General features: G+C 49.8%; 11 protein-coding genes and 1 long non-coding RNA gene across 26 annotated transcripts; 8 read left to right on the top strand and 4 right to left on the bottom strand.

The window, feature by feature from the left end:
* Positions 1-12,331: 12,331 nt before the first annotated feature.
* On the top strand, positions 12,332-15,529 carry LOC129645706 (uncharacterized). Of its 2 annotated transcripts, none has more exons than XR_008711475.1 (3): positions 12,332-12,375; positions 12,960-13,193; positions 14,918-15,529. It is a non-coding gene; the product is annotated as an uncharacterized LOC129645706 (long non-coding RNA). The 2 variants fall into 2 exon arrangements; XR_008711474.1 differs by lacking the exon at positions 12,332-12,375 and adding an exon at positions 12,399-12,716.
* Positions 15,530-28,812: 13,283 nt separating this feature from the next.
* Positions 28,813-30,099, top strand: IER3 (immediate early response 3). The gene is made up of 2 exons (XM_055571039.1): positions 28,813-29,068; positions 29,169-30,099. The coding sequence occupies exons 1-2, from the start codon at positions 28,859-28,861 to the stop codon at positions 29,427-29,429; spliced, it is 471 nt and encodes a 156-aa protein (XP_055427014.1). The 5' UTR covers positions 28,813-28,858; the 3' UTR covers positions 29,430-30,099.
* Positions 30,100-30,396: 297 nt separating this feature from the next.
* Positions 30,397-40,522, top strand: FLOT1 (flotillin 1). Of its 3 annotated transcripts, none has more exons than XM_055571037.1 (13): positions 30,397-30,515; positions 30,871-31,078; positions 31,403-31,478; positions 31,566-31,656; positions 31,887-32,030; positions 32,169-32,288; positions 32,381-32,476; positions 32,686-32,838; positions 37,942-38,123; positions 38,280-38,325; positions 38,422-38,559; positions 38,814-38,978; positions 40,172-40,522. In XM_055571037.1, the coding sequence occupies exons 2-13, from the start codon at positions 31,036-31,038 to the stop codon at positions 40,199-40,201; spliced, it is 1,284 nt and encodes a 427-aa protein (XP_055427012.1). In that variant the 5' UTR covers positions 30,397-30,515; positions 30,871-31,035; the 3' UTR covers positions 40,202-40,522. The 3 variants fall into 3 exon arrangements, with proteins under 3 accessions (XP_055427012.1, XP_055427013.1, XP_055427011.1); XM_055571038.1 differs by lacking the exon at positions 30,397-30,515 and adding an exon at positions 30,534-30,716 and having other exon boundaries at positions 31,022-31,078; XM_055571036.1 differs by lacking the exon at positions 30,397-30,515 and adding an exon at positions 30,534-30,716.
* Positions 40,523-41,523: 1,001 nt separating this feature from the next.
* Positions 41,524-45,758, bottom strand: TUBB (tubulin beta class I). 2 transcript variants are annotated; one of them, XM_055571034.1, is made up of 4 exons: positions 45,512-45,758; positions 44,009-44,117; positions 43,641-43,751; positions 41,524-43,360 (listed from the first exon to the last, which is right to left on the bottom strand). In XM_055571034.1, the coding sequence occupies exons 1-4, from the start codon at positions 45,566-45,568 to the stop codon at positions 42,303-42,305; spliced, it is 1,335 nt and encodes a 444-aa protein (XP_055427009.1). In that variant the 5' UTR covers positions 45,569-45,758; the 3' UTR covers positions 41,524-42,302. The 2 variants fall into 2 exon arrangements, with proteins under 2 accessions (XP_055427009.1, XP_055427010.1); XM_055571035.1 differs by lacking the exon at positions 45,512-45,758 and adding an exon at positions 44,280-44,298.
* Positions 45,759-48,299: 2,541 nt separating this feature from the next.
* Positions 48,300-61,396, top strand: MDC1 (mediator of DNA damage checkpoint 1). Of its 3 annotated transcripts, none has more exons than XM_055571033.1 (15): positions 48,300-48,410; positions 50,243-50,384; positions 51,279-51,659; positions 51,745-51,814; positions 52,110-52,780; positions 54,330-54,395; positions 54,564-54,653; positions 55,141-55,938; positions 56,046-56,089; positions 56,564-58,609; positions 58,694-58,813; positions 58,931-59,113; positions 59,332-59,457; positions 59,551-59,661; positions 60,611-61,396. In XM_055571033.1, exons 2-15 carry the CDS (start codon positions 50,246-50,248, stop codon positions 60,776-60,778), a joined length of 5,013 nt encoding a protein of 1,670 aa, XP_055427008.1. In that variant the 5' UTR covers positions 48,300-48,410; positions 50,243-50,245; the 3' UTR covers positions 60,779-61,396. The 3 variants fall into 3 exon arrangements, with proteins under 3 accessions (XP_055427008.1, XP_055427007.1, XP_055427006.1); XM_055571032.1 differs by having other exon boundaries at positions 54,561-54,653; XM_055571031.1 differs by having other exon boundaries at positions 52,110-53,542; positions 54,561-54,653.
* Positions 61,397-64,105: 2,709 nt separating this feature from the next.
* NRM (nurim) lies at positions 64,106-66,985 on the top strand. 2 transcript variants are annotated; one of them, XM_055571030.1, is made up of 4 exons: positions 64,106-64,257; positions 64,822-65,018; positions 65,622-65,798; positions 66,152-66,985. In XM_055571030.1, exons 1-4 carry the CDS (start codon positions 64,125-64,127, stop codon positions 66,431-66,433), a joined length of 789 nt encoding a protein of 262 aa, XP_055427005.1. In that variant the 5' UTR covers positions 64,106-64,124; the 3' UTR covers positions 66,434-66,985. The 2 variants fall into 2 exon arrangements, 1 of the variants encoding a protein (XP_055427005.1); XR_008711473.1 differs by lacking the exon at positions 66,152-66,985 and having other exon boundaries at positions 64,822-65,113; positions 65,622-65,755.
* A 1,261-nt stretch (positions 66,986-68,246) lies between these two features.
* Positions 68,247-77,683, top strand: PPP1R18 (protein phosphatase 1 regulatory subunit 18). The gene is made up of 3 exons (XM_055574603.1): positions 68,247-70,606; positions 74,954-75,164; positions 76,550-77,683. The coding sequence occupies exons 1-3, from the start codon at positions 68,996-68,998 to the stop codon at positions 76,567-76,569; spliced, it is 1,842 nt and encodes a 613-aa protein (XP_055430578.1). The 5' UTR covers positions 68,247-68,995; the 3' UTR covers positions 76,570-77,683.
* Positions 77,684-80,526: 2,843 nt separating this feature from the next.
* On the top strand, positions 80,527-92,902 carry DHX16 (DEAH-box helicase 16). The gene is made up of 20 exons (XM_055571027.1): positions 80,527-80,991; positions 82,321-82,571; positions 82,668-82,830; positions 83,127-83,183; positions 85,143-85,397; positions 85,581-85,784; positions 85,864-86,055; positions 86,659-86,769; positions 86,943-87,058; positions 87,549-87,759; positions 87,947-88,045; positions 88,153-88,305; positions 89,712-89,852; positions 90,048-90,210; positions 90,307-90,425; positions 90,538-90,605; positions 91,312-91,474; positions 91,575-91,736; positions 92,005-92,178; positions 92,679-92,902. The coding sequence occupies exons 1-20, from the start codon at positions 80,785-80,787 to the stop codon at positions 92,805-92,807; spliced, it is 3,138 nt and encodes a 1,045-aa protein (XP_055427002.1). The 5' UTR covers positions 80,527-80,784; the 3' UTR covers positions 92,808-92,902.
* A 170-nt stretch (positions 92,903-93,072) lies between these two features.
* Positions 93,073-96,835, bottom strand: C3H6orf136 (chromosome 3 C6orf136 homolog). Its single transcript, XM_055571028.1, is given in 10 exon segments — positions 93,073-93,374; positions 93,465-93,534; positions 94,140-94,340; positions 94,517-94,605; positions 94,879-95,280; positions 96,089-96,285; positions 96,288-96,413; positions 96,416-96,506; positions 96,508-96,559; positions 96,561-96,835. Coding segments are annotated over 10 exon segments (1,470 nt in total). The 5' UTR covers positions 96,689-96,835; the 3' UTR covers positions 93,073-93,260.
* Positions 96,836-97,040: 205 nt separating this feature from the next.
* ATAT1 (alpha tubulin acetyltransferase 1) lies at positions 97,041-109,898 on the bottom strand. 4 transcript variants are annotated; one of them, XM_055571021.1, is made up of 13 exons: positions 109,719-109,898; positions 109,198-109,258; positions 108,994-109,085; positions 108,809-108,869; positions 108,317-108,430; positions 108,052-108,153; positions 102,890-102,935; positions 102,703-102,771; positions 101,065-101,136; positions 100,653-100,896; positions 97,892-97,971; positions 97,758-97,800; positions 97,041-97,403 (listed from the first exon to the last, which is right to left on the bottom strand). In XM_055571021.1, exons 1-13 carry the CDS (start codon positions 109,823-109,825, stop codon positions 97,229-97,231), a joined length of 1,266 nt encoding a protein of 421 aa, XP_055426996.1. In that variant the 5' UTR covers positions 109,826-109,898; the 3' UTR covers positions 97,041-97,228. The 4 variants fall into 4 exon arrangements, with proteins under 4 accessions (XP_055426996.1, XP_055426997.1, XP_055426998.1 ...); XM_055571022.1 differs by lacking the exon at positions 109,719-109,898 and adding an exon at positions 109,428-109,701; XM_055571023.1 differs by lacking the exon at positions 102,703-102,771 and having other exon boundaries at positions 109,719-109,897.
* A 437-nt stretch (positions 109,899-110,335) lies between these two features.
* Positions 110,336-117,103, bottom strand: MRPS18B (mitochondrial ribosomal protein S18B). Of its 2 annotated transcripts, XM_055571025.1 has the most exons (7): positions 116,825-117,103; positions 115,391-115,499; positions 115,022-115,119; positions 114,849-114,917; positions 113,286-113,352; positions 111,477-111,536; positions 110,336-110,900 (listed from the first exon to the last, which is right to left on the bottom strand). In XM_055571025.1, exons 1-7 carry the CDS (start codon positions 116,900-116,902, stop codon positions 110,605-110,607), a joined length of 777 nt encoding a protein of 258 aa, XP_055427000.1. In that variant the 5' UTR covers positions 116,903-117,103; the 3' UTR covers positions 110,336-110,604. The 2 variants fall into 2 exon arrangements, with proteins under 2 accessions (XP_055427000.1, XP_055427001.1); XM_055571026.1 differs by lacking the exon at positions 111,477-111,536.
* PPP1R10 (protein phosphatase 1 regulatory subunit 10) lies at positions 115,553-134,135 on the top strand. 4 transcript variants are annotated; one of them, XM_055571015.1, is made up of 20 exons: positions 115,553-115,857; positions 117,782-118,305; positions 124,381-124,499; positions 125,387-125,473; positions 125,628-125,763; positions 126,180-126,231; positions 128,248-128,325; positions 128,474-128,647; positions 128,826-128,931; positions 129,028-129,140; positions 129,625-129,725; positions 129,982-130,126; positions 130,203-130,361; positions 130,470-130,716; positions 130,864-130,927; positions 131,032-131,226; positions 131,363-131,438; positions 131,664-131,777; positions 131,942-132,652; positions 132,909-134,135. In XM_055571015.1, the coding sequence occupies exons 3-20, from the start codon at positions 124,393-124,395 to the stop codon at positions 133,016-133,018; spliced, it is 2,775 nt and encodes a 924-aa protein (XP_055426990.1). In that variant the 5' UTR covers positions 115,553-115,857; positions 117,782-118,305; positions 124,381-124,392; the 3' UTR covers positions 133,019-134,135. The 4 variants fall into 4 exon arrangements, with proteins under 4 accessions (XP_055426990.1, XP_055426988.1, XP_055426991.1 ...); XM_055571013.1 differs by lacking the exon at positions 115,553-115,857 and adding an exon at positions 117,106-117,400; XM_055571016.1 differs by lacking the exon at positions 115,553-115,857 and adding an exon at positions 117,106-117,400 and having other exon boundaries at positions 117,782-120,470.
* Positions 134,136-134,896: the final 761 nt, after the last annotated feature.

The raw sequence follows: 134,896 nt of genomic DNA, 5'->3' as shown, positions 1-134,896 counted from the left end.
CAGTCCTTCCAATGAATATTCAGGATTGACTTCCTTTAGGATTGACGGGCTTGATCTCCTTGCAGTCCAAGGGACTCTCAAGAGTCTTCTCCAACACCACTGTTCAAAAGCATCAATTCTTTGGTCCTCAGCTTTCTTTATAGTCCAACTCTCACATCCATATATGACTATTGGAAAAACCATAGCTTTGACCAGACAGACCTTTGTTGGAGGTTCTAGTGTGCCTAAGCCTTGTCTACCATTTTCTACCCAGTCTTTGGCCTCTGCTATGAAGCTTGATTTGCTGGAATGCCAGAGGCCAGATGGTAAGAAGCCCAGCTGTGCTCACCAGCTTCTGCATCTCATCTGGTGAGGGGCAATGGACTCTCTCCCCAATGTGCGGTTTGGAAGACTTCTGATTTCAAGACAAAAACCAAGTAGGTCACAAAACTTGGAGCACTATCATCAGAAACCTTCTAGACAAAGTTAGTCTGGGTGATAGAAGTCAGAATAGCAGTTCATTTAGAGGCGGGCAAGTCAGAGGTTTTGCATATTGACTAGATAGAGGTTCCAGGGAAACTTCTGGGGCGATACTATCTTGATCTAGATGGTGGTTAAATGGGTGAAGACAAATGTAAAAATTTATCAAGCTGCACACTCAAGGTTTGTACACTTTGCTATGTGTCATTTACATCTCGAAAAAGATGAATAATAAAAAAGAAATATTCTTAAAAATATATTCTTCATCAAAATAAAAATATTTACCATGCCAAAGAGCCAGCTAATAGAATGAAAAGACAAGGGACTGAGTAGGAGAAAATATTTGCCAGTCACATATTCAACAAAGGACAAGGAATTCTCAAAACTCAACAGCAAGTAAGACAACCCAACTTTAAAAGTAGGCAAAAGACTTGAATAAACACTTCAACAAAGAGGATAAGAGGAAAGCAAATAAATACAGAAAAAGTTGTTCAATTATTGGCCATTAGGGAAATGAAATTAAAACCAGGATGAAATACCACCACAGATCTGTTACAGTAACAAAAACAGGGAAATACTGACATCACTGCCGAGTGTCAGCAAGAAGGCAAAGCAACAGGAACTCTCGTTCGTTACTGGTGGAGCACAAACTCATACTCCGGAACATAGTCTGGCAATTTCTTGTAAAGTTAATACACTTAGCATACAAGTCAATAATTCACTAGGGATTTACCTGAGAGAAATAAAATAAAATAAAAATAAAATCTATACACTATCTGAAAACTAAAGAAGAAAAACAAATTACTCATACATGCAACAACTTGGACAAATCTCAAAGGCATTATGCTGAGTGAACAAATCTGGTCTCAAAAAGGTTACATGCTATATGACTCCATTTATGTGACATTTTAAAAAAGACAAAACTAAAGTGAGGAGACTAGATCAGAATACCAAGAGATGTAGCGGGGGCGGGGGGAATATGTGGCTACAGAGGGGTGGCAGAGGGGAGTTTGGGGGGCAATGGAGCTGCTCTATATCTTGATGGTAGTTGTGATTCGACTGCAAATCTGGGGCCCATGGAGCCCCATCTCATTTGTTCACTCCTCCACCCTCATGGGGTACGTGCTCACAGACACAGTGAAGGAATGTTCTGGCTCCAGCCCTGATTCATCTTGGCACCCTTTGCAGACTACTCTATATTTAGCTTGCTCTCCGGCTGCCTACTGGACAGGCTGCAGCTGGAAGGCATCACTAGCCCCCCCTCACAGCCCAGGCCTGGTTCACAGGATTAGCCCTCCTGGAAAGCAGAGTTTCCAGCTGTCCTATAGTCTGAAATCTGTAAATATTAGCGATCTGAGGAGTTTATTGTTGCTGCTGATTTAATTTTCTTTTTTTTTAACCACGCCACACAGCATGCAGAATCTTAATTCCCAACCAGGGACAGAACCCACACCCCCTGCGGTGGAAACATGGAATCTTAACCACTGAACTAGCCAGGGAAGTCCCCATTTTAGTTTTTGAAGTACATTTTTACTGTAAAAATAACATTTGTTCAATGTTTAAAAGAAACCTCAGTCTAAAAAAAAAAAGTAGTCCCAGTAGTAGTTCTTTCTCCACCTATATAGAAACACGTCTATGTATGTAAGCGTATATAGAGGGAGTTCTCTGGTGGCTCAGATGATAAAGAATCTGCCTGCAACACAGGAGACCCCAGTTTGACCCCTGGGTCAAGAAGATCCCCTGGGGAAGGGAATGGCAACCCACTCCAGTACTTTTGCCTGGAGAATTCCATGGACAGAGGAGCCTGGTGGGCTACAGTCCATGGAGTTGCAAAGAGTCAGACATGACCAAGCAACTAATAAGCACAAGCATGTATATCCTTATAAATGTAATGGTTATGAATGAATTGATCCACAGCTCTTGGGGCTCATATAATGTCCTATTTCTTTGTGGACTCATACCAAATCTGGCTTCAACCCTGACCATCATTTATGGTATTCTAGTGTCTGACAGTCTTCAGACTCCCTGCCTTGGATCAAACAAGGAAGCCAAGGCTTCTGCAGTTCTGAGGACACAGATGAGATTCTGCTCCTCTGACCATGTGGTCAGCATCATCTTATTCCTTACCCAGGCCTCTGGGGTCCATCAGAAACAGGCCACAAGTCTGACCTGGGTAATTCCTAATCGGCCAAGCACACCATCAGCAAAGCCAGGAGAGGGGAATAAAAACACCAACTTGGAAATAATTTGATATTCAAAACAAAGAAGAAAAAGGAAGAGGAGGAGATAGAGAACAGGAAGGCATCAAAGTAGTCAGGCATCTAGGAAAAATCACATAGTACATCCTTAAAGCTGTCTTTGGTTTTATTTTTATTTATTTATTTTTTTGTCTTTGGTTTTATGCAGTTCTTTTCATTTTTAATTACACTGGGACAAGGGGCACCACAACAGTTTCTGTGTTTGTCCACCGTCTCGATCTGGCCTTGCCTGGGGCGTGGGAAGCGGTTGTTGTAATTCTGAAAATACCTAGTGCAGTTCTTGCAGAAGCTGACAGCCAGTCCCATCAGAGAGGCTGCCCTTGAAAAGGCCCAGCTCTCCACATGCTCAGAAGAAACTGAGTCCCCAGAGGTCCAAGAATCATCCAAGAAATAGGTTACAGCCTCTTCAGCCTCCCTTCTCAGACCAGACATCCAGCACCTTCCAAAACCAAGACCTGTGTTGGTGTGGGCTTCCTACCCACCCAGCCTGATTCTTCCCTTTCTTTCTGAAACACACACACACATTCAAACCCCTTAAGGGTCAGGAAACCCACAACTTTAAGGACACAAAGTCCTGACAATGCAGAAGAGGAAGAGAAGAATTCCTTTATTCTTTGTTAATTCTCAATAGATTATTGTTATAATAAATACATAATAAGTGGTCTTGCTATATAACATATTTACTTAAATTTTCTCATTTCTTCAAATATGATGTCTGTTGGGAAAGTTATTGTGGGGGAGATCAACTAATAACCATTTATGAAATGTTTCTTGGATGAAGAAACCTACAATGGTCATAGTGCAGGAGATTTAAAGAAAAGACAGGATTCTTCTGAGAAATTTTAGTCCACTTTAGAAAACCAAACGCATATACTATCTGAGAAACCCTTTGAGGACAATGCGGGCCAATGGATATTTACTGAGCATCTACTCAGAAAAGCTGGTATTTGCTGTTGCCCACCCCACGAGGTGCCAGGCCCTGTACTTGTTCCCTGGATACTGCAACCATCCTGATGGAGATGCTTCACGCACAATGGAGCTCCGAAGGACAGACATGAGACAAACAGAAATGAGGCGGTGACTCTTCTAAAAGGTGAAAATAAGTCGCCATAGGAATACAGAGCCAGAGGACAAAACCCAGGATGGGGTATCAGGGAAGACCTTCGTTAGGGACTGACGTTTAACTGAGACTTGCAAGTGACAATCCAAAATAGAGAGACATCAGAGCTGGGGGAGGGGAAGCTGAGTTTATTGCTTATCTACAAGGGAGAGCCACGTTCCTCAAGAAGTAAGTCCACTGGGTCTCCCTAAGAGGAAACTAAAAGGCCAAAATACAGACCCAGAAGGAGGAAGCTCACCAATAAAGCAGGAATTGAGTTCTGGTCTGTGACTCACAAAAGAAGTTGTACATGCCACCATCTTCAGTTCTTAGTTCTCAAAAGAGTATCTGATTCTCAAAGAGGTCCAATCAGATCCCATGATGCCTTGATGGACTTGGGCCAAAACGGGGCAAAACCATATCTGCTTATCGCAAAGCTAGATTGATTTTTCCTTACAAAGACCCAGTGGAGTAGGCAAAGGAAGGAAGGTGATAGAAGGCTTAGATATGCAAGAGATCTAGACATATTTGAGGAACCAAGAGAAACTCAACTTACAGAAGCAGGAAGGCAGAAATTCTACAAGGTAAATGCATTACCAAGGACAAAATAAAACAATGGTGTCACCTCCCCCCAAGGTTTAGGGACCCTTCCTCTTTGTGTTACTCAATACCATCAATCATCATGTACTTAAAGATGTACTAGAATGTTCCACTTACTGCTCTGCAGATCCCCTGAAGGAGGGCATGGCACCCCACTCCAGTATTCTTGCCTGGAGAATCCCATGGACAGAGGAGCCTGAAGCCTGGAGGGCTACTGTCAACAGGGTCACAAAGAGTCAGTCACTTAGCATTCCTTCAAAAGGCTAAGGGTTCCTTGAGGGCAAGAACTGGGTATCCTGTACCTGGAGTCAGATCAGGCCTATGGTAACTGATTCACTGTATTTGTGAAATTTACTATTTTACAGTGCTGAGAGGACGATACACAGTAATTCAAGACGGCATCTTGGAGCCAGGTGGTGTGGTTTTCTTTGTATCCAGGACACTGCGGTAGATGCTAGGGTCATCTGAATAAACAAGAAAGACAGTCATGGACCTTAAGTCACAAGACAGACGTTAAACACAAGAGGACAAAAATTATGGTTTATTTCTAGCTGTGGTAAGTGCTACAAGGAAAAGTACTGAGTACTGTGAATGTGTAATAGGGAGACTTAACTGAGAGAATGACCTTTATGATAGTAAGGGTGAGTTGACTGACTCACAGAACTAGGAGGTGAAGAAAGAAGAGGAGAGGGGGAGAGAGGGAGAGACTTTAGGAGTAATAAAAAGGAGCAATACAGGTACATGAAAGCCTGAAGGGGGAAGGAGTGCTGGTGAGAATACTGGAAGGAAATCTACTGGAATGGGAACATTAGCTACATTGGGATTGTGGAATTTGGGGTACTTATTATTTTCTTTTGTATGTACACATTTTGCATTTCACAGATTTTCCACAACAAACACGCATTATTTTAATCATCGGAGGGGGGCGGGGTTGGGAAGGGAACATTGTAAGTTTAAACAAAATAATAAAGGATGTGGGGAGAATGGGTGTCATGGAAGAAGGGGCACATTCCAGAGAAACTAGTGACTTAAGCGGTGAGTAATCTGCCTGGGGGAGAGCAACAAGCACGTTGATGGGGCTGGAACAAAGGAGCAGGGGTGACTCACAAATGATACAGTTGAAGCCGGTCCACCAAGGTCCATGAAGGTGAGGCCACAGAGTTGGAGGTGATATGAAAAGTCACAGTGAGCTCCCTTCAAAGGGCATGAGCAGGGAGAGTAGGCACTGTAGCCAAGGGGAGCAGGATGGGAAGAAACCTGAGACAGAAGGACCCTAAGTGGTCCCTTCAGGGCTGGTGGGTGGCAGCGGAGAGCTGGTAAGGCCAGTAGTCCTACAACATGAAGTAGATTTGGTCTTCTGTCACTTCCCAGGCACCAACGGCTTAGGCTGTCCCATGCTTTCTGCCCAACAGCAGAAGGGGAAACTGCGGTTTCCAAAGATCCTTCCTGATCTACAATCTCTCAGAAATAAACTGTTAGCCTGGAGACATTTTTAAAGAGATAAAGTCAAAGATTGGTGTGAGAGAGTGGCGTGGCAGGGCACAGGCAGGATTTGGAAACTTGGGGCCTGATACAAGTTCTAAGATCTGTTCCACCCACTCCTGATCTAGATAAGCATTCCTGCCACCCACACTGGATATTTGGACAGAATTTCCTCCCGAGCCTGTGATACAGTTGAGGGCTGGGATGTGAGTTGGGAAGGGGACGGAAATTGGCTCCCTTCTCCCCTCCAAACTGGACCTACCAGAACTGCCTCAGGCATTTCTGTTCAGGCTATCACCCCCCCGTCTTCCCATGAAGTTGCCTCAGATCACCATCTGACTGTCCCAGCTTTTGGCATCTCCACTCACCCCACACTCCTGACATGGGTGCTGCCCACTTAGAGAGATGAGGACCAACTGGCCTTCTACCCAGCTCAGAAGCTGAGTGCAGCACGAAGGTCTGTGACCTAGCCCTCACCTGCTCTCATGAGAAAAGAGATTCACTATCACATTAAATGATGGTATGAAATCACCATGGTAAATCAGTGTATCAAATGCAGGATTGGCCAGTCAGCAGCTGAGGGATCTCTGTCCATAGCCCCGTAATTGGCCCTGGGCTACTGTAAGGATGGAGCAGGCAGGGGCACTAAAGGGACACTTCTGCTGTTTGGAGGCATCAAGTTCTTAACAAAATAGCTTCAACCCAGAAGACCTGGGTTCACATCACCAGCTGAGCTCTTGCTGGCTGAGTCATCTAAGGGGTAGACCACTTACCCTTCTAAGTCCATTAGTTTCTTCAACTGTGAAACGGTCACAATAGCTAGTTTAGGATCAAGTGATGTAGCATTTGAGAAAAATAGACGTAAAAAGAGTTCTTCCTTCCACAAGATCAACTGCAGGCCTACTATTCCTCAAAATGTTCAGGATAAAAGATAAAAAAAGACAATAGTAACAGGCCGGAATCCTGCCCTTAGGAAGTTCCTCCACTTTCTAGTATTGCTGCTGCTGCTGCTAAGTTGCTTCAGTCGTGTCCGACTCTGTGTGACCCCATAGACAGCAGCCCACCAGGCTACCCCGTCACTGGGATTCTCCAGGCAAGAATACTGGAGTGGGTTGCCATTTCCTTCTCCAATGCACGAAAGTGAAAAGTGAAAGTGAAGTCGCTCAGTCGTGTCCAACTCTTAGTGACCCCATGGACTGCAGCCCACCAGGCTCCTCTGTCCATGGGAGTTTCCAGGCAAGAGTACTGGAGTGGGTTGCCATTGCCTTCTCCGACTTTCTATTATTACTGATGACTATTGACTGAATGAGGAAGAGGCACTGGCAACCCACTCCAGTACTCTTGCCTGGAAAATCCCATGGACGGAGGAGCCTGGTAGGCTGCAGTTCATGGGGTCGCTGAGAGTTGCACATGACTGAATGACTTCACTTTCACTTTTCACTTTCATGCATTGGAGAAGGAAATGGCAACCCACTCCAGTGTTCTTGCCTAGAGAATCCCAGGGGCAGCGGAGCCTGGTGGGCTGCCATCTATGGGGTCGCACAGAGTCAGACACAACTGAAGCGACTTAGCAGCAGCAGCAGCATTGACCGAGTAGGGCCACCCATAAGAAGCAAACGGAGAACTCTGACAGAGAATGAAAGGTTGCATTTTCCAAAGATGTGTGCCCCTCTCCCTTGCTCATCTGGTCCCAGGACTGACACTCCAGGGTGAGTTCATGTTCCTTCCCCATGAATCTGGGTGGGGCTGTGACTGTCGTAACCAATGGAGTACGAGGAGAGCAATATGGATCATAATAAAGTGAGGTCACACTTTATTAAAAAGAACCCAGTCCATGCCTGGTTCTCCTTCTCAGCAACCCAGACACCATGCAAGAGAAGCCCAATTTAGACCACTGGAAAGGAACTGAGGCCCCCAGGTGACAGCCAGCATCCTTGGCTAAACACTGACAGAAGGCTCTTGCAGATGAATGACCCCAGTCTCCAGGCATCCAGTCTCCCAGCTTCAACCCCAGACATCCTGGAGCACAGACAAGCCATGCACATTCCCCCTGCACTCCATCCAAACTTCTGATCCACATAACCCATAAAGGTAACGTTGACTAAAAAGATACACAACGTGTGTTTTTGATTAGTCACTAAGTTGTGTCTAACTCTTTGCAACCCCATGGACTGTAGCCTGCCAGGGTCCTCTGTCCATGAGATTCTCCAGGCAAGAGTACTGAAGTGGGTTGCCATGCCCTCCTTTAGGGGATCTTCCTGACCCAGGTATTGAACCCATGTCTCCTGCATTGGCAGGCAGAGTCTTTACCACTGAGCCATTAGGAAAGCACAATGTGAGAGCTCTGAGTTGTTTTATTTGGGTCAAAATGAGGATGACAGCCTGGGAGACAGCACCTCAGATAGCTCTTAGAGACTGCTCCAAAGAGGCAGTGGGGAGAAATCAATATAAGATTTTGGTGAAGGGGGAGTTCAGTGCAATGAAGCACTCATTTTACAAAAGGTATTCTGCTAGTCACCAGGAGCTGATGTCACCAGGAAGGGATTTAGTGCTTTTCTAGACAGAAGGAGCTGCAAGGATTGGGATCATGAAATAAGTTCCTGAAAAACAGAACTATCTAAAGACCTGTTCCACCAGTTTCCCTGGAGCACAGAGTGCCTCACTTTCTACCTTGAACTCTCTTCAGGGAGAGTCAAAGGTCAGCAGCCACAGCAGCACAAAGAACGTGGAGTCGCTCAGTCTCAGTCGTGTCCAACTGTTTGTGACCCCATGGAATGGGATTTTCCAGGCAATAGTACTGGAGTGGGTTGCCATTTCCTTCTCCAGGGGATCTTCCCAACCCAGGGATCGAACCCGGGTCTTCCGCATTGTCGACAGACGCTTTACCGTCTGAGCCACCAGGGAAGTCACAGCAGCACAGGCAGATGGCAAATGCCCTTGTTGATGTTCAGTCGCTGGCAAATGCTCTTGGCAAGTGCCAGTTAGTAGTTGACAGTAACAAAGAGTGTCATGCCCGCTAAATCTTGGGGTAATCTTCTAGGCCATGTTAGATAATCAGATCATTTAGGACTAGCAGGAATGTTCAGTTCAATTCAGTTTCTCAGTCGTGTCCAACGCTTTGCAGCTGCATGGACTGCAGCATGCCAGGCTTCCCTGTCCATCACCAACTCCCAAAGCTTGCTCAAATTCATGTCCATTGAATCGGTGATGCCATCCAACCATCTCATTCTCTGTCGGCTCCTTCTCCTCCTGCCTTCAATTTTTCCCAGCATCAGAGTCTTTTCTAATGAGTCAGCTCTTTGCATCAGGTGGCCAAATATGGGAGCTTCAGCATCAGTCCTTCCAAAGAATAGTCAAGATTGATTTCCTTTAGGATTGACTGGTTTGATCTCCTTGCAGTCCAAGAGATTCAAGAGTCTTCTCCAACACCACAGTTCAAAAGCATCAATTCTTTGGTGCTCAGCTTTCTTTCTAGTCCAACTCTCACATCCATACATGACTACTGGAAAAACCATAACTTTGACTAGACGGACTATTGTCGGCAAAGTAACGTCTCTGCTTTTAAATATGCTGTTTAGGTTGGTCATAGATTTTCTTCCAAGAAGGAAGCGTCTTTTAATTTCATGGCTGCAGTCACCATCTGCAGTGATTTTAGAGCCTGAATGGGCAATGTAGAAAAAAAATTTTTTTTAGTATTTATTTATTTGGCTGTGCCAGGTCTTAGTTGTGGCACGAGAGATCTTTGATCTTCCTTGCAGGATACAGGATATTTAGTTGTAGTATGTGGGATCAGTGATCAAATCTCGGCCCTCTGAGCAGCATAGAAATTGAAGGAGAAAGTGCCCTAGAGGAACTGAGTTAGTCAGATGGAATGGCGTTAAATGTGGAAAGCATTACTAGCCTTGACCACATGGTTTCTAATTCTGTCCTGCTGTGAAATTGCTCCCTCAAAGGCCACCAACAAACTCCCAAATGACCAAACACCTCAGCCTTTTCTCCATACTCATTCTCCTTTGACTTCTTTCCTTGACTTCCCGTCAAAATATACAGTCAATTACCACATGGACGTGCTTCTCTACCCCACTCTGCTTTGCTTTACTCATTGGTTCCTCTTCTCCCTCCCACCTTCCTACTAGGCTGTAACCAATTTGCTTCCCAAAGGCTTGCTCCTCTCTCTCTAACCTTGGCTCTCAAAGAGCTCACTCCTTGATGAACCACCACCTGTGTATAGAGTCTCCCATGCCAGTATCTCCACAACTAGTCCTATTCATCAACTTTGCTGTGCTCAGTCACGTCCGATTCTTTGTGGCCCCATGGACTGTAGCCCACCAGACTCCTCTATCCATGGAACTCTCCAGGCAGGAATACTGGAGTGGGTTGCCATTTCCTACTCCAGGGGAATCTTCCTGACCCAGGGATTGTCTCCTGCTTTTGCAGGCAAATTCTTTACCACCAGAGTCACCTGCGAAGCTCTATTCATCAACATGAACTCCTATCTTGTATTTCTAGTTTCCCTCTAGTCATGTGTCAATGCCTTATTTCTTTGCCCCCTTGAATCCAACATATCCAAAGTGGACCCTCTGTAATGGATTGCTATCTGGGCCTCACCCAGATCCACTTTACCAGCTGGTCTACTCATCCCCAGGAACCAGGCTTGTTGTCTGATAATCCCACACAACTGTCTCCTTTTCTGGAGAGTTGACCTGGACCCAATGGTAGACAAGCCACTGCCCCCACTACACACTTTGGACCAACCTCCACCATTGACTACCTGATGCGTGGCTGCAGACCACCAGCCCCCTCCCCTCAAGGTGGAGGTGGCTCTGATGCAATTTGTGCCAGAGAATCTCCCTGTAGCCTCAGGTTACGGCTTAACCCACATCCTTGCTTGGATTCTTCCCTTTGTCACTTCGTTCCCCTCACCTTTCTTCTCCTTCCCCTATCAGTCCTTTGGAGAAAATTTCCGTGCCAGGCTCTGCCTCTAGGTGACCCAGCCTAATACATCTATGAAGCCAGGTTCACTTGTTTACCTGTTTCTTGGCCACCCCACCCTGAAACTCTACCAGATTAGCCATCAATCCTAACATATGTTCTGGCAAATGCCTCTCAGATGTATTTCTTACTCCTCATTCCCACTGCCCCCACATAATCACCTCATACCTGGGTTGTGAAATTGGTCTCCTTTCCAACCTCCCTGCCCTTTCCTGTTTTTCCTCCCCCGCCCCGACCACCACCAACCGGACTCAACACGTAAATGCCAGATTAAAATCTCTCAAATGCCTTTGATCATGCAGCTCGCCTATCCCAAAGTTCACTGTGTCCTGTTTCTAATGGCACTAAATAAAGATTCTTTTGTCTGCTTTCCTGGACCCTCACTGAGATCTCGCTTTCACCTTGCTTATTTAACTTCATTTTCCAGTATTTCTAATCTTCTATTCCAGCTTGCGCCTTCAAAACTCCACAAAGCACACTTATTCCCATCACATCAGCGCCGCTCTCCCCTTTCTCCTATACTTTCCTAAACCCTGCCCAGCAGTGGGAGGGCCAACCAGCAGTCCCCCAGTATCCACCCTTCCCTTCCTCTCGGTTTCCAGCTGGGCACAGGGCTGCTTTGAGTAAATAAGATATATCCCAGCCTCCCTTTGGAGAAGGAAATGCCAACCCACTCCAGTATTCTTGCCTGGAGAATTCCATGGACAGAGGAGCCTGGCAGGCTACAGTCCATGGGGTCACAAAGTGTCGGACACAACTGAATGACTAATACACAACCTCCCTTGCTGCTGGATATGGTTAAATGACTTTGTTTCAGCCTATTTCATATAAGCAGAAATTCTGTGCTTTACTTCTGTCAATGAATTTACAAAAAGGGATATGTCTCTTTGCCCTTCTCTGTCCTACCGACTGGAATGTGGAGTTTGGGCAGCCATCCTAGATCATGAAGTAAAAAACCATGTATTCAAGACATAAGAGAACAAAATAGAGCCTCTAGCCAAGCCTGAACTGCCAGTCTCAATCTAGACTTTGCTTCTGTCAGAGAAAATGAATTTATAGCTGCTGCTGCTAAGTCGTTTCAGTCATGTCCGACTCTGTGCGACCCCAGAGACGGCAGCCCACCAGGCTCCCCCATCCCTAGGATTCTCCAGGCAAGAATACTGGAGTGGATTGCCATTTCCTTCTCCAATGCATGAAAGTGAAAAGTGAAAACGAAGTCACTCAGTCGTGTCCCAGTCTTAGCGACCCCATGGACTGCAGCCTTCCAGGCTCCTCCATCCATGGGATTTTCCAGGCAAGAGTACTGGAGTGGGGTGCCATTGCCTTCTCCAGAATTTATAGCTAGTAAACCACTATTCTAATTTTTTGTCACTCACAGCTGAACCTAATCCTAACTGACACACATACTCAACTTTTCTGTTAAAGTTAGCCATAATGAGTTTCTATGGTTCAAGAGCAAAGGAAACCAAACACCAAGCAAGGAAGGTAAATGCTTTAGAAAAGTTAAAGGAAGCTGAGGCAAAGTGCACAGGGCTTTAGAAAGATATTTCTAAATCTAAAACTACTGGCAGGGAAGTGGCGACGATTATGTAAGGAGAACCTGGGCAAGCCCATTCAACATGCAGGCTGGATTTCCATGCACTGCAGAAATTCTGAGCAGAGCTGACCTTGTATAAGTGAGTGTTTATAAGGTGGTTGAACTGTACTGTGGTTCTGCTCACATCTGAAGGAAAGAAAACGCAGATGCAGTGCTGTGCTGAGAAACATTTAACTACTGCCTGGAGGTTGGGGGGAGTCAAATTGGCTGCATTTCCAGTTTCCATGGTGTAAATATTCTCATCAAGGTCACCTAAAAGCTACCAATGTTATGGCAGTTGGCTCACAAAATTCATGAAAACATCACGATCTGCTCTTGTGAGCTGGTCTGAGCTGGTATGCGCTGGCTCCAGCACAAGGGCGAGGGCAGGGGAGTTAAAATGGCAATTCATGTAATTAACCTCACTAGGTGCCAGGCACTGTGAGAGGCGTTTTACATGTATTATCTTCCTTAATCTTTTTACTTTTTAAAGGGGTTCCCTGGTGGCTCAGTGGTAAAGAATCTGCCTGCGAATGCAGAGGGAGACAGATTCCATCCCTGAGTCAGGAAGTCTTTTGGAGAAAGAAATGGCAACCCACTCCAGGATTCCTGCCTGGAAAATCCCATGGACAGAGGAGCCTGGTGGGCTACAGTCTATGGGGTCGCAAAAGAGTCAGACATGACTCACCTACTAAACAACAAGTATCCTTTTACTCAACCCGAAGAGGTAAGGCCAAACTTCCCCAACCATCACTCTCTTGGGAAAAAAATTCCAGTAGAGTTATATTTATATTTATATATGTTTTCTACAACCCTGAAAGATACATTGGTCATTCCTATTGTGGATAATTAGAAAAAGTAGGAAACGAAGGTTAAGAAGGAAAAGTGGGGTAAAGTGGATGTTTTCTGGGTTTTGACAACGCAGCAATGACTTTCTCCTCCTCTTCTGACAATAGTCTTTGGATTCTTTGAGGGGAATTACCTGTGGGAAGTCCCATTGAGCTGTCAGTTAAGATGTCCTTTATTCCCTGGGCCCCTACCTAAACCAGACTAATCAAATGCTCTCCGCCAGAATTTGAATGATGAACATGAATGTGAGGAATGGAAAAAAAGAAAAAACTAGTTGTCATTCATTTCATCAGGTAGTGAGGGTGAGACTTGATTCCTGCGATGGAGTCCCAGGAGCTGCCCTGGTTCCTGTGTTCCCTGAGCCTGGCTCATTAGCCTTCCTTTGAGTCTGCGAGCTACTCGATATCTTCACAACACGCAGCTTTTCTAAGTTAGCCATAATGAGTTTCTGTGGCTTGAAACCAAAGCAAACCAAATGCTAAGGAAGAGGGCAGAGGCTTTAGAAAAATTGAAGGAACCTGAGAGCACAGGGCTTCAGAAAGACATTCCTAAATCACTACTGGCAGAGAAACAGTTACGATTATGTAAGGAGAATGTAGGCAAGCCCAGTCAACTCACAGGCTGGATTTCTATGCATTGTACACTGCAGAAATTCTGGGCAGAGCTGACCTTGTATAACTCTGAGCGTTAATAAGGCATTTGAGCTGTATCATCAGATGCTCGTCACTGGGTCATTAAGTAAAGGCAACTCAAACTATTTCACATCTAGAGTATCCAAGTTACTCTGTGTTTTTAGAATCACTGTGAAACACATGGGAGTATTTTTTTTTTTTTAATATGTTGATCATTTGGGTGGAGGGCCAGTGACAAAACACAGACCAGAAAGCACTCTTAGTCAGCGTTTTATTTTCTAGAAGGTAAGATGAACTTAAAAATATCTCATTTAAAACTATTAGCAGTGAAGAACCTGGCAGGTTTCTGGTAGGGAAGCCAGGAGTTGTATTTGGGTTTGTGTGACTACCGGCATTTCTGTTAGTTCTACGCCCCAACCAAAATTTTCCCCATCACCCTTTCTTGCAATGATCTCATCCTGCTCTGAATTCCTAAAATGCTTGCTTTCTGTCTCAACATTCCATTCATTGGACATTCAACACTAATTTGCTGGGTCTTCATATGAGGAAAAGTACTTGTTAAGCTCTAATATGCCAAATAAATAAATGTTAGTTATTATGTTATTGTGTCTGTGCATATATTAGTGTGTGTGTGTTGTGTGCTCACTCATGTCTGACTCTTTGCAACCCTTTGAACTGTAGCCGGCTGGGCTCCTTTGTCCCTGGGATTTTTCAGGCAAGAATACTGGAGTGGGTTGCCATTTCCTCCTCCAGGGAATCTTACAGATGCAGGGATTGAAAGTGCATCTCCTGTGTCTCCTACATTGTAGGCAAACTCTTTACCACTGAGGCATCAGGGATGCCCATATTAGTGTGTACATATATAAAATATATACATATAAGTATACACTGTACATATATGTGTGTATATGTATGTATAGCTACAGTTTTATAGTTATTACATGTTTGGCTCTTGTTTTCCCTTAACTAGACTATAAACTTCTGGAGGCCTGTTTTTCTACCTGTCTGCCTTCTGCTGCTCACAACTGGATCACATTTGACAATCTACTGACAACCTGAGTGCAGAGAATAGCCTCCATCATTTCTGTGACCCTCGGCCACTTATCTCCACCGCCCTCCTGTGTCCTCTGGGGCCACTTGTGGGAGGACTGGATGAGATAATGGGTGCAGAGCACCCTGGATTGGTTGGTTCCATGTGGCCTGTGAGAGAAAGAACTCAACGGCTTAGTTCCCCCTTCAACCTCTTGTCTTCCCTTTCGTAGAAGTTTGGGTCATGTATGTGATCAGAAACACATTTCCCTTTTTCAATAATAGGTTTCTGAAGAAGTGGTTTCTAGACCTCTGAATGGGTGGTATGAGACATCATTTAAAGAGAACAGGCGGATGATGATGGCTTTAAAAGTACTGAAAGCAAATGAAAGCCATTTGCCATCAGTGAACGTTTTCACAGGGCAGCAGTTTTCCTTCTCTCCCTCCACTCGCCGTCTAGTCCAGTGCTGTCCAATAGAACTCCGTGATGATGGAAATGCACTGTATCTGTGCTTCCCGATACGGTAACCAATGGCCACCTGAGCCTATTGTATGCTTAAAGTGATGTGAATGAGTATGCTGATGTGAATGAGGAACTGAATTTTAAATTGTACTTAATTTTAATCAGTTGAAATTTAAATAGCCACATGCTACCATATGGGACAGTACAGGGCTAAATTAAAAGAACCTGGTTCTTTTTGTTCATTTATTCATTCATCATTCAACTAAAATCTTCCGAGTTCTGAGAATAAGTTAGGCACAGTACTCAGCCCCCATAGGGGCTTCAGTCTCTTATCCAGAAGAGCTCAACATTTGTTGGAGGAAACGATCTTTTGAGATGAACTTAAGACTTTCACGTGTCTTGTGGCTACACCACATCCTCCTAAGAAAAGTAGCTGGAGATATCTTAGGCTTGGGTCACCCTGCGGATGTCCTTACCTCCCCCACTTCCCCTGCTGGGTTAGGATCTTTGCCCCAGCTAGACACATCTCCCAAGGGCTGGCAAGAGGCCATCGATATAACCAGAGGTGAGACTACCCAACACGGCTGCCCAACAAGGTTGTTCTACCTTGGGGCATGTGTGCATAGCCCATTCAGAGTTTGAAAGTGAGACCCAAGCAAGGAGGCAGACATGAGAGCAGCGTGAAACCCCAAAGACACAAGAGCCAGGGCAGTGAGCCAGGCGATCGTGTTAATAATGAGGACTGTTGAGAGGCAGGGAAATGTAGAGTTTGGCGGCTTTGTCTCTGGAGCCAACTTCCTGGAACTCAATGCCAGCTCTAGCCCTCACGGCTGTGCAGTTTCTGTGCAGTCTCCTCGTCTATGAAATGGATATTGTAAAGGCCTTCTTCTGAGATTTATCACGAAAATTAGATGAACTAGAACATGAAACTGAACGCGAACATGGAACTGAGTCTCCAGCTTCCACTCTCTGATCGATGTGGTACAATGCTGGATTGTGGGATGAGCTAGAGTAGAGTCTGAATCTAACTCCCACTATGTAATCTTGAGAAAGTGAACTGCCTTATGGAACCTCTCAGTTTCTTCTACGGTAAAATGAGGAGACAGACAAGGATGACAGTGGGGGTTTGTGAAGGTTTAATGGATTGATTCCTCAGTAGTGCTCAGGACAGTGCCTGGGAGGCACTGGGGGGCCCAAACAGTGTGGGCCCACGTTCCTTTACACTCCGTCCCGGGGAGTGCAAAGCCATGTGGCAGACACAGAGGCTGGGGAGAGCTACTGAACCACAGCGGGGTCTGGGAGGCCGGGAGGCAGGAGGTGCTCCTGGAGCTGCTTCAACAGCAGGGTGGCCCTCAAATCCACTGTGGCCTCCTGAGGACATGACAGGCATCTCAGGGCGCAGCGGGTTCCGGCCCATCCCTGTCCCCTGAGGGAACCTGTGTGTGAACCTCTTCCCCGACAAGGAAAACATTTTGACTTGGCAGATCTGATGCAAGAACTTAAACCGGGGATGCTTTGATGTAGTTTCTTAGAACAGCCCTGTCAGACTGTAAAATGGCTAATGATGGCTATTTCTTTCTTTCTTTTTATTTATTTATTTTTTTTGCTGCACCCCACAGCATGTGGGACTTCTGTAATCAGGGGGACCAGGGATGAAACCCATGCCCCCTGGAGTGGCAGCATGGAATTTTAACTGCTGGACCACCAGGGAAGCTCAGCCATTTCTTATAAACTTAAATATATCCTGAGTTATACTACTCCTAGATATTTATTTAAGAGAAATAAAAACACACATCCACAAAAAGAGTTGTATATGACTGACTGCTCATGGAAGTTTTATTTAGAATAGCCAAAACCAAGGGGAAAAAAACCCACAAAAATGTCCATCAATGGTGAATGAATAAGCCAACTATATCATACTATGAAATACTATTCAGAAATCAAAAGGAAAGAACTACTGATTCAACCAAGAAAATGGATGAATCACTGAAATACTGAGCAAAAGAATCTAGACACAAAAGAGTGCCTACTGTAGTTTTATTTATATGACATTCTAGAACAGACAAAACTACAGGCAGAACTCAGATCAGTGGTCACTAGAGGCTAGGAGTGAAGAAGGGTGTGAGGAACTTTCTGGGGCAATGGAAATATTCTATATCATGATGGTAGTGGCATTTATACAACTATATGAGTATGTCAAAACTCATAAAATTGCATTCCTAAAAAGGATAGATTTTACTGTAAAAGAAGCTATATTTCAATATGTTTTTGTTTACTTGGTAAGTTGTGTCTGACTCTTTTGCAACTCCATGGACCGTAGCCTGCCAGGCTTCTCCATCCATGGGATTTTCCAGGCAGGAATACTGGAGTGGATTGCCATTTCCTTCTCCAGGGGATCTTCCTGACCCAGGGATGGAACGCAGGTCTCCTGCATTGGCAGGTGGATTCTTTACCTCTGAGCCACCTGGGAAACCATATTTCAATATACCAGGCATTAAAAAAAAAAAAAAGAAAATGTAGGGAATTCCCTGTAGGTCCAGTGGTCAGGATTTGGTGGTTCTATTGCAGGGGGTTCAGGGTTAATGCCTGGTCGAGAACTAAGATCCCCCATGACACGCAGTGCTTCCCCCCAAAAAGTAGTATCATCAAGCACTACCAAATTCTCTGTGAAAGGGTAGGAGTCATAGAGACAGGATGAGCACAATCCACAGGGATGGGCTGAGACTATCTTGTTTATAATTACTGATTTTATTTATTTGACTACACCAAGTCTTACTTGCAGCATTCGGGATCTTTGACCTTCGATGCAGCATATGGGGTCTTTAGTCGTGGCATGGGAACTCTTAGTTGTGGGATCGAGTTCCCTGACAAGTGATCAAACCCAGGCCCTGCATTCGGAGCCCAGAGTCTTAGCTACATGACCACCAGGCAAGTCCCATTTTTACTGATTTGCTTTAAATGCTGACAATTTAATAACTTTAGAAGGCCTTGTCAAAAGGTCCCTGGCATCAAAATGGCTGCATCACAATGCAAGTGCACTTCTAAGCGGTCAGAAAGATCTACAGACAAATGTCTATAATATACTGTGTTTGATGCTTCAAGACATTTATATAAAAGTATTAATAGACGGACTGGTCTACACCAAGGAGTCACTAGTGGGGTTTTCTCAGGAGGATGGAGAGAAAACAGCATGTGTGAAGAGTCTAGTGGATAAGAGTCTGGCCTGAATGAGAAAAAGCACAAAATTGTATATAGTGCCCTAGCTCAGGGTGCAGGGAAAGCCATGTGGGAGTTGAGAGAAGCCTGTAAAGCTACCTGGATTCAGGATGGGAGGCCAGTGTCAGCCCCACCAGAGAGTCTGGAGACACTGAAGTCACCCACCCAGACACTGAATTGGTCCAGTCCATCTTTTCATAAGAAAGCTCTGGAGAATGCACAGAAGATGGAATGCAGGGAGAGGAGTTAGAAGTGTTCTCTGCAGCCCGTCCTTGTCATCATTTCCATTGAAATGAAATGTGCCTTTCTGGTTGTGGACTTTCTGAATACCAAAAGTATTAGGTAAGTAGGTCTCAACCAGGGTACATCAGCCCTGAAGGTGGCTCAGCTGCCCAGTACTTTGGGACCCTCTGCTTTTCTCCTGAACTGGGGAACCCTAGGTCCCAAGCAACCTCTTCATTTAGACTCCCAGGGTTAGCATCAGTTGGTCTGTGTGGGAGCTGCAGCCATCACAGGAGCAAACCCAAGTAGTCATGGTCTGCAGCGGAGATCATCAGAGTCAAGGGAAGCAATGATATTTTCAGCCTCCCCTTGTGAGCAATCCCCTTCACTGTTGGGTGGTATTTCCAACTTGGGGAAACAAGTGACCAATGGTCTGGGAAGAGAAAGTGTCATAAAAGGGCCAGGGCCGCTGAGCCAGGATGACCGTAGCATGAGGCCCAGACACTCCGGGGAATCCATGAGGTGATGGAGAGAGAACATGAGGGAAAGCAGGGCTACCGGCCAGCCAGGCCCAGCTTCCTCTTTCATGAGCTCATGGTCAAAGCCAGGCCAGACCAGGGGGTGCCAGCGATTGAGTGAGCTTGTTTTTTCCCTAACTTGGTTCTGAGTCACACAGGGCAACTTTCCTTCCCAGAAAACCGCCTCAAGGCTCACCCCCTGGCAGCCGGTCAAGCCCCAGTCCTAACACGCGATCCTCTGGGGCTGTAAACGGGCTAGCCGGGAGCACCCGCCCCGCCCAGCGAGGCCTCTCTGGGCGGAGCGTGGGTCTCTCCCAACCTTCAAAGAAAAAGGGCCTATGGCCGCTGCTTTGGAGGCAGCAGGGAGGCACGGCTGAATTTTGAACATACAGAGGAGACGCCAATGAATCACAGAGCTGCAGGGGAGGGAGGCCCCTAGGAGAGCCTTTAATCTTAAGTTCGACTTTACGAATCAACTCATGCGGTAAATACAGGGTGTCTGAAAAGGCAAGACAAAAAGGGGAATACTTTATTGCACTTCCTGCCCACCCCCCGCCATGATTATGTGGGTTAGTCGTCCGGTCACGTCGGACTCTTTCGGTCGTGTCGGACTCTGTGACCCCATGGACTATAGCCTGCCAGGCTTCTCCATCCATGGGATTTTCCAAGCAAGAATACTGCAGTCGATTACCATTTCCTTCTCCAGGTATCTTCCCCACCCAGGGACTGAACCCGGGTCTCCTGCAATGGAGGCAGACTCTTTACCATCTGAGCCACCAGGGAAACCCCCGATGATCATGGTTTGAGTTAAATCTCAATCATATACTCCAGTGCTGACACTGGAGCAGTGGACAGAGCAATATCCACATGAACAACTTTAGCATTAATGAGTGAAAGAGCCCTGTGTTTCTAGCCTTTTCAGGCAGCCTGTATTTTTTTAAACTTTTTATTTTGCATTGGGGTAAGCCAAACTGTGGTGCGGAAGAAGACTCTTGGGAGTCCTTTGGAAGAAAGATCAAATCAATCAATTCTAAAGGAAATCAATATTCATTGGAAGGACTGATGCTGAAGCTGAAGCTCCAATACCTTGACCACCTGATGGGAAGAACTGACTCCTTGGAAAAGACCCTGATGCTGGGAAAGAATGAGGGCAGGAGGAGAAGGGGACAACAGAGGATGAGATGGTTGCATGGCATCACTGACTCAATGGACATAAGTTTGAGCAAACTCCAGGAAACAGTGAAGGACAGGGAAGCCTGGCATGCTGCAGTCCACGGGGTTACAAAGAGCCAGACACAACTTAGAGACTGAACAACAACAAAGCCGATTAACAATGTTGTGATAGTTTCAGGGACTCGTATACCTGTATCCATTCTCCACCAAACTCCCCTCCCATCCAGGCAGAGTGTATTGATCTAGACACCGAAAACAGAATGATTAATAAGATGGATAAAGTCCTGCTCTCAAGGAGTTATAATCTGGTCGGAAGGAAATTGAGGCCAGAGAGAGGAGTCACAACCCTGGGGTCCTAGGAAGCCAGTGTTGGACCAGAACAGGGATGTTGGGTTCTTTTCCCAGCTCCCCACTCTGAGCAGCTTTTGGGGAGGTTTGGCTGAGTGGGACCGGGCTGGGCCAGGCCAGGCTGGAATGCATCCAGGGCAGGGGATATCAAAGTGACCTTGGGGCTCCAGGCACCCCAGCCGTCCTTTTGCGTCAGGGAAAACTGCCATGGCCTGATCTTGGCCCTCTTTAAGGCCCAAATAAAAGTCTTGGGGGTCATTTATTAAGTTGCTGGCTAGAACTCACCACTGCTCCCTACCACCACCATGCCTCTGGCAAGAACTGTTCTGGCTAGAATGTGTGTGCATGTGGGAAACAGGGGAAAGGTATTTACAGCCATGCTCATTGGCTGAACAAAAGCTAGGAATGCAGAAGGCTCTGCTTCTCTGGAGAAAAGGTAGAGGTACAAAACCTACTTGAAGTGGAGAGAGGGAGGGAAAGGTCAGTGGAAAAAGAAGCTGTATCCTCTGATGATCTTGGTACCTGGAGGGTATTTTCCCATCCTGGTCTTCTGTTCCTGGGCTAGTTTATCACTGTCCATTTCAGCTCCAAAGCAGCCCCTCTTCCCTTAATCATAACAACTTCCACCATGGAAAAAGCACCCACATTGTGCCTATTCATATTCTTAATCCTTGAAACAACCTTAAGGTCAACTGACCCATATTTCAGTTAAGAAAACATTGTCAGAGAAGTTAAGTAGCTGGCCCAGCACCTTGTAGTTAATAAGTAACAGAGCTGGAATTTAAACCCACTTTCTTCCAATGCCACTAGACGATAACATACTGTTTTTGCTACCCCATGTTTCCCTTCTATCTTAAACCCATCTTAAGTCAACAAATAGTTATTGAGCGTCTACTAAATGCCATGAGCAGCTGAGAGCTTTCAGTTTTCATTCCCTGACCCCAAGACCCTGGATCCATCCCTCTTCCGTTGTTTCTCTTTCTCAGAAGCTCCCACTTCCAAATATCTGTCTCCCTCTCCGCTGCCCATTCTGCTTCCTTCCCATTACCTTTGTCCCCCATCCTAGCTGGCAGTCAGCAATGCAGCAGTATTCCAGTTGGGGCAGCAGGCATGACTCAATCTTATGTCACTCATAAAGGGTGAGGAGCACAGCTTTGCCATCCATCAACTGCACAGTTATTTCTGATTCAATGGCAGGTCACCCTGGGCCACAGTTTAGCATCCCCCAACCCCCTCTTTGAAGAGGAAATGTAGGGGCCTCTGAAGAGACACAGCTGTATAAACAGACACCTCTGGGGGTGTCTCCTCAAAGGAGATGGATTTAGGAAAATTTATCAAGGGTTCCCTTAGTAAATTTATATTCCTTGTTGGTGGGAATGTAAATTGGTGCAGCCCACTATGGAAAATGGTATGCAGTTTCCTTAAAAAGCTGAAAATAGAATTGTATAATCCAGCAGTTCCACCCCTGGGTATATATCTGAAGAAAACAAGAACACTAATTTGAAAGGGTACATTCATTTCCATGTTCATAGCAGCCTTATTTACAATAGCCAAGATATGGAAGCCACCTCAGTGTTCATCAATAGATAAATGGAGGAAGATATGAGATATATATATGTGTGTGTGTATATATATATATATATATATATATATATATATACACTTAGCCATATTACTTGGCCATAAAAAAGAATGAAATTTTACCATTTGCAACAATGTGGATAAACCTAGAGAGTACCATGCTCACTGAAATAAGTCAGACAGAGAAAGAAAATACTGTTATAATTTACATGTGGGATATAAAAAATAAAACTTATGTATACAACAAAACCAACTCACAGATGTGGAGAACCAACTAGTGGTTACCAATAGAGAGAGGGAAAGAGGGGGAGGGGCAAGATACGGGTATGGAATTAAGAGATATAAACTACTAGTTATAAATGACAAAGATGTATAGCACAGGCAAGCAGAGTCATCATTTTGTAAGAACTTTATTTTTTATTGTAATTTTTTTTTTTGGCTGTGCCATGAAACATATGGGATCTTAGTTCCCTGTACAGGGATTGAACCCATGCCCCCTGCAGTGGAAGTGTGGAGTCTTAACCACTGGACCGCCAGAGAAGTCCCTATAGTAACTTTCTTTAAATGGAGTATAATCTATAAAAATATTGAATTACTATGTTGCACACCTGAAACTAATACAATATTGTACATAAAACATACTTCACTTAAAATACATATATTTATTATGCCCCCACTAGGTGAAAGGCCAAGTACTTTCAAGAGAAGCCACAGAGGAAGCGGGAGGATATGGTCCTATGTACTCGTGATGAGATTCCATGGGGAAGAGAGACAACAACAGAAAGTAAACAAACACATACAATGATTCCCTACTGTGGTCAGCGTCAAGAAGGAAACAAACAAGGGGCTAAGAAAGGTTAGTGGGAAGTCAAGAACACAGGTCAGAGGAGAGGAATGAAGGAACTTGGTGATCTTGGGCAGATGGGGAGGAAATGAGGAGAACTGGAAATGGAAAGGGGCAAAGGTCTTTGCCTAGGCTTAGGGCAGTGAGAACCGGTGCAGCTGCTGGTCTCAGCCCCTGGCCCTTTCTGGCCTTAACTCATCCCCCAGCCCCCACCCCCGCACCGTCATTGACTTAATGATTCACTCTCAACCTTCCCCAGCTTCCTGTGTGGCAGGGAGTGGGTGGGGCAGAGCCCTGGCTCTCGGAGGATCCCCAGGACTGGGGATGGGATTGGTCGGAATGAATGGAGAGCCATCTGGGTGCTCTGCTTCTTCTCTTGGTCCCATTCTGGCTTTGCCACAAAGAAAGGTCTCTCTGTGCCAGGAGGACACTGAGGATAACTAGGTCCAGCTGGAACCCCAGATTCCAGATGTGGGAGGTAGTGCAAAACAGGATCCTGACATCCCCTTCATTTCCCCTCCCCTGCTTAATGCCCTGGAGAAATTTTCCATCATAAACAAGTTATGCATTCCTGACCTCCCCTTCTCCCACAGGCAGTTTTCTTCTAACATCACTATCTCCCCCATCCCCAATTTATGTCTGTGTGAGCATGTGAGCCAGTCTACACATGTAAATCGTCGTGTATTGATGCTGATCCTTGTGTCCAGGTTGCCTTGAAATGAGGGCGTGGGTAGGTGGGTAGGCTCACTGTGCTTGGGAGTAAATGTAAGGTTGATGGCAGGTGTGAAAGGCAAGTGTGGTAAAGCGATATGTCTTTGTAGAGAAGGTGTGTTTTATACCTCATCAGGAAGAGGTGTGCAATGCTGGAAGTCTCTCATGTGTTTAGACGGAAGTGGTGGGTATAAAATAAAGTAACCTATAAGCCCAATATACCAAAAATGTCTCTACTTATAGCCCAGTTTGGGGCTGTTCTCTTATTTACATTCACACACATTCTTGATTGAAAATGCCCTTAGGTGTTCCTTGTTTGCTGTCTGTGTAAGGCTTTTCTTAAGAAATTCATCTGTGGGATTTGAAGGAGTGTATAAGCTTTTCTTAAGAAATTCATTTGTGGGATTTGAAGGAGTGTATACTTGTCTCAGGGACTCCCTGGTGGCTCAGACAGTAAAGCGTCTGCCCACAATGCAGGAGACCCAGGTTCGACCCCTGGGTTGGGAAGAACCCCAGGAGAAGGAAATGGTCAACCCACTCCAGTACTTTTGCCTAGAAAATTCCATGGATGGAGGAGCCTGGTGGGCTACAGTCCATGAGGTTGCAAAGAGTCGGACACGACTGAGCGACTTCACTTCACTTATACCTGTCTCAAAAGCTTGGGGTGATCCAGCCAGTGTATGTATACTATATGTGCATTTTTAGTTCTGTGCTTTCATCTTTCATTTATCAAGATTACTGAACAACTAGGACAAGCACGGCACTCCGCTAGGCTCTTCGGAAGACACAAAGACATGTGTGACACAGCCTCTGATGGAAGAGGTCAGTCAGACAGGTGCTCATCTTGTGTTGTTGTTCAGTCACTCAGTTGTGTCCCACTCTTTGCGACCCCATGGACTGCAGCATGCCAGGCATCTCTGTCCTTCACCATCGCCCGAAGCTTGCTCAAACTCATGTCCATCAAGTTGGTGATACCATCCAATCAATCTCGTCTTGTCCTCGGTTGTCCCCTTCGCCTCCTGCCTTCAATCTTTGTGCCCCAGGCATAATATAATCTGGTACAAAGCTCTGTGCCAGAGGCACTTCACATCTATGGAACCAGCTTTGGTCCCTTCAACCTCTCACTGTTAGCATCCCAACTCACCATGCTTCCTGACTCTAATGTTACCTATTTTATTACTAAATTCTGGTCATTTTATGCTGGCGATATCTCTTGAAGCCACTCCTTCTCTTGGTTTCCTGTGTCATAGCCCATTTCAGGCCCCTGTTTCCTTCTGCCCGAACCTCTCCAATTGTTCCCTGTCTCTGGTTCAGTGTCTCCGGCTCAGTGTCTCCTCATCCAGGGGATACTCCTCATCGCACTCAGTTCCCAGCTTTGAACTTGCCCTCCTTTGACGTCAGCCCATGATCCACAAGCTCCATGGTCTACAGTCAAACACTATCCCTTGGCCTGACAGCTAAGCCCTCCTCACCACCCAGTTCTTCCCGGCCATCGTCACTTCCCACTGTTGTCGAAACCAGCCAGATTCCTGTGCCTAATGCACAGTGAGCCCAAACAAATAGGAACATCAGAGTTTGGGGCAGAGAAAGGCTTATGCGAAGCGCCAAGCAAGAAATTGGCGAAAGCGCCAAGCAAGAAAGGCTTATGCCAAGCGCCAAGCCCTCTCCACCAGAACTCCCCAAGTTTTCGCGGAAGAGTTTTTAAAGGCAAAATTTGGATCTTCAAGGGCTATGTCATTCTTTTAAAGATTGTGCCCTGTCTCCTCCTTCCCTCCTGTTTTATGATGAGGATGAGAAGGTGCCAAAAGCTGCAAGTGCCCAGACAGCAATATAAGCAGAGGACCTAAGGTGAGAAACAGCTTTGTAAGTCCTGGGAGATGAAAGGCTGAGGCTCTGGGTGGCTGGAGCATAGCAGAAGAGGGGAAGAAAGGTTAAAATGAATTTGGAGAGGAAGAAATGAGATTTTGAAGATACTGTTAAGGAACAAAGTTCATGTTCACCAGCCCAATGCACAGTGAGGCCAAATAAACTGAAATGTCAGAGTTTGGAGCCGAGAAAGGTTTACTGCAGGGCTGAGCAAAAACAGTTGGCTCGTACTCAAAAATCCCTGATAGTTTTTTTGGGGAAAGTTTTTATAGGCAAAATTTGGGGTCAGGGCTGCAGGGTGTGTGACTTTCTTCTGATTCGTTGGTGGTAACAGGACAGTGCTCCAGGAATCTTGTGCTCAGTCAGAAGCTGCCATCCTCCAATTGAATGGGGTCCTCAGTTCCTGTATAAGGAACTAAGATATATTGGTATGTATATTCCCTGAGGGGGCTTCCCCAGTGGCTCAGTGGTAAAGAATCCGCCTGCAATGTAGGAGCCACAGGAGACACGGGCTCAATCCCTGGGTCAGGAACATCCCCTGGAGGAAGGCATGGCAACCTACTCCAGTATTCTCGCCTGGAGAATCCCCTGGACAGAGGAGCCTGGGGGGCTACAGTCCCTGGGGTCGCAAAGAGTCGGCTAAGACTGAAGCGACTTAGCACTCATGCGTATCCCACGAGGAGGAATCAGGACCTTGCTTTAACTGCAGTATTTATTTTTTTTTAATTGTTTGGCCGCACTGTGCAGGCATGTGGCATCTTCCCTGAACAGTGATCAAACCCACGCCCCCTGCAGTAGAAGCTCAGAGTCTTAAACCTCTGGACCCCCAGGGAAGCCCTGCACTGCTGTTTCTTGACTGCTCCTCCTCTGTTTCTGCATTCCCTTCCTTCTCTAATCAGTAACTGTTTGCATCTGCCCTTTGGAGCCCAGAGACCATCTAAGAAGCTGAAGCCTTTTTTCTAGAAACAAGAAACAGGGGACACAGAAAGGTTTTGGTCCCCAGGAGGGCCCCACAGGGTCCTGCTGGGTTTCACCACCACTGCTTGACGGGAAGCTTATCCTGAGATTGTTTTTTTTTTGTGATTCCCCAAACACATCCTGTACTTTTCCAGCTCAAGGCCTTTGCTGATTCCATTCTCTTTCTCAGTCATCTTCCACATCTGACTTTGTGGTATCCCACCCACTGTTCAAGGTTATCTCAAATGCCATTCTTCCCTATTGCCTTGTCTGATTGATTAGACACACAGGAACAGTTGCTCTGTTGGGTTCTCCTTAGACTTAGTCTTCCATTTTCTTAGAATCTGATGTGCTTGCTTTATCTGGCTTAGCTCACTCACCAACACACATGCTGGAACCTACCCCAGTACTCAATAGTACCTTTTAACAGGGTGTCTGGCCCTGTTGGGGCTTCCCAGGTGGCACTAGTGGTAAAGAACCTGCCTGTCAATGCAGGAGACATAAGAGATACAGATTCAATCCCTGGGTTGGGAAGATCCCCTATAGGAGGAAATAGCAACCCACTTCAGTATTCTTGCCTGGAGAATCCCATGGACAGAGGAGCCTGGCAGGCTGCAGTCCATAGGGTTGCAGAGTTGGACATGACTGAAGCAACTTAGCGCACACACACACACACTGGCCCTGTTGAATGCTCAGAAGATGTTAAATTCTGTGTCCAGAGCAGCTGTCTCTAAGGCAGTTATGAAAATGTGTCCATTCTCTCTTGCGTTATTATCATCACCACAACATTTGCATAATGTCTCACAGTTTAAATGTTCTTCATATAAACTTAAACCCAGGCGGCTGCTCACTTCTTGCCTTTGTATTTTGTGGTCCTCTGCTCCAGCCATGAATGCACATTTCTGCACATTGTGGGGTTGCCCCTGTGCAGTCTCTGCACTTTTGTTCTGTGCATGTGTGTATGTAATATGCATGTTGAAGGGGGACAGAATATGCCACCCAAAATGTGCTCCTCTGGCATGTGAATTATTTGGAGCAATCAAGATCCAGCAGAATCAAGAGAAGCCTTGCACCTCTGACTTCACGGCCTAAATAACTGAGGTAGGGGGCCTGGTCCAGCGATAACATTGACCGGAAAAACTAACCTGTTTGGCAGGACAAACATCTCATTAGCAATCACCTGCTCTTATCTTCCTGTGAATTACCCACCTCCCCTTCAAGCCCCAGGCCTCTTTCCCATTCCTTAGCTAAAGATGGCATATAAACTTCAATTGCCTGACTGCCTTTGAGTCCCAAGTTTTCTTGGGCTCCTGTTAAGTATGCAATTAAATTTGTTTTCTCCTGTTAATCTGTCCTAGGTCAATTTAATTATTGAACCAGCCAAAGAAACTGGAAGAAAAGGAGAAATTTTTCCACCTCTACAACATGGTGTGTGTGTGTGCGCGCGAGCTAAAGCAGACAGACTTGTGCCTGTGTGTGCTAGTGTGTTTCATTTCTCTTGGGCTTCTTGACTGTTTCTTAATGACTTCCCCCCTGGCTGCTGTTTCCTGAGTCCCTACAAACGTGTGAATATGCACTGTAACTGTGGTTCCTAGACTCTGCTGGATCAGGATTGTAGCAAGAGGGCCAGACTTCCTTATGTAAGCCTTTCTGCACTTCCCCAGAGATGGGGATTTGTGGCTGAACCGTCTCAAACTGTCTGTGGGCCCCTCTCCAGCTGCCACATGTCCTGACATGTGCCCGCAGTCTGGGATTTCACCCGCCTCCACTCACAACTCACAACACACACTTGAGGAGTGCCTACGGTTGGCACTAGCCAAGTCTCCGCCCCCTCTCTATGCTTAATCTTCGGAATTTCCAGCCGACCGTCCAACCGCTCCCAGCCGAGGGTGGAGTTGAGAAGGGCCCGCCCAGTTCTCGGGGTACATAACTAGCTCTGCGGGACTGCGGGGCCACTCGTCCTTCGGCTCAGCTCAGCGCATAATGTGTCACTCTCGCAGCTCCCTCCCCACCATGACCGTCCTGCGGGCTCCGACCCCGGTTTCCTCCGCCAGCCCGGGACCCCGACGGGGCTCCGGTCCCGAGATCTTCACCTTCGACCCTCTCCCGGAGCCCGCGGTGGCCCCCGCTGCGCGCCCTAGCGCCACCCGCGGGCATCGAAAGCGCAGCCGTAGGGTCCTCTACCCACGAGTGGTGAGTGTCGCCGAAGTGGACAGTCCCTGGGGAAGAGGAGGGTGAACCACTGGACGCCGGGGCCCCGATCTTACCTGTTCTTTTTATCATCTCCCCTCAGGTCCGGCGTCAGCTGCCAGTCGAGGAACCGAACCCTGCCAAAAGGCTGCTCTTTGTCCTGCTGACCATCATCTTCTGCCAGATCTTAATGGCTGAAGACAGTGTGTCTGCACCCCTGGCCCCGGAGGACACCTCCAGCGCGCCGTCCCCCGCGCCCACCGCTGCAACCCCGGTCTTCGAGCCCCTTAATCTGACCTCGGAGCCCACGGACTACGCTTTGGATCTCAGCACTTTTCTCCAGCAACACCCGGCCGCCTTCTAACCGGGACTCCCCACCTCCCCCCAAAGAACCTGAAAAACCAAGAAACACTGGGTGTACCTGGTGCGCGAGAGCGTATCCCAAACTGGGACTCGCGAGGCAACTCGCACTCAGAACACTAAGGCGGAGACGCCAGTCCGAGCCTGGGAGAGACAGGCACCGGCACGCCGGGGCTAGGCCGGGTGGGGAATGAGTGCGTCGTTAACTTATTTCTCATTGCTCCTAATAATATTTATGTGTATTTATGTGTGTCCCCCTAGGTGATGGAGGGGTGTATGTAATATTTATTTTAACTTATGCAGGAGTGCGAGATGTGCACCTTGCTGCAAATACAGGTCTCTGGGTATTTATTGGGCTCTGTGGGGTTGGTGGAGGCAAGCACCCAGAACTGAGCGAGGCCGGGAAAAGGGATGGAGGAAACCCAGGTCGAGAAGGCGCCCAGGCTGGGAGTCAAGGATGGTGGTGGGTCGCAGTGACACTCTCAGTCCTCCAGCATCTCAACTCGCGAGTCTGTGAAGATTCGGGGAACCGTTGAGAATAAGGTCCCTGGCCTACACTCTCCTTGAAGTTGCCTCCAGAGGGGTGGCTGCGGGGTCGGTGGGCTGTCAGGAGGCTGCTCTGGGGTCGCCCCGTATGTTCTATGAACACAAATAAACTTGATTTACTGTCAGCAGTCATGTAAGTGTCTCTTTACAAGTGGCGGTCCCCCACTCTCCCCAAGGCGCCAGGAGGAGGAGGAGCCGCGGTCAAGTCCCCAGCCGGTGCTCCTCCCCGGGCCCCTGAGTCCCTCCTCCCGGAGCCACGGAACTCAGCATCTTGTGACCGGATGCTGTCAGTCGTTGCCCAATCTGCGGTTTTTCTCAGTTGACAAGGGGCAAATCCGACATGAGTCAATCTCCCTCTCCCCGGGTGCGGGACTCAGGGAAGTCACGCCGCACGGGGCGGGGCGTGGGGCGGCCTGGGCGGGACTTCCGGCCCCAGAGCGGCTAAGTGGGGCCTCCTCCCCCTTCCCGGGGCCGCTTCTGCTGCTCTCGAGGGCTGCGGATCTGAGCTGGGCCTGCCAGGAAAGGGGCGGGTCGGACGCCCGAGGTCGGGGGTGGGGTGGAGGGGGTGGTCCTCCGCGGGGGGCGGGGTCGCGTCTGCAGCAGCAACAGGGTGCGGCTGGGTTGGGGGCGCGGGCCCAGCTCCCAGGGAGACCCTACGCGGGTGGCATCTGCTAGACTCCCAGGTCCCCTACGTAGCCCCGCCCTCCCTGGGACCCCAGCCCGGCCGCCGCCCGAGTCCGGGAAGGTAGGTGGGGGAGGGGAGATGGAGTGGGTTGCAGAGGAACAGGGAGGGTAACGCAAGGGTCTGGGGACCTCTCCGGGTCCAGAGAGCTTCATATCACTGAAGGTGGGGCGCGGTGAGCGGCTGAGAATCTCTGGCTGTCTGCGAAATTTCACAGGAAAAGCCTTAGCGTATCCGGGGTTGCGGAAGAGCCTGGGCCTCGGCGTCTGCAGGCTGGGCGTGACTGACTGGAAAGGGAAAGAGTTCGCTCTTGTGGATTGAGCGGCGCACCTTCGCATCCGCAAAGGCTTTCTCTCCCCCTCCTCCAGCTCCAGCCTGAGCCATGTTTTTCACCTGTGGCCCAAATGAGGCCATGGTGGTCTCCGGTAAGTATTGTTTTCTGCTCAGCCAGTGAGCCCCCCCTGCAGAGGTCCCTTCAGAGGAAGTCCCTGCAGAGGTCTCTTCCCTGTCTCCCTACCAGTTCCCCAGAGCCAGGCCTTCTGTCCACCCCGCCCACGATGGCTGCATGCCACCCACTTGTGATTATTCCTTGCGTAGCCTTCCAAGGCCTGGACTGCCCCTGGCCCCTGTCAGCTTCCAGCTTTCCTCGTGGAGGTTGCTCCGCGCTCCCTTCCCAAGTTCTGTCTCCCCACGTTACAGCTCTACCGCGGCCACAGGTCACCACAGCTCACTGCCCCCTCCCCTTGCAGGTTTCTGCCGGAGCCCCCCAGTCATGGTGGCTGGAGGCCGTGTCTTTGTCCTGCCCTGCATCCAGCAAATCCAAAGGTAGGTAGCAAGAAAACTGGGGAAAGGGAACCCCCGTTTTCTCCCTTTCTTCCTTTTCACGCTGTCCATCCCTTCTCTTTCCCTTAGGATCTCACTCAACACACTGACCCTCAATGTCAAGAGTGAAAAGGTTTACACTCGCCATGGGGTCCCCATCTCAGTCACTGGCATTGCCCAGGTGAGGCTTTCAGAGCCTTTCCCCCAAAGCCCACTCCCCTACCCAGCATCTTCTGTGTCCCCAGACATTAAGAATCTTCTCACATTGGCTTTCCCTATCTCTGCCTGTGGAGAAATTTCTCTGCGAGTCTCCACTTCTGCAGGGATCCCCAAGGCACCTGACTCTCCCTGCCTCTACTCTGGTTTCAGGAGGTCTTCCCCACACCCTCCCCAACTCTGTTGTGGCTACAGGTAAAGATCCAGGGCCAGAACAAGGAGATGCTGGCCGCCGCCTGCCAGATGTTCCTGGGGAAGACGGAGGCAGAGATCGCCCACATCGCGCTGGAGACACTGGAGGGCCACCAGAGGGCTATCATGGCCCACATGACCGTGGAGGTGGGCCTAAGGGCAGGGAGAGATCGGGAAGGGATGCCAGAGCGCAAGGGGCCTAAGAACCCAACTAGTCTGAGGATCTGAACTGGCCAGAGGATCTGAACACGTCCCTTCCCTCTTCTTTCCATCCTGTTATCCCAGGAAATCTATAAGGACAGGCAGAAATTCTCAGAGCAGGTTTTCAAAGTGGCCTCCTCAGACCTGGTCAACATGGGCATCAGCGTGGTCAGCTATACCCTGAAGGACATTCATGACGATCAGGTAAACCTCAGCAGTTGGTCCTCCCTACTTCCCTGCTCCCATCTGGTAAACCTTCCCTCCTGAGGATTGTGACATCTACATCTCTCCCACAGGACTATTTGCACTCCTTGGGGAAGGCTCGAACAGCTCAGGTCCAAAAAGATGCTCGGATTGGGGAAGCAGAGGCCAAAAGAGATGCCGGGATCCGGGTGAGAGAGCTGGGGGTTGCTTGGTCTCCGAGGGCTTTTTGTGTACCTGATGGGAGAGGGGGTGGCGTGAGGGCCAGTGGAGCAGGGTTGGCAGAGGATGTAGATGAGGCCGGGCCCAGGGCGAAGATGGAGGAGCTCGGCGGAGAGTAGGCTGTCTCCCTTGGGCCTTCTGCCTACTCTGATGTCCTACCCAATCTCTACATGAACAGGAGGCCAAAGCCAAGCAGGAAAAGGTGTCTGCTCAGTACCTGAGTGAGATTGAGATGGCCAAGGCACAGAGGGACTACGAGCTGAAGAAGGCCGCATACGACATCGAAGTCAACACGCGCCGAGCACAGGCTGACCTGGCCTACCAACTTCAGGTCAGAGTCCCCATGCTGGCCCTGCGGCCAGGCTGGACTTCACTCCCTCCCTGTTCTTCTCAGGCCACCACTCTCTCTCATATCCTGACTTTGATCCCCTTATTTTGACTCTCAGTTTCTGACCCAACTCCTCCATATGAGGAAGATTTAAAAGACCTAAATGTTTCAGCTGAAAAGCAAAGAAAAGGCCTAGAAAGGGGGTGTAGATAGGGCTGATCACGGGCTTGGGGCGGGTTGTGTCCTGGGCAAGGGCACCTGGATGAAGGGTGAACCAGAGCTCAGATCGGCCTGTGCTCCACTCCCCAAGCTGTGCATTGTGAATGGGTCTGCATCTCCCCAGAGGAACAGGTGCCTTTTTCTCATTTGCACAGCAGTCCTCCAAGGCTCCCAGCAGCCCTGGCGATCACAGAGGGTGTGAGGAAGAGAAACATGGACCTGGGCTCTGAATCCCACAAAGTGACCTGTGGGGGCCTTGATAATGCAGCAAAGTGTAGTTGATCCTCATCATTCGCAGATCTTGTATTTGAGAATTTGCCTCAATGCTAAAATGTTTTAAAGAGCTAATGCTAAATGAGCACTGGTTTCCCTAGTGCTCTTTGTCTTGATGACCATTTGCAGACATGCACAGAGTGGAGAAAAATTTGAGTTGCCTGATAACGTGCCTCTCAGTTGAGGTTGAACAAGATGTTTTTTCCTTCTTGTTTTATCTCCTACTGTAAACAATGTCATTTTCGCAGTATATTCACTGCTACATATTTTGCACTTTTGTGCTCTGTGTTGGTGATTTCACAGTTCAAAATGCCCCCAAGTGTAGTGCTAAGTGCCATCTAGCGTTCCTAAGTCCAAGAAGACTTGATGTGCTTGATGGAGAAAATACGTGTGTTAGATAAGCTGCTTTTGGGCATGAGTTATAGTGCTGTTGGATGTGAGTTCATTGCTAATGAATCAACAAATACATTACATATGGTGTCTTTACGCAGAAATACATAAAACAAAGATATATAGGACTTCCCTGACAATCCAGTGGTTAAAACTCTGTGCTTCCAGTGCAGGGGTCGATCCCTGGTTGGGGAACTAAGATCCCACAATAAGTATTTGTTAATTCAGTGTTCATGGCTACTTGATGAAAACCGGAACTACCATGAATAATGAGAATCAACTGTACTTTGAGACCTTTACCCAATATTATGAAATTCATTTTTGCCAAGAGTTGGTGTAGGCTGAAAGCATTAAGTGTAACACATCTTTAGTTATGATATTAAATCCCTGGGTGGCTTGATAGGTGCCTGAGTGTGGCATAGTACTCGCTGCTCAAAGTGTGGTCTGCCTCCCAGCAACAGCACATCCCTGGGGAGCTTGTTATAAATACAAAATCCGAGGCTCCAGCCCAACAGACCAAATCAGAATCTATATTTTAACAAAATCTCTAGGTGATTCATGTACACATTGAAGTTTGAGAAGCATTGATTTAGTGAAAACCACCAGCTTGGGTGGGACTTTATCTTCTCAACATGGCTTTCCTTGTCTGCTAATCAAAGGATAGCCTGGTTTGGGTTCTGTTCAACTTTTATTAGTCCCTCGTTTTGTGTCAGACTTTGTGCTAGGTGCTGGAAAAATAAGGATTTATTCAACAGAGATCTATCTATTAAATGCCTACTATATGCCAGGCATTGTTTTGGAGGTGAGTATATAAGTATGAATGAGATAGAATAAAATTCCTGCCCTCATGGAGCTTTACATTATAATATATGAGACAACTAATAAGCAAATAATCTTCACTGGCTCTAATTAAGTTGTTTAACTGCTATGAAGGAAATAAATTGGTGGTATTCTATTGGAGGGGTATTCTGTTAGGTTGGGGATGATCAGAGAAACCTTCTGTGAGAAAATGATATATAAGATAACCCTGAAGATGAGAAAGAGCCAGCAATGTAAAGAGTTGCGAGCTAAGAACGTTCTAGTCCAGTGCTGTTCAAATAGAATTTATATATATGGCAAGAGACTAGGCAGGGGACTAGCACATGCAAAGATCTTGATGTAAAAAAGAGGGGTTGTGTCCCAGGAACACAAAGGAGGTTTCTGATCCAGCATGACTGGTGTGCTGTGAGTGAGGAGAGGCAGAGGGAAGCAGATCTCCTAGGGTTTGGGGAGCCAGTATTCTTGCCTGGAGAATCACTGTGGACAAAGGAGCCTGGTGGGTTACAGTCCATGGGGTCGCAAAGAGTAGGACACGACTGAGCAACCAAGCACACAACAACAGATGGACACTTAGAAGAAGATTCAAAGCACGATGGGAAACTATTGGAGAACCTCAGGAAGGGAAGTACTCTGGTCTAGTTTACATTTTTACAAAGATTAGTCCAGCTGCTGCATCGAGAATTGATTGTCAAAAGAAAACAGAGGAAGCAAGAAGATGTATTAGGTTTGTCAAAGCTGTGAATGGCATAAATGCAGCTAATTGCACTCCCTCTTAAAATCTCATTAAATTCACATAGAGTAATTGGGAGAGAAAAAAAAAAGGTGGAGCGAATAGGAACAGAAGGAACAGAAACCATGGCATCACTGTGGAAGCTGGAAAGTCGGGGCAACTGACGACTCAAGAAGTGTCTGAGACAGCTGAGCACAAAGCTGCAGGGGAGTAAACAATGAAATGACCTGAGGCACAGAAGTTGTCAGTACCAGGGGCCTCTGGAGCTGGGATAAGTTGGTTGAAATAAGGAGAAACAGGTGAAAAGTGACTTCTCAGAGCTGTCTGCCTCTGAGTGATGCTCCCTCTCCCAGTAACAGGCATGAAGAGACTGCCTATTGAATGCTGAATACCGACCGCTTCTCCAGCCCCTTGTTCCACATGGCTCCCAGAACCCGCATATTCCAAAGAAGAGATCAAAAGATTGCTCTGAGGAACATGACCAATCCAATATGAAAGACTTGCAGGTCCTGAATCAGAGGTTCCTCAGCAGATGAACTACCCAGGTCACCCTAGAGTGAAGCGGAAAGCCTCCGAGCCTCACCCACATACCCAGAGCTTCCCTTCAGTGTTTCTGACCTTCCTCGCGGTGAGCAGACAAGCATGGACTCCCTGACATATGAAGGATCCTGCAACAAGAAGGACAGGCCAAAACCACAAGCAGAGCAAAGCAGTTTGAAGGATATGTGCTATGCAGAGAGAAGAAAGCTTTAAAAGTAATATCCTCAGTAAGATAAAAGAATAATTCATATCCAGCAAATCAGGACGTAGAAAACAAAGAGCTTTTAGAAATTAATAAGGTGGTAGAAATGGGGGGAAAAAAAAAAACAATGGAAGAGAAATTCTAATAAATTTGTCAGAAGATAGAACAAAACAGATGGAAAAATTAGGAAAGAATATTAGAGGCCAGACCAGGAGACTCAACAGAACAAAATGGAAGGAAATCATCAGTGAAAAAAATCAGACATGTTTATCTGACTTTCTAGATTAAATGATCCACCAAGTACCTAACATAGTGGATGAAAAACATCTGCCTTGAAGCACATCACTGAAATTTCAGAACACCAAGGATTAAAGAACTAAAAGCTTCCAGAGAGAATGAAGAGATGTCAAGCAGCAGAATGACTTCAGATTTCTCAAGAAGCTAGAGGACCATGGAGCAATGCCTTCAAAATTCTGGTGGAAAATTAATAACAGCATAGTAAACTGAACTCAGGGGGCTTCCCTGGTGGCTCAGGCTGTAAAGACTCTACCTGCAATGCAGGAGACCCTGGTTTGATTCTTGTGTTGTGAAGATCCCCTGGAGAAGGGAATGGCAACCCACTCCAGTATTCTTGCTCGGAGAATCTCATGGACAGAGGAGCCTGGTGGACTACCAGTCCATGGGGTTGCAAAGAGTCAGGCGCAACTTAGCGACTAACACTTTGACTTTCACAACCTGTACTCAACTTAATCATCATTCAAATAGAAGAACAAAATCAAAAACCCACAGAAGCAAGATCTCAAAAAATATATCCCATGTACTCTTTCTGAGGGAATGGCTGAAGGCTGGGTCTAAAGAAGAGAAAGAAGGGGGTGGAAGTGGGGGCTCTAACACAGGAGCACCATGATGCTGCACCCTGAGGTCAAGCGTTAACTAGTCCAGTTTGGAACAGGTTTGAAATTTTAGGGTCAAAGAGGACAAGGTACCACGTCTAGAAGCCCTCTTCCTCTGGAATGAACACATGGGCCCTTTAAAGGCAGGGGCTCCATCTCTCATGTGAATATATCACAGGCAAGATGGTGCATGGCTAAGCCAGAGCAATGAGGCAAGAAGTATGTTCGTCCTCCAGACCTCTGCTCACCGACATGTTGGCAAGAGCCTTCTGACCCCTGTACTCTCCAAGGAATAAGAAAATGAAATCTGCCTTTACTTAGGAAGACTACTTGAGGAAGTAGTCTATGATGTATACATACCCTTGTATATGTATACAGTAGCCCTGGAAGGATAGACAACAAGCTGGTCACAGTGGTTGTTTGAGAGGAAGGGAACCAACCAGGTGGCTTGAGAAATAGGTGGAAAGAGATCTTGCTTTACTTTTATTTTGAATTTGGACGACCTACAAAAGATAAACACACACACACACCGTCCCCCTACTCCCCAAAAGCTGGCAAGAGGCTATTCAGAAGCCAGTTGCCAGTTGCCACTAAGATAACCGCTACACTGATGGAGAGAAATGGCTGGACTTGGAGGTGAGGGATGGTCACCATGCGCGCAGTGCCCTCTAGGCGCTCATACTCTACAGGAAGACTTGGTGGAGAAATAGGGGGATGGGGAGCTCAGTGGAGGGACGCTTCACCTGGCCTGAGGGCAAACAGGGGCTGGGTTGCAGCCCTATCCAGCCCTGAAGCTAGCTAAAACTGCCTGGGGAACAGCCCTAACCATGGATATTGGCCCTGTTGGGGGAGGACCAGACCCCTCCCCAGGCCATACCTCAGATCTGTCCCAGAAATGGACTGCACTGGGCCGGCTGAGCCCACGGAGACCAGCTGCACGTGGTGTGCTCTGTGTTAACATCCTGCCCTGGAGCCTTGGCCCTCCCTGCTTCCCAGGCGCTTGCTCTGCAACTCTGACTCTGAGCATCCCTCCTACGCAGGTGGCCAAGACGAAACAGCAGATCGAGGAGCAGCGGGTGCAGGTGCAGGTGGTGGAGCGGGCCCAGCAGGTGGCAGTGCAGGAGCAGGAGATCGCCCGCCGGGAGAAGGAACTGGAGGCCCGCGTGCGCAAGCCGGCGGAAGCCGAGCGCTACAAGCTGGAGCGCCTGGCGGAGGCAGAGAAGTAAACACCCCTCCCTGCCCCTCTCAGGGTTCTTTCACCACCTGGGCGCCCCCAGACAAAAAGCTGAGGCCTTTTCTACTTGTCCTCCTTCTGCCGAGTCTTTCTCCCAGAGCAAGGGCTCTTCTTCAACTACCCTCTCCACTCCCCTTTGCCCAGGTCCCAGCTGATCATGCAGGCGGAGGCAGAAGCCGAGGCTGTGCGGGTGAGTTAGCCAACTGATGGAAGGAGTGGGGTGCTGCTGGTGCTGAGGTCTCTCATCCTCACCTACCGTATCTCACGTGTCCTGTACCCTCCTCAGATGCGTGGAGAAGCCGAGGCCTTTGCCATAGGGGCCCGAGCCAGGGCCGAGGCTGAGCAGATGGCCAAGAAGGCAGAAGCATTCCAGCTGTACCAGGAGGCTGCTCAGCTGGACATGCTGCTGGAGAAGCTGCCCCAGGTCTGGGGTGGGGTTGGGGGTGGGGGTGGTGGAGGGCATATGGACAAGAGCAGAGGAGGGACAGGAGGGAACGAGGGGCCGGGGAGAACCAGGCTAGGGGCCATGAATTAGGGGTGGGAATTACAAGCCAGTGACCAGAACAAGGAAGGGTGATGCTCACAAAAGCAAAGAACACAGGTCTTAAAACCCAGAGTAAGGAGTCTTAGGATGGGTGTGGTGAGACCCTGGTGCTGAGTGGACATCTTACCTACCAGGTGGCAGAGGAGATCAGTGGTCCCTTGACCTCAGCCAATAAGATCACACTGGTGTCCAGTGGAAGTGGGGCCATGGGAGCAGCCAAAGTGACCGGGGAAGTGCTGGACATCCTGAGCCGCCTGCCAGAGAGCGTCGAGAGACTCACAGGCGTCAGCATCTCCCAGGTGAGGGTTTCTAGGGTGGGGCTGGGAGCCGAATTGCCAGGTTCCTGTGGCATATGACACAGCGGGCCCAGCATGGGGCTAGCACCCAGGAGGCCTGGGGCTGCTGACATTTAGTCATTGCTTTCCATGTGCCAGACAGAGTGCTAAGCTCCTGCACAAATGGTTTAGAAAACTTTTTAAAATCAAACTTCCTTTGGGGTGTGTAGGGTTTTACAAAGTGAAGAAACTGAACTTTCAGTTTAGCCCATGTCATTCATACATGGTGAAGCTGGGCTTCAAACCCAGGCCTGCTGTCTCTAGAGCCTCTGCTCTTCTTGGTCACACACACACGTCTGTGTGTGTGTGGCTGTGTGTGTGTGTGGCTGTGGCTGTGTATGTGTGGCTGGCTCTGTGTGTGTGTGTAGCTCAGTCGTGTCCAACTCTATCCAACCCTATGAACTGTATGTAGTCCACCAGGCTTCTCTGTCCATGGAATTCTTCAGGCAAGAATACTGGAGTTGCCATGCCCTTCTCCAGGGGATCTTCTTGACCCAGGGATCGAACCTGGATCTCCTGCATTGCAGGCAGACTATCTTCTGAGTCACCAGGGAACTAACCCACTAGCAGAAGGAACTGGTTACAGCCTGTTGACGTTGAATTCCAGGTGTATCACTGCTTTCCTTGGTGCCCGTTTAGTCACCTGTTGGTTATGGTAGAGATCAGGGAGTGGGATCTGGAGCCAGACTGTTGTGGTGTGAATCCTGGCGGAAGTGCATGCCAGCTGACCTTAGACAAGTTCATCTACTCTGCACTTGTTTCCTCACCTTAAAGCCAGGTCAATTAAAAGTAACCACCCTGTTGAATTGTTAAGGGGATTAAATGGGTAAATACTTGGAGTGTTTAGTGCCTAGCACATAGTACTATATGAAGAGTGTGTTAAATAAATGCCTATGTAAATAAAAACACTGAGCTGAATCAGTGACCTCTGAGCTGGGTTCCTTGGAGTCTCCCTGAGGGCCTGTACAAGCAGAGATCTGGCCCCCTTCACCCCTTTCTTCACTCATGCAAGAATCTGAATGACTGCTTGGCAAAGGCAGTGAGATAGGGTACTAATACTTCTGTAAGAATGTCTTCCCTGCAGCCCATTCGTCCAGATGGGAGCCTGGGAGAACAGGTACCTGGTTCACACAGTCACCACTGTTGTTTTTTGCCAGGTGAACCACAAGCCTCTGCGAACAGCCTGAGCCCTGGACCTTCGTGATGCCCCATCTCATAACTCAAGTTGCCTGAATGGTCCCGTTATTGCACGCACTTCAGCCGGCTCCCTGAGCACATCACCTCTCCTTGCCAAATAGCCTGTGCTTTGCCTTGGAAGGGAATTGTTCCCTTTCCCAATCCCATACTGCCAAGACTGCCAATCCCCTAGGGCTCCCATGCCTTCTGATGACCCACCTCCAACTTATTTAAACTAAGCCTGTTGTCCAGAATTCTTCCCTGACCAAATCTTAAGGGATGGTCTGCAGGTCTCAACTTTGTCAAATAAATCAGTAAGTACTGATACTTAATTCAGTGTAACTAATTCAAAATGAACGCTAGAGTGTAGCTTTCTCTCTTGCATTCAATGTGCTTTTTACAGTGGGAGCGAAGCAGTAGTTACTTGTACTGTTAAGAGTTGTAGAATACCCCCACTCTACCCTGAAATTCATTATAGTCAGAAAAGCATCCTTAAGTAGCAGCAGTCAGTAATTATGTTAGTCCCTAGAATTACTGATAATAAAGGGAAATTTGAGACTTAACACTATGCTCTTTGTAGCATGAGTTATTAGGTGGAACACTAAAGTGTCAGTTTAGAATGGGACTATGACACCACCCCTCCCCAGGTGATTTTTGCCTTAGGCTGAGAAAACCCATATACCCATAACTGAATGGAACCCAGGAGGTACTGTGTGTTCCAAGTGGTAAACAGTGTCTGTGCATCTCCCAAGATTCTTCTGGAGCACTGTTAAAAACAGACTGCTGGGGTCCAACCCACTTTTGGTTCAGTACATCTGGGCAGGTGGGAGAATCTCTATTTCTCCAAGTTCAAGGGGATGCTCATCTGGCAACCACTTATATGACATTCACCTCATTTCTCCTTTCTATCCCTAGATCTCCTCACATCTGAGCATCTATCCCAGTTATTAAGACAGGGTACCAGGGATTAAGGTGTAAGGATATTCTCACCTGTTTATAGGGAGCAGAGTATATTGTACAACTGACCTGGAGCCCCATGCCTCTTTCACCAGTGATCTTTCCCTGAATGAGCACACGTGCTGCGAAATTCTTTTCAGTTCCCATTTATTTTTGGCTCTTGGGGCAATGTCATCTTTTCAATATGAAAAAAAGCAGCAAGTTCAACACAATAGAAATCTGAAGTGTAGAATAGGACAAAATCAGGAAGTGGGGAAGCAGTAGCAGGAGAGATGAGATGTTTGCCAAAAGATGGAAGGTGTTCTGTCCCCTGTCTGGGGAATGACGTTTAGGTGGCAGCACATACCTTTCCATGTAGGTACAGAAGGGGCTGCTATTTATTTTTTTTTTATAAGAAAAGATGCGGTGGGGAGGGCTTTCTGGAGACTTAGAGACCAAGGCTATCTCTTGCTTCTCTTGACCCCCTTTCTCAAACAGGAGAAAGGAGGGGAATTCAACGTTATTATGAAGGAGATAAAGTGGAAGAGGAAGGGATTCCCACTTGATAGGGTAGGGGCCAGAAACTTGCAAAGGTAATAGCTCAGGACAGAGCTTGGAAGGAGACTAAAAATGAAGATAATACTGTCAACACCTCTGCACAAGCTGAGAGGAGCGGGGAGATACCTGGCACCTAGGACTTCAGTACCCTGGATGCCCCTCTCCAAATCCAACCCTTTCTGGTAGGGACTTCTACTTGCTCAGTTTCCTTCCCCTGGGCCAGCACACTGGCCTAGGATGGCAGTCACCAATCCAGGTTTTCAGCACAAGGTTCTAAATGAGATTTGAGGAAACCCAGCCTCTTGGAGAGCTATCTCGAAAACAGAGAGGGAAATGTTAACTGGACAGATGGGAGGAGTGGGCACCAGAAGGAAAATGACAGGGTTACCCAGAATGCAGAAAATCTAGGCTCCCCAAGAGTGGAAAGAGAGAAGAGACATTCAACAAACAACAAATATTTATTGAGCGCCTATTATGTGCCAGGCACTGTTCTAGAATCCCCCCCAAAAAAGAAAAACAAGATAGATGCAGAAAATGCAAATTCTGAGGGAGAGGAAAGGGGTCGTTGAGGAAGAAGGCTGAGGGGATTGAGAAGCCTAAGGTGATAGGGACTTGGCCTTAGGCCTCCTCTTCGGCCTCCTCACCGAAATCCTCTTCCTCTTCTGCGGTGGCATCCTGGTACTGCTGGTACTCGGAGACGAGGTCGTTCATGTTGCTCTCAGCCTCGGTGAACTCCATCTCGTCCATGCCCTCACCTGTGTACCAGTGGAGGAAAGCCTTCCGGCGGAACATGGCCGTGAACTGCTCTGAGATGCGCTTGAACAGCTCCTGGATGGCCGTGCTGTTGCCAATGAAGGTGACTGCCATCTTCAGACCACGGGGTGGGATGTCGCAAACAGCTGTCTTGACGTTGTTGGGGATCCATTCCACGAAGTAGCTGCTGTTCTTATTCTGCACGTTGAGCATCTGCTCATCTACCTCCTTCATGGACATCCGCCCACGGAACACAGCAGCCACGGTGAGGTACCGGCCATGGCGGGGGTCACAGGCAGCCATCATGTTCTTGGCATCGAAGACCTGCTGGGTGAGCTCAGGGACAGTGAGGGCCCGATACTGCTGGCTGCCACGGCTGGTTAGAGGGGCAAAGCCAGGCATGAAGAAGTGGAGGCGTGGGAAGGGCACCATGTTGACGGCCAGCTTGCGGAGGTCAGCGTTGAGCTGGCCAGGGAAGCGGAGGCAAGTGGTGACTCCACTCATGGTGGCCGAGACGAGGTGGTTCAGGTCTCCATAGGTTGGCGTGGTCAGCTTGAGGGTGCGGAAACATATGTCGTAAAGGGCCTCGTTGTCAATGCAGTAGGTTTCATCAGTGTTCTCCACCAGCTGATGGACAGAGAGGGTGGCGTTGTAGGGCTCAACCACAGTGTCGGAAACTTTGGGTGAGGGCACCACGCTGAAGGTGTTCATGATGCGGTCAGGATACTCTTCACGGATCTTGCTGATGAGCAAGGTGCCCATTCCGGAGCCGGTGCCCCCACCCAGCGAGTGGGTCAGCTGGAAGCCCTGCAGGCAGTCACAGCTCTCGGCCTCCTTCCGAACCACATCCAGGACCGAGTCAACCAGCTCGGCTCCCTCTGTATAGTGGCCCTTGGCCCAGTTGTTGCCTGCACCGGACTGACCTGCGATGGGGTTATAAGGCAAGCTTGTTCAGTCAAGTGTGAAATATACACAGCCCCATTTCTACCTTTCAACTTTTGGATTACGGCCAGTGGATTTTTCTTCCTTCTTACTCCCCAGTGATATATCTGCCCCTGTATAATTTTCTATCTAAATTACTTCCTCCACTCTCCATTAGATTTAAAAACACAAGTCTGTATAAACTCCAGTACAATCATTTCTAACTCTTGCTGCACCCAAATAACTCGAATAGCAGTATCTATTGATATCTCCCTAACTCACCAAAAACAAAGTTGTCTGGTCTGAAGATCTGACCAAAAGGACCTGAGCGAACAGAGTCCATGGTTCCGGGTTCTAGATCCACCAAGATAGCACGAGGGACATATTTGCCACCTAGGAGAAATAAAGTAAAAGAGTGAAAACTGGAAGACATAAAGGTAAATAAATTGGGGCCAAGAGAGAGCTGGGGACCCAAATGTGTGATTTCAGACACTGCCACCAGGTGGCAGCAGAGCCACTGGGAAAGAGAGAAAGGTCTCCAATGAGTGTAGATGGATTCATTCTAAGAGGGTAAAGGGTGTCCCGGGGAGGCAGAGACCCCAGAGAAGTGGGAGTGATGGGACCCCTGCATCCCGGGCTCTTTCCCTCACCTGTGGCTTCATTGTAGTACACGGAAATGCGGTCCAGTTGTAGGTCGCTGTCCCCATGATAGGTGCCGGTGGGGTCGATGCCATGTTCATCACTGATCACCTCCCAGAACTGCCAGGGAAGAGCAAAGAGTCTTCAACATCTCAGGGTCCAGACAATTATGCTCCCCTACTGCTATGTGAGCTCCAGATTCGCCTGTGGCGGGCCCTCCCCAAGGATCTAGCGTTTCTTCTGCCTGCCTGCCTGCCACACCCTTCCCCTAGCCACATGCACCTTCGGAAAAACGGCAGCTTTCACTGCCTGGGACGTGAGATGCTGTGTGGCTTAAAGGGCCCGGCGATCGCAGGCACGGGACTGGGTAGATGGAGGCAGTCACCCTGGGCACAAAGAGACGGGGGGGGGGGGGGGGGGGGGGGCAGAGAAAAAGAGTCACTGCCGCAGGAGCCCACCCCGCCCTGCACGTGACCGCGGCGCACGCACGCGCCAGGCGGCCGACAAAGGGAGGTGCCGCGCAAGGGCGGGGCCGAAGGGCGAATTCCGCGCGCCAGGGGCGGGGCTTGGCGCGGGCTCGTGCGCCCCCCGCCGGCCGGCCTGGCCGCATTGTCCCAGCGCGCCAGGGGCGCCCGGGTCCCGCCCTTCTGCTACAACGTAGCAGCCGCACTTCCTCCCTGCCCCTCCCCCGCTACACTGTAATCGCGCGCAAAAAAAAAAAAAAAAACACCCCTCCCCCTTGGCCTCGAAATTTCATTTCTTTGCTAGCTTTAACCCCCTTGCTTTAAATGAGGTTTTTTTTTTTTCCTTTGTCCTATTCTCTAGCTCTGAGGAACCCTTTCAAAGAATGGACTCTCTTTTCCCCCTCGCCCTTTCTCCCTATCTGTCCACGCCCTTAAGAGTCTGTTAAGGGGAAATAAAAGGAACAAATTAGTCCAGCACATATTAGCCTTCCATGCACGAAAAACTGCGGGACCGTCCCTTGGGGATCGCGGGCGCCCGGAGATTCCTAATCATTTGTAAAGGATATCGCCCAGCCCACCTGGCTCATCGCGCCCCCACATTTGGATCTGACCTCTCGGCAGCTGCCCGCCATCCTCGCCCCTTCCCCATCTGGCTTAGCCCCACGAAGCCCCGCCAAGGGGGATGCACATGGGGAAAATCTCATCTAGCTTTTGTCTCGGGCCGTTTCCGCATCTCCCTCGCTTCCCGGTCCTCGGACCGTTAGGAGATCCCCTAAGTAAAATTTTACAGAAACTCGGTTTTCCCGCCCCCTAACCCTGAAGGGTCCTTTTAACAGCTTCCCCAAAATGAGCCTGCCAAGAAAAAGAATTCCTCATTTTTCAAAAGCAAATCCTAAGGTTCAAAGGTGCATTTATATAGAAAAGTTTTGAGGGGCAAATCTTGACTAAGAATGGAAGATGCAAACGTTCTACAACCATCCGTCATAATATACCTGTTTTTTTTTTTTTCCTTAAAAATAAATACAGTCAGAAGAGGTTAAAAATCCTTACCTTGGCACCGATCTGATTGCCACACTGACCGGCCTGGATGTGCACGATTTCCCTCATTGTTAAAATTTATTCTAATCTTTTTGCTCGCCTCAAAGTGTGTATGGGGCAAAAAAATAATATGGAATTAGTTTTTCTCTGCGGCTAGTCGCAGGGTGGAAAGATGGAACGGGACCCGGAGGCTGAAGCAGCGAGGTCCGAACGCGGCGGCAGGAAGGTTCTGAGAGGGAGAAAGGAGAGGGGAGGGCGCGGGAGGAAAGGCGGGCAGGGCGGGGCGCGCGTGCGCGGGGGCCGGGAGGCGGGAGAATTCGCCGCGCGCCGCGGTGGAGAGACAAAGCCTCACTAGGCTGGCCCTGATTAGTCCGTGCCGGTCCTGTATCACACGTCCATTGGTCCCTGCTGGACGAGCGCAGTCCTGCCTGGGAGTTGTAGTTCTCTATTGTTGTCCACGCTGCAAAATGAAAGGACGAATGGGTGGGTACTGGGTCTGGGGGTTTTGGTTTGGGTGTTTTGACTGAAAAACGGCCTGGCGCTAAGGTTCCTTCCTCTATGCCAGACTCTTCTGGCATCAAAAGAGAGTAGTTTTCGGGGGTACAGGAATTGGGAACCCTGGTGTGCCAGGCTTTGGAAGGTGGAGTGGAGGCACGCCCTGAAAGCTCCCCGCTGCGGTAGCTCTTGGGAAGACAGGACTGCTTAGCTCAGCGAAAACGGGGAGAAATGCGGCACCCTGATCTGCTATCTAACAGCTGGTCCCTGGTGACCCAACTGGCATGAACTCCAGTGAGCTGCGGCTCCTCCAGATACTTCGGGAAGGAGGAGGGCATTGCCTTCCTGCTATTTCCTTGGGAGCTTTCTAATGATAATATTTAGAAAGAAACAAAATTGCATCAAGGACTTTTCAGTATAAAAACTAATTGTCTGGAAGGTATGTTCAAGAATAGAGAAGCAGATATGCCGGAAGTCTCGGTCCATGGGGGGTTCTGCGCCTTAGAGCCGCGTTTAACACACTGTTAAGAGGCGAACTGTGGGGTGAGATACCTGATAGGCACTTTGATGAAGTCAATGTTTTTTCAGTTCGCTGATTTCACTGAGAGGTGGTTGACCATTGCAACCTTTCAAGAACCTCGGGATTAAAATAAAAGGGGTAGGGAGGGGGATGGGGAAAAAAATTGGATGAGCTCAAATCTTAGTGACATGTTTCTTCTCAGGGATTAATTCAACTTGAGAGATATTAAATGTCCACCAAACCAGTAGCTAGGAATACAAAAATGATTAAGGATTATCTCACTGTTCTCCAGGATCTTGCAATTTGGTGAGAAGTGTATAAAACACTAGAGTGTGGTAAGCACCATGATAAAGGACATGGGATATCAGGCTCCCTGAGTGTGTGCTCAGTCATGTACGACTCTTTGCTACCCCATGGACTGCAGCCCGCCTGGCTCCTCTGTCCATGGGATTTCCCAGTCAAGAATACTGGAGCTGGTTGCCATTTCCTTCTCCAGGGGATCTTTCCGGCCCAGGGATCAAACCCGTGTCTCCTGCGTCTCCTGAATTGGCAAGAGGGCTATTTACCTAAGAGGCTCTTGGTTAGATGATAGCAAGGTGTCAATTCACACTAGATTCAACACACATTTCTCATCTTCTAAATAAAAGAACATAAATTTCTGTAAGACTCGTCTACCCAGTAAAGGACTTCCCTGGTGGCTCAGACGGGTAAAGCGTCTGTCTACAATGCGGGAGACCCGGGTTCAATCCCTGGGTTTGGAAGATCCCCTTGAGAAGGAAATGGCAATACACTCCAGTACTATTGCTTGGAAAATCCCATGGACAAAGGAGCTTGATAGTCTACAGTCCATGGGGTCGCAAAGAGTCTGACAAGACTGTGCGACTTCACTTTCACTTTCACCCAGTTAAAACGTTTATGTTTGAAGGCACAATCACAATGAAAGTAGTTATGTATTTTGTGGTAGTGAAGAGAGTTCAGAATTCACGATTAAACTGTTTCAATTTGTCTCTAACAATAGCCGTAGGAGCCTAAGCAAGCTAACCTCCGCACAACTCTTATTTCTGGTAAGAATGAAGTGAGAATACGAATGCAAAAGGTCCTTCTAAATTATTCCTGTGAAATTTCTTGTCTTAGTATGAAATTTAGCAAAATAAAATTTATCATTCTGTAGCCCTTCAAAGACCTCGGTCAGCTTTTAAGATGGTGAACAAAAGAGTTCTCTCCGTTTGCCTGGATATCTTTAGGAAAATGACCTCAAAGTGTCCATCAGGAATGGATTCTCAGGGAGAAAATGACATGACTTCTAGATGAGCTAAATCAAAAGGAAATGAACTTCCATTGTAGTGAGTCCTCAAGGGCCACGCCTACGGGCTATTTTCCAAACTGAAGTCTTCAGCCACGACTGCAGCCCGCAACCCTTATATTTCTCATGAGTCAGCGGACACCATTTCTGGGAGGATCAGAAAAGGCGCTCTGGCCGCACTACATGCTTAGGTCGACGACTGTGGTAAGCCCCTCTATCCGCTGCTGGCATCCAGACTCTGTGGTCGCAACTTGGAAATACACGCGGGAAGTGGGTGGTGAAACCGCAGTGGGTTGTCCCTTTGAAGCTGCCCAATCGAAGTGCGCTATTCAGTGCGCCTCCGCGGCTTCCGATTACCGCCTCGCCCAACGGATCTCAGTCTCCCCGGAGAAGCCGCCCCTTTGAACCGTAAGGGGGCGGGGCGGGGCGGGGCTCCGGCTTTGCCTCCGCGTTGGATTGCTCCGTCTGCTTGCCGCAGGGCCGAGAAAGACAAAGGCTTCAGCCAATCAGCTACTCGGCCCCTTCCCCGCTCAGGCACTGGCACCGCCCCTGTCGCAGCCGTTACTGGTGGCGCGCGCGGGGACTCAAAGGAGGTGAGTTCTGGGGGGCCTCGCCCACGACTCCCCGGATGCCATCTTGGTTCTCCCGGAGGGCGGGAGGGGCGTGCCTTGGGTACGACTGGGCGGAGGATTCTTGGAAATTTGCTTCTCGGATTATAACCCTCATCTTCACTTGACGGCCCTCCCTGAGTTTAGGTATGAAGACACTGGGAGAGGTTGGGCTCTGAGGGAACCCTTGGGATCGAGATCAAAGATGAAGGCCCATTGGATTGGAGCCGAAGGTCATGGGCGCCAGCTGACTTCGCCATCATGAAACGATCTTAACACTTTCTCCGTGGAGGTGTCCCACTTTCCTTACTTGTCAACATTTTCCCTTTAGGGTAGCATCTTTCAAATTTAATTCCCACCCATACTAGTTTGACTTTTCATCTTATTATTTCATCAGGAGAGCAGAGTTAATTTTACGTTTGGCTCATGAATGTATTCGGAATACTTCTAGTGGTATCAGGTACACAGTAACTACTGTTGAATTAACATGATGGACCCTTGGGGAAAAGACAGTTCTAATTGGTCCAGTTCTCAAGGGGGATGTGTGAGGCAGAAATGGAATGCAATAGTTACACTATGGTGAGACCTATTAGGATAATACAAGTCCACCCACTACCGTGAAACACTTAGGATACAAACACTTAGGGGAATAGGGGAAAGTACCAGAACACAGAGAAGACTAAAGGCAAGGCTTTGCTGCGAAAGTGACATTTGAGCTAAAAGGATGGATAGGAGTTGGATCAGTAGGGGCAACGTCCTAAGGAGCTGGGTAAGGCCTGCAGATGTGAGAGACAACAGGGACAGTGTGTTCAGAGATTAAGAAGGTCCATGTTGAAGAACCACAGACTTGGACGGGGTGGGGGTGGGACACACATTTCAGGAGATAAGGTTCTGATTGTTGAGGGTCTTGCTAAGGAGTTTAGATGTATTTTATCCTATGGATGTGGAAAACCATCAAAGAATATTAAACAGGAAGAGACTTTATCTGAGTGAAAGTCACTCAGTCTTGTCTGACTCTACAGTCCCTGGAATTCTCCAGGCCACAGTACTGGAGTGTGTATCCTTTCTCTTCTCCAGGGGATCTTCCCAACCCAGGGGTCGAACCCAGGTCTCCCATATTACAGGCGGATTCTTTACCAGCTGAGCCACAATGGAAGCCCATTATCTGAGTGATCTTAGACAAATCTGTTAATCCATCCCTGTTGCAGTTTCTTTATCTGAGAAATGGAAGGTAAAATAAGGAATTTTCTGGCAGTCCAGTGGTTAGGACTCCATGCTTCTACTACAGGGGGCAGGGATCAATCCCTGGTTGGGGAACTAAGATCCCACATGCTGTGTGGCCTTAGTTGGGGCATGTGGGATATAGTTCCCTGACCAGGCGTTGCACCCTGGCCCCCCGCATTGGGAGCACAGAGTCTTAGCCATTGGACCGCCAGAGAAGTCTCTCAACTCAGTTTTTGTTTGTTCGTTTTGTTGGGTTTTTTTTTGTTTGTTTGTTTTTTGGCCATGCAAGATCTTAGTTCCCTGACCAGAGATGGAACCTGCACCCCCCAGCAGTGGAAGTGCAGAGTCTTAACCACTGGACAACCAGGGAAGACCCTTATATTTCTGTACTTGGAACTCTGTAAAATTTCTTTCTTATTCTGTGTCATGGTCAAAGATTTTTCTTAAATGCTTCAGAAAAATAACAACAGAATGATTGGCAGAAAGAGAAGCATCAGCCTCCATAGCTATCCAGGAGACTGCAGTAACCAGTCTCCTCCCTGAGGCTGTGTGTGTGAGCCACTGAAGGAAGGGATAATGTGTTTTTTTCCCAGATCATGGAAGACACCCAAATTTTAAACTGGGAAGTTGAAGAAGAGGAGGAGGTTGAAGAGAGACCCAGTGAATCTCTGGGGTATAGCTTGGAGCCCCTAGGGCAGCTGCGTATCTTCAGTAGTTCCTATGGACCAGAAAAAGGTCAGGAGTAATTTCGTGCTAAAGTGCTGGTATAGGCCTCTTATTTCTGTGGGGAGGTAATGGGATGGTTGCGAGCTTAGATATGCATCTGTGAGGTCTGAAAAAAATGTCTTACTGGGGATGGAAAAGTGGGGATGATTATCTGATTGCTCCAGGCAAGGGACCTGGACTCCATGGGGGTGATTTTACTTTGTTAGGAGACGATGAAGGAATTCAGATAAAAATCCAGAGAGGTCTGGAAATGGAAGGTGGTGATGTTTTTCACAACAATGTGAATGTACTTGATGTCACTGTGCTATACATTTAAAAATTGGCTGAACGGTAAATTTATGTATGCTGTGCTGTGCTTAGTCACTCAGTCGTGTCTGACTCTTTGTCATAGACTGTAGCCCACCAGACTCTTGTCCATGGGATTCTCCAGGCAAGAATACTGGAGTGGGTTGCCATGCCCTTCTCCAGGAGATCGTCCCAACCCAGGCATCGAACCCAGGTCTCCCACATTGCAGGTGGCTTGTTTCTAGTCTGAGCCACCAAGGAAGCCCAAGAATACTGGAGTGGGTAGTCTATCCCTTCTCAAGGGGAGCTTCCTGACCCAGAGATCAAACCGGCATCTCTTGCATTGCAGGGAGATTCTTTACCAGTTGAGCTACCTGGGAAGCCCAAATTTTATGTATATTTTAGCACAATAGAAACAATCCATTGTAGGTGGATGGAATGTTCACTATGAATAATGCATCGCATATATTCTTTATTAGCTAGTTACTCTAGAGCCTTTTATTTCTCTAATGCATGGAGGAGACCTTGAGTGAGTCGTGGGGAACTTAACAGAAACGTTTTTCTTAATAGCAAGTTAGGATTATGGCTTTGGAACTCACCTACCTTTCTAATTCTTAGACTTCCCACTCTACCTCGGGAAGAACATGATAGGCCGAATGCCTGATTGCTCTGTGGCCCTGCCCTTTTCATCAATCTCCAAACAACATGCAGTGATTGAAATCTCTGCCTGGGACAAGGCGCCTGTCCTCCGGGATTGCGGGAGCCTCAATGGCACTCAAATCCTGCGGCCTCCTAAGGTCCTGGGCCCTGGGGTGAGTCATCGTTTGCGGGACCGGGAGTTGATTCTCTTTGCTGACTTGCCCTGCCAGTACCATCGCTTGGATGTCCCCCGGCCTTTTGTCTCCCGGGGCCCTCTAACTGTAGAGGAGACACCCAGGGTACAGGGAGGAACTCAACCCCCCAGGCTTCTGTTGGCTGAGGACTCAGAGGAAGAAGTAGGTAAGTTTGTGTATCAGGAGGGTGGGTGAGGAGACAGGGACGGTGAGTATAAAGCTCTCCACTTACTCCTTTCTACTCATGACAGATTCCTTTTTGGACAAGTGTGTGGTGAAAGGACCAAGGACCTCCTCTTTGGCAACAGTCGTTCCAGAGAGGTGAGTGTCAAAGGGCCAGGCATCTGAGTCTTCAAATGGATGAGGAAGCAGGGGCTGGAGGAGCCATCTCTGGGAGAGCTAATTACCATCAAAGTCTGGGCTGGGGAACCACACATACTCCTTCAGTCAACTGAATTTTTACTGAGCGTCTCATGTGCCAACTAGAGAACTAATTGCTGGAAACAGAACAGCAAGTATTACCTTGCGTTTGCTCTCAAGGAGTTCCTACTTGAGTGGAATATCCCTTCTGGGGGAATCGATTCTATAGGTTTCTTCTCTTCTCTTCCCTTCACAGTGATGAAGAAGGGCCTTCCCCTGCCCCAGATGGGCCCGGGCCACCTTCTGCCTTCAACTTGAACAGCGACACGGATGAGGAAGAAAGTCAGGAATCAGGAGCAGGGGAGGCCTCTTCAGCTCCCAGAAGAGGTAGCGCTGCAGAGACAGAACAGCCTGAACCTGTCACAGCCGAAATCCAGATTGAAAAAGATCAGTGTTCCGTGAAGGAGAAGAACAGGGACACAGAAATCGAGAGGGATGTGAGGAATGGGGTGGTTCCGACTGGAGTGATTCTGGAGAGGAGCCAGCCTTCTGGGGAGGACAGTGACACAGATGTGAGTGATGAGAGTGGGCCTCCAAGAAGGCTTGCTGGGGTCCGTCCAAAAAGGGCCTGGTCTTGTAACTTCATAGATAGTGATACCGATGGGGAGGATGAGGGGATCCCTGCTACCCCAGCAGTGGTTCCCATGAAGGAGAGGCAGATCTTCCACGAAGCTGGTACACAGAGCCCCCAGGCACCTGGTGTGGCACGTCAGCAGGAGAGCCCAGCTGATGGTGATACAGATATAGAGGAGGGGGAGGTCCCCCCGGACAGAAGCCAAGCTTCCATGGTGATCGACAGCAATACAGACGATGAGGAAGAAGTCTCTGCAGCACTGACACTGGCACGTCTAAGAGAGAGCCAGGCTGGTAAGTGGACCCGAGATCCAGATGCAGAAGAGGACAGGGCCCAACCAGTGGCCCTTCTGGAGCAAAGCCAGGCCTCTGCTGGGGGAGACAGTGACACAGATGTGGAGGAAGAGGGGCTCCCAGTGGAAAGGAGGGGAATGGTTCCCAAGGGTCACATGGATAGGGAATATTCAAAAAAGAGCCAGCATCCTCCCAGGGACAGTGATACAGAGGGGAAGGAAGATAAGAGCTCACCAGGGGTCCACCTGGAGAGAAGCCAGGCCTCTGCACAAGTGGAGGACGAGGTCCCACTGGGGCCAGCTGTTGCACTTCCGGAGAAATGTCAGGTACAAGGCATAGTGTGGACACATCACACTGATGCGGAGGCAGAAGGGGGCCCGGCACGGCTCCCCGTGCTGCGTCTAGAGGAAGCCTGGCCTCCTCTAGCTGGGGACTGTAAACTGGATGCGGAGAACACATCCTCAGCAGCAGCTGGTGTCAGAAAGAGCCAGCTTCCGGCAGAAAAAGATGCTGGGACCACGTGGGATGCAGCCGTTCCTGAACAGGACAGAGCACTTGCCACCGGGACCCAGGGTGGGTCATCCACGGCACCAGGGGAGCAGGACCTTCTCCCGGTCTCAAGGGAAAACCTAGCAGATCTGGTGGTGGACACAGGCACTCCAGGGGAGCCCCAGCCGCAGAGAGAGGGGGCCCAGACCACCACAGGAAGGGAGAGAGAACCGCATGGGAATAGGGCCACAGATTCTGGAGAGAGCCTCCATGGTAAGTGCTGGCCTTTCTTCCTCCCTGGAGGCCTGCGATAAAGAAGGCTTCTAGCTTCTAGCATATCTTAGTTCATGTGAGCTGCTGTAACAAAAGACCATAGACTGTATAGCTTATAAACAACAAGTTTATTTTTCACAGTTCTAAAAGCTGGGAAGTCTAAGATCAAGACACCAGCAGATTTAGTGTCTGACGAGGCCCTGCTTCCTTCTTACAGATAGCTGTCTTCTCATTATGTCTTCACGTGGCAAAAGGGCCCAAGGGAGCTTTCTGGAGTCTTTCTCTCATTTTTTCTAAATGACTTTATTTATTTTTGGCTGTTCTGGGTCTTCCTTGCTGCGCTGGCTTTTCTCTAGTTATGTGGAGCCAAGGCTGCTCTCTAGTTGTAGTACACTGATTTCTCATTGCAGTGGTTTCTCTTGTTGAGTACGGGCTCTAGAGCTCAGGCTCAGTAGGTGTGGCACACAGGCTTAGTTGCTCCAGGGCATGTGGGATCTTCCTGGATCAGGGCTTGAACCTGTGTCTTCTGCATTGGCAGGCAGATTCTTTATCACTGAGCCCCGGCTGAGCCTGCACTAATACCATTCATGCAGGCTGCACCCTCATGACCTAGTCACCTCCCAATCACCTCCTAATGCCCTCACATTGGAAATTAGGTTTCAACATAAGAATTTTTGGGGAGACACAGATTCAAGCTATTGCATAGGATTGGGGCTGTGGAGAGAACTATAGAAAAGGAGTTAGGATCACCTCGGTTTTTTAATTATCCTGCATTCCTCCCCACCAGATTCTGAAGATCTGGACTTACCAGCTACCCAGTGCTTTGCAGACAGAAAGAATCAGAGCCTGGAAGGTGAGGCCATCTGTGTTGTGTGGATACTGGTACAAGCAGGAGCTGGGAGATTAGACTGGTGGTCCTTAAAGGATGTGAAGGCTGGCATGAGCAGTGTAGAAGACTGGGAATGGGCCCTCAGAGTTCTGTGCAGAGGCAGTGCTCAGGCCATGCTTTTTTGTGCAGCAGCCCCCAGCATGGAGGATGAGCCCACCCAGGCCTTCCTGTTTACTCTGCCCCAAGAGCCTGGCCCTTCCTGTTGCAGCTCCCAGGCCACAGGTATGAGAAACTCACGCCTCTTCCGTGCCCTCAACTTGGCATCCGTATTTCCCCTCTCTGTACCTGTCTTTATAGCCTTTGACATTTTTTTGCTGATGTTCCTCCATCTCATCAGAAAAGAACGCTACATTAAGTCAGACCCAGAGAGCAACTACTCTAGCAACTAGTTTAAGTTTATCTTAATTTATGTATTTGGTTGCACTGGGTCTTAGCGGCGGCACACAGGATCTTTAGTTGCAGCACGAGGACTCTTTACTTGTGGCATGTGGGATCTAGTTCCCCGACCAGGAATCAAACCTGGTCCTCCTACATTGGGAGCTCAGAGTCTTAGCCACTGGACCACCAGTGAAATGTTATGGCTCTCTTCCTTATTCCCAGCTTTCCTTTAATAACTCACTTAAATTTATTATGCATGAATTTGTCTTAATCTTTTCTCAAGCTGTTACCTCTTCAACCTGCATCCCTCTCTCTCTGACCCTGCTTCCAGGTTCCCTGAATGAGGCATGGGAGGTCTTGGCGACACAGCCATTCTGTCCGAGAGAGTATGAGGCCTCCGAGACCCAAACCGCTGTCACCCTCCTTGACACCCGTGCATCTTGCCCCCCTCCATCTAGGACAGCACAGCAAGAGCAACATCCAGAGAGCCCAGTCCGTGCAGAAGCACTGGGGATGGAAGGCAGAGGGATGCAGACTGTGGAGAAAGACAAGGGTACCCAAAGAGAAACAACAGAGAGGGTGATCCCTGAAGGAGGGCCACCGCAGAATGAAACCAAGAAACTGCCCTCAGAAGGAGAGAGGGAAGATGTGACGGGAGAGGAAGAATTAATCAGGGGGATACAGGGCAGAGAACAAAATCAGGTGTTAGCTAGAGATACTCAGAGCCAAGAATCTGACAAAAAAGTGAAAAGTGCAAGTACTGGAAGGGGAATGGAGATTGTAAAGTTAGAAACTGAGACACCCAAGGAAACACAGGAGAAAGAGAGAGAAAAGCAGACTCTCGCAGGGGAAATATTTGAGAGTGAAGCAGGGAAACTGGTAGTAGAGAGAGAGAGTGAGGTAGGTGGGTTAGAAGTCAAGGGACCCCAAGAGCTACTGGACAGAGGCCCACAGATGAGGGAGACAGAGGCGGGGGGCCAGGACCAGAAAGGCCAAGCCTCTGGTCCGCCATCAGAGCCTGGAGCAGGGGCAGGAGACCTTCAGGGATTTACTTCAGACCCAGTAGCTTCTGGGAGCCAGGCAGGTGGAGGAAGGGGAGCCCCAGGGAGCCCCAGGAGGCAGCAGAGAGGTAAGTGAAGGTAGAGGGGAGCCCAAAGTGGTCCACATCCCTATGATAATTGACTCCTAGGTGACTGACTGCTTAGACCTCAGCTGCTTGTCTTTCCCTCTGTCCAGGTGACTTGAATTGCGAGATGCCACCTGCTGAGAAGGCTTCCAGGGTGAGAACTGCTGTCTCTACCCCCACCCCACTCCACAGGTCATCTCTACATCGCCTGCATGGCCCCTTCCCCTGACCTTGCTTTCTTACTTTTCTTCCATTTTCACTGCTCCTTAGTTAGCTTCTGTCTGTCTAACTTGACACCTGTTATTTTCCATATCTATTTCCCAAGTTCTGTCTCCCTCTACCCGTCTCAGAACGTTCCTTTTTTCATGTCCCTTCCCTCCCTTTTTTCTCCCAACCATCCTCTTTATTACTATTGTCCATATATGGCCTTTTGGGGCAAGGTCTTTGGGAAAGAGGAAATTCCAGTTCTAATTGAACTAATAAAATTCTAATTCTAATTCCAGTCTAATGGAACAGACAGAAAGAGAAGTGCCATGAGCACACTGTCTAAACAAGTATTGAGAACACTATCCAAGTCCTCTCTCCCTTCTCTTCTGCCTCTTCCTCACTGGCTTCTCTTTCTCCCCAGGGTGATCAGGAATCCCCAGATGCTTGTCTGCCTCCTGCAGCACCTGAAGCCTCAGCTGCACTCCCAAACTCCCTCATCTCTCAGATCCAAAAACATCCCGCACCTCAGTCCCTCCTTTTTCCCTCTCCAGCTCCTTTAGAACTGCCTATTCCCAGGACCAGAGAAAATGAGAATCAGGAAGCTCCAGAGACTCCCTTCTCCTCAGAGCTGAACTCTGTCCACCCAGAACCCAAAGTCAGGCCGCAGGGGTCTTCTCCAGTTTCTTCTCTACCCCTTGAGCCCCACCCTACCACCCCCACAGGCCAGCCTATTGCCCTTGAACCCACATCTGGGGTCTCTCGGAGCGGGACACATAGTTCCTTTGATGTAACTGCCTCATCAGTTGTCCCCACAGCCCTTGCACTGCAGCCATCCACCTCCACAGACCAGCCTGTCGCCCCTAAGCCCACACTTCGGGCCCCTCGGGGCAGGGCACAGAGGTCTTCTGTCAAAACCCCTGAACCCAATGTCCGCACAGACCAGCCTATTGCCCCTGAGCTCACAGCTAAGGCCACTCGGGGCAGGGCACAGAGGTCTTCTGTCAAGACTCCCAAACCAGATAACCCCACAATACCCAAGCCCCAGCCTTCTACTTCCACAGACCAGCCTGTCACCCCCAAACCCACATCTCGGGCCCCTCGGGGCAGGACACCTAAGTCTTCTGCCAAGACTCCTGAACCAGCTGTCCCCACAGCCTCTGAGCTCCAGCCTGCTGCCCCTAAAGACCAGCCTGTTGCTCCTGAGCTCACATCTAGAGCCACTCGGGGCAGGACACAGAGGTCTTCTATCAAGACTTCCAAACCAGATACGTCCACAGCCCCCGAGCCCCAGCCTTCCACTTCCACAGACCAGCCTGTCACCCCCAAACCCACGTCTCGGGCCCCTCGAGGCAGGACACCTAGGTCTTCCTCCAAGACTCCTGAACCAGTTGTCTCCACAGCCTCTGAGCTCCAGCCTTCTGCCCTCACAGACCAGCCTGTCACTCCTGAGCTCACATCTAGGGCTACTCGGGGCAGGGCACAGAGATCCTCTGTCAAAACCCCTGATCCAGTTACCACCACAACACCTGAGCTCCAGCCTTCCACCTCCACAGACCAGCTTGTCACCCCCAAACGCCCATCTCGGGCCCCTCGAGGCAGGACACGTAGGTCGTCTGCCAAGACTCCTGAACCAGTTGTTCCCACAGCCTCTGAGCTCCAGCCTTCTGCCCCTGCAGACCAGCCTGTTGGTCCTTGGGCCACTCAGTGTAGAAGACATAGGTCTTCTGTCAAGACCCTGGAACCAGTTGTCCCCACAGCCCCTGAACCTCAGCCTTCTACTTCTAAAGACCAGTCTGTCGCTCCTGAACCCACATCTCAGGCCACTCAGAGCCAAACACATAGGTCCTCTGTCAAGACATCCCAGCCAACTGAACCCACAGCCCCTGACCTCAAACCTTCCTCCCCCACAGACCAGCCTGTCACTCCCAAGGTCATAGCTCAGGGTGGTCCAAGCAGGACACGAAGGGCTTCTACAGCAAGTGCTGTGCTAGTTCCTACTACCCCTGAATTTCAGTGTCCAGTCCCCTCAGAACAGCCTCTTTCCCCTGACCCCATCCCCGAAGTCAACTGCAGCCTTAGGCCGAGGGCCACTAGGAAACATGGGTCTCCCACAGCTCATGTTCATGAGCCCTGTACCGCACCCCCTGAACCTAACTCCCGCTCCTCAAGGAACCAAACACATGGGGCAATGAAGGCAGCCAAGCTCCTTAGCACCATTCCTGAGCCTGCCTTTGCCCAGCTCCCCGAGGCACCGCCTCACACTCCCCAGATGCCAAAGGAGGAGGCAGCAGATGGGTCAGGCTTCACCCCAGAGCCCCAGCCTAGGGCCTCTCAAAACCGCAAGAGGCCTTCAGCTACTGCACATTCACCTCCACTTCAAAAACGGCTCCAGAGAGGGAGAGTCCCTCAGAAGGCAGCATCCCTTAAGGAAGAAGAAAATCCAGCAGCGAGGCCAAGGAAGGAAGAGGTGAGGAGAGGGCTTGGGGCCACGAAGTTAGGAGGGGGCTTAGGGGCTCGGAAACTTCCACCAAGTTCTCTCTCAATCCCCCAGGGTGTAGTGATTCCGGGTCCAGGCAAGAGAAAGAGAGAGCAGACAGAGGAGGAGTCCCAGGGAAGACCGAGCCGTAGCCTGCGACGGACCAAACCTGTTCAGGAGTCCACGGCCCCCAAAGTAGAGAAGGGCCATGGGGCCTCATGGGAGATGGAGATGTGGGAGGATGGAAGGAAACCCAGGGGATTTGAGGGAGGGGCTGGTTGCTGTACCAGCTCAGGCTAACCCCTTTCACAGGTGCTCTTCACGGGCGTGGTGGATGCTCGCGGAGAAAGGACAGTGCTGGCCCTGGGGGGCAGTCTGGCCAGCTCAGTGGCTGAGGCTTCTCACCTGGTGACTGATCGGATCCGCCGGACGGTCAAGTTTCTGTGTGCCCTGGGCCGGGGCATCCCCATCCTCTCCCTGGCCTGGCTGCATGAGGTGAGAAGCCAGGAGATGGTGACAGACTCGCAGAGACAGTGACAGGAGAAGGCTGCTCAGGTGAGGTTTTAAGAAGTGGTGGGATGAGCGTGGCTACAGGAAGATGAGGTTAGTGAAGCAGAAGGCTTCATTCCGTGAGCTCCCTATTATAAACTCTATACAGAAGAGCTGGGTGAAGGGCTGGGCTGAGCTTTGGTGCTGACCTTTACCGTCCTTAGTCCCGCAAGGCAGGCTGCTTCTTGCCCCCGGACGAATATTTGGTGACTGATCCCGAGCAGGAGAAGAACTTCGGCTTCAGCCTTCGGGAGGCCCTGAGCCAAGCTCGGGAGCGAAGGCTGCTGGAGGTGAGGCTGTCTTCTGACCCCTGCTTCAGCCATTTCCCAGCCGTCCACAGACTCTCAGAGAATCTACTGTCTCCACTGTTTCCTCCCTCCTAGGGCTATGAGATTCACGTGACCCCCGGAGTCCAACCACCGCCACCTCAGATGGGAGAGATCATCAACTGCTGTGGAGGCGCCATCCTGCCTAGCATGCCCCGGTCCTACAAGGTAGGGGTGGTGTGCTGAGGGTCTAGAGAGGTGGCTAGAATGGGTACAGGTGAGAGGAGAAATGGAGGTGCAGCTGGCAGCACGGAGCAGTGAGAGGCTGGGGAAGTCCTGTGGTACAGAAACGGGTGGAGAAGAGGGAAGAGGTCTGCTGATACCAAATGGACTTATTTTTTTTATAGTTACAGTCTTTTCAAATGTACACAAAGGGAACAATGCAGCGAACCTCCATATACCAATCACTCAGATTCAACAGACTAATTTAGATGTTGCTGCATTTGCTCTGTCATTCCCTTTTTTTCTTTTTCTTTCATTTTGTTCGCTGAGGTTGTTAAGGGAATCTGTAAACATCATTATTATTTTTTCCTACATACTTAAAATATACATTTGTAAGAAATAGGCACATTTCTGTATAATCAATCACATGTCGCTTTTAGTCAATAACAAAATTAACAGTTGTTTTCTGTCACTTTCATAGTCCATTAATCAAATTTCTCTAGTCATCTGAAAGTGTCTTTTTACAGTTCAAGTAAGGATTCAAGCAAAGTCCATGTATTGCCACAATTGCTGTATCTCTTAATTCACTTTTAGTCTAGAGCATCCACCCCAACCCACCCAGCCTTTTTTCTGCAACTGACTTCTGGCAGAAACTAGGTCAGTTTTCCTTTAGAATGTCTCATGGTCTGGATTTTTCTGTTTGCTCTCTTGTTATATCATTTACCTTGTTTTTCTATCTTCTGTATTTCCTGTAAATCATAGTTCATTTAAAAAACTTGAACAAATTCAGGTTCAACTTTCTGGCAAGAGTTCTGCATAGACAGTGTGTGCCATGTGACTTCCCATCAGGAGGTATTGTCTTAGTGATGCTCAGAGTGATCATTGAGTCCTGAACCTATTTCTTGGATTCTTTTTCACCCCTGACTTTCTCTTTTCGCTCTTTGTCTTTCTCCAGCCTCAGAGGGTCGTGATCACATGTTCCCAGGACTTCCCTCGATGTGCCATTCCATCTCGGGTTGGGCTGCCTGTCCTCTCACCCGAGTTCCTGCTGACGGGAGTACTGAAGCAGGAAGTCAAGCCAGAGGCCTTTGCCTTCTCCACTGTGGAAATGTCATCCACCTGAAAACCCCACCCTGGTACCCTTTTCCCTCCCGGACCAATACAGAAAATGTTAGAAATATTCAGAAGAAAGAACTTAGGGCTTTAGAAAAGATTGGGGTGTCTGATCTGATTTGTCTTGGAACATCCGTGGGGCCAAAACAGGCCTTTTGGTAAACAAAGATAGGGAGATTGGGAGCCATGGGTTTTCTTAAATGGCCATTTAAAATTGGCCAGTCCCAGGCTCAGATATCTTAAGTCACTGCTCATATTTAGCTGGCCGGATGTACCGATTGCTTTGTGGCACACACAGTGTCCTGCCTCCTGTTTGGAAGCCATTTGTTTCTCCTCATCTTTTCTTTCTGGGATTCTTACTCATCCTGTACAAAATAGTGAAAACAATTTTAGCATCAGGAACTTGAAAAGATGCTTGGAGTGAGTAAGTTTGAGGGTGGAGTTGTAGAACGTTCCTAAAATATTTTCCTTTCTCCTTACCCCATCTTGTTAGAAGCATCCTTTAGCTTTGACATTGAGCTAATTGCTGCAATTTTTCTCTCTTTTTTTTGACTTGCTTTTCTAGTATTTATAAATGTAAAGCCTAGGCTTAATGTCTGTGATAAATAAATATTCACTCTGTGCCTTATGGTGTAGTGCAGTTTTATTTTGTAAATCTTAAAAGTTGGTTGATTATAAGGATTTGAGGAAATTAGAACCCATATGCATTGCTCATGGGAATGTAAAGTGATTCATCCACTGGTAAGCAGTTTGACAGTTTCTCAAAAGTTAAATATAGAATTACCATATGATCCAGCAATTCTCCTCATAGATATACAGCCAAAAGAATTAAAACAGATGTTCAAACAAATACTTCTGCACAAATGTTCATATCAACACTTTCGCAAGAGCCGAAAGATGAAAGCACAAATGTTCATCAGCAGATGAATGGATAAACAAATTGTGGCATATCCATACAATGGAGTATTATATTCAGTCATAAAAGGAGATGAGGTACTAATTGTGCTACAGTATTTTGAGGATGAACCTCAAAAGCATTATGCTAAGTTAAAGAAGTCAGACACAAAAAGTCACATTGTATGATTCCATCTGTTGGAAATACGCAGAATAGGTAAGTCCATAGAGATAGTAGGCAGTGCTTGTCAAGGGCTTTCGGGGAGAGAAGATGGGGAGTAATTGCTTAACAGGTTCACGGTTTTATTTTGGGGTGAAGAGAAAATGCTTTGGAACTAGATAGAGGTGGTGGATGCATACATTGTGAATGTACTAAATGCCACTGGACTGTTCTCTTTAAAATGATTAATTTTATGTTATGTGAATTTCACTTCGATTAAAAAAAATATATTGGTTTTGTGCACTTTTCTGCAAGTTAAGTTATACTTAAGTTTGGAAAACTTTGGTGTAGTAGAAACAGCATTAGCTTTGCCAAACACTGTGCTAGCTTTTAAACATATCCAATCTTGCGACTTCTGTGGTGGTCCAGTGGTTAAGACCCTGTGTTCTCAATGCAGGGGGCATGGGTTCCATCCCTGGTCAGGGAACTAAGATCCCACATGCTGCTGGCCAAATAAAAAATTAAAAAATTAAACATACCCAACCTCACAATATATATTAAGCACAGCCATTGTGGGTGTGGCCCACAGTAGGACCTAGATAAATAGTAGTCCCCTTGCCCTACCCAAAGGCTTGTACTGTCTGCTGCTGTCTGAGTCCTTGAGGTTCTGGATTTCTTACAGCACCTGCTGCCTCTGTAGCCCCACTTACCACTCATGTGCACATCCACTTATGACTGGTAACATTTAAGTGCCCCAATTCAAATTTCTAGAGAAGAGATCTTTTCTTACATTGCCAATGAATCCTACAGCTCATACATTGTACATCGTGTAATGTCAATCCATCAGGATCCTAACAGCAAACGATGGCACAGTCAAGATAATTTGGAGAGCGTTTAATGAAGTGAAAATTAGGAGGCAGAGTGTAGAGCAATCACAAAGAATATTGCAGTATCCCAGTACCCGCAGGTCTGTTGTGACCACCTGTGAACCCAAAAGGTTTGCCAAGACAGAACAGTTATATAGAGAGGCTTCCCTCTAAAGCTGTGATGTTCTTTGATGAGGTACATTCAGGACAGCTTCCTGAGGTTTAGGATGGAAAGTGAATCAGGAGGGAAACATGCTGTCTGGTAGCACAGTTCACAACAGCTTTGATTCAGAGGAGAATGGGAGTACTGAGTCTGCGAGGGGAAAGGAATGTAGAGCCTGTGGCATGCTGTTGGGCAATTTTGTCATCCCTGAGCCCACAGGACTAGCAGTTCCTTATCTTAGGAAATTTTCTTTATCTCTTTAGGCCTATGTTTCCTCTATTATCTGAAAGAATTAGCTTAATGATCTCTAAGGTCCTTACTAGCTTATGCCTAGGTCCTTAGCTACATGATATTTAGTGGAGAAAAACCTTGCTTTTATTTTGATTTTTAGATGTGAATGTTCGTCTGTAGGTATTACAAACAGATGTGTAGGAAAACATTTTGGACAAAAGATCTTAGTGCTTTCTGACTAGTAAGTGGAGTCAAACTAATGAGGTTTCAGACTAAAGTCATAGGTAGTTAATTATCACAAGTTTAACCTACTACAAAATTTACAACTATAACAAAGTTTTCTATCACAAATATTTTAACATATTGTTACACTCATGGTTACAAAACAGCCACTTTTGGCATTATTAGACCCAGTCTTTCAGTGTTACAGACAAGTTCTCTGCCCTTGGCAAGTGGAGAGGCAACTTTATAACACAGAATAAGCATTAATTTGTGGTAAAATAGTCACTCTTTTTCACCTAACAAGCTGCAATCGGTGATTCAGAACTTTGGGTTCTCAGCTTAGGTCAACAGTCTTCCGTTCTCTCACCGCTCATTACCAGTGTTAACTGAGGCTTTGTAACCTCTGACTCTGGCTGTTTTCAAGTCAAAGCTGTTAAAGGAAAGGGGGTTGGTTCATAATGCTGTTTCTGCAAGAACCCTGCAAGAGGGAAATAGTCTTCATTTTGGATGAGAAAACTAACCCAGCTGCGATTCAACCCACGTGAGTGACTGCACAACATCTGCCCTTTTCATCCCTCACTCGGGATTCTAACACTCCCTTCTGTGACGCGGAGATCGTTGGGTGGGAAAAGGAACCCAGGGCAGCTGTTCCGCAGCTGGGTGTGAGCGAGCTGTGCGCACCGGCCGGAAACCCGGCGCAGGCGCGCGGGAGCCCCGCCCCACGCCTGGAAGGGTCCCAGACGGAGGGCGGGCCCGGGGCGGAGCCTGCGGCCGCGGGAATCCCAAACCCGCCCCTTTCCCCACCCCTCCACTTCTCGCCATGGCCCCTGCACTGCTCCTGATCCCTGCTGCCCTCGCCTCTTTCATCCTGGCCTTTGGCACTGGAGTGGAGTTCGTACGCTTTACCTCCCTTCGGCCACTTCTTGGAAGAATCTCGGAGTCTGGCAGTCCGGGTGAGCGGGAGGGACAGAGGATGAGCTCTAGGGTAGGGAGGTGGAGCCGGAGCAGAGGGAGCGTGGGGCGGGGCTTGGAGACAAATGACAGGGGGAAGTTCTGGAGAGGGAACTAGAGCCTTGAAAGCCGCCGAGACAAGGCCGAGGAGACCGGAGGGCTAAATTAGGAACTCTGGGATTAGCGGTTTGGAGAGGCGGGAGAGTGAGAACCGAGAGGGAGGGAAAGGGCAATGAACAGAATATTCTCAGGAAAGTGCTTCTTAGAGAGGACTATAGAGGGTGTTACAAAGAGGGAGCATTTGGAGAACTGAAACAAGAAGGGCACTCCAGCCATGCCTTTCGTGACTGCCCAACAGGAATGTTCTTCCCCAGCTCTGAAAGAAGCATGGGGAAAAGGGGAGAAACAGGGAATAGCAAAATGAGGTGGGCAAAGCCTAGAGAGGAAGCGATAAGGCTCTTGAAAGCATTAAGGGACATGGCCTCGGGTCCCCAAGAAGAGATGAAGGTAGACAGTGTTTCCCACAGTCTTCTTGATCTTTTGTACCTTTTTCCAACTCCCGCTAGATGCCCGCCAGGGATGGCTGGCTGCCCTGCAGGACCAAAGCATCCTTGTCCCGCTGTTTTGGGATCTGGGGCTCCTGTTACTGTTTGTGGGGCAGCACAGCCTCATGGCAACTGAGACCGTGAAGGAATGGATGTCCCGGTACTTTGGGGTCCTTCAGAGGTCACTGTACGTGGCATGCACTGCCCTGGCCTTGCAGGTATGAAGCCCTAGCAGCTGAGTCCTCAAGGGAAACAGCATGTGTGAAGGATGTCATTGATTGGAGCTGCAAGAACCTCAGGCTTCGGATAAAGGGTGGGTTTAGGAGGAGAACTGAGGGTGTTCAGGACTAATCTCAGCTCCCATTCTTTCACAGCACACATTCTCCTTTTTATCAAGAAGTATGTACTGCTTGTGATCCCCTGGGCATGATGTGTGCATTCTCACCTTGGCAACTTTGTTCATGTTGTCCCGCTTGAGAGTGCCTTGTTAACACCTCTTCAGTCTTATCCTTTCTTCAAAAGCACTTCCCTAGATCTCAAGAGAAAGCTTCCTGGTTAGTACTCACCTGTCTTCTCAGTGGGTGCTTGGCATAGGCTATTTTGTGTGCCTATCCGGTCACTCTCATCCATTCTCTAAGTCCTCAGAGTGGAGACAAGTCATTCTTACATCCTTAGGACCCCACCCAGCACCCTCCACATGGTGAACATGCTCATGATAGAGGTGGGGAGAACAGCCGGCCAGCCTGGACTGGGGGCAGCCCCTGGGTCTGGGTCTGTCAAGGGTGGGCTGCTGGGAAACCCAGTCCCTCTTCCTTCCTCAGCTGGTGATGCGGTACTGGGAGCCCGTGCCCAGGGGTCCTGTGTTGTGGGAGACTCGGACTGAGCCGTGGGCCACTTGGGTGCCCCTCCTCTGCTTTGTCCTCCACGTCATTTCCTGGCTCCTCATCTTCAGCATCCTTCTCGTCTTCGACTATGCAGAGCTCATGGGCCTGAAACAGGTGAGGCTCCCAGATCCCTACCCAAGACATCTGATCCTTTCTAGAATACCTCTTTCCCCTCCAAGGATGTCCCTCTGCCTCCCATTGTCTTCCATCTGCCTCTTGTTTTTGATCCCTTCACCTCCCTTTCTTATAAGCTAGTCTCCCCCTGGCCCTGCCCTAAAGGCTAGGAATCATGGGCTTCTTGGGCCTGGGAAGGTTCATGGGCCAGAGATGAGGGTCCGGGACCCCCAGTCTCAGAAGGGTGGTTCCTGAGCCTGTCATAGAAGGAGGGTGCCCAGAAGGGGAGGAAAGAGGCAGTTAAGTTGCGACAAGGGCTTGACTCCATTTCTAAGCCATTCTCCCTCTGCTAGGTGTACTACCATGTGCTGGGGCTGGGCGAGCCTCTGGCCCTGAAGTCGCCCCGGGCTCTGAGACTCTTCTCCCACCTGCGCCATCCAGTGTGCGTGGAGCTGCTGACTGTGCTATGGGTGGTACCCACCCTGGGCACTGACCGCCTGCTCCTTGCTCTCCTCCTTACCCTCTACCTGGGCCTGGCTCATGGACTGGACCAGCATGATCTCCGCTACCTCCGGGCCCAGCTACAAAGAAAACTCCACCTGCTCTCCCGGCCCCAGGATGGGGAGGCCGAGTAAGGGGTTAACCCTGGTTGCAAGCCCTGTACTTCCTCTCTCCCTCCTATCCCAAATTCCCTTAACATCCAGGCCTTGACTGCTTCAGACCAGAGCCCCAAATCAATGGACTGAAGGAGTGGTCCCTTTCCTTGCTTGAGCCTCCACTCCTTGGTTCCAGCTCCATACTGAATTTCAGCCATTGGACTCCAAGGGCCACTTCTTACCAGCCAGGAAGAAGGAGTGGCTGGGAACCTATCCCTCTACTTACAGTTCAGGGCTTGACCCTCCATTAACAATTTCCTCACCAAGAGAAGAGTCTGGCTTGACCACTCCCTTAGCCCTGTTACTACCCTCTGCGCCTCAGGGATCCTTTCTCCACGTCTAGCTCCCTCCCAGGAGCTGGACCAAGGCCCACTGTCTGGCCTTTCCAGCTCCCTAGGCCCCGCCCCTAGGCTCCATCCTCCTGAACCTAGTTGAGCGGTTTCTTTCGCTCTTAGCTAAGGTGACTAAAGGCTCCCTGCTCTCCCGAGGAACTCGCGCTACAGGAAAATAAAATTCAGTCTGGTTTTTCTACGTGTAGAATGCAGTCTGTCAGTGTCTCTCAAAGCTGCAGGGCTGGCTCTGGGAAAGGCAAGTTACATTGGAGTCTGGGCATCGGCCGCGCCTTCTGGTGACCGCTGGGCGGCGGCCACTCCCCGCGGACCCAGCCCTCCACCCTCTTCCCGGAGCACCCGGTCCCCCTTCCTTCAAATCTCCCAATTTTCTCGCTGCAGACCCGGGTGGGGGACGGGCTGAAACGGAAGCGTGGGGCAAAGGTTCGGGTAAGGGAGCGAGCTTCCGAAACCGTTGTCTTCCCAGCCCTGCTCCTGCGGCCGCCCCCTCCCCACGGGCCCGGCAAGCGCCCCCACGGTAACAAAGGCTGGCCCGGGTAGGCAAAAGCGTGGGGAGGAGCGGCAGGAGATGGGAAGGGCGGGCCCGGCTCCGAGCAGCTGCCGCTTCCTCCCCAAGTCCCTGGAGGGGTCTGAGTCACGGGCCGCCGCCCCGGGTTGGCGAGCTGGGGGTGGGGGTCTGGACACCTGGGTTGTCCAGGGTTACCGGGCGGGAGCCGCGTGAGAGGCCCTGGGGAAGGACCGCGGAGGGCCGGGGATCGCGGCGGGAAAAGAGTCCCGGGGCCGAGGCCCCACGAGGGGGAGCCGGGGAGCGAGGCTCCGCCCCCGCGCCCGGCTCCGCCCCGCGCCCCCTTCCCTCTCCCCATTGTCCTCAGACAAAGCGGCGGCCGCCCCCCGCCCGGCCCCCGGGTCTCAGTCTCCGTCCCTCCCCTTCTCCTCCCTTCCCCGCTCCCGAGCCACCCCGCACCCCCCCACCTCCGGCCCCGGATCTCCCTCTATCCCTCTCTCCTCCTCTTCCTCTCTCCTCCTCTCTCCGGACGTCAGGCTCCTTCGCTCCCCCTCCCCCGGGAGCCCCGCGGCGTGTGAGTTGACCCAGGGGCTTCAGACTTGGGGAGGGGGTGTCCCCTCCCTTCCATCCCGGGCGCGGACCTCGGGCTGCCTCTCCTCTCTTTGTGCCGAGATTGCCCATCAGTGCGGTCATAGCCGGGTGGGGACGGCTGGCGAGGTCGGGGTTCCATGAGCGCCAAGACCCCGGCGCAAGACTGGCCGGCTCCGGAGAGAAGCGGTGTGGAGCCGGTGCTCCGTACGCCTGGGGCGCTCGCTTGCCCGGGACCCCGGGGCATCGCCGGTGGGGGAGGCCGGCGGCTGGGCCGGGACCGGGTTAGGGTTGGTGGGGGGTGGACGCCAGGGTTCTGGGAACAAGCTGGCAGCTCCGATCGCCGGGTTCCGAAAGTCCCCGGGGGAGGGTATTTCCCCTGGCCCGCCCCGGGGCGGAGTGCAGGGCGGAGGGGTGGGGGCTGGGGGGTCGGAGAGGCGTGGCTCAAGCGGAGCTGGAAGGGGAGCCCGGACCTCCGGGGCCCGCGCTGAGACTCGCCGGGCTGCAGCCGCCGAGCTCCCTTGCCCCTCTGCCCCCGATTCCCCCTTCTTCCCTGGACCTGTCCACTCTCCGCCCTCCCACCTTCCCGACACCCCTTCAGGTCCCACTGCCCGCTCTCCGCCGGGGATCCCGCTGACCTCGCTTCCCACTCCCGCCGCTCCTGGGGTAGCGGTCAGGCAACCTCGCTCGGATCCTTCCCCGCTCACCCCTAGCCTCTCTTCTCTTTTCTCCCTCGCGCCAACTTCTTTCGTTTTTCCCTCTTCTCACAACCTGGGGACTGTCTCTGATGCCCAGTAACCTGTACCCACAAGTCTGACTCCTGTCTCTTTGCTGAATCTCCACTCTTCCTCTCGACCCACCTCCCCCAACCCCATCACCTGGCTCTTAGTTTCCTCTTCACTTTCTCAGTTTTTCCCCTTTCTCTGCCCACCCCCCCGGCGCCCCCTTTCCTACTGTTCTCACCCTCAGCTCCTCTGTGTCCCACCTCTCCCCCTGCTTCCTCTCCCCCCACCCCCATTCTCACCTCCTGGGCCCTTCTGGAGCCTCTCCTTCCTGTTCTCTGCCCCCCAGCGTTCCCCCACCCTCCCCAAGGCGACCATGGCCACCATCCCAGACTGGAAGCTACAGCTGCTAGCCCGGCGCCGGCAGGAAGAGGCAGCCGTTCGCGGCCGTGAGACGGCAGAGCGGGAGCGGCTGTCGCAGATGCCAGCCTGGAAGCGGGGCCTTCTGGAGCGCCGCCGGGCCAAGCTTGGTCTGTCTCCTGGGGAGCCTAGCCCTGTGCCTGGGACTACGGAGGCTGGACCTCCAAACCCAGACGAGTCTGCTGTCCTCCTGGAGGCCATTGGGCCCGTACACCAGAACCGATTTATCCGGCAAGAGCGCCAGCAGCAGCAGCAGCGGAGTGAAGAGCTACTCACGGACAGACGGCCTGGACCTTTGGAGACCCGGGGGCGGAGACCCAGCCCTGGGGAGACACGGGATCCCAGCCCCAAAGGAAGAGAGTCCAGGGAAGAGCGGCTTAGTCCCAGGGAGGCCAGAGAGAAGAGGCTGGGGATAGGGGGAGCTCGAGAGTCGAGCCCCAGGCCTTTGGAGTCTCGGGACTGGAGGCAGAGCCCAGGAGAGGCTGGAGACAGGAGCTCCAGACTGTCAGAGGTGCGGAAATGGAGGCTGAGCCCTGGAGAAACTCCTGAGCGGAGTTTGAGACTGGCAGAGCCCGGAGAACAAAGCCCCAGGAGAACAGAGGTGGTGGACAGTAGACTGAGCCCGGAAGAGTCTGACAACCAAAAGCTTGGCCTGACAGAGTCCCGTAAATGGAGGCCCGACCCCAGAGAGTCTCAGGGACAGAGTTTGGGACAACTGGAGGCGTCAGAGTGGAGGCCGAGTTCAGGAGAAGAAAGAAAAGACTGCTCAGAGGAATGGGGGAGAAAAGACGAGAGGCCGATTCCAAGAATGGTCCCAGAAGGGACCACAGCGTCGTCAGAGACCCCAACAAGGGAGGCTCCAGACAGTCGCTCTGCAGGACCAGAGGGAGCAGAGGAAAGGCCCAGTCCTGTGGAGGATGGCGAGAGGGGCCTGCGGCCACTGGAAGGCTGGAAATGGACCCTGAACTCTGGGAAGGTCCGAGACTGGACACCCAGGGACACAGAGCCTCAGCCCCAGAAACCGGACACTCCAGAGTCTGCCAAGAAGCACGTGGGTCCTTTGGGTGCAGAAGCTGGAGAAGGGGAGGCTGAGAAGGAGGAGGCGGGCACTCAGAGCAGGCCTCTGGGCGCCCTGCAGGACCGCTGCTCTGCACCCTCCCCCCTCTCCCCAGAGGACGCCGGGACTGGAGCCTCTAGACGGCAGGAAGAGGAAGCAGGGGAACTCCGGCCCCCACCTGCAACCCCTCTGTCTCCCCCACCCCCAGCCCCACCTGCCCCCCAGTCCCTTGGGGATCCCCTCATGAGCCGGCTCTTCTACGGGGTGAAGGCAGGGCCAGGGGTGGGGGCCCCCCGCCGCAGCGGACACACCTTCACAGTCAACCCCCGGCGGTCCGTGCCCCCTGCAGCCCCCACCACTCCAGCCGCCCCAGCCACAGCTGACGCAGCGGTCCCTGGGGCTGGGAAGAAGCGGTACCCGACTGCCGAGGAGATCTTGGTTCTGGGGGGCTACCTCCGCCTCAGCCGCAGCTGCCTTGTCAAGGGGTCCCCTGAAAGGCGCCACAAACAGGTAGGGAGCAGCCAACCCAGACTTCTCGCCCAGCCCACCATCACTGCTCTGTGGACTCCTGTCTCTCTCCTTTTTTTTACACCTCTGTATCCTTGTCTTCATCTATTCTTGTTCATTCCTGCTGCCACCCTTCCTACCCTGAACACACGCCCTTCCTTTTTGTGGCCCTTCTTTTCCATTCATTTCCCAGCCCAAGGAGCCCGCTCCGCAATCAGGCTAGCTGTCCTGGGTGTGTCTCTCTCAGGGTGTGCCCAGGCTCCTCACTCTTCTCTCCCTCAGGCTCTGAGTTCCGCCCCCATGCTTTCCATTCCCGAGTCTGTGACCCAGCCCAGCCCATCTGGGTGGGAGACCCGAGTTGAGGCCACAGCCTGGAGTCTACGCGGGCAGGGTCTGCAGGGCAAAAGTGGGCAAAAGAATGCCGGGGTAGGAAGCCTGGGAAGGCAGAAGGGTTTGGGGTTTTAGGGAGAAATGGCAGAGAGAAGCAAGTGGAGGAACAGCTCAAAGACCCAAGGAAGGGGGTGTTGCAGAGCCGAGTGGGGGCATCCTAGGATAGTGGGGGAGGGGAGTGGAACAGGGGCTGGCCAAGGAGCAGAGAGAAGAAGGCTTTTGAACCCCGAGTCTGCCCCATGGGAGAGACGCACACAGAGGCCATTTGAAGTGGGTGACCTCGGGGTTGCACACCCCCAGCTGGGCCACAGCTTCAGACAGTGCTCCCTTCTCTCTTGGGACAAGAAAAGCCTTCTCCTCTTCCAAAATACTCCCCCCCACCACTCCCTCCCAGTCCTTCCTCCCTGGGCATCCCCTCCCTCCCCAGAACTGGCTCAGCAGTTGGTTTTCCCCTTTCTTCCTGGCCTCTCCCTCCTCTTGGGGTAGAAAGAAAGAGAAGTGAATTTGGAGGCACTGTGCTGAGAGCAGAGAGCACAATGGGAGTCGAGGGCAGGGTTGGGGACTGGGGACAGCAGAAGGTCAGAGGTTAAACTGGAAAAAAGGCGGTGCAGGGAAGTTGGAAACAGCCAAGCTGACTTCTTCCCTGGCGCTGGCCCAACTCCTGCCCCATACACCAGTTTCCAGCTTGAAAGTCTCCAAGGAAAGAGAAGTTCTGTATCTAACACAGCTCCAGCCCTCATCCCATATGTGTCATCCTCAGATTGTTTTTCGTGTCCCCGGTGTCAGTGGGAAAGCACAAAGGTCGGGAGTCACTTGAGACCCCAGCTCATTTTCACATGAAGCTCAAGCTCCCATCCCAGAGCCGTGGTCCCTGGGTCTGTCCTGAGCTGACTGCTAGGTGACCCCTTTGCCTCCGGGCTGGGCAAGGAACTAGGTCAGGAACAGCCAGGGTGAGATGTTCAGAGAAGTCACTTACTACCGTAGAGGCTGTCTTGTGCCTCTGGGGAGGAACAAAGAGGGGAAGACATGAAGTCTGGGGCCCAAAGGCCAGGGACTGAGTGCAGGACAGGACCTGTGAGAGTGAGGGAGGTCCTAGGTTCTAGTCCTAGGTCAGGGAGCGAGGGAGCCGGAAGCAGATCGCCCAAACAGGAAGCCTGGGGTGGGGGCCGGAAGGCTGGTGGGGCTGAGTGGCGAACATGGGGCCATGGGCCTGGCCAGAACTGTGCTCAGGATGTGGTGAGAGAATAAGGAAGTGGCTGCTTCAGGTGGGGGTGGGGAAGAAGCAGTGCAGAGTTCTCTGGGCCCAGACACTTTCCCCTCAGCTCTCCCTGAGGCCTTCTCCTCTCTCCCAGCACCCTGCTCATCAGGGACGGGCATGTCCAGCCCTGCCTATCAGATCAGGGATAGGAGGACCCTGCTGTCTAACACTGTACCCCTTTCCCTAAATAACTCCTGTTTGCAGGCTAATTCCATCAAACATCTCCCTGCACTGGGAAAGAAGCCCCAGCCCTGCCACTGGAGCCCAAGGGTTGGGCCATGGCCCGTGCCCTTCCCCAGAGGCCCCTCTGGCTGGGAGGTCGGCCCCTCCTCTCCCCAGCCCCCTCGTGACCTTATATAGCTGATGAGAGAGGAGTGAGTGAGTCATCCCATCCATACCCACCCCCCCCCAACACACACACCCCATGAAGGCTGTGCATTCCTGAGAAGCCCAGTCAGAAGTTGGGGTGGTGAGGAGAGAAGCAGGGTTGGGGGAGAGAGACAAACATGGACAGAGAGCAAATAAAATGGCTCCTTTTACCAGAGCGGATAATAAACTACAGAGCTCGGTATCTCAAAAAGTGACATGAAAAGAAAACAGAAGTGGGTTTCCAGAAGTTTGGGTAAACCTGTCAGCAGTAGACGTGGTTCCTTTGGAGAAGTTAGGATATAAGGGGTCTGGTTCCTGTCACTCAATTCTACCAGCTGGCTGTTCCACAGACGCGGACCGGGGGTCGACTGTGTGCAGGCTGGCCTGCACCCCCCCACCCCGCAAGAGTGTTCCCCCAGGGTTGGTCTGTTGGGACGCCATCTAATGTCTGGATGAATGGAACCTTCCTTACCCATTGAAGAAACTTCCATGCTTCTATTGACAGCAGACAAAAATAAGTAACCAAATTAGTAAATCCTCTGGTAGGTTAGGGCTTCCCTAGTGGTTCAAACGGTAAAGAACCTGCCTGCAATGCAGGAGACCTGGATTCAATCCCTGGATCGGGAAGATCCCCTGGAGAAGGCAATGGCAACCGACTCCAGTATTCTTACCTAGAAAATTTCATGAACAGAGGAGCTTGGTGGGTTACAGTCCTTGGGGTTGCAAAGAGTTGGACACGACTGAGCGACTAACTTTCTTTTTGGTAGGTTAGGTTAGAAGGTGGTTAAGTGACTATTGGAGAAAATTAGGACAGGGACAAATGGAACTTTGAGGGCCAGATGGTAGGAGGAGCAAATAATAGCATGATCCAAAGGGAGGGAGCCACGGCGATATTTGGGGGAAGAGTATTCTAAGCTGAGGGAACAGCCAGTGCAAAGGCCCTGAGGTAAGAGTGCCTGGGGTGGGCCTGGAGGAAATCACAGCCCATGTGGCTGGAGTGGAGGAGGATGCACAGTGTTGAGTGGGGAGGGGCACATTGGAGCCCCTCCTAGGCCTTGGCCAGGTTCTGGCTTTTGTGACCAGAGAGGTGGCCCATGCCAGGTTTGGACTCAGAGAGTGACACACGCATGTGCGTGCGCGCGCACACACACACACACACATGCACACACATCTCTTGAGTTCTTGCTTCCCATGGGGACCCAGGTGTTAGCAACCACCTGTCCAGCCACAATCCTGGTTACTCTCTTCTCATACGCCAGTCCATGCAGAGACTCGGGGATGCAGGGCCCCCAACCCCCAGGTTCCCCAACGGATGCTAGAGAAGGCCCAGGAGATCCTCTGGACCTTTCCGAGCAGTTCGCATGGAATCCTCCTGTTTGTCTCCTTAATCGCTTTGGCTCCCAGAGTTAATCCCACCCTGCCCCTTCCCCTTGAGCTTCTTAGGAGGGCAGAGGGGAAGGGTAAAAAGGTGGTGAGAACAGCTGGGGCTCACTGGCTCTTGCGCCAGTACGTTCCCGAGGATTTTCTGCCCCCTCCAGATTCCTCTGGTCGCCTGTCTCTGTCACTGCACGTCCCTTCTGGTGCAATCTCCAGCCCCGTCCTGTGTTTGCCTGGACTTTCCTCTCTGCCCTGTCACCTCCCCCGCAGCTACCGCTTTCAGGGACTTGGGCTTATCATCTCAATGGGTTTCGGGGGACAGTCTCCCTTCCTCTGGCTTTTCTGTTGGTCTCTGCTCCCCTGTCAGAGCCAAGACCCTTTCCTGGGGGCTCACTTCAGCTGCAGGAGAGGAATGAGTGAGGTGGGAGGGGCTGGTGTTCAGGGTCCTGGGCTCTCCCTCGAACAGCAAGGGACCAAGACTCTGGAAACCAATGTGCCTGTCTTGGCTTTTGCCTGTGACTCCCTCCCAGCCAGCTCCTTCCTACCCAGGAGACAGCTCTCACCTCCCCTGGTGAGCCCCCCTGATTGCCCCCAGGGTGCCCAAAGACTCAGTTCTGATCACAGGACTTATATCCAGGTTTTTAATTTCTCTTTATCTTTCCACCTCCCACACTCTAAAAGCAGAAACCTTGATCCTGGGTTCCTCACTCCTGCTACCCAGGCCCCTGCCGAAGCTCAGGCCAAAGTCAATGTTTTTCAAACGATATGATTGAAGAGGGGAAATCTGGGATTGGCCAGCGAGTAGCCAGTACCGAAAGGAAAACTGGCTTCCAGAGTGGCTGGGGCGGGCAAAGTCAGCGAGTCGTACCCAAACCCAGTCCCCACTCCCCGTGGTCCTGCACCTGTTACCCTGCGGTCTGACCTCGCCTCCTTCCCGCTTTCTCTCCCACCCTCAGCTCAAGATCTCCTTCAGCGAGACAGCCCTGGAGACCACGTATCAGTATCCCTCGGAGAGTTCGGTGCTAGAAGAGCTGGGCCCGGAGCCTGAGGCCCCCAGCGCCCCCAGTCCCCCAGTGGCCCAAGCCGACGACGAAGAGGAGGAGGAGGAACTGCTGTTACTGCAGCCAGAGCTTCAGGGCGGGCTGCGCACCAAGGCCCTGATAGTGGGTGAGCCTAGACTTCGCCGGCCCATTGGCGCCGCCTGCTGGTCGGAGCGGGCATTGCGGTTCAGGAGGAAGGGGGATTTAATGATGGCGCTTGGAAGGAGCTTGGCGGGGACTCTAGCCCAACAGCTCCTTTAGTTCATTTGGTTCAGTCTCTCAGTCGTGTCCGACTCTTTGCGATCCCATGGACTGGCCTCCCTATCCATCACCAACTCCCTGAGTTTACTCAAACTCATGTCCATTGAGTCGGTGATGGCATCCAGCCATCTCATCTTCTGTCGTCCCCTTCTCCTCCCACCTTCAATCTTTCCCAGCATCAGGGTCTTTTCAGATGAGTCAGTTCTTCATATCAGGTGGCCAAAGTACTGGAGTTTCAGCTTCAACATCAGTCCTTCCAATGAATATTCAGGACTGATTCCTTTAAGATGGACTGGTTGGATCTTCTTGCAGTCAGAGGGACTCTCAAGAGTTTTCTCCAACACCACAGTTCAAAAGCATCAATTCTTCGGTGCTCAGCTTTCTTTATAGTCCAACTTTCACATCCATACATGACTACTGGAAAAACCATAGCCTTGACTAGATGGACCGTTGTTGGCAAAGTAATGTCTCTGCTTTTTAATATGCTGTCTAGGTTGGTCATAGCTTTTCTTCCAAGGGGCAAGCATCTTTTAATTTCATGGCTGCAGTCACCACCTGCAGGGATTTTGGAACTCCAAAAAATAAAGTCTGTCACTGTTTCCACTGTTTCCCCATCTATTTTTCCATGAAGTGATGGGACCAGATGCCATGATCTTAATTTTCTGAATGTTGAGCTTTAAGCCAACTTTTTCACTCTCCTCTTTCACAGTTCCTTTTAACAGATGGGAAAACTGAGGTCCTGAGAAGCGAAGGGCACATAAGATCTCCACATTTCTAAACTAGACTCTTTTTGAGTGCTATAGTGTGGTTAACACAGGATTTGGATCAGACAGGCCTGAGTTTGAATTCCATCTTGTCTCTTATTTGTGGTGTTACCTCAGGGTAACTGCCTGACCTCTGGCCTCAGTTTATTATTTTTGAAATGATGTTAATAATAACCACCTCTTGGAATTGTTGAGAGGGCTAAGAACTTTTGGGGAGGCACTTAGGAACTATGGCTGGACGCTGAATAACTTAACGTTTCCGGGGTTATTGCAAAATTAAACAAGTGATGAGCATGGCTGGCAGAGAATCCAGGCTAAATGGAATGAGTGATGGCTGCTGTTACTAGCAGTAGCAACAGGCACTCAGGATGTGGGAGATGTTATAAGATTTTCTGCGCCAACTGGCCTTCAGTGTGGGCAGTGGGTGGGGAGGCGGGAGGCGGAGACCCTCTCTCATCCTCTATCCTTGCTGCCTCCTCTCGCACAGATGAGTCTTGTCGGAGGTGACCCTCTTCCAACACGGAGATACACCTCCCTCCTTCCCGGAACTGAAGATTCTGGAACCCAGAAGGTTCAGAGCAGACAGACAGACCCTCAGCATGAGCCTGGCAGGGAAGGGCAACCAGCATCTTCCACCTCGCTTTCCTCTTCCTGTTTCTGGGGGCAGAGGCAACCGCTCAGTTTCCACCCTCCTCAGACATGCTGGTGCCTCCTAGGTGATCCGAGACCCCCATCCAGTCCTGGGGAGGAGCACAGAGCTCACAGGGCAGGGGTAGAGATGGAGCACCCTTGCCATCTCCACGGGCAGGGTACACTCTCCTCGACTCCCTACCACCCCCTGGAGGCTCCCCCATCTCCCCGGGAGACCCAGCCCCCACTGCATTTCCAGCACCTCTCCCTCCTATTCCTTAGGTCCCTGCCCCTTTGTTTACAGCTCCTGCTGCTTCTCTTGACTACAGCCTGGTTTACAGCCCCACACCCCCACCATCTCCAGCCCCACCTGCCAAAGTCCTGGGTTTACAACCCACGCCTACTTGCGTGTCCATGTAGAATCCTCTTCCCTGTCCCCTGGAGTCCCCGCACTGGGGGGACCCGGGGTATGGCTTCCTCCACTTTTGCTCAGTATTCCCGTGTCTCACTTTCCCCCAAGAGGGAAGGCTGGGAATCTTAACTCTGTATCCCCCTCTAGTTATTTAATTCTGTTCCTCCTGGTGGTTCACAATTGAATTGAATTGCGAGGGTGTGGGGTGAGTCATGAGGGACCTCAACTCTCTTCCCACCATGTCTCCTTCCTTCTCAATTGCCTGGGTTTTTGTTTTTGTTTTTATTTTCTATAATAAAATGGAGCTCTCTCCGACTCTCCTGCTGCTTCTCTTTCTTTTGAAAAAGGGAATGGGGGTGGGGGTGGGATGCAGTGGGTTCTGGGTTCCTCATTCCAGGCCTCTCTCACCTTCTTACTAGCCATAAGGAGGAAGCAGCCATAGCTGTGGGAGGGGAAAATATGACAGGGAAGCAGAAGCTCAGCACTGGCCATGGAGAGAGGGTTCTGGGAGAACCTGGCACCGGTTTCTCCAAGGACCAGCAGGAGAGGGACTGGGGACTTTTTGTTGTTGCTTTGGTTTGGTTTTGTTCTTGCTGTGCCTCTCGGCTTGTGGCATCTCAGTTCCCCAGCCAGGGACTTATCCTGGGCCTCCATGATGAAATCATCAAATCCTAACCACTACACCACCAGGGAACTCCCTGTTTTGTTTTCTCTCTTTTTTTTTTAATTAAAAATTTTTTGGACTTCCCTGGTGGTCCAGTGGTTAAGAATCCGCCTGCCAAGGCAGGGGACACAGGTTTGATCCCTGCTCCAGAAGATGCCACCTGCTGCAGGGCAACTAGGCTGGTGTACCACAAGTACTGAGCCCGGGTACCTAGAGTCCGTGCTCTGAAATGAGAAAAGCCACCACAGTGAGAAGCCCTCCTGCCCACCTCAGCAAAGAGTAGTCCCCACTGGCTGCAACTAGAGAAAGTTCATGCGCATTGAAGACCCATTGCAGCCAAAAATAAATACTTTTAAATGATTAAAAAGTAATTTTAAAAATTATTATTTTTGTAAGTCTAGGGCTGGTTTGAGGAAGGACAGTTGGAGCATCCACCACACTGGACATACCATGATGACAAACGATCGGCTGGGTTCACTGCGGCGTCCCCATGCCTGGCACCTGATAGACACACACAATTATCTTTAGAATGAATGAACAAATGAGCAGATGAAAGGAGATAAAAATTTGGAAGCAGAGGACACTCTGAATTGAAGGATTCTGGTATTCAGAAGCCTAGTGCAAGGCAAGCAGCCAGAGAGTGTATGATTAGAAGTGGCTAATCCAGGGGATTTTACTCCAAGACTCAAGACCGTAAGTAATAAATCTCTTGAAACTGCTGCAGAATAGTACAGAGGGGCAGATTCCTGAAAAGGGTCTCCTCTGAGAGACAACGGTTTTACATTCCTAAAGTTTTAAGAACCATAGATAATTCATGGCTTTGTGGCCCAAGTATAGTTGGCACTGGGACACTTTCCCATTTCGGTGAATTTGTATCTTCTATGTGTGGAATATTTACATTTTACTTATCGGATTTTTTTTTCCAGTTCTCCAGGCTAATAAAGATATGGCAGATAGAGTCCTATCACTAGAGGAAGGTCCTCCTTTATTAAAAACAAAATGTATTGGAAAAATTGATCTTAAACACATGCCAGAGATGTTCCCAGCAAGGGAATAAGCAAGGTGTCAAAAGAATAAGCCACTTCAGAGTGGGTGTGAGTATGGAGGGAGAGTACTCACATTAGTAGCTAATTAGGTAAAGACCCTAATTAGTTTTGACCCAGGAAAGCAGAAGTAAGAAACTCTGAGATGCCAGGGGTGTTCACAGTCCATTTCAGAAACAGAAAACAGTGCACTCATGACGTCAATGATGCGGAGCTACTTGTGGCTGTTAGTTGGAATAACAAATGTTTAGTTTCCCAACACAGTGTCAGATAAATCCAATTAATTGTAAAAGTATGAAGCAGAATCAGAGGCCAGACAGTAGTCAAGCAACAAGTTCTGCTTATTTAAAATTAAGCAGCCACCAGTGACTTTCTCAAGCTGTTAGCAAAAAAAAAAAAAGCAGAATACAATTTGCATATTTCTTAGTTTGCAGATCTTTTAAAATAACATGAGATAGCACCAAGAAAAGAGGGTACCTTAGCTTTTTCTCCACATCCTGAGTTTTCATCTGCCTGGAGTCCTCAATTAAGCCTAACCTGTATTCACTTCTTGCAGAAGGTAACTGTCCTAGCAAAGGTCACTCCTAATCAGTTGATCTGTAACAAGCGTGGACCTGATCTTCTAATTTGAACGCCCCACCCCACAAGCGCCCACACACACCTTGCATTACTTTTGGCTCCATATAACTTAGTATTTTATATTTTTATGTATCTTGTCTCTGTCAGGCTGGTCCCCACCCCCAACCCTCTGCCACTGTAAATTCAGTAAGGGATTTGTTTCTGATTTGTTCTTTGCTATATCCCTGGGTACTAAAACTGTGCCTGGCCCACATTGAAAGTGTTGGTCTCTCAGTTATGTCCGACTCTTTGTGACCCCATGGACTGTAGTAGGTCAGGTTCCTCTGTCCATAGAATTCTTCAAGCAAGAATACTGGAGTGAGCTACCATTTACTCCTCCAAGGGGGTCTTCCCCACCCAGGGATCAAACCTAGGTCTCCTGCATTGTAGGCAGATTCTTTCTCACCTGAGCCACCAGGCACTTTGCTGCTGCTGCTAAGTTGCTTTAGTCATGTCTGACTCTGTGCGACCCCAGAGACGGCAGCCCACCAGGCTCCCCCGTCCCTGGGATTCTCCAGGCAAGAACACTGGAGTGGGTTGCCATTTCCTTCTCCAATGCATGAAAGTGAAAAGTGAAAGTGAAGTCTCTCAGTCGTGTCCAACTCTTCGCGAGCCCATGGACTGTAGCCTACCAGGCTCCTCCGTCCATGGGATTTCCCAGGCAAGACTACTGGAGTGGGGTGCCATTACCCACCTGAGCCACCAGGCACTTTAGGTTCTCAATATGCTGCTAAGTCACTTAAGTCGTCTCGGACTCTGTGTGACCCCAGAGACGGCAGCCCACCAGGCTCCCCCGTCCCTGGGATTCTCCAGGCAAGAACACTGGAGTGGGTTGCCATTTCCTTCTCCAATGCATGAAAAGGAAAAGTGAAAGTGAAGTCGCTCAGTCGTGTCCGACTCTTCGCGACCCCATGGTCTGCAGCCTACCAGGCTCCTCCGTCCATGGGATTTTCCAGGCAAGAGTACTGGAGTGGGGTGCCATTGCCTTCTCCAAGGTTCTCAATATAGTTGAATGAAATGAATGAGTGTAATATTCACGAATGACCAACAGAGGGCGACAGAAATTCAGTAGGGGAAGAAATGAACATGTTTTATTCCGGGCTTCGCGTACAATCACGCGAGATTTGAACTCGCTCGGCCACCGTAGTGCGTAGGCCGAAAAAGAGCAGCCACTTCCGGCCTCTGCGGTCCAGGAAGATTGCTTTGGACTATCGGAAACCGAACTCCTGGGTTCTCAGGCAGCTCCATTCCGGAGCAGAGGCTCCATCCAGGAGCTCTAGGCCTCCGACCCGCCCGGCCGCCGACGTGGCAGCTGGAGACACTTTCAGGGCTAGGAATAGGGAGCGTGTGTCGCCATGGCGACACCGGCGGGGCTGGAGCGCTGGGTGCAAGACGAGCTGCACTCGGTGCTGGGGCTGAGCGAGCGGCACGTGGCCCAGTTCCTGATCGGTACCGCGCAGCGCTGTGCCTCGGCAGAGGAGTTCGTGCAGCGCTTGCGAGACACCGATACCTTGGACCTCAGTGGGCCGGCCCGGGACTTCGCCCTGAGACTCTGGAACAAGGTGCTGGGAGAGGCGGGACCGGGCGTGGGAGCGGCGGGAGAGTGGGTGGAGCAGGGGAGGGGCCCCCAGGTTACTTGTCCAACGGAGTTTGGGCTCACTTGGGCAAACTGTCCAACGGAGAATTAAGCTCAGTTTGGGCTTCCCTGGTGGCTCAGAGGTTAAAGTGTCTGCCTGCAATGCGGGAAACCTGGGTTCGATCCCTGGGTCGGGAAGATCCCCTGGAGAAGGAAATGGCAAACCACTCCAGTATTCTTGCCTGGAGAATCCCATGGACGGAGGAGCCTGGTGGGCTACAGTTCATGGGGTCGCAAGGAGTCGGACACGACTGAGCGACTTCACTTTGCAAGCAGTTACCACTTTCGGGCTGGACGACCACTTCCGTGGAGAAGATTGAGGAGGGCTTAAGGGTCTATAGAGCAGTGTTTCTCAAACAGGTTTAGGATTCATCCACGGCTTTTGTTAAAATGAGGATTCCGATTCGGTAGGTCTGGGATGGTTTCTTCCTTTCTTCATTTCTAACAAATCTTACAAGTTTCCGGGTGATGCTGGAAACTTACCCACCCTTCGAAGAGTGAGGCTATAGAAGAAATGTGTGGGCAGTGTTGTGGGAGGGTAGAAGTGGTGTAGCGGTGATGGCGAAAAGCAGGCCCACAGATTCTCTGGAATTTGTTGGGTAGAGAAAGGGGAAGAGTAAAGGTGTAATGGTGAGCTCCTGCAAGACAAGACTGTGTTTTTCGTCTTTGTATTCATACCATCTAATTGTACCCTGCAGAACAAGACCTCAGAAATATACAGTAAGACTAAAAGTGTTAAACTTGTTCAGAGAATGGCAGATAACCTGGTGTGGCTGTCCCATATGCACTTGGTGAAAGATGAGGTTAGAATGTACTTGATGTGAGGGTAGGAGCTCAGTGTTAATCTGTTCACCAGGGTATCTCTGGAGGCTGGTACAGTGCTGGCCTGTGACAGGGCTCTGCAAAACAATCTGGACAATCCTTGTCCAGTCCTTGGGTAGGACTGACTTAGTCATTGGGGAGAACAGAGGCTGAGCAGTCGAGAATTGGGTGTGAGAATGTAAACTCTGTGAGGGCAGGAAGTTTTGTCTCTTTATCCCTATATCCCTAGTACCTAGCAGGGGGTGCACAGGATAGGCTTAGAAACTAAGAGACCCCATTCGGGCTGATGGAAGTGGTGTGAAGCCTTGGGGAAAAGAGAGAATGACAGCTGGCTTAAGATTAGTTACTCCTTAAATTAGGAACCGGGCAGAGTAGGTGGGCAGAGATCAGGAGTTGCTCACATCCCCTTGACTTCTCCTCTCTCTCCCGACAGGTCCCACGGAAGGCAGTGGTGGAAAAGCCAGCTCGGGCAGCTGAGCGAGAAGCCCGAGCCCTGCTGGAAAAGAACCGCTCTTATATGTTGTTGGAGGACAGTGAGGACAGCAGCGAGGAGACTGTGGGCAGGGCCGGGAGCAGTGTCCAGAAGAAGCGGAAAAAACGGAAACATCTCAGGAAGAAACGTGAGGAGGAAGAGGAAGACGAGGAGGAGGAACAAGTTTCTGAGAAAGGAAAGAGAAAGACAGGGTAAGTCAGAAGTAGGGGGCGAGAGAATGGGGCAGGTGGTTGATGGGACAGGAAGCCTCTGAGTGCCCTCAGTTAATCCTCTGGGCTGGGCTGCAGGGAGAAGAAAGAGCAGACGGAAAAGCCAGAGTCTGAGGATGAGTGGGAGCGGACAGAGCGAGAGCGCCTTCAGGACCTGGAGGAACGTGATGCGTTTGCCGAGCGGGTTCGGCAGCGGGACAAGGATCGGACTCGCAACGTCCTGGAGCGGTCAGACAAGAAGGTGCGTTGGAGCAGCACGTTCCCTCAGTTCCCACACACACCCCTGGATCCGGTCTGAGGTTGCGTGTGACCGCAGATAGTGATCTCTGGGAAGACAAGGGGCCGCCTCCAGTAGTCTGGTTATCTCTTTGGGTCTTTGGGCTAAGGTGGCTCTCTGCTGAACCTGTAACCACAGAGATTCCTCAGTGAAGGGGGGACATTTCTTTGTGCTAGGGAACATCTGAGTGATGCTTGTGATTCTAGACAGGAATGGCTGTGGGCGTGGGGACTTTGACCAGTCTTGCCTTCTTCTCCTAGGCTTACGAAGAGGCTCAGAAACGCCTCAAGATGGCTGAGGAAGACCGGAAAGCTATGGTGAGTCCCTGTGCCCAGAAAGACAAAGGGAAAGACTTCCTGATGGAGTGGTTAGGGGTAGGGAGGAAAGATGCAGAGGAAGTGGGGTGGGGGGTGTTGGGTCTCTGGTTGAGGGGCCAGCTAAGGATAGACTTAAACTGTAGTGGGAAGAAAGTGGCCCAGAAACCCTCTGACTCCTTAGGATCAGATCAGACTGTATGTTAGTGAGGGGAGTATTTCCCTGTTCCTGGGACTTAAAGAGGTGTACTCAAAAGGCAGCTGGAAGGTCAAGGGGCTGGCTGGAGGACAGGGGCAGGGCAGGGTCATACTGCCCAGGGATGTGCTGACCCCTGAGCTTGTGCACACCATCTCCGGATACCTTCCTACGGTCTAATCCCTCCATTTCCCTACCCCAGCTCCCACTCCCCCGGGCCTTGTGATCACCCACTGATTTTCAGAGTTGGTCTTCTCACTGCACAGGGACTGAGCCCTTATGATTCATGCACTAGACTTGTTACAGGGAAGCCTCGATACGGTTGCAGTTTTCTGAAGGCCTGGCCTTCCCATGTAAGTCACACTTAGATTTCCCCCAAAGAATTTCGAGACTCTTGGTGTCTTAACAATGCCTTAGTGGCCATCGGGTCTCCCTTGATGTATTCATCTCAGGTTACACCCCAGAAAGTGACTGTAGCCAGAGACTTCTGAGCTGTCTCTTGGTGCTGATGTAGTATTTTTACTTTCTTGAACTTTTCTTTCCTTTTTTAATTATGAAAATTTTCATAATTTACACAAATAGGAAAGTTGAAAGAATAGCATAGCATCTATCCAGACTGTTTGGATTAAAAAATTGCTAATACCATGTGCAGCATTTTCAGTGTTTGTGTACGTGGCAGCTTTTTGGGTCCTTTTTGAACCGTACGAAAGTTTTAGACATCGTGGCGTTTTATGCCATCAGCATGTCTCTGGTGTCTGCAGACATTCTCACACAGCGCCACTGACACACCCAAGAAGATGAGTCTTATGCATCAGCTAAGAATCTCCCCACAATAAGATTTCCTCAGTTATCCCAAAATGTCTTTAATAACTGCTTTTTCCAAACTGGAAGCCAGTCATGTTTCATGCGTTGCATTTGAGTGTGAGGTCTCTTCAGTTTGTTTCATTTTCCTCTTCTCTCTGTCTCATCTTGTACACCATGTCCTACATTCTGGATTTATCTGATCCGTATCATGTGGTGTTAAGTTCTGTCCCAGTGCTTACTTTAAAGTGGAAATTGGGTCTTGCAGCTCGCTTAGACTCAGATTAAACAGCTGTAGCAGCAGCGCCTCTTGGGTGGTGGTGTGTACATCCTATGGTGGGGCGAGGGGAGGGTACTGTCCAGCGGTGTGCCTGTCAGGCCGAAGGAGAATTCGAGTGTGGTACTCAGATCAGCTCATGAGCATAAACTCATTTTAGTGTATCCTGGAACAAAAAAACCAAGCAATTAAGTATCAAGTTGGCCAAAAAGTTCATTCAAGTTTTTTTCATAAGATGTTACAGAAAAGCCCAAATGAACTCTTTGATCAACTAGATACACTTGCCCCCAAGGTGAGGGCCCCTGGTGGATTCTGAGTGTCTCAGTTGTTTTCAATTGGAGACCTCTGGCTCCACATCATGGCATCAGCCGTCATGTTTTCCCTTTACACTGAGTCGAACAAAATAGCAAGGGTAGAATAGAAAATACACACATAATCATTCTGGTGAATCGATGTTGGCAAAGATGGTGAGGCTGCCTGGAAGGACCGTCGGAGCTGCTGGAAGGCAGCGTGTGGGCCCTACGTTGGGCTCCTCGTTAGGCTGTTCAGTGAAAAGGGAAGGATGGTGGAGGACACATCTTTAGGTTCCCGGGCCGGCCTGCCCAGGAAGTTGTGCCTCTTAGAGGGACAGGGGAAAGGGGTCACTCTTCTAGCGAGGGGAGGCTCTGACTGCCCTGGCCTGACCCAGGTCCCTGAGCTGAGGAAGAAATCCCGCCGAGAGTACCTGGCCAAGCGGGAGCGAGAGAAGCTGGAAGACCTGGAGGCTGAGCTGGCGGATGAGGAGTTCCTCTTCGGGGACGTGGAGCTGAGCCGACATGAGCGCCGGGAGCTCAGGTACAAGCGGCGCGTGCGGGATCTGGCCCGGGAGTACCGGGCGGCTGGGGAGCAGGAGAAACTGGAGGCCACCAATCGCTACCACATGCCCGAGGAGACCCGAGGACAGGTGAGGCGAGGGGTCGCCGCTTCAGCCCAGGTGCCCGAGCGGAGGGGAGGGAAGGCTTCGGGGACTAGGGCGGCGGCTTGGCGGGCCCTCCCTTGTCTTGCCTTTCTCTGTGGCAGTAGCAGCTGGTGAGGGGGCGCTGGGCAGAGAGCGCAGCTCTGTCTCCATGTCCCTCTGTCTCCGTAGCCGGCACGCGCAGTGGATCTAGTGGAGGAGGAGTCCGGCGCCCCTGGGGAGGAGCAGCGGCGCTGGGAGGAGGCCCGGCTCGGGGCAGCATCCCTGAAGTTTGGGGCCCGAGATGCTGCCTCCCAGGAGCCCAAGTATCAGCTGGTGCTGGAGGAGGAGGAGACCATCGAGTTTGTCCGGGCCACTCAGCTCCAGGGCGATGAGGTGAGGGTGGGGGGCGCAGGGACGTCCTGAGGAGCCTGGCGCCGGCCCTGATGCTCACAGCCCTCTTCCCCGTCCTTAGGAGCCGTCGGCCCCGCCCGCCCCGACTCAGGCTCAGCAGAAGGAGTCCATCCAGGCCGTGCGCCGCAGCCTTCCTGTGTTCCCGTTCCGCGAGGAGCTCCTGGCCGCTATTGCTAATCATCAGGTCCTCATCATCGAAGGCGAGACAGGCTCGGGCAAGACCACCCAGATCCCTCAGTACCTCTTTGAGGAGGTACGACAGCCACTGACCAGCGCTGTGCTGGCAGCTCCTTTTCACGGGGTTTTATGTCATTGCTCTCCCTTTTCATCTCACTCCTTTAGCCTTTTCTGCTCGGTAGTGAGGGTCTTCAAAGGAAGGACCACACCCTTTTCCCGTTGCCCTTCTCACTTCCTGCCACGGGGTCCATGCCTGGGAGGCACGCTGTGCCTTTGCCTCGGCAGGAGGTGGAGATGGATAGACGGCAGGTGGGTGTGAACTCGGACCCCGCGCTCCACCAGCCTGGCCTCTGCAGGGCCAGAGAATGAGGACTGAAAAGACCTCGCCTGCTTTTGTGCTTTCCTTTGTTCCCCTTGCTTTGGGGTCTACCCAGCCAGTCAGTCCTTTTCCAGCTCACATCTCGTAGAGCCCTGAACCTGACGACCCAGCGGGCTGGGACTGCCAGGACTGGGTGAGGACCCTTTGGGAGCTCCACGTCTGCCATCCTATCTGTTGATCTTTGTCTGGTTTTCGGCTTCTGTCTGTTCCTCTGTTCCTGCTGCCCTGGCCTGCATTTCCAGCTTCTCTGAATTGCATATTTAGCAAAGGGAAAGCCTCCTCTTTATTCTTGTCATGCAGGGTTACACAAAGAAGGGTATGAAGATTGCCTGTACCCAGCCCCGGAGAGTGGCGGCCATGAGTGTGGCTGCCCGAGTGGCCCGGGAGATGGGTGTGAAGCTTGGCAATGAGGTGAGACCTGTGGGGACTGAGGGTTGCGGGGAGCCCCTCGGGTCTGGGATTCAGCCCCAGCCGCCCACAGGCTCCCCCTGCCCCCCACCGGTCCAGGTGCTCGCCCTTGTCCCCTCGCCCTCCCTCCTGGGAGCACCAGCCCAACTGTTCATCACTCCCGGACCCCTCAACAGGTTGGCTACAGCATCCGCTTTGAGGACTGCACGTCAGAGCGAACCGTCCTGCGCTACATGACGGATGGGATGCTTCTCCGGGAGTTCCTCTCTGAGCCTGACCTTGCAAGTTACAGGTCTGCACAGCTCCCCCAGCTCCCATGGGAAGGGGAGCCACCCACCCTCGTTTCCCTCCCGTCTGCTGCTCTCCTGACTTTTAGCAACTTCCTTTATCATATCTTTTCATCTCTGGCTTTTCTCTCCTTCCTTCCCACCCTGTTTTCTCACTTCCAACAGCCAGTTTGGCCCTTGTCTTCTTTTCTGACTTATACACCGGTTCGTGAATCTTTATGGTTTTAACCGTCCTAGAACTGAGATGGGCCCAGAGAGTTAGGGTTAGATCATGGGTGCTGTTGTCTGCCCAGGCTGGGAGATGCTGTAGACTCACAAGCCCCCTCCTTCTCTGACTTTCTGTTGTCTGTCTTAACTGGGATGACTGGCCTCTCTTTGGAGCCCCTTCCTCCCACATTCACCCTTTGGCTCTTTGCTTTCTTCTGTTTCTCTCCTCTGGAGGTCCCAGTGTCCCGCCCCCCCCCCAGCTCACTGCTGCACCCGTTCCTTCCCCAGCGTGGTGATGGTGGATGAGGCCCACGAACGGACCCTGCACACAGACATTCTCTTTGGCTTGATCAAGGACGTTGCGCGATTCCGACCTGAGCTCAAGGTCCTGGTGGCTTCAGCCACACTGGACACGGCCCGCTTTTCCACCTTCTTCGATGACGCCCCCATCTTCCGAATCCCTGGACGCAGATTTCCAGTTGACATCTTCTACACCAAGGTGCCCCCTCAGGGAGGGTGGGCTTAAGTGTGAAGGCAGCAGAGCCTTGGAGGAGATTGGCCTTGGAGGGAAGGATGGGATGAGAGTCCTGAGGGGAACTGGGATGAAGTGTATGTCGAGGTGGGAGGAGAGGAAGGGGTTTGCTGGAGCAGGTGGCCCTCCCGTGACCCCGCGTCCTCCTGCCCAGGCTCCAGAGGCGGACTACCTGGAGGCCTGTGTGGTGTCCGTGCTGCAGATCCACGTGACTCAGCCCCCCGGGGACATCCTGGTGTTCCTGACAGGACAGGTGCGATGTGGGGCAGGGCTGGTGTATGTATCCTGGGGAAGACTGGGCTGGTGGGTCAGCCCTGCGTGACTCTGGGTCCCGTGCTGCTGTCCCCAACCCAAATCCAGGAGGAGATCGAGGCTGCCTGCGAGATGCTCCAGGATCGCTGTCGCCGCCTGGGCTCCAAAATCCGGGAGCTCCTGGTGCTGCCCATTTATGCCAACCTGCCTTCCGACATGCAGGCGCGGATCTTCCAGCCCACGCCCCCGGGGGCACGGAAGGTCAGTTGGAGAAGCCCACATTCATCATCCCCTATGGTTCATGCAGTTAGTAGTGAAAAGGAAGGAATGCGCATGCCCTGTGCAACGTGTGTCCTGGCACAGCTGCGAGGCTGGGTGGCAGTCAGCCAGCCCCTCACTGCTGGCGCTGGAGAGGGTGACAACAGCAGGGACAGAGAGATAGTCAAATGCATGGTCCAGAAAGTGAGTGTGGCAGAGATGCAATGAGAAGGGAGGGTCTGGGTTTGCCAGGAGGCAGGATTTGAACTGGACCTTTAAGGAAGATGCTGGGAGAGTATCAGAGGAAGGCCTAAGGGGTGTTTGAGGTCAGAGTAATCTAGCAGGCTTAGTGGAAGAGTCACATGGCAAAGTAAGGGGAGACCAGCTGAAAACAACTTGGGATGGGCGGTTAGAGAGAGCCTTTGATGGCAGGAGGAAGAGTGTGGACTTCAGACCAGTGAATGGTCATCAAAGGACTGTGAGCAAAGATGTAACTTTCCACAAATATTTACAGGGCTCCTCCCACTTTCCAGGAACTATTCTAAGGGATGAGGATACAGTGATGGACTAAACAAAGTCTCTAGCCTCAGGGAGTTTAGACTAACAGAGGTTAGGAAATAACACATAAATATATAATGTCAATTCGTGACAAAGGCTCTGAAGAAGTACAGTGCACACCCAGGGGAGTCGCGGTGGGGGGAATGAATGGCAGGAAGGTATTTTCCTTAGGGTGTAGGAACACCCCCTGTCTGATGAGGTGAGAGTGAAGCTGGAGCCTCAGCCAGGCAAGGGAGGGTGCCAGGCTGACATCTGATCCAGAAGATGCGCCAAGTGGAGGGAATAGCGCACGCAGAGGATGGGTGTGAGGGCAGGGGTGGGGCGAGGAGCCCTGATGTTCAGAGATGAGATGGGAAGGGTAGCCAGGGGCTGGAGAACTTGGGGCCTAAAAAATCTTGGCTGTGATTGTCAGGTAGGATGGGAACCACTGAAGGATATAGGGAGTGATGTAAGAGGCTCACATTTTAAAAGGATCATTCTGGATGCTGTGTAACCAGGGGCAGGAGTAGAGCAGCAAGACTCATCAGGGGGTTTATTTTAGGAACTAACATATGAAGGTGATTATGAAAGCAACAGTGGGAGAGATGGGGCAGGAGCCTAACTCTCTCAGCTCCCATCTCTGAAAAAAACTGCTGAACCCTTTTCCTTTCCTTTCCTTTCCTTGTTATGCCCTGCTTACCCCCACGTCTCTCTGTCCTCTCTGCTGGTCTGTTCCCCTCTCCTGACCCTGGCCACAGATCGCTTCAGCTCCTGCTCCTTTGCCCCTGTTTGTCCACTCCTTATCTTCCAGAATGACTTCTGGGTAACTAGGTGGGTGGAGTTTCCAGGTGACCCCACATCCTCTCATTCAGGTGGTTGTGGCAACCAATATTGCTGAGACCTCGCTCACCATTGAGGGCATCATTTACGTGCTGGATCCAGGGTTCTGTAAGCAGAAGAGCTACAACCCCCGCACAGGCATGGAATCACTCACTGTCACACCCTGCAGCAAGGTGGGCCTGGACTGGAGTGGGGTCCCCATGGGGCGAGGGGGACAACAGGCCAACTCAGAAGCAGTGGGGATAGCTCAGAGCAGGGGGGTTAGCGGTCTGCACCCACACCCCCCAGATTTCTTGCAGAAATACCACCCTGTCTCTTTTCCATCACCAGAGTGTCAATGGGCCTGACAAACGGTCCTTTCTTTCCAGGCCTCCGCCAATCAGCGAGCTGGCCGGGCAGGTCGGGTGGCTGCGGGGAAGTGCTTCCGCCTGTATACCGCCTGGGCTTACCAGCATGAGCTGGAGGAAACCACGGTGCCCGAGATTCAGAGGACCAGCCTGGGCAACGTCGTGTTGCTGCTTAAGAGCTTAGGTGACTGGGCTCCCCAGTCCTCTGAGAGGGTAGGGTGGGGCTGCCATCACTGGTCATGCGAAGGACTCTGTCCTAACCCCGCCCATCCTTCTCCAGGGATCCATGACCTAATGCACTTTGATTTCCTGGACCCCCCGCCATACGAGACCCTGCTGCTGGCTCTGGAGCAGCTCTATGCGCTAGGAGCCCTCAACCACCTTGGGGAGCTCACCACGGTGAGGTGGGAGGGCAGTGGGCTGGGGTGGGAGGAAGGCTGGGGTGACCCCTTGAGGGGCGGGGGGACACCTGGAGAAGGAGTGGCCTCAACTCTCTCTTTCCTCTCCTTAGTCTGGTCGAAAGATGGCAGAGCTGCCTGTGGACCCCATGCTGTCTAAAATGATCCTGGCCTCTGAGAAGTAAGCCCTTGACTCACTGGCCTGGCCGGGCCCCTGGCACACACACTGGCCATGGCTGCTTCTGTCTCTGGGGCCATCTTTGTGCGCTTTCTTTTCCTCTCCACCACATTATTCTTTAAGTTGTTGGATAACTCTTATTGCCCTTTTGAGGTCCACAAGGGTCAGTCAGACACCGTCAGGTCTTTGGTTATGATATCAAATGGGGTGAGATAGCCAAGAATGTAGAAAATTTGGGGGCATGAACAAAAGTGGAAGACTTTTTATCTGTGAGGAGTGCTGAGGGAGGGCTGGCTTGGAGACTTAGTCTCTCCTCCGGTTTCCGACTAGAGCATTTAGGTGCAGCTGTGGGGGGACCTTTTTAATGCCATCCCTTGGCTGTGGTTAAAGTTAAAGGTCATTACATGAACTTAAAGGAATTGCTGTAATGCACACCTTCTTACTGCAGAACCCTCACGATGTTTTCCTGCCCCTGCCTCCCTGCACGTCTCTCCTGTTACTGTTTTATCTACAGCCTGACCTCACCTCCTGGACCCCCATCCTGCTGCCCCTGCTACCAAAAGCAGTCTGCTCTCTGATTTGTAGCCGTCAGCCCATCCTGCAGCCCCTGCATGAGGACATCCGTCACACCGCAGTCCCTTTCGTCTTCACTGGGTCTGTTCCTCTGTATCTTGCTTTGAGCTCTCATATTTCTCCCTTCCTGCCCCAGGTACAGCTGTTCAGAGGAGATCCTGACAGTGGCTGCCATGCTCTCTGTCAATAACTCCATCTTCTACCGACCCAAGGACAAGGTCGTCCATGCTGACAATGCTCGGGTCAACTTCTTCCTCCCTGGTGGGGACCACCTGGTTCTGCTGAATGTTTATACACAGGTCCCTGGGCTTGGGTGAATGGGAATGAGGAGGGCACAGGGGACTCTGGTCCTGCTGTATAAACTTAACATCCCCTTTTTCCCTCCTTCTCTCTTCACAGTGGGCTGAGAGTGGTTACTCTTCCCAGTGGTGCTATGAGAACTTTGTTCAGTTCAGATCCATGCGCCGAGCCCGGGATGTGCGGGAGCAGCTGGAGGGGCTCTTGGAACGTGTGGAAGTTGGTCTCAGTTCTTGCCAAGGGGACTACATCCGTGTTCGAAAGGTCAGCATTTCCTTAGTCTAGTCTCCTGCCGTCCACCCATTATCTCCTGAGGAGCAAGCTTGTCTGGGGCCAGCGACCTGAGAATGTGCCCCTTTCCCTGGGGAAGGTGGGTTCCCCTTGTTCTTTCTTCCTGGGGCACTGGAGGTCCTTACCTTCCTAGGTCTCCCAAAGTGAAGTGAAGCGAAAGCCTGCACTAAAAAGGTAGCGAGTGCTGAGGGTCCCTGGATGCGAGCCTTTCCCATTGACTTCCTTTCCCGCCTGCTTCCAGGCCATCACCGCTGGCTACTTCTACCACACAGCACGGTTGACTCGCAGCGGCTACCGCACAGTCAAACAGCAGCAGACGGTGTTCATTCATCCCAACTCTTCCCTCTTTGAGGAACAGCCACGCTGGCTGCTCTACCATGAACTTGTCTTGACCACCAAAGAGTTCATGAGACAGGTGAGGGCACCTTGGCCTGCCCAGGCAGGTGGCTTGTGTGGGAGATGGTATTCTGGCATGCGAAAAACCCAGGTTCAGGTTGCTGGGACTGGCAGAGAAAGAGGAAAGCAACTTGGTTTAAGGTAGGATAAGGTAGAAAGGCATCCATTCTAAAGCTGTCTCACCATCCGCTAAGATCTAACTGTTCCTTCACTAAGTGCTGAATGCATTGTCTCAGTGCCTCAGGGGCTGCAGTGATAATGGTGAACAAAGCAGGTGTGGCCTTTGTCTTGAGTGTATTTTAGTCTTTAGGTTCAGGCTTTTGTTTAGAGTTAGCTTACTTGTGCTCTTGAACAACATATAACAGAGTGTTGGGATATAGAGTATTAGAGCCAGATACCCATTTCTCTTGCCCTGCAGACAAAGGGGAAAGAAGAGAACCTTTTTAAAAATCACACACATCTCAGAATCTAGGCTGGACAAAAGAGAATCTTGCTGATTTTTTTTCTCTCCTCCTGCAGGTATTGGAGATTGAGAGCAGTTGGCTTCTCGAAGTGGCGCCCCACTATTACAAGGCCAAGGAGCTAGAAGATCCCCATGCTAAGAAAATGCCCAAAAAAATAGGCAAGACACGGGAAGAGCTAGGGTGAAGAGCAGGGAACAGAACAATCAGAACCTAACACCAGCTCCTTTTCCTTCTGTACCTTATTTAATATCTATTAATAAAAATATTTTTAGAATAAAACTATGGGGAACTTTTTTTTTGGCCACTCGGTTTGTGGGATCTTAGTTCCCTGACCAGGGATTGAATCCTTGCCCTCAGCAGTGAAAAGTGTGGAGTCCTAACCCCTGGACCACCAGGGAAATTCCATGGGGAACTTTTGAGATTCATAAAAAAGTGACATGGAAATTGGATCTCATATATTCATGTAGATTTTATTATTTACAAGTTAAATTACACAGCAGCTTTACATAGCATGAGATGGAAAGTAGAGGAGGAGAGGGAATTGGGGAGGTAACTGGCTCTGAGGCTCTCAGCTGCCTCCACCGCTTCTTTTTGTGCGTAGCAAAGTCATCAGTGCTGCCTCTGCCCCAATTCCTGATCAGTCCTTCGAACACAGGTGTAAGTTGGGTTCTGGTTCCGACAGCCCCAGAGCCACCAGGGCTCCCACTAACAGCTTCTTCACAGGTGCGGGGGGTGAATGTGAAGGCATCAGCTAAAGCGAGAAAGGTTAATGTAGCTGGTGTGATGTTCTACTTTGTCACCCCGCATACCACCCCCCGCCCCCCACAGCCCTAGCACTCACTTTGTCTAGGCGATGGCGACAAATGAGGCCATTGGAATTCAGGTAGAAGGTGGAATAGGCATCATAGGTCCTGGTGAAGGGAGAAAGAGGCTCACTGAGAGAGAGGGTTATTGATCCTAAAGTTTTAATTCAAGCATTTGTTTAAACTAGTAGTTCTTAACCTTTGCTATGTGTTAGATCACCTGAGGATCTTTTAAAAATCCTGAGTTCTACCCTGGGCCCAATTAAATCAGGATGTCTGGCACCAGTATTTTAAAAAAGATTCTTGGATAAAAAAAAAAATCCAAGAATCCATTGTGCAGCAAAGTTTAGAAACTACCGGTGTGGGCTTAGGCTAAGAATTTCTCGGGATGCTACCCTGTGCCAGAAATTTACCAAGTAGTTTACCCAAGGCTGTGAAGCAAAACTTAAGAGACAGGTATTTTCATCTGTTGATTAAGTATATGAGTCCCTACTATGTGCCAGGTAATGTACATGAAGAAACTGAGTTCAGAAGCTTCCTATATGCTCAAAGTCCCTATTTTTTCTATATTAAAGTAGACTAAAACAAAGCCTGCCTTCAAGGAGCCTGCAGTCTAGTCAGGGTAGATGGAGGATTGTCTAGGAGACTAGCCTGCAGACTCGCAAAAGGGTAAGATTAGAAAGTTGTGGTGTTTCTTTTCTCACTTCTCTTACCGGTAAAGCTCCTCCTTGTCACGCTTATAAAAACGAAGAAAGAGCAGGTGGATGGGCAGTCCCACAAGCCGCCAGCGGGCTTGCAGGGTCCAATTCTCAGGGTGGCGTGTCAGCTGCAGAATTTCCAGCCGAAGCTGTGCAAAATAGTTCCAGGCCAGGAAACGGCAGAGAGTCAGTGACAGAATGTACCATGTCCGGCCTCTGACAGGAAGAGATGGGGAAGAAATCTCATGACGACACAATCAGAAAACCAAACTGTTCTCTGACAGAGGAATTGGGGACGGTGGTGAGAAGCAACTTAGGACCTTCTCTAATAAGTGAAAATAGCACTGGGTCCTTTTCCTGCCCAAGGCCCTACCCGTTCAATGGATTCTCACTTGGTACGCATGTTGAGGATCTCATTGATGAATTCCACATCCGATGAGTAGAGAGTGTAGTCGTGGGAGTGAAGGAAGAGATTGGGAAGCTAGGTGGAAGAAGAAGGCATGAAACCAGGAGGAAAGAAAAGATGATCCTACTCCTCAATTTTCTATATTGAGTGTCTCCTTATTCCTGAGTGAAAGGTTATCTCATCCCTAATTCAAACCAAGGAGTATCTTTTCCTTGGGAAATGTTTGCAACATATTTCGATGCCTGTCTCATGGTTCCAAGAAAGAATTCAGTTGACTAACTTCCTATTTTTAAGAATTACCTACATCTCTCCCTATTTTGGACAAAGGCCACTTTTGAATGGACTTACCTCTTGTCTCAGTCTCTCATACATGACAGCCAGGTGCTCCTCCATACTCGGATCTCCTGATGGAGTGGCAGGGGAAGGGTGGGCGGTTCCAGGGGCTTGGAAAGGTATCAGAGCTCCAGGATAGGGGCAGGGAGGCCCCTCAAACAGGCTCCTGAGCCCATCCAGGCAGCCGCTATGTAACTCGGGTCCTGGCCCCTCCTCCCCCTTTCCTGGGGGGAGAACCACCCATGGTGAGGTGAGGGCTTGGACCTGAGGGAGAGGCAGTGGGGGAGCTGGGGGAAGCAGTCGGGTGGGAGGGCTTGGGGGTGGGGGAGACCAGAAAAGAGGCAAAGATGGAGAAGTGGTTGTTGTGGAGTGAGGCCAAAGGGGTGGGAATGGTAGAGCCCATGGAGAAGACTGGTCCTAAGGAGGAAGAACAAAAGAGAAAAAAGGTAAGAATCCAGCTGCCTAATGCCCCTCCATCCAAACTCTGCCTATTAACACGCTTCCAATCCACCTGCTCCTTCTGATAGGAAAGATCAAATTACTAGAGGAAAAATTCATCTCCATCTCTGCTTAAAACAGGAGGATATACTTTCTTGTGACTTAAGTACAAATACCTAGCCAAAATAGCAAATACGTTTAGATTTAAGATTCCAAACCTGTTTGGGGGCAGGTCTGTCTCTCACAGCAAGAATCACAAGAGTGCATACTTAAGAATGAACAAATGAACGAACACCAGACAGGTCTCGATATTGTGGATGAAATGATGCTGCCTCTAACACAACTCCAGGAGTATGTGAGGCGGCTGTTGCAGAGAAAAGAACATCCAACTGGAACTAGGAGACTTTGGAGTTCCAATTCTATAATGTAACGTTAGGCACTCTAATTCCCTCAGCCTGAGTTTTCCATAAATGTCCTATAAATAAGGACGATGAAGCCACACTGAGTCACAATGAGGACTTTAAGAGATAATAAATGTTAATAAAACCTTGCGACCTGTAAAGCAGTATATAAATGCAAGCTCATCACTTGGGCTCCTCTAATGACACGAAAAAGCCCAGGAGACTGTTAAAGGCTGGATGGACCTCATGATGCCCCTGATTTACTGATGTTGAAACTGCGATGAGGCAGAGGTCACTCAAAGTCAGGCCTGACTCGAGCTCCTGCGTTTTCAAGGAGCCCCCGAGGGGTCTTATTATCGGGGAAGGCGGGCAGGCCGCGCGGGTACCTCTGTCCCCGACGGTGTCCCGGAGGCGCCGTCTCCGCCGGGGGCGTGGCCATCTTGCCCGCCCCGGCACAAGGGCCCGAACCGGGTCCACTCGGGCCGGCCTTCCCGCCGGGACCGCTATCCCGGTGCAAGATGCGTGGGCTGCAGAGCGCGGCCCGCAGGTCCGTCTGGTCGGCTCCCTGGAGGCGCCGCGAACCTCTCCGCCCTCTGTCCTTCAAATCACCTCCAGACACAGGTAACCGCGAAGACGCGGGAGAAATGCGGCCGCGCCCCACCGCGCCAGCCTCAACCCCGCCTGCCCCGCAAGATCCAGGAGACAGACGTCCCGTGCGCGACAGGGCTGGCAGCGCCGCCCTCCGGTCCCTGAGACCCCTCGCCCCTCCACGCGCCGCTCCGCACAGGTGGGAAGGAGCGGTGGGACGTCAGTACGCCTGCGCGAAACGGGACGCGCGCTCCGCCCCACGCGCCGGCTGAGGAGGGTCTCTCCCCGCCCCCTCCTCTCCCCTCCCGCTTCCTCTCGGCTCTCACCTGGGGACGAGCCTGATAGGCGCGAAGGCAGGGGCCGAGGCGCCGGGCCGCCCCCCGGCTGGGCTGGTACATGATCTTCCGGGAATGGAGAGCGCCTCCTGTGTCCGGCCTCCGGCCTCCTCACAGGGGTGAGCGCGCCCCGGAGCCGGCTTCTTGAAGGGGAAAGGAGGGGGGGGGTGAGGGGCTGAGGGGAGGGAAACGGAGATGTTGCGCGCTTGCGCACTGCGGCGGGTTCCAGGGAGGCGGTGAGGCGCTAGGTCTACGAAAGTGCGCCTGCGCTCGCCGAATCGGAGGCAGCCTCAGGGCGCTTGCGCAGTAAATTAGCGGCCTAAGAGTACGGCTCTCACCTGTACGCTTGCGCAAAAGTGGGCGCTGATGTTTGAGTGGGACTGAAATAACGACATCCGCAGTTCTCAGAAACGCTCGTGGTAAAAAATACTTTATTGTTCTGGTTAAAAATAAGATACAAATGACTTGGCACTGATTAAAAAAAAAAAGCCTGTAGAATGAATAAATGAATGAATGAATACATACACGGCGAGGCAAGCTTTGACTAAGTCCTGTGTGAGATAGAAATAATAATGATTTTGAAGGTGTGAGAGGGGGCTGCGGTCACCAAGGCCTGGTGCTGCGACGTTCATGCAAGTTTCGAATGAACCTGGCGTTGAACATGTCCCCACCCATTGTCCAAGCCTGGGCTGGTGGAACCTGGGCCTGTGGAGGAACTGTGTGCATGGGTTCCTCCCCAGACCCATGCTGTGACAAGACCTGCTCCTCAATGGCACACCTAGTAGGTGGGAGGGAGATGGAGAGTGGGTTACACAGGTACTAAAGTGAGGATCAAGAGCACAGCTTCTTCAAGGTCTGTCAGGCTCTTGTGAGGAGGACAAATGATGGGGTATGAGGCTGGAACCATTGGTGCTATGTCCAAACCTGAAACCCCACAGAGTGGTGCCAAAGGGAAGCACCAGAGGTGAACCTATGGGGAAAGAGGCTTGTAGGATGTTAGGTGGAAGGCTTTGTGGGAGGAGCTGGTTTCCAGTTCAGAGAGTGAGATTTAGGAGGAGAAGCAGCTGAGAGCGATGTTAGAAAAGGGGTCAGAGGTGGTGAGAGGCTGGCAGGGAAGGGGCTCAGACCTCACCTATTCTCTGTTTCCTGTTCCCCCTGCTTCAGTTCTTGGTTGCCTGTGGAAATACCAGGCATGTATATGGGAAGGCTAGAGTAGGTAGTGAATATGGCCTACTTGATTTGAGGGAAAGGAGATGAGTAACTTACCTGTATTGGGACATGAGGAATTCAACCGCCCGTGGCGGCTATAGCTGCAGCTTTGGGCTACCAGCCCTGGGGGAGTCCCGCTGTAGAAGAAATGTGAAATGATGGGGAAGAGGCTACAGGATGAAAGATGAGTGGGTATGGAGGAATCAGGGGAGAAGAATAAAAGAACAGCACAGGAACAGAGAGGGGGTAGTTATCATTCCTATGGGGTTTAATACAAGTTGTGCCCCAGAAAAGGGAAGGGAGAGCACTGTATACCCCAAGGTTTTCTGGAGCAGTCCTAATTTGCTGCTTTATTATTTCTAGTTGAGGCAATGTGTTAACCATAAGGTTAACTGTGATCGAAATCATGTTATAAAAAGATTCAGGAGAATCCCCTGGTGGTCCAGTGGTTAGGACTCTGTGCTTCCCCTGCAGGGGGCACAGGTTCCATTCCTGGTTGGGACATTAAGATCCCACAAGCTACACAGTGCAGCCAAAAACAAAAAATGGATTCACATAAAGGCAAAATTTTGCTGAACCAGGTGCTCTGATGTTTTGAGTTGGAAAACACGTTTACCTTAATTATGGGATACCTTAGCCAGAGGGGAAGAGGGAGTGGCAAGGCTGAATTTAGGAAAAGGATTGTCTTGAGAAAGAGATCCAAGGGTTTAGAGAAGAATAATCCAAGAAACAATTAGGGGATTGTTATCAGAAGGCAATTAATTGGCTCCTAGAGATGTTAGTAAATCTTAACATCTCAGCAAGGGCTGGCCCGGGGTAAACAGTAGGAGTTACTAGAGGGAGAGCTAGAGGTTTCTGGAGAGAATGGAGGAATAGATACAGAAGCCTAAATGGAGGGATCCAGTGTCTACATTAGAGGAGACAGAATCTGCAGGAGAAAATCCAGCAGTGAAGATGGGGACAGGCAGACACCAGATCCTGCGAGGGGAGCTCTAAGCCTCCTTGCTGGAAGATCTGCAGATCTCAGAGGTGAAGAAGTGGGCCAGATGTCCTGAGAGCCCAGGAAAATACAGGGTGACGCACAAACGAGGCTGAGACCTTAAGGTTTGTTTTTTTTTTTTTTTCATTGAAAATGTCCATTTAAAAAACACAAAAGAGTTCACGCTTTATTCAGACAACACTGAGAGGGAGAAGAAAAAGGAGGAGTGAGTCAGAAAAGAGGGAGATCCTGCTCCCAAGGATTTGGGGGAACACAGTGGGGTACCTGAACTAGCACACATCCAGAGGGTAGGGAGGGAAAGGATTTCTATAGCCTGGGTATGGAGCAGGGGAGGATTCTTGCTATGGAGGAAAGAAGAGAGGAAGGCCAGAGGAAGAGTTCCCCCATCATCATCAAGACAATCTCACAAGACAGGAATCTATCAGTATATCTAGCTACCGGGGAGGGATGGATGTGAGAGGGTATTCCAGGAGCTAAAAGAGCCTTGAAACTCAGGCTTAGCTGCTGAAACTTGGCTAAGAGTGATCCCAGGGTGTTGGTTGGGATCTACTGCCAAGAAACAGACTCCTTCAGAGAACCTGGACCTAGGGAGGTGGTAGTATCTATAGAAGCGTGATGAATCTAGAGTCCCACAGCAGACATCAGCTCAGGGGTCCCGACAGATTAACACATACATGAAATGTGGAGATTAAGAGTTTGGCAATGTTGAGTGGATCCCGTGGGGAGCTGGTAAGTCCCTGTCCTACCTGACTGGACTGCTATGAAGCACAGTTCGTTCAGTGGCTGGCGTCAGCAGGCTGATAGGGTAGCTGCAGCCAGTAGCACAAAGCAGTATTAGAGCTACCAGCAGACAGTGTAGAGGGACTACAGGAGTTATTCCATGCACAAGACTCTTTTACAAAGGTTTCCCTGGCAGAGGAGGCCTTTGGACTTTCCATGATGTTCTAGAATCTGACAGCAAGCAAGAGTGTGCTTCTCTGGATAATTAGTATGAGCTGCCCAACCAAGAGGCCTGGCAGCAAATCGGGCTGTCTGTGGGAGTGTTCAGAGCCCAAGTTAGGAGAGAAGGGCTGCTTTCTGTGGTAAGAAAAGCTATGAAGTGTTAAGCCACCTGGGACCCTGACCACCCAGTTGTCCAAGAAAGGGGTAAAGGGAATCCTACGGGTTCTTGTCAAGTCCCCCTAGATGCTGGGGGATGCAGTGGGAGACTGGGTCTGGGGTTCTCAGGGAGAAGGGTCTCCACCCTCGCCAGGTCTCCCAGGGAGGGGAGGGGGGTTAGCAGTCTGTCAGTATCGACTCTCATCAGAGCGGGGAAGGGAACTGGGGAAGGATGTTATGGACAGGAGAGGGGGAGAGGGAAAATGGAGGGGAGAGAAAAACAGAAAGAGAAGTCAGAGGTGAAGAGAAAGCTGGGGAGAGAAATAAAGGAGAGGCCCAGTCCCTGCCTGCCGGGGTGGGCTCCTGCCACACAAGGCACTGAGCCGGGGCCAGTGGCTCCCCAGGCTGTCAGAGACCCTGCCCCCTCCCAGCAAGTGTTAAACCACAATTTCCCGCCCCCTCCCACCAGTGGGTCTGCGTTCTTTCTAACCTTCCTCTAGGCACTAGTGTCCCTAGGCTCCCCCGAAGTCCTATTTTGCTCCTTAACTGTAATTTATTTCCAGACCATTTCCACACGTATCTTCCAGTATATTCTCAAAACGTCTTAGGAGTCTCCAATCCTCCTGTCCCACTGCTTCATGTCTCTGATTTACACTGCCCTCTGCCATTTCTAACTGCCCTGACAGTCCTGAGGCTCCCTAACTCTCCAGCTCCTGTTACCTGGTGCGGCGCCGCTGGGCAGGGCTGCCCCCAGGGTCAGTAGCAAGCAGAAGGCGGGCGGTGGGGTGTGGGGGGCAGAGGCGCAGGGAACGCAGCAGCTCCTGCTCTGGCACAAAGGGGCGGAGGGGGCCCCGTTCTGGTGAGTTTCCCAGGCTGCTGGAGCGAGGGGGTGGGTGGGCTGGAGGAGTCGCACGGCGAGGGGCCCTGTTCAGGGGCCATGGAGGCTCCACAGCTACCTTCAGAACTGGGGGGAGGGAGAAAACAGAGCAAGACAGAGAAAGAAGGAAAAGGACAGGGAAGGGAGTCGTGAGAGCCAAGATCAGGGAAGGAAAAAGAGAAGTCAGAGCCTTAGAGAACAAATCCTTCCCCTGGGTTGAGGCCCCCAGGCCCAGACTCCCCAGCCCAGTCTTACATTCTCGGTCACTAGAGGAGTATGGCTTTATGTCTCCCTCTGCTCGCTTGGGTGGCAGCTTCCTTGCTGGAGCTGGGAGTGGAGAGGACACTGAGGTAAGCGTGGGGAGACACACTGTGCACCCTCCTCCCGGCCACCACCCCCGTGACCCCAAACCTCTGGTCCCTGACACCACAGTTCCTCCTGGGCAAGGAGACGTCAGCTCCGCTGCGGAAGCAGCTCTGTGGCAGTGCCATCACACCAGAAGGGAATTTGGGGGGAAGGCTGGAGCATTTTGAGGAGAGCCAGAAGGAGTAGGCCGAATGCAGAGTTGGGGGAAAGATCCGGGGAGACTCTGGGGCCTGGGAGGTACAGGAGAAGGGTGGCCAAGGGAGGCGAGCTCTTACTGTCAGTGGGCGCTGTCAGGCACCCCTGGGATTCGGGGGCAGAGGAATGGTCCCAGCCGGGCCAACGAGGACCCCAGGTCCCTCTAGATGAGATGGACAAAGCCCTTGGTTAATCAGGAATTGCTGTGGAGAGGTTAGGGGAGGTTGGCGTGGGGCAGAACCTCTCCTTCCAGGGCAAAGATAGGAAGAGATTTACATTTTATTAGGGGGGGGAAAAAAAGGATGAGGAAAAAACACAGACATCTGGAAAGGAGCTACCAGAGAAAGTAAATGGGAGGCTAACAGACTGTCCAAGCTCAGCCTCTGCCTCCTCTCTTTTCTACTTGCCCCTCCCTTTCCCTCTCAAGAGGTTCTTTCTCCATCATGTGAGGCAAAGGAGACTGCCCAGTGGATCCAGTTAAGCTTTAGGGTCCCCTCCCCTGTAGACCTGGTCTTCACTGTCCTTGTTGGCTCTCTCCCTCTCATAGCCTTTGGTCAGTAGGAGCTAGACCGAGGGGAGGTCTTAGAAATCAAAGCCAGTCACAGATATGAACTGCCTCTCCATGCCTGACACTGGTCGATGCTAGTCACTGGTGACACTGTTGTCTGGGTGGTGGTTACTCTGTTTCCCGGCCACAGAGGAGGTGAGAACTAGCCACAGAGCAGCTCCTTCAGAAAGGGGGCCTTCTGTGCAGGTGTGCACTGCACAGCCAGCAGAAGGCTGCACTCCTCCGCCTTGAGAAAGAAGAAAGGGTAGGACTCAGCCTGGCAGGGAGCATGTGTGCGGATGAGGATGGAATGAGGAACCTGGGCAACATTTCAGTACCTCCTAGGCTAGGTTTCTCCGTTATTTGGTTGGAAGTGTTACAAATTCTGAGTGTTATCTTCAGAAACTAGTATTTAAGCTTTGGATCATTTGCGTCAGTCTTCTATGACTGGAAGCGGAAGGGGAGACTGCACTTGCCTGTCGCTCACTGGCTGACAGAGCCTGAGGGGTTTAGGGAGGAACATGACTCTGGCCTATTTTGATGGGCCTGCAGCAGCAAGAGGCTCCATCAATGTCTACAGTCAAACAGGCTCCCATTGAGCTTGCTTAGTTAAAGTCTTGCCAGGTATAAAATACACTGAGCTCCCATGGGTAATGTCTGCTGGAGACTTGGGTTGCTTTAGAATTCTCTCAAATGGCCCACAGATCACACACTGAGCTCCTGGTGGCCTCCAGAGTGACTAGCCATCACAGCACTACAGATCCACCCATTCAATGCAGCTTTACCAGCGGGCATAGGATCGAGCGCAGCAGCACGAGAGTGTCGAGTTGCCCTCAGGGAGGTAGCAGGGGGCCCTGTGAGGAAGGAAGCGGCGGTGCCCCTCAGTGAGGGGGCCGGGGGGACCAAGAATTCACCTCTTTCCTTCCCCTCACCCCGAATGCTTGACCAACACACACAGGTGAGAAAACTTACGATGCTGATGGGCAAAGAAGCCTTCGAAGATCACAAAGTTGTTCACCTGTAAGACGAAACGAGAGAAATAACAGCTGTCTGTTCAGCTACTCAGCACATACTTGGAACACATAGAACCCTGAGCTAGAAAAACCACAGCAGGAAGAAAAGCCAGCCTTCCTGTCCTTGTTGACAGACTCAGTCAGAATTTTAGGACCTGACAAGCTGATCCTAAAGCTGGACTGCAAAGGACCTCAAATAGCCAAAATAATCTTCAGGATCAACAAAGGAATAATAAATTCGGGGAGGATTCACACTTCCTAAGTTCAAAGCTTACTCCAAAGCTATGGTAGTCAAAACAGTGGTAGAAACACAGGATAGACAAATAGACCCTTGGAATGAACAGAGTCCAGAAACAGTCAACTGATATTCAATAAAAGTGAAAAGACCTTTCAAAAGGGAAAGTATAGCCTCTTCAACAACTGGTGTTTGGACAACTGAATATCTACATGCAAGATACTGAATTTGGATCAAAGAATAACTAAAAATGGATTAAAGGGGGTTCCCTGGTGGTCCAGTGGTTAAGACACTGCACTTCCACTTCAGGGGCCATGGGTTCAGTCCTTGGTTAGGGAAGTTCTGTGTGCCATGGAGCGTGGCCAAATAAAAATAAAAAAGAAAACAAGAAAAAGATGGACCGAAGACCTAAATGTAAGAGCTAACACTATGAAACTTTTAGAAGGAAACATTAGGGAAAATCTTGATTACTTCGGACATGGTTTAAGAAATAAATGGTGTATTTCTTAAATGGGACATTGATTTCCTATCAAGAAAATGAAACCCCATAAACAAGAGGACATATTTGCAAATCATATATCTAATAAGGGTGTTGTGTCTAGAACATAAGGAACTCTTCCCACCCATGAACAAACAGGCAACAAACACAATTTAAAAAGGGGCATGGGACTTGAACATTTCTCAAAGAAGACATGCAAATGGCCAATAAGCACTTGAAATGATGCTCAACATCATTAGTCAAAAGGGAAATACAAATCAAAACCACAAAGAGAAACAACTTCACAACCATTATTATGGCCATTATAAAAAGAAAAATAACAAATTTTGGTGAGGATGTCAAGGCACTAGAGCTACCATGCATTGCTGATGGAGATGTAAAATGCTGCATTCATTGTGGAAAAAGTTTCTCAGTTCCTCAAAAAGTTAAACACCGAATTAACCACATCACCCAGGAATTCTACTCTTACATACTCTTAGGTATATACCCAAGAAAACTAGAAATATACATGCTTGGAGACATGGCTGGCCCAAAGCTAAGTAGCTACACAGGGGAGAACTGGGACTCAAACCCCCGACTCCTGATTCTAGCTGAGGCATGTTGGTCAGGAATACAGTGTAGTCATCAGAGTGGTCTATGGGTTCAAATTCAAACTCTAACATTAGCTGTGCACACTTGGTCAAGTCCCTAATCTACATAAACCCAAAATGGGGTCAATAAGAACTACCTCAAAGAAATGTACAAGGATCAACAGAGATAATGCAATGTAGATACCACACAGAGCTCATGAAACATTAGTCGTTATGATACTGTATATCTATCTATCTATCTATATCTATACACTCTATTGGAGAAGGAAATGGCAACCCATTCCAGTATTCTTGCCTAGAGAATCCTGTGGACAGAGGAGCCTGGTGGGCTGCCATCTATGGCATCACACAGAGTTCGACATGACTGAAGCGACTTAGCATGCATACACTCTACACTGCCCTGCTCTTACATGTTACCTGGGTAATACATTTGATGCCAGATACTGATACTATGTATCTTCTGTTGCTCTCTGCTGCCTCTTAATGGAGAAATGATGTCCTGCACATTCTAAGCAGACCCTGTCTATCTCCTGCCTTGACCCTGCTGTAATGTCTACCATGACATTATTCGCCTCCAACAAGCATATGCTCAGCACTCCAGCCAAACAAAAAACTGCTTGCAGTGCCCTGAAAAGTATATTAATACCTCTCTGACTTTGCTCATGTTTCTTCCTGCATGAAAAGCACTTTAGCCTGTCTACTTCTGTCCCCCTGACAAACACTTTTCAAGATTAAGTCAAGTCTTCCTTTACCCAAGTAAGCACTCACTTTATGCTTCCTCTGTAAGCACATCAATGAGTCTCATTACAATGGATTAACTGTCTGTGCTCCTATCCAAGGCTCGCTTGTCAACCCAATCCCAAGCCCACTCAGCAACACTGCTTCAGCAGTTCTCTTGATTTTCTCAGTTCTTCCCACTTTCTCTGACATCAAATTTTCTGAGTCATTCTTATGCTGTTTGTTCTTATGCAGCTAAGAAGAATCAACTCTTTTGATCCATAGCCCTCTCGAGCTCTTGCTCTATTTCTGTTGACCTTAAACCAGGATTTAAGAGTCACCTATTCTTGCTGTCTCCAGTTTTGAGCTTCTTAATCTCTTAAACCAGGGGTCCCCAGCCCCTGGGCCACACAGCAGGTCCATGGCCTGCTAGGAACCCAGCCACATATCAGGTGAGCGGTGGCAGGCGAGCCGAAGCTTCATCTGTATTTATACTGCTCTTCATTGCTCCCATTACTGCCAGAGCTCAGCCTCCTGTGAGATCAGCAGCAGCATAATCAATGTAATGCGTGTGAAAAATCCCGAAACCACTCCCCGCTTCCCCCACATCCACTGGGTCCATGGAAAAATTATCTTCCACAAAGCCAGTCCCTGGTGCCAAAAAGGTTGAGGACCGCTGTGACCTAAACTTACTCCATCCAGGCTTCTATCCACCATTGTGCTGAAACTGCCTGTCAGGATCACCAGTGGCCTCAGGCAGCTAAATCCGATAGTCACTTCTCAGACCTCTTCTTACCTCATGGATCAGCAGCATCTGACTCAGTAAGCCATTCCTTCCTTCCGCAAACAGTTTCTTCACTGGCCTTCCAGGTCACTTCTAATTTTGCATCTACTTCACTAGTCACTTCTGGGCTGCATTTGCTGCTACTTCTCCTCCCAGACTTTCCAAGAGTGCCTGAGGGCTCAAGTTCTTGGATCGATAACTCACTCCATGGTGATTCTCATCCTGTCTCGCTGCTTTCAAGTATCGTACAGGTGCTGAAAACTCTCCACCCGAAACCTCTCCTCCCAACACTATGGGAGCAACCAGCTGTGTACTGAACCTGAACTCGCCACAGACATCTCCAGTTAACATACTCAAGGTGGACTCTACTACTTCCCCTTCCAAAGCTGCTCTACCTTCCATCTCAGTTGACGCAATTTCACCCTTCCAAGTGCTCAGGCCAACAACTTTGGGATCATCCTTAACTCCCTCTCTTTTTTCTCCACAGTCAGTCAAGAAACCTTATTTGCTTTAACTTCAGAATACCTAAAATCGGACCACTCCTTCCCACCTCCACTGCCACCATCTTGGTCTGAGCCACCACCATTTATCATCAGGATTGTTGCTTCTTAATCTGCTTGCACTCTCACTCCGCTACTGCGTATTCTTAACAAGCAAAGTGCTCTGGTTTAAAGTACGTCACATTAGGGACTTCCCTGGAGTCCAGTAACTAAGATTCCATATTCCCAGTGCAGGGGGCCTGGGTTCACTTCCTGGTAGGGGAGCTAGATCCCATGTGCCACAAATAAAAGACCCCGGATGCCACAACTAAAGACCCCACAGCCTTGATGGAAACCCGGCGCAGCCAAATGAATATTAAAGTCCTATCATATTCCCCCTCTGCTCAAACCCCTATGATGGCTCTCCTTTTTTCAATAAGAGTAAAAGCCAAAGTTTTTGCAATAGGCTACAGGGCCCCAAGTGTCCTTCTTTCCCTGTTACTGTTCTTATCTCCTCTACAGCACTCCCCACTCACTCACACTGCTCTAGCCACACCAGCCAAATTTCTAGGCCCACTCCACCTCATGGCCTTCACACTAGCCATTTCCTCTGCGTGGGATGCTCCCCCTCCAGGTATTAATCGCTCATAGTCTCACCTCTTTAAGTTACTGCTCAAGTGACACTTTCTCAGTGAGGCCTTTCCTGCTTATCCCATTTAAACTTGCAATCACACACATTCCCATCCTTACCAGGGCATTCCCAAACGTTCTTACTTGCTCTTGTTTTCCTAGAGTGCTTATCAACAAGAGTATCTACTTGTTTATTACGTTTGTCTGCCCAACTAGAATATAAGCTTTGTAAGAACAGAGACTTTTTTCTGTTTTATTGAACCAAGTATTCCTAAAGCCCAGAATACTGCTGGGTGCTCAATAAATATATGCTGAATAGACAGACAGCATTAGCAACATTATATTGCATCTACTTACAAACAAACCACCTTCCCCCCAAATAAACCAAATCTCTCTGGGGACAGGGAACATATATTATTCTGAGCCCTTACTAAATTAAATCTTGCTTGACTAAGTAATGGCCTATGTGAAAATGAAGAGATGAAAATGAACTGACTTATGTTTGGGGTTGGAGAAGGCAATGGCACCCCACTCCAGTACTCTTGCCTGGAAAATCCCATGGACGGAGGAGCCTAGTAGGCTGCAGTCCATGGGGTCGCTAAGAGTCGGACACGACTGAGAGACTTCACTTTCACTTTTCACTTTCATGCATTGGAGAAGGAAATGGCAACCCACTCCAGTGTTCTTGCCTGGAGAATCCCAGGGGATGGGGGAGCCTGGTGGGCTGCCATCTATGGGGTCGCACAGAGTTGGACACGACTGAAGTGACTTAGCAGCAGCAGTAACTTCTCCCCTGGAGAAGAAAATGGCAACCCACTCCAGTATCCTTACCTGGAGAATCCCATGGACAGAGGAGCCTGATAGGCTATAGTCCATGGGGTCACAAAGAGTTGGACACGACTGAGTGACTTTTTACTTACTTTACTTTTACTATGTTTGGGGTATAAACATGCCTTTAGCTGTACACAACAGTCCAGGATGAAGAATAAAAATAGATGAGATGATAATGAAACAGCTCCAGGATGAGAGATGGTATCCTCTGATCCTGCCCTGAGCTTAGCTGTATAAAAGAAGTCCTATACAATGGGGAATAGGGACTGCTTGGAAGGTACTTCTTCTTTGCCCCCCAAAGACTAGGTAATTCAGTGGGAACGCTCAGTGGGGATCTATTCTCTGAAACTTCTAACCTGTGGGACGGTGGTCTCCAGGTTGTAGTGTTTATTCAGGAACTTCAGCAGCTTCTGGGAGGGTCTGTCAATGGCCAGTTGGTGTGGTTCAACTCGCTCTTTCTGCAGGGAGCAAGAGACTAGGGTAGGAGAAGTTATGGGGAAAGCATGCGAACAGGAATCCTGGGAAGGATATGGGAACATGGTGGGGGTGGGAGGATGGGAGGCAGGGCCTCTGGGAGGACTGAAGGCCTCTGGGAAGAGCTGGCAAAGAGATAAGCAATACCTGCAACATATGCTGGAAGAGTTCTCGTCCGTGGCCGTGGCGTTGAAGTGATTCATGGATGTAAAAGTCCAAGATGCAAAGTGGTTCTACCTCATTGTGAGCCTCACGATCATCCTAGGAGGTAAAAGAACAACAAAGATTTTCTAGGGACTTCCCTGGCGGTCCAGTGGTTAAGAATCCAATTTCTAATGCAGGGGACGCGGGTTTCATTCCCAGTCAGAGAACTAGGATCCTACATGCTGCAGGGCAACTAAGCCCATGCAACACAACTCTGTTCTAGAACAATAAGAGAAGCCCATGCCCCACAAAGAGGAGAAGCCCCTGCATTGCAACAAAGAGCATGCGCCTCAATGAAGATCCAGAGCAGCCAGTAATAATTTTTAACTTAAAAAGATCTTCTAGGACTCAAACATTACTGCCACCTTCCGACCTCCAGCGCTTCTGTTCTCAGAAGCCAAGGCATATGAATTTTCAGTTTCCAATGACACTTACCAGTACAAAGAGTTTCTTATATCCAACTTTAAGAAAGCCAACAATGGCTCCTTTTCCAGCCCTGTAGGATGGAGAAAATAACAAACTGTAATGAGCACCTATTTGGAAGAGGTAGAGTCAAAACAGGGAAAGGGGCTGGGGGAGGAAGGAATTAAGCACAGGATGGAAGAGCACTTGACACTCACGGTCGAGCTGAAGTATCTTTGAGTATATACATAACGTGGCGATTACTCTGCATCCTGGATGCACTGGTTATGGGAGCAGGAAGATGCTGGGCCTGCCAGGAATTTTAAGACAGACTTTCTACAAGTCCCTTCCAAAGGACCCCTGCCTCCCTTACCAGCTGTCCCCAGAGGCCTCCCCTTTACCACATGTAGACTCCCCAGTACCTTAGCAGAGGCCTTGCCCAGCTCATCTACAATGGTCATAATTTGCTGCTGCAGATCAACACTACAGAAAGAGGGAAGAGTCAGATAGTCACTGAGTTAAAGGGTCCTGGGCAATCACTCCCTGGGAACTTGGGCCATAACCCCAGGTCAGTACTTCACGCCCTCCCTCTATCTTTGAGTCTTCCAATCCTATTTCCCACCCTACTCTGAAACCCAAACTTTTGCCACACCTCTTTTCAGGGTGGTACATTCCCTTCTCCATTAAAATTACAGTGGGGAAGCAGGAAGGGCAGGTCAACCATATCCTTCGGTTGGGACCACACATTGGGCCAAGCGGTGAAAGGTGGCAGATTCAAGCCCCGATCAACCCCACAAGGTCTAGGGTCAAAGGTCACCAAAAAGGCGAGCCAGGCCATCAAAAGGAGCGGTCACTAGTCAACGCGAGAAGGGGGCGTGGTGCCTGGACCAGGTTCCAAGAGGAACCGGGAGAGAAGGGCCGTGGGGAAGATTTGAGATGTCACCGGGCCGGCGTTGTGGTTCCGGGTCGGCGGGCCGGGGGCCTTAGGTGCTGGTCCAGCACCGTGATCCGCTCCGGGAGCAGCGCGTCCACATCGAACGGGAACTCCATGGCCCATTGTGCGCGGTCGGACCCGCCCCGCGCGACGTCACTTCCGCCCCTCCCACCGCAATCTGTATTTCCCTGGCCGCGCCTGCAGGTCCCCAGGGAACCGCCCCTCCCCTCCTCCACCACCCGCTTGTATCGCAGCAGCTGGCCCCGAGACCCCAATCTTCTTGCCAGACCAGCTGTCGCTTAGCAGCAGCACTCTGCCCATCCTCGCCTCCCACGGCAGCAGGCGCCATAGCAACCCATTTTTGGGGCCTAGTGTCTCATTCTCCAAACCTTTCAACCCTTCAGTGAACAGCTGGGAATAGTAAGAAGACTGTGCCTCCGGCATAGGGGCCACAAGTGATCAAGAGAGAATGGTACAACTGCTCATTTCAGGTGCCTTCTGGTCCCAAGAGCCCACCGGCAGGGTTGGTTCAAACCTGACCACCCCTCTCCACACAGCAGCAGCCACTGCCCACTCCCGCACCAACCCCAACCCCCACCACAGCATTCATTCATTTGAAATTCAGCCCAGAGACAGGGTACAGCTTTATTGTGAGAAAATGCAGCTGGTACAAGTCTGAAATAGTAACTGAATGTGTAACCCATCTATTTACAACAGCAGGGACTGAGGTTTCCCATACAAATCTGTACTACCTTCCCTCAGCCTCATGTGTATTCATCCCTTTCACCAACCATCATCTCTGGTGATTGAGCTTGCCACTGGCCACAAAGTAGGCACAACTCTTCAGGATGAAGTATTGTGTAGGAGACCCGCCTGTTCCCGTCCCAGTCTACACCTACAGAGCACTCTGGGGGCCCGCCTGCTCAGTGGAGGTGGCTTCAGTGGGGGCCTTGAGTGGCACCTTGGGCATTGACTCAGGTGGAGGGCCACTTTCTTCTCGCAGATGGCCCTGGTAGAGCCGGCGAAGGCGGGACAGCTCTCTCTCTGGTGGCTGTTTCCAGCTGTACCATGGATACCAGGGGTCACCAGAAACCAGAGTGGGGGCTGGTGGAGTACCACTCACAGCTCCATGAGAGGTACTGAAGTCAAGGTCCCGAGGTTCAACCTGGGGAATGTGGTAACTGAGAAGACCTAGGGGGTTAAAAATAAAAGAGAAAGCCAGGGGAGAGGAAAGGGGTAATTCAGATTAACAAAGATAATAAGGAAAATAACGTATAAAAGGAGGAGGGACCAATCAGAGCCACTGGGTACATTTATGCATGTGGTGTGCCACCCAAAGGCAACAAGGGGGCAAGTGTGGGCTGATGTGCTGCGTGGGCTCTTGCCTGCCAAGCTGTGCAGTCCTGTGCCTGGGTGAGGAAGCTGCATCTGCCCTAACAGAGGGCTACCTGTTCCTAACTTGTGTAAAAGTGTCATGGAGCCCAGGGTCAAAAATTTATACAAAGCTCTTATGATCTAGCCATGGCACTGGGATCAACAGTTACAAAATAAGAAGGCAGAGGAAGAACAAAGGGACAGGGCAATGACAAGGTAAGAGACTCAGGACAGGAAACTAAAGGACAGTGGAATGACGAAAGGAGAGACTCTTGAGAAGAACATGTTGAGTGCTACTTCTCAGAGAGCTGGGAAGATTTATATCCACTCTCCAGCCCTAAGTCACTATCCTTATGCCTAAGAAAACCGCCCTGTGCCCCTTCTCATGCTCACCATGATCCCTGGCTTTCTGGATAGCCTGGGTCAACTTCTTGTGTTGCTTCATACAGACCCCTGTGGGGAGAAAAAAGGTAACTCACAGCTCATTTGATAAGGCACAGTAAATAAAGAATATACCTTCTTCCTTATGGTGATTGAGGGCTAGTTATGGAAGACCAGCTCTACCTAATGACCCCATTCCCCTGACCTCGCCATGAGCCTTGGTTTTCCCTTCTGCTCAGTGGCAAGAATGTTCTCTGAGAATCAGGATGAAGACTTAGGAGGGTCTGGGTAGTACAGAGAAGCCATTTAATGGTAAAGGCTTCAAGACAGGGAGCAGAACACCATTCAAAAGGCAAGTGTGATGGGACTTCCCTGGTGGTCCAGTGGCTAAGACTCCCACTCCCAATGTGGGGGACCTGGGTTTGATCCCTGGTCAGGGAACTAGATCCCACATGCCACAACTAAGAGTCTGCATGCTGCAACTATAGATCCCACGTGCCACAACTAGAAGTTCAAGGATACTGTGTGCCACATCTAAGACCTGGTGCAACCCAATAAATAAATAAATATTAAAAAGAAAAGGAAAGTGTGGTTAAAGGGCTGACTTGGACAATCCACAGAGAAAGATTCAATAAAGGAAGAAAGGATTTCAGATCTGGGGAAGATTATCTGAGAAAGTGGCAAAATAGTTCCTTCAGCCTTTTACAGCTTGACTATAAAAATCTTTTTAAAATTCCCTGGGAATTTCCTGGGGGTCCAGTGGTTAGGGCTCCTCCTCGTTCTCACTGCTGAAGGCTTGGGTTTGACCTTTGGTCAGAGAACTAAAATCCCACAAGCCGCACGTGCAGCCCCAAGAAAAAAAAAACCAACTCCTTGAAAAACCAAACTCCACTGATCAGGCTGCTGCTGCTGCTAAGTTGCTTCAGTCATGTCCAACTCTGTGTGATCCCGTAGACGGCAGCCCACCAGGCTCCCCTGTCCCTGGGATTCTCCAGGCAAGAACACTGGAGTGGGTTGCCATTTCCTTCTCCAATGCATGAAAGTGAAAAGTGAAAGTGAAGTCGCTCAGTCATGCCCGACTCTTAGCGACCCCATGGACTGCAGCCTACCAGGCTCCTCTGTCCATGGGATTTTCCAGGCAAGTGTACTGGAGTGGGATGCCATTGCCTTCTCCGACTGACCAGGCTACCACCCCCTAAAAGGGTGGATTCTGATTATTCTTTGCAAATTTATCTTGCTTTGGAACAGAGGCTGGCAAACTGCTTCTGTACAGGGCCATACACCAGAGGCACTGTGGCATATATTTTAGGCATATATTATCATCTGTCTCAGCTCAATTCTGCCATTGCAGACTGGAAGCAGTTGTAAACAGTATGGAAATAAATGGACATGAGAGTGAGCTGGATTTGGCCTGTGGTTGTAGTTAGGGAATAAACAGATGTAATCTTGAATTGGTGAGTTTACACCAAATTTGGGAAATCTAACTGAACTGTCAATTACATTAAAGAACAGTCAATTTATGAGAAAGCCTTCCAGAAAAGTGAAGAGACCCTAGAGAAAGGAAACAATCAGCACCATTTATCTTTTAAGAGCTCCATTTAGATAGTTTGCTTATATCAGTACTCATCTGGATCTTTTGTCCATATGTAATTTATTCAGCATATGACTATTCCCATTAGATCAAGATTTCCAAAAGGTTCCATCCCACTTTTTATGCCATTAGTAAGAGCCATCAAAGAAATACCTGTTGTCTGTCTTAATAAATATAAGAGGTGCTGTAAGAAAAAGCTATTCTGGTGGTGATGGGGATGATGGGCTCACCTGTATATGGAGCATGGAAGATGATACCTGTGTGGGCACAGACAAACTGTTTCAAGAGCTTCACGTTCTGTAGAGAAAAGTGGTGGAAAAACAAGAGAGAGGAAAGGAAAGTCAGCAAAATGGTTAGAGGTTAATCACCATGTCCCAGTTTCAGCCCCATCCCTTTACTGAACACATTTTCTTACAAACTTTTCCTCTTTCCTGGCCTCTTAACCATTTCACATGCACATCCTACATTCTGTCACTGAGAGTCACAAAGAATTCTCTTTTGCAGGGGTCAGGTTCAAAAGTCAGCTCTTCATGCAACAAATTAGGGACAGCGGGGTGGCAAACCCTTGAAATCACCTAAAAAATGTGGTATGTGCTATATGTTTGTAAGTGACTAACTTATATGAACGTATGTTGTATGTAATGTATATATTTGTTAAGATCAATTTTAAAGATTTAATAGTTAGAATGACTCCCAGCCAGCAATTAATCACAGGTGATGAGACTCCCAAAGGAAAAGCAGGTATACTGGCAGAGTGCCATGGCAGGCAGATTCATCTGCACTATTCCATCTGTAACCTTTCTGTCTGCCTTAGTCATGTAATTTTTTATAAATTGTATCAAATGATTACAGCCTTTTTTGGTAACTAGTAATACACAGCTGAAATTGACAAGTATCTCCTGGACTCCTCTACAACCTGTATCAGAAAAAGCCTGGAAGCAATCAGATACCTGCCTCTGCTGACTGACATATGAATGCCTTCCAACTTCCCTGATGACCAGTCAGTTTCTGCTCTACTATCTTCTAATACTGCAAATGCAGAAGAGCACTTTTCCACTGTCATCTTTATAGTTTCTGAATCCTTCAAGAAACAAGTCCTCTCCTCCTCACAATGAAGATTTTTTTTTTAAAATAACTGGATTATCCATTGTTTCGTGTATCTGCCCTCCTGGCCCAAGTCTTGACATGCAATCAAACATCAATGACAACAAAATAAAGAAAATCTCAGGAAAAAACCAGTCCAATCTACCTGGAAGTAACTGATTGATACAACTGAACCTTTGGGCATTTCCCTCTCATTAGAAATGAGCATTTCTCTTGCCGATTTAGACTGAAAACTTCACAAGTAAGAGATGAATCTTTTATATATAACCCACAGTAGAAGGCAAAAGTCTGGAAGGAGGGACTTCTCTGGTGGTCCAGTGGTTAACAATCTACCTCCCAAAGCAGGGGACGAGGGTTTAATCTAAGATACCACATGCCTTGGGGCAACTAAATCCATTTGTCTCAAGTAGAGAGATGCCCTCGCCACAATGAAGAGTCCGTGTGCTGCCGCTAAGATTCAACACAGACATAACTAAATACTAAATAAATGTATTTAGTTAACTATTAGACTAATGTAATTAGACTAATAAATACTAAAAGCTGAAAAGATTAATGTTTTCACATTGCCAGAAAGTCAATGCAAAATGGACTTTAGGGGCCCAGGATATGAAGAATGGGGCACCTAAGGTAATCTTTTAGTACTGCAAAGAGGCTTTAAGTTTTTATACCGAAGACAAGATTCTCCTTACCCTAAAGTCGACATGCAGCTTCTGATCCCGGCAGATGGGGCAGGGGTTCCCAGCAACTTTATTTCCACGCTGTAGAGAAAAGAAACAGGCAGGTGAAGATGTTCAAAGCCTCTGTCACTATGGCCTTCAGCCCCACTCCACATCCCATCCATGTGCCATCCTCAGAAACTCACAATACACATCTTTCGAGTCCGCTGTGGGGGTATTCCACCTTTGTGGTTTCGACGGTAGTCAGCCCAGACAGGGCGAGAACCATAGCGGTTGTGGTATTCTGAAATGAAAAGATCATACAAGCTATTCCTGGGTGATGGTGGTGAGGTGTCTCTGTCCACTTATTTCAGACCTCACTTGACGCGCCCCTTGTCCATTTAGAGTACCGTCTGGGGACTTCCCTGGTGGTCTAGGCAAGTGGCTAAGATCGTGAGCTCCCAATGCAGGGGGCCTGGGTTGGATTCCTGGTCAGGGAACTAGATCCCACATGCCGCAGCCACAACCTGGTGCAGCCAAATAAATAATAAATATTAAAAAAAATAAACAAGTACCTTCTGAGTCCAGGTATTTCCAGGGTTCATCCTCATAAGGGGAAACAGGAATTGGGGGCAAAGAATCATCCTCAGGGGGGGCTTTGGTGCAAAGAGTCTGGAGGGGAACCTATGAAAGAAGGGGCAGAGAGAAAATGAGACAAGAGTTCAAGGACACAACATGATTGGTTTATTAAACTTACACCATCGGCAACAGACGGGAACCTATTAAAGGAGGGGCAGAGCAGAAATGGTTGGATGGCATCACCAACTCAATGGACATGAGTTTGAGCAAGCGCCAAGAGACGATGAAGGAGAGGGAAGCCTGGTGTGCTGCAGTTGATGGTATCGCAGTCGGACACAACTGAACGACTGAACAACAGAAGGAAAACGAGACACTGAGTTCAAGGACAAGAACTGACTGATTTATTAAATCTACACCATTAACAACCAGTATCCCTGCCTCCAGTTGGATCTTGCAAGAAAAGGTAACATTAGAAGATAAATAGGTGACTGGGAAGCAAATTTATTTGAAAATACAACTCAAAAACCGGGCACACATAAGGTTTCTGTGTTTCGTGAGATGAACTCAGTGTAATGGAGAAAAAAGGGAGAATGTCTATCTTCTTGGAGTTAAGATGTGTACTACGAAAAGGATGTAAAGGACAGGTGAGTCTCCCAACTCAATTGAATCCTGAATCAGAGTTGCCCGGTCTTATAAAAAGTTGATGGTCTACATTCCATATGGCAGAACAAACTTGAGTCCTAACGCTATGTCCGAAGCTACCAAAGTCTATAATTAACTCTGTGGTAGCCCCTCTCATCACTCTTCAGTATCACTTTAGGGAGTGGCAGATGGGCAAGCCTTCCAAAATCACGCTGCCCCATCAAGAATCTGCCCTACCAAGAATCTCCAGGGTGGTGAGTACGTGTGGCTGAGGGAAAACCTCAATCCAAAGTAGTTATGCTCTCATGTATGCTTTGGTAAGAAACTGATTTAGTGAGATAAAGAGCCGAGAAACTGGTCCCCCGGTCGTGAGACTGTATTCTGGCTTTATTGAGCGATAGCCGGGCTGGTAGTAGTTAGTGTCCCTCACAACCCAACGACACCCTCGGGCATCAAAGATTTAGACACCACCATAGAGTTAACAGCTGGTTTGTGTTTGGCCAAGGGGTCCAATCCATTCCATCTCCTAATTATTCAGCCGAGACGGAAACTTGGGAAGAGAATGACATCCAACCCTGGCTCTTTACACTTGTCTCGAGATTAGAAAGCGCGCAGTACTGAGGAATGAGAGGCGAAGGGGGAGGATGGTGGAAGCAGAGCGTTTCCTTGACAGCCAATGTATAAGCACTTGGGAAGGTCTCCGTTCCTGGATTCCCGGCAGTGGAGCGACGACCTAGAGAAAGTACAACCAAATCTGAGGTTGTACACAATGTGCCCCAAGGAGTTACCTGAACTCCGTAGGCACCTCTGAAGGGCGAAATGTAAGGAAGGCGCCTCAGCAACACGTTCAATACGGAGGCAGCCATCTTGACGTACCCGCAAAGCAGGAAAGTCCGCAAACGAGACTGCGCATGTTCCAGGAACCAGAGTAGGGTGGGGCCAAGGACGACTCCGCAGTGCGGAAGGCGGATGCGCGTCTGCGTCAGGACGGAAGCGTGAGGGGCGGGCGTAGGGAGAGGGCAATTTCAGCTGCGTCACAATCGAATTCGGCCTTAAAATTGCGTTTTTGCTGGATCAGTCACTATGACTCTTAACTCTCATTCTTAGAGTCTGTGTTTTAAGCAATTTTGAAGTCGCTTTTGACCGTAATCCTTTCATTGCGCATGCGCCGGTCCGATTCTTCCAACCCTTGGAGAGAAATGTCCTGGAGGGCGGAAGTGGTGGAAGCAGAGGAAAGGGCGGTACTAGGCTGCTTGGTCACGCGCACGCGTTAGGGGCCCCCCCTCCCCCCAAGGAAGGAGGCGGAAGAAGGTGCCCGGGGGAAGGGGCTGAGCGAAGGTTAAGGCTGGATATCCAATCAGCTGGTGAGTGGTTTATCGGGTTGACCAATGAATTCACGCCTCGCGCATATTGTCTCGCGAAGAGGGCGTTTCACTAGCACGTTTGGGGGCATTGGGCGGTGTCTTCGTATAAAAAACTCCGCCCGAGCGGGCAGCCGCCATTCTGGGGTTCGTTTAGAGGTAAGTGTTGCTATTTTGTCGGTTGGTGGGTAAAATTTTGCTCGGAGAGTTGGCCTGGGGAACGGGTCAAACGCGGGCTCAGTTGAAAGCCATGACTCGTATTAAGCGGCTGTGTTCGGGGTGGGACATGGAAGTGTTTGGGGACAACAAAAATGGTACTTTTGGGTGTTTTAATAGCAGCCCGTACTGATTATATCTTTCTCCCTTGTGTTCCTTTTATCCCAGGTTTGAATTTTCTCGGAGAAAGACAGACCGGCCACCAGGAAAAAAGAAACAAGCCGCAGCAACATCTAAGCCCTTGAAAGGATCCAGAGAGAGGGGGGAAAGGGAAAAGAGCAGCCACCAGCCCAACCACTTGTGTCTTCTGCCCCTTCCCACCTATCTTGCCCACCCCACCAGCCCACGCTGCCTGGGACTTGAAATCTGTGGCCGAAGGACCGTCACCACATAACTTCAAAATAATCAACCACCCACCCTTCCCAAACTCACCCAAGTCCACTCATCCAGCGTTTACTTTTTTTAATCCACTCAGAACTTTTTTTCTACGACCCCCCTCCCTAAATGGAGTTGGGTGGGGGGGGAATGAATACTGAGTTGGCCTTTATTTTTTCTAAAGAGATTTTTTGATCCAATGAGGCCCCCCAAATAATTGAGTTTTGGGTCCTGGTTGGTTGTTTTATTTTTTTCTCCAAAATTTTAATCCCCTCCCCCCTGAGCCCGAGGTGCTGACGTCGCAAAAAAATTGGATAGTAAGTGTCGAATTTTCAAAAACCAGCCTTGCAACAAGAAATCAACGTTTCCCGTTGTGAAACCAAAAATAATGAGAGGAAGAAATGAGACCATAGAACAAATAGAGAACTGGAGAAGGACCGATCCGGTCACTTAATCTCCATTAAAAAGGGCCTTTGGGTCTAAAACAGTGTTCTCTCTCCCTTACCACCTGCCTCTTACCTGCTCTGCTGCAGGCAAGGAGAGGGTGGAGGGAGGGCCTGCGAGTTAGGATTTTGATGGTTAACCCTTGGTAATCCAGCCAATTTCCAGACTGCCAAAGCTATAAGTGTTTGCTTTTTATAAGGAGGAATGGTTACCTTCCTCTCGTTAGCAGTCTTCAAAAGGGTTAATGAGCTCACATACAAAAGATGGTGGATCTTGTGGCTCAGAAGTCCCACTTCTTTGTGTGTGAGACAAGCAGGGCGCTTTTCAATTTGCCAGATTAATAAGCAATCTGTACATAAAGATTGCAGGGTAAGGAGATGGGCGGAGAGAAGTAATAGTTGGGTATATTTTTAAATGATTGTTTACTCCTCTCAATTTTAATGTAATATGCTTGGGGTATATTTGTGTGGTTAATTCAGGTGGCAATCTAGGAATAAAGATTGCAAGACACTTAATTCAGGGCAAAATATAATCTTAGTGCCAATACATACAAGATTGATAGCTGGGGAGGTAAAGAATGTTTTGTAATTGTTGCAGATTGCATAGGTTATTTAAAAGCAGAAAAAGTAACATTTTAACTTGATACTTTCTGGTCGGGGGAATACAGTTAGAGGGTGGAAAGGTTGGGGAAATGTGGAATTCAGGCGTATTAATTTTACAAGCCATTTAGTGCAATTGAATGCTATCTAAAAGATTTGTGTCGTTAAAAGGAATTTTTTTTTCTTCCCTGCTTCAATATGGCGACTTTCTTTGTCCTTTTGTCTTCCAAGCGGCGTTGCAGGTTGTGTCTTGACCCATTTTTCTCCTGTCCTCCCACCTCAACCCTATTTGTTGAGAGGGGTCCAAGTCCACCCCCCCCCTTTCCCTTTATAGGGAAGATGCGGGGCGGGGGGGCGGGGGGTGGTCGTTAGTAGCAAGTTGAACCTCAATTGCAAATTCCGTTCCTCCCCGCAGAAAATTGTTCTTTTAAATATTTTAATTGCTTGTATTCTCACAAAGCTCTTATTGATTCAAAATAGGTCAGACTATTCAGGATGGGGCTGCTTTTTTCTTTTCTTTTTTACTAAAAAGGTGTTCTTAAATGTAAAAAGCTACCGGCGGAGGCTGGATAGCTTTAAGTTTTGAGTCCTCTTCTCCATTACAAAATGGCGTCCCAGCTTCTTTGTTTTTCCTTCCCCGTTTGCCATCCAGAGCTTAGGGCCGCCCTAGAAACTTGGTCAAGGGGGAGGAGCCGCCCTGAAAGGTGATGTAATCAGCTTTCTTCCTCCTTTCTCCACCCTCTCGAAACCCCGCCCCCGAGCAGATGCCTTCTGGATTCCTCATGCACGCTGCTGCTAGACGGGAAAAGCCATTTTCCTTATGTTCTTTAACCTTTTGTAACCATTATCTTAAAAGGAAAAAAAAGCTTGTAGCAATTAGATCTTGAAGCTGTCTCCTTGGGCAGCTCTAGTTTTTGTATATAAGGATCCCGAGCGTGTTGCTTTTATTTTCACCCTCTCTCACTCATCACTACTGCTTGGAAGTTTTCCCTGCTTTAGTTGCCTGGGGTGGAAAACAAGTCAAACATCTGTATTTTAGGACTGGAAGCTTTAGCGGGGGCGTGTGTGTGTGAGTGTGTGTTGGGGGATCCTGGGGGAAGACACAAAGATGGTGAAAGAGTAACAGGAGTAAACAGCTGGGGCCTGATGACCCTGAAATGTGCCGTTTGTGCTCAGGAATCAGTCCGTCCTTGGGCCTCCTGCTTTTGGTCGATTTGTATAATGGAAATCTGGGGGAGAGTGGGTACTTCAGGACTTACTTCTAAATGGCCCTTATTCCCGCCTCTGGGTTTGGGGGTGAGCTATTTGTGTTCAGTGCTGTGTCACAGTTCTCTAGTTGCTTAGCTCCTGTACACTGGTACTAAGATGAGAAGTGAATCTTTAGGAAAGGAGGCAGCAGGTGTAAGCTCAAGGCAGGGGGATTCAAGCTACGGTTTCTGGTAAGCAAAACCTTTCTGGTATTACATTTCACAATCTTCATTTCTTTTTTTCCCAAAGAGCCACCCTTTTTTGAATTTCTTTTTCCTTCCCTCTAAAATTCCTTAAAAACAGTGGGAAAATAATGTCCTCGTTTTTCAACTTGGGCGGTGCTGTAGCATTTTGGTGCATGTTTGAAAACCATGCCCGAGTTGAGGGTGGTATTAAGGGTCTTGTCCCTTTCTTACCTTTTTATTCCTCTCAAGTTTTTCCAAGTCAAATCTTAATCAGACTCTACATACAGTTTTCATTTTTTGAAGTCCTGCCCTGAAGCCGTGAAGGGTCTAGGCAGAATTGGAAAGCAATTTTGTACAACTGCATTGTGCTGACTTGGTGAGACTATAGGGCTAATGTTTGGGGTATGGATTCTCAATGATTCAACTTCTGGATTGGTGGGAGGGACTCTTCCACGTGTCCTATTGACCACAAGTTTTTTATCTTTTAAGCAGTTTGCCATGTGCCTCTGCAGCATACCTACCTTGGGAGCTGAACATTCTACCCACTGGGGTTCCTGATCTCTAGTGAGCAGGGGATTATAATAAAGAAGATCGGCCTTAACGTGGGAGATGGGAAAAAGGTCTTCTAGGGTACCCACATCCATCCCGAGAACGTCGGACAACTTGATCATTAGAGTTTGTGGCCAGAGCTCTATCCTGGGACCCTGTCCTGTGGGTTGGGGAGTGAATTTACACTTTTATTGAAAAGCAAATAAGCTTTGGAGGAGGGCAGGGGCTACCAGGTTTCCAGAATTATTTTGAAGGGGAGGAACTTGAGAGATGCAACCTTGTGAATCACCTGAGACATAATTCAGTTCACTGCATCAGTTGCCTTAGGAAGTGGGGAATGTAAGCTACAAAGCCCTTCATTTCCAGAAGTGCTGAGGCCTCTTAAGTTAAACTTGGACTCCTTCCTCCTTTGAGTAGTGATTTTAAACTTGCATAGAAGTTTTGTCCTGAACCAATTCAGTTCTGATTCATTGGTGATGGGTATGGAATAACTGGCTAAGGTAGATAACTTTTCACCTTATTTGATAACTCTTCAGTAAAATGTATTTTGGAGGCAGGAGTTGGTGTCACTTCTGGACTTAATTTTACCTCTGGTAAGAAAGGTGGAACATTGCCCAGTGCCTTGTGTCTGCATGTCTCTGCCAGCAGCGTTCTCCGAAAGGAGAGCCCAGGTTTAGGACAAAGAGATGATGCCAGAGGTTGCTTGCCCACCAGCCTCCTATATGTTCTGCCTTCAAGGAAATCAAAACATGTTGTGCCCTGGATTATTTTTGTTGCCAGAAAACTTAGGCTTTGCTTCCAGGATCCTGATACGTTATGACACATGGTCACTGCCCCTCCTTTCCTGGTCAGCTCCTTTGCCTTTTTCTGCTGTAGGCCTGTGCCAGAGTTCTAGGCTCTTTCCTTTCCACTTGAGTGCCTTGGACCTTCTTTCTAAATGTATTGATTTCAAAATAAGGCAGTTAGGTTGTAAGCCACTTGGGGTCCTTCTAAGTGAAAGCTATTCTCCCTGAAGAAAAACCATCATGAGAAAATCCACCTAGATTTTAAAGCCACATGATTGTTTGTGAGATCAAGTTAAGTTTAATTATATTTCCAGAATATAAATAATAGGAAAACTAGTACAAAATGAATGTTTAACATTTCTTTTGCTTTGTTTTCTAGCTTTTCTTGGCTATTGTCTTTTATTCTTGCTTGTTACGATTGGGAATTAAAAAGTTGTCCCTGGGTCCCATTCCTAGTAGAAGGCACTGGACAGAGTTTCTCCGTGTGCTCACTGGTTTCCCTCAAAAGAAAGTTCTCTAATCTCCCACCCACTTAAGCAAAGGAACATTTGAGCTCAGGTGACAGGTTTTTTTTGTCTGTGTGTGAAGGAAGTAGGGCAAATGGGTCTGTTGGCCTAACTGGTGGTGCAAAAGGGACTTTTTCCAAGGTGCTGTGTATTCAGCTCTGGCTTTGAGGGTCTAGCTATATTTAGGGGGTATTGGTTTGAAGTGAAGTTACATAGAAAGCTTTTTGTCAAATGGCATATCATTGGTTACTTAATGATATATGTTACTTGGGAGTCACTCTTGTTTTTCCAGGCTCTAGCACATGGGAAATCTGTTTTATGTATTCCTTTGTTGTGTCTATATATCACTTTATAGTGGCTTACTACCTGGGGAAAATTCCTGTATCCCCGTGTCTGTCTCTGTGTGTAAGAGTCACCACTTCAGTGGGTTTGGCCTCTGGACTTCTAATTTATGTGGCATTGGACTTGAATGTTTTTTCCTCTGACCTTAGGCTCTACCTGCCTTTGTGGAGATTGCAGGGCAGCATCAGCAGCACAGTTACCCTAGATGTGCTCACCTTTCTTCGCTCCTTGTGTTCAGCCCACAGGTTCTGGTCTCGGAAACCAAGTCTCTCCTCCACCGCCACCCCCAACCCCCGCCTCTGCCTCTTCTTGGCCTAGGTTGTTAGGACCTGGAAATTTAGCAATTCATTGACTTTTTTGTTGGGAAGAGTAAAAGGTTGAGATTGTTATGCTTGTTTTTCTCTTTTAGCTTGAGACTAAATATCACTAATTGACGTGATCTTGAAAGAAGCCTGCTTTCTGCAGAAAGCATAGTCATCTTTGTAGAGTGCCACTGTTTCCTGTCTTTGTCTTTGCACTGGGTGCAGGAGGCTGTTTTCATCTTGCCACCTTCCTGCCCAGTGTCTTGTTTCCTAGATGTTGATATTACTAAGGTGCCTGTTCTGCCTCTCAGGAGCCAGTGTTTAGGGGCATTGTGGATAAAAATCCTAATCAGAACCATATATTGATTCTAAATTACCTCTCCTGAACTTGGGTTCTGGCCTAGAAATGGCTTTACTCTTCTCTGTCCCAAAACAGCTGTGTTTAGCTTTTAATTAACTCCTTTGCTAACCTGGTCTAAAGTAGCTACTTAAAATTTAATGGCATTTTCCCAGCTTTTGGTTTTATTTGTTCCTTTCTTTTTGGCTTCATGGTATCTAATTTCAGGCCCTACTCAGGGATAGTGGGTGGTGGTTTGATTTAGGTGGGGCGTTAGGAATCAGAGCCTCCTCTTTGCTTTTGAAACCACAAAGTAATCTTGCCCTTAACTTTGAAACAATAAAAACTTGTGCAGTGTTTGTTTAATGAGGGACCTTTTTTTTCAAGGCTTAAAAGGACCTGCTTGATTTTCGTTACCTCCAGTTGTCTGATTTCTGGGAGCCACCTCTAACTCCCATGGGGGAGAGGATCTGTTTCAAGTTTTATTTCCTTCTCTTTGACCTACAACTTAGAACGATTATCTACTGATGGAAACATACCTTATCCTGCCACCTCTGGCAGTTGACTCTTTGTGAGCTAAGACAAAAAATAATTGACTCATGAAAGACACTTAGCCCAACACCCATGATTGGCCCAGTTCTTCTCAATCTAATAGTTTGGGGGGTGTGTGTGTGTGTGTGTGTGTTAAGGTAGATTTTTTAACAACTAAGGAGAAACCATACGTAATAAGCAAAAATGCCTTGGAGAGTTGAGTGTTTTGGGAATGTGAACCTTACCTGTTACACATTGTGAAGTTCAGCTGTCCTAGGAAGGATGTCACTTGGAGCAAGAGGACAGGTGCTGCCTCAGTCTTCCAGTCTAATTATTATCCCTTTAGTCAGTGTTAACACAGTGCTTCACTTGCCAGGGCTGTTTTCTTGGTGGAAGCAATGGTCTGTGTTGATTTTTCTTATCTGGGTAATGGTGAATATAGTTGAATGTAGATTGAATAAGGAGTCACTGCTAATCTGACAAATGTAGAGATGGAATTTATTAGAGGCAGTTGGAGCTGTCCTTGCCACCCATTTATTCTGTGTATTTGTTTTATCTTCTTAGAAAACCTTGATCATGGGTTCAGGTCCCATAGACCCCAAAGAGCTTCTCAAGGGCCTGGATAGTTTCCTTAACCGAGATGGGGAAGTCAAGAGTGTGGATGGGATTTCGAAAATCTTCAGGTGAGTCTGTACCCTTTGAATTTGTTGTGAGTAGAGGATATTGTGTGTTGTAATATGACTAAAGATCAGCCCTGGGTGTTCATTGGAAGGACTGATGCTGAAGCTGATACTTTGGCCACCTCATGCGAAGAGTTGACTCATTGGAAAAGACCCTGATGCTGGGAGGGATTGGGGGCAGGAGGAGAAGGGGATGACAGAGGATGAGATGGCTGGAAGGCATCACCGACTCGATGGACATGAGTTTGAGTGAACTCCGGGAGTTGGTGATGGACAGGGAGGCCTGGCATGCTGTGATTCATGGGGTGACAAAGAGTCGGACGCGACTGAACTGAACTGAATATGATTATCCTTAAGGCAGATAGTGAAGTGTGTTCCTGAGGAGTGGGAGTCAGTGGACTAGGATTCAAATCCAATTATGTTAGAACTGGTGATAGTAAAGTTGGCCCCTGGCCCTAATGGCCTCTGGATATTTGGAGAGCCACAGTCCCAAGCGAAGGAAGGAAGCAGAGGAGCCAGGTGACAGCAGTCTTGGTTTGGTTATGTCTTCTTCAGGAATCGTCACATTTTCCAGAGAAAGCGACTTAGGACTGAGTCAGTCCTGAGAGATGGTAATTGAAGGCAAAGGCTTTCACCTGGAAGCAGCATCAGACATGTCCTTTGTGTGAGGGAAGCAGGGACACCCACCTCCCCCAGATTGGAGACCTCAGTGCGTCTCCTCGGTTGTGTTCCACCCTTCTGGGGGTTTCCGCATCTCCCCTAACCCACCCCATCCTTCTGGGGGCCTGTGTGATTCCCTCACCCGGGAGCAGAATCCCAAGTTCTCAGGAATGTCTGGGCACTTGCAGATTAGACACCCTTCATTTCTAACTGCGCTTCCTCTTTTACAGCCTGATGAAGGAGGCACGAAAGATGGTGAGTCGGTGCACATACTTGAACATTCTCCTGCAGACCCGTTCACCGGAAGTACTGATCAAGTAAGTGGGGACCTGGGTGACTGGGATGGGGAGATGTAGTTAGAAGTGGGGTGCTGAGGCATGGAATTCTTCGGTCATTGATGGGGGACAAGGAGGGTGGGGTGTACTCCCAAGGCCCAGGAAGGGCATCACAGATCCTCCTGCCTGTCTGCAGGTTTATTGACGTCGGTGGTTACAAGCTTCTTAACAATTGGCTGACGTATTCGAAGACGACGAACAACATTCCCCTCTTACAGCAAATTCTGCTGACCCTGCAGCACCTGCCCCTCACTGTTGACCATCTCAAGCAGGTACCTTCGGTCTTTAGAATCCTGATTCTTCCTTTTTGGTTTAGCCTAACATGAAAAACCCACATCCGCTCTGATGTGGCTGCAGTCTTGGACCTGTGAGATAGAATGGTTAAAAAAATAAGTAGGAATTTAGAATCAAGATTTGGTTCAAATCTGTCTCTTTTAATAGGTGTGTGACATGGGGCACTGCGTACATCCAAGCCTCAGTTCTTTCATCTGTAAAATGGGAGTGATTGAACCTATCTAAGTGGGTTGATTTAGAGTAAGAATATGTCTTCCAGGGCTTTATAAGAGAAAGAGTGTGTGCGGTGTTAGTGGCTGTTGAGAGACTGTGAGTGAGTCTAGGGGTGGTGAGCTCTGAGGGGGCAGCTTTTCCTCCTGTCACTTACCGTCCTGTTGCTCCCTTTCTTTGCTAGAACAACACAGCCAAACTGGTGAAGCAGCTGAGCAAGTCGAGTGACGATGAAGGTGAGGGCCTGTCCTTTCCTAACAACATATATGCTAGTTTTCCTAGTAAACACCCTGCTGTTAGGGCATGGCAGAATTGTGACTCCTGGGGTATGTCTTAGCTTTGATAGCAAGAGATTCTTTCCTTTTCTAAGACAAAGGGTTTTGGAGCTCCTGGAAAGGGTCATACAGTTCTGGCTTTTCTTTTTTGTATTTTTATTTTATTTATGTATTTATTTGGTGGTGCTGGGTGTTCGTTACTGTGCAGGGGCTTCTCTAGTTACGGTGAGCAGGGGCTACTCTTCATTGTGGAGCACACGTCCTGGGCGCATGGGCTTCGGTAGCTGTGGCACACGGACCTAGTTGCTCCACAGCCTGTAGAATCTTCTGGACCTGGGACTGAACCTGTGTTCCCTCCATTGGCAGGCAGATTCTTTATCCACTGTGCCACCAGGGAAGTCCCTGGCTTTTCTTTAGAGAAGAAAAGGATTTACATCCATCCAAGAGTTCACCCCAGATTTTATACCCGAGGTGTAATCCAGGAGCAAAGGATACTAGTTTCCCGCAAGTGAACAGTCTTGCAGCAGAGCTGCTCTCCTGATCAGAATATAGGCCTGCTCTTTGTCTGTGGGCAATGATGTGTTTGGTCCCTTTGGAAAGAAGCTATGGCTTTGGTGTGGTGGGAGCATCCAGGCCTAAGCAGGCCTAGCTGTAGTTCCATTTAGCTGCAGCAGAAAACCCTGGGAACATTTTCCAGGATAAATGATCTTGATTTTGTTTTAACTCACATTGTGTTGTCTAAGTGAAAAATATTCCCTGGCTTTCCATCCTTTTATATAATGAGCACTTCACTATTTTTGTGACATCTCAGAGTAGTTTTGTAGGGTGGTCTATAACACAGAAATCCCGTTAAATCATTGCCCATCTTTTGAGTATCTGCTAGGGTGTATTGGTTCCTCTTTCAGCTGGCTTAATTACGCTGCCTTCATTATTCTGTGCTGACTTTAGATACTGAAATTGTACATTCCTTATCAACTGTGTCACTGGACCATAGTATCAGTTGCTCCCAAAAGATGTCGCTGCTGCTGCTACTGCTAAGTCGCTTCAGTCGTGTCCGACTCTGTGCGACCCCAGAGACAGCAGCCCACCAAGGTCCCCCATCCCTGGGATTCTCCAGGCAAGAACACTGGAGTGGGTTGCCATTTCCTTCTCCAATGCATGAAAGTGAAAAGTAGAAGTGAAGTCTCTCAGTCGTGTCCGACTCTTAGCGACCCCATGGACTGCAGCCTACCAGGCTCCTCCGTCCATGGGATTTTCCAGGCAAGGGTACTGGAGTGGGGTGCCGTTGCCATGTTAGGATATTATATTTCTTCATTGGGGTTGCATTGGGGTTCACACTGCATTAAGTATAGAAGTTACCAGTTTTGTGACTGTTTTGAAAAGTTGTTTTGATGTTCTACCATAATCTCGTCATTGAATGAGCCCATAATTGGAACGTTGGCCCGGAAAGAGGTCCTGTAGACAGGAGATGTTATTTGCCAAGTACAGAAGGAAAGAAAAGGCAACAAATTTTTCTCCCATGTATTTAGAAATAAATTGTTTTTTATCTTTAAGTTCTCTGACCGTCTTTTTTCTCTAGATAAACTGTTTCATTCATCGTAAATTGGTCTGGTTTTCAATTTCTTTTTTCACTCTTGCAACATCTAATTGATTTTTTAAAAAGCTGTTGTCACTAACAGCATTCTAGGAAAAAAAGGTTGCCTAGAAAATGCTTTTTTAAGAGGATCTAAATGTGCCTCCTTGAAATTTTGCATTAAGTTTCCCTTTAGGATGAGGTAGACTAATACAGTTTCTTTTTAAATCTAATAGCCCTTCAGATACTTGAACTCTGCCCACCTTTCTCCTGATTTTATTGTAATAAGTGGGTAGGGGAAGAGCATAGGCATGGGTTTATTCTGCCATCTTCTAGTTTTATGACTTGAATCTCCATGCAGTATGTTACATTACTTAGGCATTTCCTCTTTCTCTTACCTGCAGAACTCCGGAAATTGGCCTCAGTCCTTGTCAGCGACTGGATGGCGGTCATCCGCTCCCAGAGCAGTACCCAGCCTACTGGTAAGCTCTTTGGCCCTTGATCCCTTGGATTTCTTTCTTTCTTTCCCACTGGGTTGTGGCCTTCCATGCCCATAGCCTGCTTTTTATTTCTGACAGTCTTTCTCTTCATCTAAATAAAATCTTTTTCTTCTCTGTTTTTCCACAACAGAGAAAGATAAGAAGAAACGGAAAGAAGAGGGAAAGAGTCGAACCACCCCTCCTGAGCGACCGGTGACTGAGGTGAAGGCTGAGACTCGGGCTGAGGAGGCCCCGGAAAAGAAGAGGGAGAAGCCCAAGTCTCTCCGCACCACAGCGCCCAGTCACGCCAAGTTCCGCTCCACCGGTAAGACTGCCTTCTGGCCTCTGGAGGGTCTGTGGGTAGGTACACAGCCAGGCCTACAGACTAATGCCGTAACTGTAGAAGACGGAACATAAGTGGGTGAGGCGTCACGGGGGTTTATATGGCTTGATGAAGGTTAAGGGGGGAAAGTCCATCTCCAACGTCATGTCTTTTCCCTCAGGACTAGAGCTGGAGACCCCGTCTCTGGTGCCCGTGAAGAAGAATGCCAGTGCAGTGGTGGTTTCTGACAAGTACAACCTTAAACCCATCCCCCTCAAGCGTCAGAGGTACGGAGCACATTCTGGGTTCTGAATGGTCGGGGTCTGTGGCCCTGAGGGAGAAGGAAGGGGCAAGTCTGGTGCTGACAGTTCCCTTTCTCACAGTTCTGCAGCTGCCCCAGGAGATGCTGCCCCGCCGGCAGAGAAGAAATACAAACCACTAAACACGACACCCAACGCCACCAAAGAGATCAAAGTGAAGATCATCCCACCACAACGTGAGTCTGAAGTGGGAGGACGTACTTTGAATTGGGAGCCAACTTTTCAGGGGAATGAAATGCTTTTCTCCATTTTCATTTGATTTAATGGTGTCCTTTGATGTGTGTACCTCAGAAATTCCCTCCATGGGAGTCATTCAGAGGATGGCTTAGGAGTGATTTGAGAGATGGACTAGGGAGGCTTTCTGCTCAGTGACTGGTTGGGGTGCTCCCAGCTGTCACGTCACATTCGTGGGGGCTGGCTTTGTCACTTACCTGAGCTGTGATTCATATCCAGAGCCATGGCTTGCCTGCCTTTAGAAGAAAGAATGACAAGAATTTCTTGGGCAAATCCTCCTACATACGCTTCCTGGTCACTTTGAGCTTATTGTGTCCAACATTCAGGCAGCAGAATCTCTATTGACCAATTTTCTACCCAGACTTTGTAAGAATAGGCTCATGAAGAGGTCTGATGATGCTATTTTATGTTTTTTTTCTTTTGCAGCTATGGAGGGCCTGGGCTTTCTGGATGCACTCAATTCAGCTCCTGTCCCAGGCATCAAAATTAAGAAGAAGAAGAAGGTGCTGTCACCCACAGCTGCCAAGGTACGGGCACTGGGCAGTAGGTACCAGTGACCAGGTAGAAAAGGTACAGGGAAAGGAAGCGCCCAGCAGCTTGGAGCACTTGGGGGAGGCAAGAGGAGTTGTCTCAGACGTAGACTGGTGGCAGCAGCAGAGCGTTGTCAGAGGCGGTCTTCCTTGACAGGAAGTGTCAGCGGATCCTTCTAGAACCTGAACTGATTGCCCTGCCTTGACCTTGCCTTTCCTGTGTGCCCAGTGACTTCTTTTTCTTCCACAATAGCCAAGCCCATTTGAAGGAAAAACAAGCACAGAACCAAGTGTGGCCAAACCTTCTTCCCCAGAGCCAGCACCTCCTGAGACTATGGACACAGAACGTCCCGGGACCCCAGTTCCCCCTGTTGAAGTCCCAGAGCTCATGGATACTGGTGAGTTCAGAACCTGGATCAGGTTTGGGGGTTCTTTGAAAGGAAGGGACTGGTCTGAAATCACTTCTGCTTCCAGCCTCTTTGGAGCCAGGAGCTTTGGATGTGAAGCCAGTGGAGAGTCCCAGTGATCCTAGCCAGCTGACCCGGAAAGGCAGGAAGAGGAAAACTGTGACGTGGCCGGAGGAGGGCAAGCTGAGAGAGTATTTCTATTTTGAACTGGATGAAACTGAGCGAGGTGAGCGATCCGGTTTCCTCTGTAGGAGGTGGGGTTGAAGGACTTGGTTGGTAAACGGACTTGGTTGGGCTTACTTTCCCCTTTTGCTTTTTTTCTCCTGGGTGATAGTAAACGTGAATAAGATCAAGGACTTTGGCGAAGCAGCTAAGCGAGAGATACTGTCAGACCGACACGCATTTGAGACTGCCCGGCGTCTGAGCCATGACAACATGGAGGAGAAGGTGCCCTGGGTGTGCCCCCGGCCCCTGGTGCTGCCCTCGCCCCTCGTCACCCCTGGAAGCAACAGCCAGGAGCGGTACATCCAGGCTGAGCGGGAGAAGGGGATCCTTCAGGAGCTCTTCCTGAACAAGGAAAGGTGAGCAGGAGTGGGGTCGCTCCCTGAGGTTTGAGCCCTTGAGGTAATCAGAAGGGGGTGGGGGTTAGGAAGGAAGTGGAGGGCCTGAGTAAATAATTTGACTGTCATTCTTCTATTTTTTTCTATTGCCTGCGGCATTCCTGACAGCCCTCATGAGCCGGATCCTGAGCCCTATGAGCCTATCCCCCCAAAGCTCATCCCCCTAGATGAGGTGAGTATTGCATGCTGATGGAGGTTGTGATTGTTAATGCCTCTTTCATGTGAGACAGTCTTCTTCATTCCTTGTTGGTCCTGATTGTCCACTTGTTCTTCCAGGAATGTTCCATGGATGAGACCCCATATGTTGAGACCCTGGAACCTGGGGGAGCCGGTGGGTCACCTGATGGAGCAGGTGGTTCCAAGTTGCCTCCGGTTCTGGCTAATCTTATGGGGAGCATGGGTGCCGGGAAGAGCCCGCAGGGTCCTGGAGGAGGGGGCATCAACGTGCAGGAGATCCTCACCTCCATCATGGTACGAGCCTCTCTCCTGCCCCTCCCCTGCCTCCCTTGCTCTTCACTCCCCTTCTGCTCGCCTCCCCATCTGCTTGCGCCTCAGGGTATTACCCTTCTTCTCTGTTGACCTTGTCCTCAACGTCCTTGCCTTACAGGGTAGCCCCAACAGTCACCCCTCAGAAGAACTGCTGAAGCAAGCAGACTATTCAGACAAGATCAAGCAGATGCTGGGTAATGCTCAGGGCCAGCCCCCGGGCCTGGGCGAGGGGACCGGCAGTGGACTTGGGGGAGCTCGGGTGTTGCCACTGGGCGGCAAGACGCGGGAGGGGAAGACTGGACAGAGAGCGGCACTCTGCCAGGTTGGTGGGAAGGGCTGGCTGGACGCGCCTAAGCGGGAGGACATCATGCCGCTCTTCTCGAATCCTCTTGCTGACTGCTTCACTCCTTATTCAACAGTGCCACATGGACTCTTAGGCCCTGGTCCGATAGCCAATGGTTTCCCACCCGGAGGCCCTGGGGGCCCCAAGGGCATGCAGCACTTCCCCCCTGGACCTGGGGGGCCTATGCCAGGTAGGTGGAGAGCAAGCGGTTGGAAGGGGCTTGTCTGCTGGATTGAGCCTGGTAACAGCACAGGGTTGACCAGACTTGGGGGTGGTTTAGGTTGGGAGATGGTGGTCCCTAGGTATAATTCAGGTAGCTGACATTGTCTCTCCCTTTTTTCCCCCTCCTAACAGGTCCCCATGGAGGCCCTGGGGGCCCTGGTGGGCCGGTGGGTCCACGTCTCCTGGGTCCCCCACCCCCTCCCCGGGGGGGTGACCCCTTCTGGGATGGCCCGGGTGACCCTATGCGGGGTGGCCCGATGCGGGGCGGGCCAGGACCTGGCCCTGGGCCATACCATAGAGGCTGCGGTGGCCGAGGAGGAAATGAACCTCCCCCTCCTCCTCCTCCATTCCGGGGGGCCAGAGGAGGTCGCTCTGGAGGCGGACCCCCAAACGGACGAGGGGGCCCTGGTGGGGGCATGGTTGGCGGCGGTGGACATCGTCCCCACGAAGGCCCTGGTGGCGGCATGAACAGTGGCAGCGGACATCGTCCCCATGAAGGCCCTGGCAGTGGCATGGGTGGTGGGCATCGCCCCCACGAAGGCCCTGGTGGTAGCATGGGTGGGGGGCACCGCCCCCACGAAGGCCCCGGCGGTGGCATGGGTGGAGGCAGTGGACATCGCCCCCATGAAGGCCCTGGTGGAGGAATGGGTGCTGGTGGTGGCCATCGGCCCCATGAAGGCCCTGGACACGGGGGGCCCCATGGCCACCGGCCTCATGATGTCCCTGGTCACCGAGGCCACGACCACCGAGGGCCACCCCCTCACGAGCACCGTGGCCATGATGGCCCTGGCCATGGAGGAGGGGGCCACCGAGGGCATGATGGCGGCCACAGCCACGGAGGAGGTGAGTTTGCTCCCTGTCCCCCACATACAGCTCTTGGTGTCCCGTACAAGTTTCTGGGAGGCCTCACTACTTGGGGTATGTCAGGCAGAACATGAGGTCACCTCAGTCCCAGTTCCCAGCATCCCCTTTTGCCCTTTTCCCAGGCCCCCAAGACTAGGTCTCTGAAAGACGGCTCTCAGGATGCCTTGGACTCGGGGGATGAGTGGCACCGGCCTCTGAGCCTTCCTGTCTAACGACCCCATCTTCATCCCCACAGACATGTCGAACCGCCCCGTGTGTCGGCATTTCATGATGAAGGGTAACTGCCGCTACGAGAACAACTGTGCCTTCTACCACCCGGGCGTCAACGGGCCGCCCCTGCCCTAGGCCCCCGCCCACCCCGCCCTGTGGACTGCAGCCTTGCTCCTTCCACTTTCTTATGGCTTCTGTGAGGCCCATTTCCCCTTCCCCCAGCTGATGAGGAGCCGGCCCCTCAGTGCCCACACGCCTGGGTTCTGGGGGTTTTCTGATCACTGGTGCGCATCAATGTACATATTTTCCTCCAGTCTGGGGAGGAGAGAGACTGGACACATTCTGTACCCTGGACTGCTGAAGAGGAGACCCAGTTGGCTTCACTCTTTGAGGAGTTTTGCCCTGTATCCCGAGCCCCTTTCCGGTATTGCCCTTCACGCCTGAGAACCTAGAGCTGGTTATCTTGGAGAACACCTCTGCTCTCCTGCTGTGGGTCTTCCACATGCACACGGAACTCTGACGTGGGATCAGCTGCACTTATGAAATCCTCCCAGCCACGTTCATTTCCCCATGGGTGGGGATGTAAAGGGGTACCGTGTACCCCACTGCACTGAGAGGGCTCAATCAGGCTGGATTTGAGTTCTGGAACACATCGTCCCCACCCCTCCCCGAACACAGGGTTTTTACATTGAGTCCTTTCTCAAGTGAGACTTCTGAAATCTTCGAGGACACTCAAGTTTTGCGCCTTGAGTGTGCTAGGTTCAATGATGGCAAATCACATCTGCAGCCCGTGAAAGTTGTAGCTGGCAGAGGTGAGGCCATGGTGGTGGTCCACCCTTGCCTACAGCTCTTTCTGGAAACTGTAAAACAGTGAGACCAGCTTTTCATCAACTGAAGCCTGGCGTGCTGGGCCTGACAGTCACACTACATGCACTGCCTCTGGGAGTGAGCGCGCTCCTGGTCCCCACCTGGAACCTCGTAGGTGTGAGGCCTCCAGCTCCCTTGCCCTGTCAGCCACCTCTGAATCCCCACCAGGTGCCTTCCTGGGTGGATTCGATAAGATGACCTGCCCTCTCCCAGTCCTCTCCTTCACCCGTCTCGGCATCAGTTGTTTTCTATGAAAACAGTGGATTGGTTAGGTTTTGTGCAGGGTCTTGGGTTAGAGCCACAATGGATTTGAGGATGAGTATTTTCTTTTTCTTTTGGTTTTGTATATTTTGTACATTAATAATAAACAGTGGAAAGAGAAGTATTTAACCTCCGGTGTGTTTGGACTCTGTTAGAAACCATTATTAGCTGTGGTCAAAGGTTCATCAATACCTCTGGAGTGTGGTTTTCAATCCTTTGTTTTTGGTAAGTGAAACACGGGTGAAGGAGTGCTTTGACTATAAATACCACACACAGGGTACAGGGTAGGTGGCGTGCAGTTCAACGTTGGGGAGGGCAGAGCTCACAGATCACCCACTGCAGGAGGTACAGGCATGTTGATTCTAGTTGATCCTAAGAGCCCTGTGACTAATTTGGGGAGGGATAAAAGGGAAGAAGGAAAAATCCAAGAGCAGTTCAGGGAAGGAAGGAAAAACAGGTGGATTCTTGCAAGACGAGCAGCTCCAGTGGAAAAATTTTAGAGTGCAGACACCTTATTCCTGCAGCTCTGCAGTGTAGAGGGAAACAGGCCTGCTGCTAGGTATAGACTCAGTTATTTTTAGATCTTAAGGCTAGGTATTGAGGGCGTAACTGATGGAGTAAGATTCCCAGGGATGGTAATTCCCTGGTGGTCCAGTGTTTAGGATTCAGCAGTTTGACTGCCGAGACCTGGGTTTGATCTCTGGTTGGGGAACTAAGATCGTGCAAGCTGCGCTGTGCTGCCAAGAAGAAAAAAAGTGTATTAAAAAAAAACCAAAAACACTCCTAGGGAGACAGGAGGCATGAGGAGGATTACCTTTAAATAGGAAGTTCTGCTATTCTATGTTAGATATTAGGAGATTACATTTTGCAGGGAGAGGGAAAGGG

Source organism: Bubalus kerabau, chromosome 3 (assembly GCF_029407905.1).
Source record: "Bubalus kerabau isolate K-KA32 ecotype Philippines breed swamp buffalo chromosome 3, PCC_UOA_SB_1v2, whole genome shotgun sequence".
In the NCBI taxonomy this organism is placed as follows: domain Eukaryota; kingdom Metazoa; phylum Chordata; class Mammalia; order Artiodactyla; family Bovidae; genus Bubalus; species Bubalus kerabau.
Note: the sequence above shows the minus strand (reverse complement) of the source record. Positions and strands in the feature narration are given on the sequence as shown.

Bases quoted from the DNA above. Each gene is read 5' to 3' on its own strand.
- IER3 (XM_055571039.1), top strand. From the start codon at position 28,859: ATGTGTCACTCTCGCAGCTCCCTCCCCACCATGACCGTCCTGCGGGCT. The intron at 29,069-29,168 runs GTGAGTGTCGCC...ATCTCCCCTCAG, and splicing joins GGGTCCTCTACCCACGAGTG to GTCCGGCGTCAGCTGCCAGT.
- TUBB (XM_055571034.1), bottom strand. From the start codon at position 45,568: ATGAGGGAAATCGTGCACATCCAGGCCGGTCAGTGTGGCAATCAGATC. The intron at 43,752-44,008 runs GTGAGGGAAAGA...TATTTCTCCTAG, and splicing joins GTACTACAATGAAGCCACAG to GTGGCAAATATGTCCCTCGT. The intron at 43,361-43,640 runs GTGAGTTAGGGA...ACCCCATCGCAG, and splicing joins ACCAGACAACTTTGTTTTTG to GTCAGTCCGGTGCAGGCAAC.
- ATAT1 (XM_055571021.1), bottom strand. From the start codon at position 109,825: ATGGAGTTCCCGTTCGATGTGGACGCGCTGCTCCCGGAGCGGATCACG. The intron at 108,154-108,316 runs GTATTGCTTATC...TGCTCCCTGCAG, and splicing joins TCTTCCAGCATATGTTGCAG to AAAGAGCGAGTTGAACCACA. The intron at 100,897-101,064 runs GTAAGACTGGGC...CCCTCCCCCCAG, and splicing joins CTCCTCTAGTGACCGAGAAT to TTCTGAAGGTAGCTGTGGAG.
- NRM (XM_055571030.1), top strand. From the start codon at position 64,125: ATGGCCCCTGCACTGCTCCTGATCCCTGCTGCCCTCGCCTCTTTCATC. The intron at 64,258-64,821 runs GTGAGCGGGAGG...AACTCCCGCTAG, and splicing joins CTCGGAGTCTGGCAGTCCGG to ATGCCCGCCAGGGATGGCTG. The intron at 65,019-65,621 runs GTATGAAGCCCT...TTCCTTCCTCAG, and splicing joins GCACTGCCCTGGCCTTGCAG to CTGGTGATGCGGTACTGGGA.
- PPP1R18 (XM_055574603.1), top strand. From the start codon at position 68,996: ATGGCCACCATCCCAGACTGGAAGCTACAGCTGCTAGCCCGGCGCCGG. The intron at 70,607-74,953 runs GTAGGGAGCAGC...TCCCACCCTCAG, and splicing joins CTGAAAGGCGCCACAAACAG to CTCAAGATCTCCTTCAGCGA. The intron at 75,165-76,549 runs GTGAGCCTAGAC...CCTCTCGCACAG, and splicing joins CACCAAGGCCCTGATAGTGG to ATGAGTCTTGTCGGAGGTGA.
- MRPS18B (XM_055571025.1), bottom strand. From the start codon at position 116,902: ATGGCTGCCTCCGTATTGAACGTGTTGCTGAGGCGCCTTCCTTACATT. The intron at 111,537-113,285 runs GTGAGCCCATCA...TTCTCCCCACAG, and splicing joins CTTCCATGCTCCATATACAG to GGGTCTGTATGAAGCAACAC. The intron at 110,901-111,476 runs GTGAGCATGAGA...TTAACCCCCTAG, and splicing joins CCAGAAAGCCAGGGATCATG to GTCTTCTCAGTTACCACATT.
- FLOT1 (XM_055571037.1), top strand. From the start codon at position 31,036: ATGTTTTTCACCTGTGGCCCAAATGAGGCCATGGTGGTCTCCG. The intron at 31,657-31,886 runs GTGAGGCTTTCA...TTGTGGCTACAG, and splicing joins CAGTCACTGGCATTGCCCAG to GTAAAGATCCAGGGCCAGAA. The intron at 32,839-37,941 runs GTCAGAGTCCCC...CCTCCTACGCAG, and splicing joins ACCTGGCCTACCAACTTCAG to GTGGCCAAGACGAAACAGCA.
- MDC1 (XM_055571031.1), top strand. From the start codon at position 50,246: ATGGAAGACACCCAAATTTTAAACTGGGAAGTTGAAGAAGAGGAGGAG. The intron at 51,660-51,744 runs GTAAGTTTGTGT...TACTCATGACAG, and splicing joins GGACTCAGAGGAAGAAGTAG to ATTCCTTTTTGGACAAGTGT. The intron at 56,090-56,563 runs GTGAGAACTGCT...CTTTCTCCCCAG, and splicing joins CTGCTGAGAAGGCTTCCAGG to GGTGATCAGGAATCCCCAGA.
- PPP1R10 (XM_055571015.1), top strand. From the start codon at position 124,393: ATGGGTTCAGGTCCCATAGACCCCAAAGAGCTTCTCAAGGGCCTGGAT. The intron at 125,474-125,627 runs GTAAGTGGGGAC...GCCTGTCTGCAG, and splicing joins TCACCGGAAGTACTGATCAA to GTTTATTGACGTCGGTGGTT. The intron at 125,764-126,179 runs GTACCTTCGGTC...TTTCTTTGCTAG, and splicing joins CTGTTGACCATCTCAAGCAG to AACAACACAGCCAAACTGGT.
- DHX16 (XM_055571027.1), top strand. From the start codon at position 80,785: ATGGCGACACCGGCGGGGCTGGAGCGCTGGGTGCAAGACGAGCTGCAC. The intron at 87,760-87,946 runs GTGCCCCCTCAG...CCTCCTGCCCAG, and splicing joins TTGACATCTTCTACACCAAG to GCTCCAGAGGCGGACTACCT. The intron at 91,737-92,004 runs GTCAGCATTTCC...GCCTGCTTCCAG, and splicing joins ACTACATCCGTGTTCGAAAG to GCCATCACCGCTGGCTACTT.